Below are 144179 nucleotides of genomic sequence, written 5' to 3'. Positions count from 1 at the left end.
GGCTCTCTTGTATTTGGGGTACAGATGTTCAGAATTGTGATGTTCTCTTGGTGGATTTTTCCTTTGATGAGAATGTAGTGTTCCTCCTCATCTTTTTTGATTAATTTTGGTTGAAAGTCTATTTTATTACATATTAGGATAGCTACCCCAGCTTGTTTTCTTGGTCCGTTTTCTTGAAAGACATTTGTCCAGCCCTTTACTCTGAGGTAGTGTTTATCTTTGTTGCAGAGATGCATTTCTTGGATGCAGCAGAATGTTGGATCCGGTTTCTGCTCCCATTCTGTTAGTCCATGTCTTTTTATTGGTGAGTTGAGTCCATTAATGTTGATAGATAATAGTGACCAATGAATGTTAGTTCCTTTTATTGTGGAGTTGGTAGTCATACTGTGTTTCATTGCTTGTTTTCTCTTAATTTTGGGGGGAATATTATCTGTATGCTATGTTTTCTTGGGTGAAGTTGTTTTCATTGAAATGGAGTTTTCCTTCAGGTATCTTCTGTAGGGCTGATTTGCTTTGTAGATATTGCTTAAATTTAGTTTTATCAGGGAATATTTTGTTTTCTCCATCTACATTGTTTGAAAGTTTTGCAGGATACAGTAGTCTGTGTTGGTGTCTGTGGTCTCTTAAAGACTGCATGACATCTGCCCAGGCCCTTCTGGCTTTCATAGTTTCTGATGAGAAGTCCAGTGTGCTTCTCATAGGTCTATCTTTACATGTTACTTGGCATTTTTCCTTTGCTGCTTTTCAATTCTTTTCTTTGTTCTGTAGATTTAATATTTTGACTATGATGTGGCATGAAGAGTTTCTTTTCTGGTCTAGTCTATTTGGTGTTCTGTAGGCCTCTTGTATATTTATGAACATATCTTTCTTTAAGTTGGGAAATTTTCTTGGAAATATTTTCTGGACCTTGGAGCCTGGTGTCTTCTTTTTCATCAATTCCTATTATTCTTAGATTTCATCTTTTCATGGCATCCTTGATTTCTTGGATATTTTGTCTGGGACTTTTCTGATTTTATTTTTTCTTTGAGAGAAGTATCAATTTCTGTGAGTGTACCCTTCAGCACAAGAGATTCTCTCTTCCATCTGTTGGTGATGCTTACCTTTGTGGCTCCTGATCTATTCTCTAAGTTCTCCAGCTCCAGGGTTTTCTCAGTTTCTGTTTTCTTTATTGATTCTAATTCTGTTTTCATGCCTTGCACCATTTTCTTCATCTGTTTGAGTGTGGATTCCTGTCTCTCTATGATGGTCTCTATTTTTTTTTTTTGTTCATTTCCTCTATATGCCACTAATTGTATCTCTACTTTTGCCTCTATTTGTTTGGCTATATTTGTCAAATTTCTTTGAGAATTTTGGCCATTTCCTCTTTCTTTGCCTCCAATTGACTGACCAAAACTTTCATAGATTTGTTCATTTCTTCTTTAACTGTCTGAATTTGTATGCCTATTGCTCTGAGAGATTTGTTTGTTTCCTCTTTATGTGCCTCAAATAAATGGGTAAGCATAGCCTTAAAGTCATTTTCCTGTGCTTCTGATGAATTGGAGTATCCATCAATTTTGGGAGCTGCTAGTGAAGCCATGATGTCCTGATTTATGTTGGATGTGTTTTTTCACAGACCCCTCGACATTGGCTTATCTGAAACCTTCCTTGTTTCTGGATTCTGCAGTTTAGACTGGTAATGTCTCTATCCGGCATCTGGAGAATTCTTCAGATGCTGAAAGAGGTTCTCTGGCCTCAGTGTGTGGGTTGGTGCTTTAGCTCTACGTGTGGGAGGAAAACCTTGGACGCAAAAGGGCAAATGCTGGTGCATGCATGCGCACGTGTGTGTGTGTGTGTGTGTGTGTGTGTAAGTGTGAGTGGAGGTGCGCCTTGAGGGACACAGTGATAGAGAATGTTGAACTCTGGAGTGTGTGGGAGGGGCTCTGACTTGCAAGCTTCTAGGGGGTTACTTGTGCACGCGCTGTAGATGTAGCAGATGCTGGTGATAGTCAAGGCGCAATTTCCAGCATTATCTGCCTTAACATGCTCAGTTGGACCCACAGAACAGGGACTTCAATTTCCCAAGTGACTCTATTTTCCACAGTGGATATGTGGGTGGTAGGGGTCCGATGCCTGGTTTCTAGTTTTGAAGGACACTGGATCTGGGTCTCTGTAGACACTCAAGTGTGTACTCACTCTCTTGCAGGTCCCATCTGCAAAGACCAGGGTATCCAGGCTCTCTTCTCTCTGGTTTGGCCCTGCTTGGTCTTATGCAGGAGGACTGCCACAGCCTGCCAGCTCAGTGTTGCTGCAGCCACCAGAATAGGAAGTCCAGCTGCAGCTGGAGACTGGGATGGAAGTCCAGATGCCTTCTGGGAAGTCCTGGGAATCCTCCACTCTTCTCTCCAGGCCTGGGAGTCCAGGGCCCGGTGTGCCTGGCTTATAGGGAGGGTCTGCTGGGCTTTGGTGAGTATATAGTGAATTATCTGTCACCCAGGATTTGGGTGAGCCATACAGTCAGTGGTTGAGAGATCCTGCAGAGTCAGTATCATGGTTAGCAGACCTGGGACCCTGGGAGGATGGTGCTGTGGGTCTGGGACTCCAAGGAAGGTACACCTGGCAGTTACAGCTAAGGGGCTAGGAGCCCCGCTTCAGCAGCTGCAGTCTCCCTGCAGTGAGCTCTGAGCTGAGAATGTTGGTCAGCCAGCTGTGCCAAGGAGGTGGGAGTTCCTAAGAAGAAGAGTGCCAAGAGATCAATGGATCGTTTCTCTTCTTCACCAAACAAGTCCTCAGGTGAACCAAGCCCAAAGTTCTCACCTAGTGAGATGTTCCCTTTCATTTAGAAACCCTCACTGTCATTTCCCTGGCTTCAAAAGTCCTTCCACTCACCAACTCAGGCGTTTAGCTCCTCTGCAACTCAGAAGTTGTGCATGCTAGTTGCCACCTTGTCTCCGCCTCCCATAACTTCTTAATTCTAGTATATTTTATTAAGTAATTACCACATAAGCACACATAGACATAAGTAAAAACATACCTGATGATCATACATGCAAAAAAAATCCTCACAAAAACACTAGAACATTGAATATATGTCGATATCAAGAAGATCATTCAGGGTGATAAAAATGTATTTCAGAGCTACTTGCTTGGTTCAACATAAACAATTTTATTCATATAATAAATCATAAAACTATAAAAGTGCCATAAATTGTTTTTTTTTAACAAAATATATGATAAAAAGACAAAAAAAAAAAAACCTTCATCATTTCAAGTTAAAACTCCCAGAGAGAGTAAGGTTGGATGAAACATTCTATAAAATAATAAAAGCTACTTGTGACAAACCTATAGCCAACATCATTATATATGTAGAAAACTGTGAGGTACTCCAACAAAACCTTGAAGAAAAGAGGCTGTTTACAATTCTCAGGCCTTTTATTTCTGTATTCTTATTATTAGTTACTGCAATTTATTCAATTTGTATTCCAGCTGTAGCTCCCTCCTTCATCTCCTCCACATCCCATCTTGCCTCTGTCTTCTCCGCCTATGCCCCTTCCCTAATACACTGATAGGGGATGTCATAATGCCCTTTTATCTGACCCTAGCCTCTCGGGGCTCAACAGGACTGTCTGGGTGCTTTTTCTCTGTGGCCTGCTTAGGTCATCTCACCAGATGGGAGGTGATCAAAGAGCCAGCCAATGAGTCCACGTCGAAGACAGAACCTGCTCCCCTTACTAGGGAGACCACATGGAGACTGAGCTGCCTATGGGCTACATCTGAGCATAGAGACTAGGTCCTCTCCATGCATGGTCCTGGGTTGGAACATCATTCTCTGCAATCCCCATCTGAACCCAGAACTTTTAGTTATGTTGGTCTGCTTTTGGAGCTCCTGTCCCCTCCAGAACTTTCTATCTCTCCCTTCTTCCAAAAGATTCCCTGCACTATGCCCAAAGTTTGGCTCTGAGTCTCATAAATTTCCTTTGATTCCTTCATGGGTAGAGTCATTCAGAGGCCCTTTGTGAAAGGCTCCTTTCCTATTCCCTGTCTTCTCTTGCTTCTGACATCTATCCAGTTTGACCTTCTGAGTGAGTATTGAGCATCATTCTTAGGGTTCTCCTTGTTGTTTACCTTCTTTAGGAGTGTAGATTTTAGTATGTTTATCCTGTATTATACGGCTAATATTCTTTTTAGTGTTGTGCTGGAGGTACAACGCTGAACAATACAGTAATAGAAAGAAATTAATAGCTCACAATATGTCATGATAAATTCAATTTATCCCTACTAACAGATGACATGAGATCCTCAACTGTTACCAGAATATATGTTAAACATCAACAATTTCAGTAAAATGGCAAGGAAAAAATTCAATGTATATGTATCCACAGACTTTTTATATTCCCACAACACACATTCTGAGATATATATGATGGACAGTCTTTTATTTATAAAAGCATTAAAGAAAATAAAATATTTTAGAAATGACATAACCAAGAAGATGAAAATAAACTTCTAATCTCAGAAAAATTAGTTTGAGGTAACTAATACAGAAAAGGGGAAAACGTTTAATAATCTCAGAGTTAGAAAATATTATTTGGGAAATGAGCCACGCTTGGTGGCACACAACTCTAATTCTAGCAATTAGGAAGGCAGAAGCAGGCATATTTCTGTGAATTCAATGACTTCCTGGTTTACAAAGCAAGTCCAGGACACCCAGGGTTATTGCACACAGAAACCCCATCATGAAAACCTACCAACCAACTAACCAACAACAGAAAACACCACGATATTTGGAAAATGATCATCTACCAAATATAATTCACAGGTAACAGGTAATACCAGTTTTTTTTTTTTTTTAAATCCCATAACATTGTACAGGCAATAGAAAGAAACCTTCTACATTTCATATAGAGTCAGAAAAGCGAGCCCTGATGAGTCCTGATAGGCTAAAGTCGGAGAGGAAGGGAGGAGGAACTTCCCTATCAGTGGACAAGGGGAGAGTCATAGGGGGAGAAAAGGGAGGTTGGGTGGGACTGGGAGAAGAAGAGGGAGGGGGATAAAGCCAGGATACAAAGTGAATAAATTATAATAAATACTGAATTAATAAGATAAATAAAATTTTAAAAGAGAAAAAAGAATAAGATGAAATGAAATACCATATAATGGATTTTGAATGAAATAAGTACAGTGGACTTTTATTTTCAATAACTATATAGAGATATAATACAGATTTTATTTTTTTAACATTGTATCCAAAAATATTTTTTTACTTTATTTTTGATTAATTACATTTTATTCACTTTGTATCCCAGGTATAGTCCCTTCCCCCATCCTCTACCAATTAAACCCTCCCAATATCTTCTTTTCCTATGCCTGTCCCCCACTCTAATTAGGGGAGGTCCTCCTCCCATTCCATCTGACCTTAGTATGTCAGGTAACATCAAGACTGGCTGCATTGTCTTCATTTTTGGCCTGGTAAGGTTGCTCCTCCCTCAAGTGGAGGTGATCAAAGAACTTACATGAGTTCATGTGAGAGACAGTCCTGTAACTACTACTGGGGAATTCTCTTAGACACTGAGCTGCCATGGGCTACATCTGTGCAGGAGTTCCAGGTTCTCTCCATGCATTGTTTGGAGTATCAGTATCACAAAAGTGCCCAGATATTTTGGATCTGTTGCTCTCTTACTGAGTTCCTGTCCTCTCCAGGTCCTCTATCTCCTCCTTCTTTCATTAGATCATACTAAATTCTGTATACCTAAGAAAACTGTATATATCAAGAAGGAGGACCCTGGGTAAGATGCTCAATCTTCATTCAGAAAGGCAAACAGGATGGAAATTGGAAGAGGGAGAAAACAGGGAACAGTTGAGCGCATCTGAAAGACTCTAACTAGCAGTGTTTTCAAAGCAAAGACTCATGACCAAACCTTTGGCAGAGTACAGGGAATCATAAGAAAGAAGGGGAGTTAGTCTGATGGGGAAAGGATAGGAGCTCCACAAGGACCAAATATATCTGGGCACAGGGTCTTTTCTGAGACTGACATTCAACCAAGGACCATGTATGGATATAACCTAGAACATCCACTCAGATGTAGCCTGTGGTAGCTCAGTAACCAATTGGTTTCCCAAAGTGAGGGGAACAGGGACTATTTCTAACAGGAACTCAATGACTGGCTCTTTGGTCTCCCCATCCCCGAAGGGAGGAGCAGTCCTGTTAGGCCACAGAGGAGGGCTTTGCAGCCAGTCCTGAAGATACCTGATAAAACAGGATCAGATGAATGGGGAGGAGGTCCGCCTTATCAGTGGACTTGGAAAGGGGCACGGTGGAGATGAGGGAGTGAGGGAGGGACTGGGAGGGAATGAGGGATCAGGACACGGCTGGGATACAGAGTTAATAAAATGTAACTGATAAAACAATAAAATAAGAATGCAAGATGTCTGCCTCCAAGCCTGAAGAACCAGTTCAATCCCCAGACACACATGGTTGAAGAAGAGAACAGACTCACATCTGTGTATACACACACATAATAAAAAGTACCCAAGAAATAATATTAAATAAATAAACTGTGGTAAAGCAAGATAAGTCTAGATGCTTATATAAACAAGTACACAGAAAAGTCTCTCTCTAAAATACTCTAAAAATTAGCGATTTTACAGCTGAAACACTGAATAGTGTTAAACACTGAATAGTATTTAAACTGAATAGTGGTTACCTTCAATAAGGACACCCAATTTTGACTTGTCTTTGGGCTTCTTTAAGCTGTAGTTGTCAAGCAATAACCACACTGTATGACCCAGAAAAATACTTTCACTTTCCTGCTGCAGCAAACTGCAGTTGTCTCCAGAGAATCATAACAAAGAAAGCTGACTGCATAAAGGGTGCAGCCTGCTGGCTGGCCCATTGTGTTACTCAGCCATCTGTATTTCCCTCTGTTCATCCATCACTGTATCAAACCTGTTATACCCTGACTTTCCACCTGACCAATGTTTTTTTCCTTTTTTTTTTTTTAACATTCATTTATTTTTTATACAGCATTCAGATAATTGTGAATAATGATGTGGTTTCTGGGTATTGAGCTTAGGACCTTTGGAAGAACAACCAGTTTTCTTAATCTCTGAGCCATCTCTCCACCCTGCCCTGACCAACCTTACTGCCAATGTCTTGAACTGCTCTGCTGCTCTCTTAGCTCCAGAGTACTGCCCTCAGCTGGCCACTCGAGCCAAGGCTCTTTGGTCAGTAATCTCTCCATAGCAGTGGCAGTCAGCATCCTCGAAAGAACATTGAGCCATCTCTCCATCCTGGTCTTCCTACACTCAGATAGCTTTGTGTGTGTGTGTGTGTGTGTGTGTGTGTGTGGGGAGCACCTCTTCAGAGACATTCTGAGAGGTGTATAAGTTTGGTGATTATAAAGTCTATTAAGACTGCAGTCAGAGGTGTACATGTTCAGTGATTATAAAGTCTATCAGTATGACAGTCTAGCTTAACTGTCCCATCTAGACACTCAGAAAATAGACCTCTGGAGGGCTTCAGTTGCCTCACACACAATGACATACTGTGAATACACTAGTGTGGAGCCTGTGGCCAAGGGTAGATTTGATTAATAGCTCCATCAGCTCAGCATGGGGCAGAGGAGAGGTGGTCTCCAAAGAAGGCAGAATAGGCAGTCTACAACTGTTTGTTGCCCTGTGGGTATATCTCTTAGAGCACCCTGAGCTTGTAGTAGCTGGTTGAACTGTAGGCACCATATTGCATTGTTAATGGCTGCTATTATTAGAAATAATTTTATTTTTTAATTAATTGCTTATTCAGTGAGTTTCTTTGCTAGAAGAGATTCACGTTCTATTAATCAAAGTTGAGATTTTATGGCTCTCTAAATGATTGACCTTGAAGGTGTGAACCTACAACTTTAACAGCTGCAGTCTCTCCAGCCCACTGTCCTTTCTTAATTAAGCACCTAGTTAGTAACTCAGACACTTAGCTTTGGGTTGAGCAGTTCCTTTCCTCTCATCCCTCCAGTTCCATCTGAACATTACTCCAGGGTCATCTGGGTGGCTTTGGAGATGCAGTTATTTCCCGTCCAGGTCATGATATCCTTGAAAGCATTTGGTTTGGGTTGGTTAAACAGTACTATATATGTGGGGCTTGAATAAGAATGGTTCCCATAGGCCCTCATATCTGAATGCTTAATCATTAGGAAGTGGCACTATTTGAGAAGAATTAGGCTGTGTGACTTTCTTGGAGGAAGTGCATCACTAGGGGGTGAGTTTTGAGGTTTCATAAGCCTATATTAGGGCCAGTGTTGCTCTGTCTGCCTTCAGATCAACTACTTTTCCAATGCCGTGAATGATGTCATACTCCCCCCCAAGCTCCCACTATCCTACCATCATGCTCTCACTCACCTTCTACTATGCTCCCACCATCCACCCATCATGCCCCTGCCACAACAGTAATAGACTGACCCTCTGATACTGTAAGCAAGTTCACAACTAAATTCTTTCTTTTATCAGTTTGCCTTGGTCTCTTAACAGCAATACAACAGTGACTAAGACAGCATGTTTTTATGTATCCCATGATTCCTAGGGTAGACCTAACTGTTACAAAATGAACATAGGGGCCTGAAGTGGTGGTGTATGCTTTTAACCCCAGCACCCAAGGAGGCAGACGCAGTCAGGTTAATGTAAGTTCGAGGCTACCCTGTCCTACAAAATGAGTCCAGGACAGACAAGGCTATGTAGAGAAATCCTGCTTTGAAAAGAGAAAAACAAAACAAAACAAAAAAAAAGACAACTTATTTTCTGATCTCTCAGACATGAAGAAATTGATCCAATGACACTAAGCTCTGTATTTACTTGGCACATGTCTTTTCTTTCAAGAACCTTATTTAAAACTCAGTGCACCTCACGTGGCACTGTTGCTGAGAATTACAAGAATCCAATTTGTCCAGCTTTCACAGGAAAAGGGTAATTATATCTACTACAGAATAAATGTCATTTTTCCTTGAATTGAGCAAGAACTTGAGGAAATTAAATTACATATTCATTGAAGATTCTTATGGATACTTCTAAATCATAAGAGTGGACACTGTACAGATATCTGATGAAAGAAATATTTGACTCATAATTTATCATGCTAAGTAAAACTATAAGGTTCCAGAGTGTTTGCTATGTGATCCCAAAGTTTTATTTATACAACTTCACACTCCGTTTGTTTTCACTTATCTGTACATTAGCTAAAAGACCACAAGAGGACATGGGAAAGGATTAACTGTGACAGCAAGGAATGTGGGGATTATGGGTAATTTTTTACTCTCCTTCATTTCACTGGGAATTTTTCAACATTGTTATGAGGAATGTGTATTATTGTTAAAATTAGGAAAAATTTAAGTGTCAACTCATACTACTGAGAAAAATGTAACTTCTGGATCACTTCAGAGCAGTATAAACTCACAGAAGCAAAATACTAACATGATTTCACTGGAGACGCATCAGATTTACTCCATTCAGACTTTCCTACACAAATTCCCTCTTGAAGCAAAATTAATATTCAGTATTTAGCGTTAATCCTTCAAGTTAGCATGCGTGAAAAAGCTTTATACTGTATACCACAAGGCAAATACACAAACTATGTCATGCTCTTCCTCTGCTGTGTGACTTTACCCCTGGAATTCATTCCTTTAACACTGTTTTCTTCAGGGCCTCATAACCAGAAACTCAAGATGCTAGAATCCCAGTCGACAAACTTCCCAGGTAGGTAAAAATCTCATGTACAACTTATTTTCAAGACTGAAGGAAAGAAGGACTGTAGAAATGCTCCGTAGTTTACAGCCACTGGCTGCTCTTCTAAAAGTTCTATTTCCAGTAACCAAACCACAGGTACAACTTTCTGTAATTCCATTTTAGAGGATCTGATACCCTCATAAAGACATGCATGTGAGCAGAACATCTCCTTGCATAAAGTTATGTTCTATGTGTATAACTATATGTTATACATAGAGTTATACTCTATGTATACCTAAAGTATGCATATGTTATGTATACATAAAATGTATAACATAAATTTAAAAATGTATAAAATAGTAAAAAATGAATAACAAATAGAAATTAAAATCTAAGCTTTCTCTTTTTTTTCTTTTTCTTCTTCTTTTTTTTTTTTTTTTTTTTTTTTTTTAAGTGAGATGTCTTTTTAAGTCCTCAGATGCAGCCATCATCCCTTAGCGGAAAAAGGAGAAAAGATGAAACATCTTCCAGGTCCTTCTTAGAGGGCCAGTTTCATTATTTTGCCCAGGCTAGCCTCAAAATCCTGGGCTCAGGTCCCCAATAGCTAAAAATATGCTGCATAACTGATCCTCCTCCCTCTCTCGATCTGACAAATCCCTTGGGGTCTGGGAAGTTTCTGAAGCAGTTATATGACCATTGGCTATCTATGCACAGGAAGCACTCTATAATTATTATTATAGAACATTTATAGTCTAGTTAGTAGCCTTCTTATTTTATAGAAGAATCATTACTTTGGAACACGGCTGTTCTGGCAAGAGATCACATCCAAAGACTTCTAGGTCTGTTTGATCAGGCTGGAATACAAACACAGCTTTAATCCAGGAGATGGAGTCAAGCAGATCTGAGTTCAAGGCCAACCTGATATAGACCATGTATCAGGTAAAAAATAGCTTAGGTCCACTGGTGGTGAGACATACTTTTAATCCAAACAATGAAGGCAGAGTTAGTTTGTAGAAGGAAGAACCCATGTTTGAAAGTGATGTCTAGTTGAGTGGCAAAGAAGTGAAAAATCAGAGAAAGATTTGACAGAATAGGATATGCCCAACTCGAATGAGAAGAGAGAAAGGGAAGCTACTGAAGGGAGCAATAAAGAGAAGGAGGAGAGAGGTAATAGTTTTACTGGGACAGTAATAGAGAGATAGGTTACATAGAGAGAGAACAAGCTAGACTCAGATGAAGACCAAATGAGCCAGGAGAGTAGAACAAATTGCTGGAGTTACTTTGAGACCAAGCAGAGGCCGAGAGAAAACCCAGATTGAATATGTCAGCCGGGGTAGGAGTTTGAGCCAGAACAGCTGGATTGAACCAGCCTGACCAGAGTTCAGTAAAATCTAGAAAGGTTAAGATTATTAAGTAGTAAATCTCAGAAGCTGAAAACATTCTAGGCCTAGGTTAGATTGTATGGAGGCTAAAAGCTTCCAGGACCAGGCCTAGGTTAGCAGATGGAGGCAGTATGCCTCCAAGACAGCAATTAAAACAAGCAAATTAAAGTTTCTTTTACACTCCTCATCCTCACTATGACTACCAGTTCAAGACTGAGGAGATGTCAAAGTTCCTTCAAAGGTAACATTACAGAACTGAAAAAGTTGCATCTGGAGAGACATATCAGTGCTTGAGAGCAATAGTTGCCCTTTCAAAGGATGCAGGTTCAATTCCCAGCATCCACTTGACACCTCACCACCACCTTTAAGCCTAGTTCTAGGGGATCTGATTTTCTTTACTGGCCTTGAGGGTACTGCATGCTTAAATGTAGTAAAAACTCCCATACACATAAAATAAATAAATCTAAGCTAGTGAAAATATATGCTATAAATGACATTAGATTTTAAATTGTTAGTTTTAAAAACCAAATCTAGAAACAGTGCTTCCAAAGGATATTTAGTAGGGACCTGGAAGACTGTCTGTGGGTAAAGTGCTTCCTGGCAAGCAAGAGAACCAAAGTGTGGATTCTCAAGATCTCCAGAAGAAGTAGACATCACACCAAGTACTGTGCTGAAAGACCACATCCTTGGCTCTTATTGGACAGCCAGTCTAGCCAAAACAGCAACCTCCAGGTTCAATGAGAGACCTTATCTCAACAAATAATCTGGAGAGCAATAAATATAGGGCAGATATTCAAGTTGACCTCTGAGCTCCACATACATACGTGCACAGGCAAGCACATCAGAATACAGGTGCACAGGTACACATGGAGCACATGCATAAAACTAGACAGCCAGGCTGTCAACTAAAAACAAAATAGAACATAGAACAAACAAAAAGGGTTTCACTTTTAAAGCTATGTCTACGTGTATATGCCTGCATGGTGGGTAAGTACACCTGTAATGCAATGCCCTTGAAAGTCAGAGGCATTAAATCAAGATTGGATTTAATCTTGAGTCCCAGATGGTTGTGAGCCACCAGACTAGCTCAGGTCCTCTGCAAGAGCAGTATGTGCTCTTCACCACTGAGCCATCACTCCAACCCTGAACTGCTTTTGGGAAATTGCTTATACTCACTGATACTTAATTGGCTTATTTTAACCACAGAACTCACCTGAACCTTGTGGCACAGGCTTGTAATCCCAGCTATTCAGAAGGTTGAGGCAGAAGGATCACAAATTCATAGCTAGCCAGCCCACAATTATGTTCAAGGTCAGCTTGGCAAATTAGCAAAACTCTGTCTCAAAGTCAAAGTTGAAAAGGAATCCAGGGAAGCAGCCTGTTTGTAGAACTCCTGCTCTTCCTCATGCACAGCCCTGGGCAGGGGAAGAGCAAAGTGGAGGAGAGAGGATGCGGGCACTGAGAACTTGGCTGTGGGTCTGTCTCAAGAGAGAAGTGATCTGAAAAAGTAAAAGGAAATCAATGGTGGAAATCATGGATTCAGGCATTGGAGCCAGCTTGGAGCTGCTGTTGCTTCCCGGGCAATGGGAGGGTGTCTGTGCCAATGAGTGCATCAACCAGGGAGAGAAATAGGCTTTACAGGGAGTTCAAACTTAGCTCAAAGACTGTCTCAGTGGATGAAGACAGGATAAGAACTTAAGAGGGCAAAGTCACCTGAGTGCTCATGCCCCAGGCTAGGATCCTGGGCAGTCCTGACTCAATCATTTAGAGATACTTTAAGGATGACTCTCTTCCAGGTGCGAGGAGGCAGGATGCGGGGCCTTCCTGAAAACTCATGTGGTGTGGTTCAGAGAAAACCTGGATCCTGCCATCCTGGAGGAGGGGATAGAGAGCTCTGCCTCTGCAACCTGTGTCTAGTGGTAGGTCATGCTTGTCCCTCTTTTTCAGGCTCTGGAGAGTAGGGTGGAGTGACTGGTTGCCATCTTCTTCCCTGCTTCCATGTCTTTCCAGACCTTCTTTCTCCTCTCCCTCATTTCCTCCCTTCTTTCCCCGCTGAAAGGCATGTGTGGAAGTCTTATAGTGTTCTGCCACTAAACAGAGAAGCAATGAATAAAAACTCATCTTTTATAAAGAACTTGTTATTTTTAATGATGTTAGGTGTGTGTATCTGCATGTGAGTGTATGCACATGTGTTTAATATCTTCAGAAGACAGGGGATTTTGGTCCCCTGGAGTTACAAGCTGTTGTGAGCCACCTGGCATGGATGCTGGGGACTAAACCTGGTTCATCAGGAAGAGCAGCAGCAGTTCTTAACCACTGAGCTGTCTCTCCAGCCTCAAGATGATCTTAAAATATGAAACTTTGGGACCTGGAGAGATGGAGCTGCAGATAAGAGCACCTTCTTCTCCCCCAGATGTCCTGAGTTCAATTCCCAGCAACCACATGGTGGCTCATAGCTGGTATCTGATGCCCTCCTCTGGCATGGAGGTGGACATGCAGAGAGAACACCCACACGTAAAATAAATTAAAATCTTTATAAAATGATATGAAAGTTTGCATAGGCATGTTCAAAACATCTTTAAAAACTTCTCTTTTCTGATAAAATAACAAAAGGAGCATGCACTCTTTTTAGAGTAGTATAAATATATAGACATAACACCACTAGGGGGAGTGTCAGTTTTTATTTGTTTATATATCATTGGCATAGTATGCATGATGTTTATGTGTGAATGTGACACACACATGTGGAAGCCAGAGAACAGCTTTGTGGAGTCAGTTCTTTCCTTTTACATAGTTTCTAAGGACAGATCTTATGTTCCAGCCTTTTAAGGCAAGCTCCCAGCTTTGTGGAGTCAGTTCTTTCCTTTTACATAGTTTCTAAGGACAGATCTTATGTTCCAGCCTTTTAAGGCAAGCTCCTTTACCTGCTGAGCCATCTCACCAGCCCTGGCCTAGATTTTAAATATAATGCCTGCTCATTATTAAATGCTGTTAAGAAAATGTGAACAAAGTAAAGCATTAGAAGTAAATTAAAAATCACTACATTATACCATCTGGAAATAGTCACCAGTAACATTTTGATTTTTTTTTCTTTCAGAACCGGAGCAAATGAACTCTATCCTATGGATACATGTTCTCTGCACGCTGTTTTCTGACTAACTCTATTAGAACCACTGTTGTTCCTGTTTCACACACTGTCTGTGGCTGCCTTTATACCACAATATCAGAGTTAAGTCTTGGTGGCAGAGACTGGATGGCCTCCAGAACCTAAAATTTTAGTATCTTGCTCTTTTCTTAAGAAACTTTGCCCCTACTTACCTAAACAGTTCTTTATGTAGAGATATATATCAAATGCACATGATACACATTATTTCGAGGCTGCATTATTCATATAATAATTCAATATTTCTATCAACCTATCCTAAACTGCCATGTCTTTTACTTTACTGCATGATTTTTTTTTCTGGCATAAAGATGCTATAATGGGAATGTCCTATTGTAGAACGTTTGGATTGTTTAAGGTTCTTTTTTGTATAGCATCTAATATAGCCCAGGAGGATATCACATTATTGTATAGCCAAATCCAGACATGAATTCTTCATCCTCCTTTCTCTACCTCCCACATGCTAGGATTAGAGGCATGTACCCTATGACCAACTTAGGTTGTTTCATATCTCGGTATTGTAAGCAATGTTGTAGGAATACACATGCATGAAAATCTTAACATGATCCTCAAGCATTTTCCTTAGGCCACATTCCCTAAAATGGAATTAACTGGAGAGAGCTCACCAACTTCACAGTTTCTTTTAATAAGTTATTATAAGCAGAGGCACTGTGTGGTGGGTCTATTTCCATTCTGTTTTTACTGCACACATCCCAGGTGGAGGGCAGCCTCTGTGGTCATGATGGTCCTTGGTGAGGAAAGCTGCTTTACAAAATGTGTTCTGGCCTTTCTATTTCTGTGAAGGGTGTGTGAGAATACCAAAAAGTTAACAGTGATTATTTTCCATCTTTTAAAAAGAACATGGATCATTTGCACAACTTTAATGGCTAGAAGAAATGGGAAGCTTGAGTCATGTCCTTCGGGTCATATTGGGCTTCTCTGTTCACCTGTGTAAATGTCGTTTTGTGTCACGTGTTCTCCCCAATTCTGACGATTAGCCAAACACCAGGCAAATAACTTATTTCACTTGCCTCCATACTGCATTTTCCTTCATGACCTAGCTTTCCTCACATGTCCATCCACAGCCCTGACTGAGCAAGTGTCGCTATTGTTTCATCTCCACCTTCTTCAATCATTGTCCACTTGTTTTGCACGTGGGAACATCCTCTGTGGTCTACCCAGAAGCCATGTTTGCCTCTTAGGTGGCTTGCAGATGAGTCCTTGTGGGTGAGTTTTAACATAGTAACCACCACAGCCACCAACATATTCAGGTACAGGGAAGGTCAAGGGTGATTGGTGGTGGAGCATTGAATTTGAGATGCCATCCCAGGAGATTATACAGTTGTGAATTCCTCAGATGACAATAGAAAGGAAAATGAGGGCAAAGAAGGGATTTTGTGTGTGTGAGGGGTTGGGTTGTTTGATTGATTTGTAGTTGACATCTATGAAAGAGCAAAATACCATTAACTGCAGATAGGGAGTTTCCAAGGAACATTTGGTTTTCCACATTGACATGCTGTGTTTCTCTCTATACTTTATTCTTGCATTTGTAGTTTTATTTTTTTATTTTTTTAAATTAATTACACTTTATTCACTTTGTATCCCCCCAGTATCTCCCTCCCTGTTTCCCTCCCAATCCCTCCCTTCCTCCCCGTTCTCCATGCATGCCCCTCCTCAAGTCCACTGATAAGGTAGGTCTTCTTTTCCTTCCTTCTCATCCTAGTCTATTAAGTCTCATCAGGAGTGGCTGCATTGTCTTCCTCTGTGGCCTGGCAAGGCTGCTCCCCCCTCAGGAAGAGGTAATCAAAGAGCAGGCCAATCAGTTCATGTCAGAGACAATCCCTGTTCCCATTACTGTGGAACCCACTTGGAGACTTAAGTGCCATGGGCTACATCTGTGGAGGTGTTCTAGGTTATCTCCATGCATGCTACTTGGTTGGAGTATCAGTCTCAGGGAAGACCCCTGTGCTCAGATTTTTTGGTTCTGTTGCTCTCCTTGTGGAACTTCTGTTCTCTCCAGATCTTACTATTTCCCACTTCTTTCATAACATTCCCTGCATTCTGCCCAAAGGATGACAATAGGTCTCAGCATCTACTTTGATAGTCTGCAGGGCAAAGCTTTTCAGAGGCCCTCTGTAGCAGACTCCTAATTTGTTCCCTGTTTTCTCCTTCTAATGATGTCCATCCTCTTTGCCTTTCTGGATGGGGATTGAGCATTTTATCCAGAATCCTCCCTCTTGATTAGTTTCTTTAGGTGTACAGATTTTTTTGTAGGCTTATGCTATATTATATGTCTATATGTGTGAGTAAGTACCCTGTGTTTCTTTTTGCTTCTGAGATAGCTCACTCAGAATAATCTTTTCCAGTTCCACCATTTACCTGCAAATTTCATGATTTCCTTGTTTTTTATTGCTGAGTAGTATTCTATTGTGTAGATGTACCATACTTTCTGTATCCATTCCTCAGTTGAGGGGCATCTGGGTTGTTTCCAGGTTCTGGCTATTAAAAATAAAGCTGCTACAAACGTAGTTGAGCAAATATCCTTTTTGTGTACTTATGTCTCTTTTGGATATATGCCTAGAAGTGGTATAGCTGGATCTTCAGGAAGTGCTATTCCTAATTGTCTGAGAAAGCACCAGATTGCTTTCCAGGGTGGTTGTACAAGTTTACATACCCACCAGCATTGGAGGAGGGTTCCCCTTTCTCCACAACCTCTCCAACATGTGTTGTCACTTGAGTATTTAATCTTAGCCATTCTGATGGTTGTAAGGTGAAATCTCAGGGTTGTTTTGATTTGCATTTCCCTGATGACTAATGACGTTGAACATTTCTTTAAGTGTTTCTCTGCCATTTGTTATTCCTCTAATGAGAATTATTTTTTTAGCTCTGTACCCCATTTCTTTTTTTTTTTTTAATGCAGTTTATTCAGGAACATTGAACAATCCTCAGACCCCGGGGAAAGCCAGCCCACAGCTTAAATAGCCTCTGGGTAGCCAACCCAAGCGTGCCACGGGGGCAATGCAGATAGGTCCACATTCATGGAAGCAAGCCAGATCCTCGGCCTTAGCCAAATGTGGAGTTGTTCGTGACAGAGAGCACTCACCATCGGGAAGGTGGAAGGCGGAAACCAGCTCCATCTTTAAGGCATAGCATTCCGCAGCTCTCTACAGTTCCCCCTTTTTGTTTTAGACGCATCAGGCAAGAGTAGAGGTCTGATCTCTGATATTAGAAATAAATTGGGACTTTGTACAGATGTTCATTTAGGTGTCATCCACCCAAAGAACATCAGACCCGTCCGATACCTGGACTTTGTGTCACTAGCATACAACATGAGAATTTTTCCTGTGCTGCAAAACTGTCTAAACAATTGTCGAGCTATATTTTAGGTAATTGGACTGGAGAATTCGATACTATGATGGAGCAGCTGAGAGTGGCCATTGTCACAGTAAATTCTACCAGAGTGGACGCAGGACTAGCCACAGGATTATCAACATGGATTGCTGCAGCCATGAATCATCTGAAGGAATGGGCGGGCATGGGAGTGTTAGCAGGCCTTCTGGTGTTGGTCTCCTTGGTTTGCCTGTGGTATATATGCAAGATTAGAGTCTCACAACAGTGTGATGCAGCCATGATCATTCAGGCCTTTACAGCCATTGAAGCAGGACATTCTCCCCAAGCATGGTTGGATACCATAAAAAGCTAAAATATTACGCTCAGGATGCAAGGCTAAGCACTGCACTCAGGGTCAGCCGCTTTGGACCCAGAGAAGAGCATGTCTGATTGCATGCGGGTTGATGCCCCAGGTCCCGCCTCTGTACCCCATTTCTTAATTGGATTACTTCATTTGTTGCTTTTTAACTTCTTGAATTCTTTATATATACTGGATATTAGCCCTCTGTCAGACATAGGGTTGATGAAGATCCTTTCCCAATCTGTAGGTAATCTTTTTGTTCTGACAACAGTAACTTTTGCTTTACAGAAGCTTCTCAGTTTAATGAGGTCCCATTTATTGATTACTGTTCTTAGAGCGTGTGCAGTTGGTGTTCTGTTAAGGAAGTTGTCTCCTGTGCCAATGAGCTCAAGGCTCTTCCCCAATTTTCCTTCTAACAGGTTTATTGTGTCTGGTTTTATATTGAGGTCTTTGATCCATTTTGACTTTAGTTTTGTGCAGGATGATAATTATGGATCTATTTGCATTTTGGGGGTCACAGCTTGTACATGGTGGTGATAGTCACTGTTTCTTGGGTGCATGCTTTTACAGGCAATGCCAGTCACTTTCTGATTTCCTTAGTGTTTTGACTGACTGAACCTCACGGGTCCTTTGAATGTCAGGATTTGTACATGGTTCAAACAGAGATAGGGTGTGTGCTCATCACAGCTCTGCTTGTGTCCAGAGAGCTGTATTGGGCTTATTCTCCTGACCCAACTTTGTTTCATTCTGCTCTTGGGAGATGTTGGACAGAGATACTTTGTAGATACAATGTGACTGGACTTGATTATTCTGGTAATCAGGATGGTTCTCAACAAAATCAGGAAGAATGGGAAACAGAAGACTGACTATGAGACTTTGAATCTGGTTTGCAGCAGCCACATATTTGGAAGCTTGCTACAGGAACACTTAGGAGGCCCTGTAACTGCCTATGTATATTCTCCTTATGCTTTGTTGTTTAGAAATGTTAACATTTTTTACAAGATTCAAACTTTAATGTTTTTTTTGCCATTAGTGTAAACTATAGGTCCTGGTTGTTTGACAGCATTTTATTATGTTTTTAGTGAATATTTCTCAGGCTTGGTATTTTGAAAAGGGGCCATCATCTAAATCATTTCATAGAGTATTATAGGACTTGACTGATTAATGTTAAATCTGATCTGTATAAGATTAAATTCCAGTGTCTACCCAAGCAGAGGTTGGTAGTCAAAGACAAGTAAGATCTCTCTGAAGAATATTCAACCTAAGTCAGGGCATGCCCGTTAAGATCTTTCAAGAGAGACAAACTGAGAGAGGCACAATCTTCTGCTCCATAGAACTTATGTATTGGTCAATTTTTAAAATATAAAAAAGGGAGACCTGTGGAGAGTTGCTTGATTATCAGGATGCTTTATTTTTGAGCCCTCAGTGAAAAAATATGTTTTCACCCTGACTTTCACCTGGAGACAGAGATAGAATATTTTGCCAAGTTCCTTTCCTTTTGTTTTTGACAGTAGGCAGGATGTGTTGCCAAGTACACTTCCTTTCATTTCTTTGAGGATCACACAGACAGACAGTTGAAGTAAAAAAAATTTGACTTCTTGATGAACATCATTGTATTGAAGTTCTTTGCTCTGCCTATAAAAAAAGGACTGTGGAATAAACTGGTGCCTAGTTTCGACTAGAAGCACTCTCAAACAGATCCCATGTGTACTCTCTTTTTAAAAAAAATTTCTTTCAATACACACGCACCACTCAAGAAATGTTCTGCTCTGCCAGGGAGCTCCAGTACATGCTTATATACATATATTTGTATACAAACATACATACATGAATATTTCATTATCTCTCTCTCTCTGTTTATTTCAAGCACAAATGATTCCTCATTAGCTTTGTGTTTGATGGTTTGGACTATCACACATGCCTTCCATCTGATATGCACTCTGTTAAGAGGAGCTCAACTCTCCTCATTTCCCTAATTTTCCTGGGGTTCCCTTAATCTTCCCAAAAATAAACATCACCCAAGCTCTTACAAATAAAACACAACAGCCACCCATACTTCCTGAATCAGCATTTATAGCTGAAGGTAGCTCTTTATACTGTAACAAATGGACAATTTTAATTATATGTGTGTGTACATAAGTGAAAATGACTGTGAAGTCAGAGGTTTTGTGATCTCTTATTACAGACTGCTGTGAGATCCAGATGTGGGTCCTGGAAAATGAACTCTGATCTTCTGCAAGAGCAGTATGTGCTCTTAGCCATGGAGCCATCTCTGTATCCACTCTATTTTATTTTCCATTTTACTTTGTAATGCTTGGGATTGAAATCAGAGCCTGTGCACATTAGACAAATTTCCTAAATCTAAGATAAATCTTCACCCCCAAATATACATCTTATTATAGTTTAATATGTACCCCAGGCTGGCCTAAACTCATGATTCTCCACTCTTAAACTCCTAGTCCTGGAATTATAGGCATGTTCACCATGTCCATCTAAAATAAGGCCCATATCTTGCTTTGGGGGTTGCTTATTCTTCTTTCAATGACATGGATCTAGCCCAGGGTAGCACAGCACAGAGGACAACCATTGGATACTCAGGAAGATTATATTAATTTTATATAATCACATTTGTCTTTGTTTGCTTTTGTGACCTGTGTTTTGAGAACCAAATCTAGAAGTCATGGCCTTAACCACTTTTGTGGAGTTTCACACCCTCTATGTTTTTTTCAAGTATTTTTTAATTCCTTTTTGTACATTGAGTGTGATGAGGGTCCAGTTTCATTTCTCAGGATGTGGATATCTAATTTCCCAACAAAATTTATTGAAAAGACTAAACTTTTTCCATTGTGTCACTGTTAGATTTGTGAAGTCAGTTGACCATATACATATAGATTTATTTTCTGACTTCATTCTGTAATCCATTATGAGTCTACCATTATGCCGGTACCATACTATTTTAATTTCTATCACCTTATACTATATTGTGAAGATGTCATTTTCTATGGAGACTCTTGCTTTGTTCATTATACTCATGAGTTTTTCAGTAATTGAGTTTTGTGTGTATCTGTGAGTTTTAGGATTGTTTTATCTTTCTATGAAAAATGACATTGCAATTGTAATATGAATATTGTATAGTATGGATATTTTAACAATATTAATTCTACCAATTCATGAGCATGGGATATCTTTCAATCCATTTCTGTTTTCATATATAAATACACACACACACACACACACACACACACATATATATATATATAATTTCATTTATGAATTCAGAATTACTTTGGGAAAACACACTGCAATCATGCCTCCTGCACCTGTCAGTATAAAAGTCTTGTGGTACACAGGATTTAGACAGTCATCTGTGATGTGTTGTGTTACATTTTGTATTGCCAGAACTTGGATTAAAGAAGTCCACAAAAGCCAGGTTTGGTGGTACAGACCTTTAATTCTGGCATTTGAGAAGTAGAGACTGGTTTATCTTTGTGAGTTCAATTCAGTTTCTCTGGGTGACAACAACCATGAAGCAACACAATCTTCTCTGCACCTGCCTATGTGCATTTTGTGGCCTCTGCTTCACTCTAGCAGCTGTTTCTGGGTCAAGGGTCAGATATCCATCTTTCCCTTGGCTGTGGTGCAGCTCTGGCTACTCTTTTCACCTATCACTGTGCTGGCAGAGGTGAGAGTGGATGAGAACCAGCTGGCCTCAGAGGAGGAGGAGGAGGCAGAGCATGGCTTGCTGGTCATGCACCCCAGCACCTGCACTGCTGCAAAGCAGCTGGATAAGGAGGAGGACCGGGACAATGATGCCCCTGAGGAACTGACTTTTGCTCATTCCCAGGCAGAAGTGAGGGAGGAGGAGCTGCATGTGTCCATGAGAGTGTTCCTTGGCGTGGCGCCTGAGGCTGGGACAGGGGCACCTAGAGATTCCTGGACCTTGGCCAGCACTAACCTGCCCACTTTTCTCACTGAGACAAAATACTTCTTAAGGAGAAGAGGAAGCTGCTTCAAGAGGAGTAGGAGCTGTTCATTGAACAGAAGGTAAGAGATGGGAACTATCACTTTGAAAACGTGGCCAGGGCTAAATTCTTTCCTTGCTAAAGTCTTTAGGATAAGGTATTTGAGAGGAACAATGGACACTGAAGTTTCTTAGTGTCTACACTAATTCTACATGGATGTGGTAGTGCTGACACTCCCCTGGTCTCAGGTTCCAGGAGTAGGAGAATACTCCTGAATTTTCAAAATTCTAATCTTGGGCTAATGATTACATATTTACACCCCATTCATCTGACTTCAAGTGCCCATAACCATGTTTTTTTTTTGTTTTTTTTTATTATTATAACGGGACAATTGAATTTTGAGTTACTTTGGGTACAATTACAGAGAATGTTTTGCACTTTGTAAACTCAGACTGCCAGCTTGGAGGTAGGGGGGCAATGGCCCACATGCAGGGATGTTTGAAAGCAATTTAAAAGCAACTCTGAGCATACATGTACATCAGGTTTAATGATGTACATTTAAGGTTCAAATGTCCTTATTCCAAAAGAAAAGAAAGCTGCTGTTTTAGAGTAGCTAACTACAGCTTCAGAAGCTCAGTAAGTAATAGGTTTCTACTTACATAAAGCCATCTTTGATTTAATTCTGTACAAGTGAAGAAATTCTCCCTAACTTAAAAGATACACAGGTTTTAGAGTTCCTGTTTCCACTCTATCAACGAAACTCTACCCAACAAGCTTCTGCCCTGGTTCTGGATAGATGGTAAATAATTGTCTTAGACAGATTTGCAGCACAGGAAAAATTCTCATGTTATATGCTAGTGACTCAAAGTCCAGCATATTTTCATTGACAGCCAAGTTGAGCGATTTGCCATAGGGTATCAATTTGCTCCTGCACGAGGTCAATCCTCTGATTGAACACCATCAAGCTTCCTTTTAGTTGAGCATTAATTCCTTTATGTACAACTAAGGCATGAGCTACATTGGCTAAATGATTATTCAGGGTCTGAGCAGTCTGCCCAGTATGACTCATGGGAGAATTCGATGGAGCAGCTGAGAGTGGCCATTGTCACAGTAAATTCTACCAGAGTGGATGCAGGACTAGCCACAGGATTATCATCATGGATTGCTGCAGCCCTGAATCATCTGAAGGAATGGGCGGGCATGGGAGCGTTAGCAGGCCTTCTGGTGTTGGTCACCTTGGTTTGCCTGTGGTATATATGCAAGATTAGAGTCTCACAACAGTGTGATGCAGCCATGATCATTCAGGCCTTTACAGCCATTGAAGCAGGACATTCTCCCCAAGCATGGTTGGATACCATAAAAAGCTAAAATGTTACGCTCAGGATGCGAGGCTAAGCACTGCACTCAGGGTCAGCCGCTTTGGACCCAGAGAAGAGCATGTCTGGTTGCATGCGGGTTGATGCCCCAGGTCCCGCCTCTGAGAAAAAGGTATCAGACGGGTCTGATGCTCTTTGGTTGGATGACACCTAAATGAACATCAGTACAAAGTCCCAATTTATTTCTAATATCAGAGATCAGACCTCTACTCTTGCCTGATGCGTCTAAAACAAAAAGGGGGAACTGTAGAGAGCTGCGGAATGCTATGCCTTAAAGATGGAGCTGGTTTCTGCCTTCCATCTTCCCGATGGTGAGTGCTCTCTGTCCTGAACAATTCCAATTTGGCTAAGGCTGAGGATCTGGCTTGCTTCCATGTATGTGGACCTATCTGCATTGCCCCCGTGGCACGCCTGGGTTGGCTACCCAGAGGCTATTTAAGCTGTGGGCTGGCTTTCCCCAGGGTCCGAGGATTGTTCAAGGTTCCTGAATAAACTGCATTGAAAAAAAAATTGTCTTAAAACATACCATTCAGTGTTGCAGCAGGCATTTAGCCAAAGCTCCTAAATCCAAGCTTTTCATGTGCTTGTCTGACCTGCCATCATCTCTTCTCTGCTGCCCATTTTATTTAGGAGCTTTGCTCCATGCTCTGTGCTTAAAACTCAAGGTTTGAGTTATGTTTGTTTTTACTGCATGAAATAAGTCCTACTGAACTTACTCCTTTCCTCTTGGCACTCCTTGGCACATTCCTTTTGATTTTCAAAGACAGGGTTAATGACTCACTCTCTAGAGCAGGCTAGCCTCAAACTCATACTGGCCTGCTTCTGCCACTAGGTACTGAGATTAAGGTTGTGCTCACTACATCTGGGCTTAATGCATTCTAAATTCTGAAGTTTTAAAATATCAGGATAGTAGGTCCAATATGATGGTTATATTCCCATAATTATTCTGATATTTAATCCCTGAGGCATATGAGCAGATGTTTGTGCTATTGAATTCCTTGTCTTTCAAAGCAAGTTCAATATCCCCCATCACTTTTCATCTGTAGAGTTGCTGCCATGATTCCATTTTCCAGATAGTTTAGTCATTCTCTGGGGTTTGCCCTTTATCTCTAGTGCCCAAACTGTTGAATAAATTCGATTTATTACTATGAGACAAGCACCACCCTTTACTTGATATCTGAAGTCCTAAGTTACACAAACAGTTCCTGAGTTCTCCACATTGTTAAGCATACTCTCTCGATGCCTATCAACACTGTTCAGGTTTAAATTCTGAGGATACTCCATGCTTGTTCAGTGACTGGGATTTGGTGGCAATGTTGTGTGGCATGATTACAAATTGAAGGTAGTGGTCATGAAAGCCAGCAGGGGAATTTAGCCTACTTGTTTTGAGCACTTTTTACTTCCTGCTGTTCTAACTTTCCCCTTATAGCATAAAGGAATCATCAGGAAACAAAAAGGTATGATTTGTTCTCATTTAAGTAACTTCATGTAAGGGTGAGGTGCATTTGCAGGTATTCTTGGATATTTGTGGCCCCTAGGCCTTGTCAATTTGGCTAAAACTGTGCTCCATTATTTCTTCAAAATAAAACCTGCACTCACATGTAGTCAATGAAGTGTTAATTTACAGAAATCTTATTCCACAAACTGGATTTCATTTTTTACAGGTAATTTGAAAAAGGAAGGTGAATACCTTGCAAAATGAAGAAACTCCAAAAAGTTAAAATACAGAAAGTGCAGTCTGTCAGGTAATGAGTTTTGTTCTGTTTTCCTAATGGAATGGAAGTTTCCTTTTTAAACTTTTGGCTTATGAGGGGAAGGTAGCAGTATATCAGAACCAGTAATAGTAATTATTCTAAAAAACTATATAAGAACCTAATACATAAATTCAACTGACACTAATATCCTTAGACGTAAAGTTTAATGGCTGGTTAATTACGTCACTATATTTTTATTGCAATATAGTACTCATTTAAGTACTTAAAAATGGAAGGTGTACAAAGATTAAATAAAGACACGGTAAATTGACTAGATATTTGGTTTTTATATAAATAAAGGTAGCAACCACACTGTTGACATGTAATACTGTTATAACACAACAGCTAAAAGTGTGAGTCTACAACAGAAGTCATCTGCAGTTAAACAGGAAACAAAGTTAAAGAGGATCATGTTAAAAACAAAACTATTGGGACAACAGGCTGGTATTTTTAGTAGCAACAAACATACTCACTCGTCTCCTGAGTATTTCAAATTTTACAGTGCACATTAAAAATGGATTTCTTTCATCAACACTATTAAATTCGAACTGTCTGAAGTTTATGCATTTTGCAAGTTTCACTGATTGAATGCTTGCACAGGAGGAGGGTTCAGAGCAGCTCCCAACTTGTAGTTTACATCACCCACATGCTAACACAAACACTACTTGATTCATTTCTTTCCCTCCTTCTCCTGCCAACAAAGAAAGTGGTCTTTTTAGTTTCTTTTAGGTAATTGTTTTAAAGGATTTATGATAATCAATCTGAACATCTGAAATTCAGTAATATTTAACTCATAGACAACTAAGAGGTTAAAGGATGGAAAATATTTTCTCCAAAACTAAGTTAGAAAATCATTTGTGTTATGTTGTAAACAAGGAACCAATCTAAAGCTACAAAACCTGCCCCCAGTGGATAATTAAAAAAAAAAATCTAAATTTCAGTTTAGCAGAGCTGGTCTTCTTCCACGTTGACTACTTGCCACAGTGTAAGTGTGAGCTCCTGAAGTGCATAGCTAATGTAGGTAGTCTTCCACTGTGGCAACTGCACAGGATCCAATTCCTGATCGAGCCATCAATTCTAGACACTGTGTGGTCTGTCCCACTGCTAAAGCAAGGGGAGGTTGCCTTGGCAGATTGTGAGTTTCTAAGGAAAAAGGATTAGAACATGGAAATAGCAATTAACAACTATTTTTAAAACAATCTTTCAGTCATGAAAATACAACATTTCCTACATCAGTACCTGTGTGTATCTGAACTTTCACATGAATAGCAAGGCAGATAGGTATTTCTAAGAACAGTTCTTACAGAAATAAGGTTTCTTAAAACTTTATTTATTGACTCTTTCTCCTTTCTTTCTTTCTTTCTTTCTTTCTTTCTTTCTTTCTTTCTTTCTTTCTTTCATTGTTTTTTTTAAGAGAGGATTTCTCCATGTAGCCTTGGTTGTCCTGGACATGCATTGTAGACTAGGAAGGCCTGGAACTCAATCCACCTGTCTCTGACTCTTTAGGGTTATAGGCAGGCATGCACTACTACTCCTGTCTGTTAATTTTTTTGATACATAGATTCACTTATTATTCCTTACTGGCCTGAAACTCAGAGATCCTTTTTAAGTTTTGTATTCAACATTTTACTTCTCTCTCAACCTTGATACTTAACCAAGGTCAACTGACATTAACAAGAAAAGCTAGTACCAGATTTTCATTCAAAGTTTCCAGTGATGATACTCAACCTCCTGTAGATAAAGTCTGGTGAGGGTTGTTGAGCTGCCTCTAAGATGTGCTGGTAAATGTTATTCAGAAGCAAGGAAAGGCCTATCAGATAACAGAGCAAAGCCACTGTAGAATTGAAGAGGCTAACCTCTGATCATTAGTTCAGATATTATATAAATAGAATATTCTTGGGTGTTACACATCACAGTCTTAAGACAAGTAGGTTTGTTTTGTTTTTGATCAGGACTCTCTCTACAGACCAGGTGGTCTGCATCTGGGATCTGCTGGTCTCTGCCTCCTGAGGGCTGGTATAAAATGTGCAATGACTACAAAGAAGACATGAACTTAGGGTAACAAGACCCCACTCAGAAACTAGTATTTTCTCTCTGGAGATGGTTCCAAACTTTATAAAAACATTAGGTTAGTGAAACTATCCATACTTCTGCAGGTAATGTTGACAGGGGCAGAACGAGAAACAGTAACTCTCAAGCTCTCTGATTAGCTATAGCCTAAGCTCAGTTATGGATAGCCTAAGCATAAAGAGTTTGCAATACAGCAGGAAAAACAATTCTGAAGGAATGAGGCACAAATGTAATAAAAGCATGGAGCAGACCTGGCAGAAAATACAGTTTAATAAAATGTGGTCTGGAGCGGGAGCATGTTGGGTGGTTCATGCCTTTAATCTTAGCATTTTGGAAAATGCAGGTCAATCTCTGAATTCAAGGCCAGCCTTATCTGCCAAGCAAGTCCACGACATACAGAAACCCTATCCTGAAACTCCCACATACACCAAGAAAAAGGTCTATGTTATGTCTATTCAAGTACTGATTTACTGACAAATAAAAAGGAAAAAAAATATTTTGTTGTTGTTTGGATAAGCTTATGGTTCACAGGAAGTACTTTGCTCAAGTGAGCACTGGGTTCACTATTACACTCTTTGACCAAAGGAAGCATCTGGTTTTAAGTATCTTGAGTCTTTTAAGAAACAAGATCGTGCAGAATATCCAAGATTGCACCACCTGGAGGACGCTGTTTCTGACCAGCAGCACAGAAGGGATGGCACAGTGACAGAAAACTGGACCTTAAAACACCAGAGATTGTATTTACCAGGTGAGAGAAAACCGCACAGTCTGGGAATCAATCAGGTTCAGGTCATCCAGTTAAACCACAGAAGAGTTTCCAGGTCCTTGAGGGTGGTTGGTTGTCAGCACAGAGCCACAGGTCTGTGTGCTCTGATTACCATCCCAGATTGAACTGTGGGCCCCAGGGCACCAGATATTGGGTTTCTCTTTTGAGAGGTCAGGGCACTCAACCAACCCCACCACCACCACACAAAAAAGTTCTCAGGATAGGTTCCTGTTTTCCTGCAGGTGCCAAGGCACCCAATCTCCAGCATAGTTGAACCACTCCACCTGGGTGCTCAACTTATCATTCGATATGGAACTGTGGATCCCCAAACATCAGAGACTGAGTTTCCTTGCCATGAAGAAACCCCATGGCAAGGGAAACATCAGATCTTACCTAAGGACAACCAGCTCCAGAAAAGTTTCTGGGTTCCCTCAGGCTCTAAACTCCTGATGAATGCATGAGCACTATGCTCACCTGCCACTGATTACCACTAGAGTACTGGGGCACAAAGCTCCAACCTCAGACATACAGAAGCCTGAGAGCCACTGGATCAGTCCCCAGATAGTGCTCCAAGGTGAAACCAGTCATCCCTAGCTAAACTGACAAAACTGTAGGACTCCCTGGTTCTTCAAGAGGGCTGTGCCCAGCAAACACAGCATAAGAACAGCAATAGCAGATCACTAAATTAAGAGCAAATAACCCAGCAGCAGGGCATGTGTCTCCAGGAATTCTGGTGAGAGAAGAGCAGTTACCACACAGTTCCATACATCTGTGATTAACTTTGGCAATTTCTGAGAAGCACTGCCATTCTGTTGACCATACCCTAAGAGCTAAGGAGGCCTCCTTCAGAACTCGGTCATGGAGATTCTTCCCACCCCAGGATTGTAGCAGGCACCAGAAATTAACAGACAACACTTCAGTCTGCCATACTGGTAAAGGCTAGTTTAAAAGAACAACCATAATAAGGCAGGGCAGTATGCTATCCCGAGAACCCAATTATACAGGGGCAAGTAGCCCTAGACACCTTAACAGAAGTGAAATTCAAGAAGATGACCTATGCTTATGAAGAGGTTAATGGAGGAACCAAATGAAATGTGTAAAGAATTAGAGGAAGATAAAGTCAGATTATGGCCATTCACAAATAAGTACAAGAAGATGCATCCAAACAGTTTGTGGCTTTCAGAGAAGAAATGATTAAAACAATGAAAGAAATAAATGAAACAGAGAAATATTCAAACAAACACCTGAAGGAATTGAAGGAAAAACAGGATATTAAACAGTCAGAAAGTTGAAGGAAATAAAAAAAAAAAATAAAACTGCTCAAGATCTAAAGATAAAATTGGAAAAATTAAAGAATTCACAAATGGAGAAAATCATGGAGAGGAAGAACTTAGGAAAGAAAACAGGAAATACAGAGATAAGCATAAAAAACAGATTATAAGTGATGGAAAAAAATCTCAGGTGTGGACGTTTTAGTTAGGGTCCTCTCTCTTGCTTAGTTTCTTTAGATGCACAGGTTTTAGTGGGTTTGTCCTATGTTGTATGTCTATATGAGTGAGTATATACCATGTGTGTCTTTTTGCTTCTGAGACAACTCACTCAGGATGATCCTTTCAAGATCCCACCATTTACCTGCAAATTTCATGATTTCCTTATTTTTCATTGCTGAGTAATATTCCATTGTGTAGATGTACCACAATTTCTGCATCCATTCTTCAGTTGAGGGGCATCTGGGTTGTTTCCAGCTTCTGGCTATTACAAATAAAGCTGCTACAAACATGGTTGAGCAAATGTCCTTTTTGTGTACTTGAGCCTCTTTTGGATATATGCCCAGTAGTGGTATGGCTGGATCTTGAGGAAGCGCTATTCCTAGTTGTCTGAGAAAGCACCAGATTGATTTCCAGAGTGGTTGTACAAGTTTACATTCCCACCAGCAGTGGAGAAGGGTTCCCCTTTCTCCACAACCTCTCCAGCATGTGTTGTCACTTGAGTTAAAAACGTCCAAACCCCATCCAGAAAGGCAAAGAGGATGGACATCAGAAGAAGAAGAAAACAGGAAACAACCTAGGAACCTACCACAGAGGGCCTCTGAAAGCCTCTGCCCTTCAGACTATCAAAGCAGATGCTGAGCCTGATGGGCAACTGTTGGGCAGAGTGAACGGAATTTTAGGTAAGAACTGGGAAATAGTAAGAGCTGGAGAGGACAGGGTCTCCACAAGGAGAGCAACAGAACAAGAAAATTTGAACATAGGGAACTTCCCAGAGACTCATACTCCAACCAAGGACTATTCATGGAGATAACCTAGAACCCCTGCACAGATGTAGCCCAGGGCAGTTCAGAGTCCAATTGGGTTACATAGTAATGTGAAGAGGGGCTGCCTCTGACATAATCTGATTGGCCTGCTCTTTGATCACTTCCCTCTGGGGGGGGAGCAGCCTTACCAGGCCACAGTAGAGGACAATACAGCCACTTTTGATGTGAACTGACAGACTAAGATCAGAAAGGAGAGGAGAACCTCCCCTATTAGTGGACTTGGGGAGTGGCATGCAAGCAGAGGGAGGAGGGAGGGTGGGATTGGGATGGGAGGAGGGAGGGGCTTATGGGGGGATGCAGAATGAATAAAGTGTAATTGATGAAAAATTTAAAAAAAAAAAGAATTCTACATTAAGAACGTAAAAAGTGATTAATGTATTTATCATATTAATAAATCAAAATGAAATGCTGATGAAAAAAAAAATCTCAGGTGTGGAAGATACAATGGAAGAAATCAATGTATCTGTCAAAGAAAATAATAAATCTGAAAATGCCCTGACACAAACTATCCAAGAAACCCAAGACAACATGAAAAGACAAAATCTAAAAGTATCAGGAACAGAGGAAAAAGAAGATTCCCATCTCCAAGGCCCAGAAAATATTTTCAACAAAATCATAAAAGAAAATTTCCCCAACTTAAAGGAGAGGCCTAGAAGAATACAAGAGACCTACAGAACACCTAATGAATTAGACCAGAAAAGAAAATCCTCCTGCCACATAATAATCAAAACAGTAATTATACAGAACAACAACAACAACAACAACAAAAATACTAAAAGCTGCAAGAAAAAAAGGCCAAGTAACATATAATGGCAAACCCATTAGAATCACACCTGACTTTTCAACAGAGACTATGAAAGCCAGAAGGGCCTGGACAGATATCATGCAGACCCTAAGAGAACACAGATGTCAGCACATTCTACTATACCCGCAGAACTCTCAGTTCTCATAGGCAGAAAAAACAACAACAAAGTTCAACAATGCCTACCCACATACCCAGCATTACAGAAGATACGAGAAGGAAAAAATACAAACCAGGAAAACAGAATTCTTTCAGGAAAACACAGGCAATAAATAAGCTCACTAAAGCAAAACTAAAAGTAGTCAAGCACACAAACACACTACCTCAGCCAATATCAAAATCAAAAGATCTAACAGCCACTGGTCCTTAATATCTCTCAACATCAATGGACTCATTTCTCCAATAAAAAGACACACATCAACACAATAGATGTGTAAACAAGAACCAAAATTCGGTTGCATACCAGAAACACACCTAAGAACAAAGATAGATATTACCTGAGAAGAAAGGGCTGAAAGATGGTTTTCCAAGCAAGTGAATACAGGAAGCTAGCAGGAGTAACCATCCTAACATCTAATAAAATAGACTTTCAACCAAAATTAATCAAAAGAGATGGGGAAGGACACTTCATACTCATCAAAGGAAAATTCCACCAGGAAATCATCACAATCCTAAACATCTATGCTGCAAATACAAGGGCACCAACATTTGTAAAAGAAACATTAATGAAACTGAAACCACACATAGATCAACACACATTAATAGTGGGAGACCTCACTCACAACAAAGGACAACAAAACAAAAATTAAAAAAAGAAACTATGATTATAACCAAGGTCATGAATCAAATGAACCTAACAGTCATCTACAGAACCTTTCACCCAAACATAAAAGAATTAAACTTCTCAGCACATCATGGACCCTTCTCCAAAATAGACTATATAGTTAGTCACAAAGTGAGCCTCAACAGATACAAGAAGACTGAAATAATACCTTAAATCCTATCTAAACATCATGGACTAAAGGTGGACCTCAACCACAGAAATAGCAAAAAGCATATACACACATGGAAATTGAACAACTCGCTACTCAATGACAGCTGGATCACGGAAGAAATAAAGAAAGAAATTAAAGTCTTCCTAGAGTTCAATGAAAATGAAAGTACAATATACCCAAAATTATGGGATACAACGAATGCAATTTGAAGTAGCACTACATGTTTTCGAGAAGAAATTCTAAACATCTCATTCAAGCAACTTGATGGCTCACCTAAAAACCCTAGAAGAGAAAGAAGCAGTCAAACCAAAGAGGTGTAGAGGGTTGGAAATAATCAACCTTGGGGCTGAAATCAATAAATTAGAAACAAAAAAAAAATAATTCAAAGAATCAATGAAACCAAGAGTTGGTTCTTTGGGAAAATCCCAAAGATAAACAAACCCTTAGCCAAACTAACTAAAAGGCAGAAAGACACCATTCTAATCGATGAAATCATAAATGAGAAGGGGGACATAACAATACACACTGAGGAAATCCAAACAATCATTGGGTCTTAAGTAAAAAGCCTATATGCCACAAAATTTAACATCTAAATGAAATATATAATTTTCTTGTCGATTCCACTTACCAAAGCTGAATCAAGACCATGTAAATCAATTAAATAGTCTTATATTCTTGACAGAAATAGAAGCTGTCATCAAAAGTCTCCCATTCAAAAAATAAAAAAAAAAAATAAAGCCCAGTGCAGAAGTTTTCAGAGAAGAATTTTACCAGACCTTCGAAGAAGACCTAACACCAATACTCTTTAAACTATTCTATAAAATAGCAACAAAAGGAATACTGTGAAACTCATTCTATGAAGCCACAATTATTTTGGCACCTAAACCTCACAAAGATCCAACAAAGAGAATTTCAGGCCAATCTCCTTTATGAACATTGATGCAAAAATATTCAACAAAATACTTGCAAACTTAATACAATAACACATCAGAGATATCATCAACTATGACCAAGTAGGCTTCATCCCAGGTATGTAAGGGTGGTTCAGTATATGGAAATCCAACAATGTAATGCAACATATAAACAATCTGGAAAAAAAAAAACACATGTAAAACATCTCTTAGACGCTGAAACCATTTCATAAAATCCAGTACCCATTCATGGTTAAAGTCTTGGAGAGATCAGGGATACAAGGCACTGACATAAACATAATAAAGGCAATATACAGTAAGCCTATAACAACATCAAAACAAAGGAAGGGAAACTTAAATCAGTCTCACTGAAATCAGAGACAAGGCAATACTGCCCACTTTCTACATATCTCTTCATCATAGTTCTTGAAGTCCTAGCTATAGCTATAAGACAATTAAAGAGATCAGGGAGATACAAATCGGAAAGAAAGAAGTCAATAAATCACTATTTGCAGATGATAGCATACATACATCAGTGACTCCCAAAATTCTACCAAGGAACTGCTACAGCTGATAAAACACCTTCAGCAAAGTGGCTGGATAAAAAAATAACTCAAAAAAAATCAGTAGCTCTTCTGTATACAAAAGTCAAAATGTCTGAGAAAGATATTAGGGAAACAAAACCCTTCACAATAGCCACTAATAACATAAAATACCTTGGTGTGACTCTAACCAAGTAAGTCAAAAACTTGTATGCATCAAATTCCCAGTCTCGATAGAAAGAAATAGAAAAAAAGATATCAGATAATGGAAAGATCTCCCATGCTCATGGCTCGGCAGGATTAACATAGTAAAAATGGCCATCTTACCAAAAGTAATCAACAGATTCAATATAATTCCCATCAAATTACCAACACAAATCTTTACAGACCTTGATAGAAAAAGTTCTCAACTTCATAGGGAATAAAAAGAAACACAGAATTGCTAAAACAATTCTCTACAAAAAAGAACTCTTGGAGGCATTTCCATCTCTGATATCAAGCTGTACTATAGAGCAATAGTAGTAAACACTGAATTTTACTGGCATAGAAACCAACTGGTTGATCAATGGAATCAAATAAATAAACCCACACATTTATGGACATCTGATTTTTGACAAAGATGCCAAAACCATACCATGGAAAAAATAGCATCTTCAAAAAATGATGCTTGTCTAACTGGAAATCTACATGGAGAAAAACGCAAATAAATTCATACATATCGCCCAGCACAAAACTAAAGTCCAATTGGATCAAAGAACTCAATATAAAAACAGACACATTAAACCTGTTAGAAGAAAAAGTGGGGAAGAGCCTTGAACTCATTGTCACAGGAGACAACTTCCTGAACAGAACACCAACAGCACAGGCTCTAAGAGCAACAATCAATAAATGGGACCTCATGAAACTGAAAAGCTTCTGTAAAGCAAATGACATTGTTTTCAGAAAAAAAGGACTGACAACTGATTGGGAAAAGATATTCACCAACCCTGTATCTGACAGAGGGCTAATATCCAGAATATAAAATGAACTCAAGAAGTTAAGCTGCAACAAATCAGGTAATCCAACAAAAATGATATTCAGGGCTAAAAAGAGAATTTTCAACAAAGGACACATAGAAATGCTCAACATCCTTAGTCATCAGGGAAATCCAAATCAAAACGATCTTGAGATTTCACCTTCCACCTATCAAAATGGCTAAGATCTAAAAGTAAGTGACAATAAACGCTGGAGAAGATATGGAGAAAGGGGAACCCTTCTCCTTTGCTGGTGGGAATATAAACTTGTACAACCACTTAGGAAATAAATCTGGTGCTTTCTCAGACAATTAGGAAGAGTGCTACCTCAAGCTATAACACTGCTTGGAATATATCGAAAAGATGCTCAAGGATACAACAAGGACATTTGTGCAACCATGTTTTTAGCAGCTTTATTCATAATAGCTAGAGCCTGGAAACAACCTAGATGTCCTTCAGTTGAAGAATGGATCCAGAAATTGCGGTTTATTTACACAATGAAATACTACTCGGCAATTGAAATCAAGGTAATCATTAAATTTGCAGTAAAATAGTGGGACCTAGAACAGATCTTCCTGAGTGAGGTATCCCAGAAGTAGAAAGACACACAGGGTATTTACTCACTCATAAGTGGATATTAGACATATACTATAAGATAATCATACTAAAATCTGTAACCTAAAAATGCTAATCAAGGAGGAAGACTCTGGGTAAGATGCTCAATCTTCATTTGGAAAGGCTATGAGGATGGTCATTAGAAGAGGGATAAAAGATGGAACAAGACAGTAGCCTACCACAAAGGGCCTCTGAAAGACTCTACCCTGAAGAGTATCAAAGGAGACTCTGAGAATCATAGCCAAACTTTGGGTAGAGTACATGAAATCTTAGGTAAGAAGGGAGAGATAGAAAGACATGGAGGGGACAGGAGCTCCACAAGGAGAACAAAAGAACCAAAATAAACCTGGACAACAGGGGTCTTTTCTGAGACTGATACTCCAACCAAGGACCATTCATGGAGATAACCTACAACCCCTGCACAGATGTAGACCATGGCAATTCAGTGTTCAAGTGGGCTCCCTAGTAATGGCAACAGTTTATGATTCTGACATAAACTGGTTTGCTTGCTCTTTGAACACTTCCCCCTCAGGGGGGTGCAGCTTTACCAGGCCACAGAGGAAGACAATGCACCCACTCCTGATGAGACCTGATAGACTAGGATCAGATGGAAGTGTAGGAGGATTTCCCCTATCAGTGGTCTGGGGGACAGGCATGGGTTGAGAAGAGAGAGGGAAGAATTGGGAAGAGAAGAGGGAGGGAGCTACAGGTGGGATACAAGGAGAATAAACTGTAATTAATTAAAAAAAAGAAACAAGGTCACAAATTATTGTGATAATGGCTGATCTGAAAGAAAGAGTAAGGTAATAGAAACTCACAGCAGTAAAAACTGTTAGTCTAAGTTTCAAAGCCAAGGCCTGTGTCAACGCTATCTATTGTGTGCTCTGATCATATGAATATACACATCAGACCAAATGTGCTTACAATAATTATCTCAGATTACTCATAATACATTTATGCACTATCATGTATCCTGGAAAGAGCTATAAATTTACTTGTACTCTAATACTCTCTTGTCTTTAGAGCAATGAGTGTAATTAAGAAAAGGTATCATTTTGGACCAGACATCCTGACATTTGTGCACAATTCAAAGAAAATTTCTGGTTTTAAAATCTAAAACAAATGATACAAATAAAAACATGATGTTTTCAAAATATAAAAAAGAAATATATAACAGTCCATTATGTATTACATATAGGTCTGCCTATGAGTAGCAGAAAACATGCAGTCACCTATAGTAAGGTTTAGATTGATTTTGATGTAAGTATAAACATTATTCATGGCTTTTCCCCCCTCTATCTCGACCCCAAGGTCTCACTTTGTATTCTGGCTGGCCAGACAATTGTTTATGTGAAACAGACTGGTTTCACCTTCACAGAGACCTACCTGTCTTTGCCCCCTTAGTGTTAGGATTAAAGGCATGCTTTTTTCACCCAGCCTAACACATGTATTTTGGATAATGCTTCTAAGCATTTGACTTGAAGAACTGAAGAAATTAAAAACTTTCCCAAGGGCTAGAAAGATATCTCAGAAGTTAAGAGCACTGGTTGCTCTTCCAATGGTCTTGAGTTCAATCCCCATTAACCACATGTTGGCTGACAACCATCTATAATGAGATCTGGGGCACTCCTCTGGTGTGCAGGCATACATACTTATACATGATAAATAAATCTTAAAAAAAAACTGACACAAGAAAATTGGCATCTTCAGAAACTTCATGTTTGTTGCTTAAAATAGCAATCAGATGTTTTGATACACCACAATCTAGCCGTTTCAAAAAAAAAAAAAAAAAAAAAAAAACCTTTACAGTGGAGATGCCATCCCCCCTAGGTTAGCACTATTATTAAGTTTTCTTATTTTTACCAATGGGATGACATTCTGTAGCCACTGAAAATGCAGCTCAAGAGCCAAATTCATGTCATTCTATACACATAAATATTAGTGTAAGAAACTAACACAAAGGCTACTATTCATCCTCCCAAATGGCAGCATTGACCCCTATCATCAGATTAAGGATAAATATGAGCACTCATGGCTTTCTCTACATTGTTACAATGAATATTAGTCTTCAGTACAAGTACTAATATCTAAGTCACTCTACTCATGTGACAGTGCTGTCACATTTCCAAAACTATTTAAAACGCATGGCTAAGAAAGCTTCTAAGGTTCACTGGGCCAAATAACACCACAGACTTCTAAATTGGTCTAGAGCCTCATTTTATTGGGAAATTTAAGACTCCAAAAGTCAGATGTAAAATAACCCTTGATCTGAATTTCCTTGGAAGAAAATAGCTCAGAGATTAAGTTTTATGTGGACATGAACTATGTGACATTTCATATTACCTAGGAATTTGTATAAATGTATTTGCTCAGTATATAATTACAATTAATATCACTGAGGTGAAGTATGATAGAAAAAAAAACTAAGCAAACAGCAGATTCTCATTTCCACTTCCCATACACACTGATAAAGCCTCACTCCTTAGTGATCTATTTAATTTAAACAGAAATGTTTGAATCCAGGGGTTGGTACTGCTTATGTCTGAAACACAGACGCTACAAATATAGTGAGCTCAGATACTCTTACTTCCTTTAACACCCTGATTTAAAGTTTCCGAATGGTATCAGGGTGTTTCCAGCATAGCATACTGAGTAACAAGTATTCCTTTCTAGCCTCATTTTCCTGTGGAACAACTACCAAACTCTTCAGAAATATGCCTAATTTCCTTCCACAGCAGCCAAGCCAAGTTTTGTTCTGCCTATTAAATATTTCTGCTGACATACCTTCCTGTATTTTCAGTATGAAGTCACTTTTCTTATCTGGGCTAGTCAAGATCACATATTAACTCTATTTCTATAGCACAGTGTTTCTACAACACAGCACCAATGCAACACAAGGCTATCTTCCTGCAATATCCATATATTCTTCCATACAGGAGGAACACCTCAGACCAAGTAGATGAAAGACTTTAAAAGAAAAATGCATATTATTCCCAGTACCCAAATGAGGTGCCCATAGAGTGTTTTTTTTTTTTATTTAAACACAAAGACCACCCAAATACCGCATTCTAAAAAAGACTCATTAAGTACTTACATATGTGCACTTTCCAAGATATACTTCAGAATCTACCAAATTTATTCCATCAGAATTCAAGTAGTCTGTTTGGTATGGAGGAAATTTTCTGTAATTTAAATACAATGCTATATCCCTATTTTTCTGAAACCGATATTAATATAATATCCTCTCAAATGTTGAGAATGTAGCTGAAGTCTACCTGACTTGCTTTAGCTACTTACCTAATATTGCACTGTTAAGAGCTGAGCACACAGGTTCTCTCTGAATTGGGTCAAGTTGATTTCCAACTGGACTGTTCCAAGGATCCGAATATGCTAGTAAACTGAATGCGTCCTGTTGAAAACAATGTTAGTGCAGATAATTCAACTGCTGGGGTCACAGTGGCTCCAAGATAAAAGAAAGATTAAGATACAGTCTTAAAACAGGTGGTGACTATGACCTTTAAACCTATTTTTATGTTTCAGAATGCAGGAAAAATCTAACTGGCTTTCAGTTTTCCTGGTCATTTCTGCAATTATCCCACCACTTCTATAACACAAACAAAATGGGGAAATTAAAACCAATTCGAAATGAATGGCCTAATATTGATGAAAAAGAAAGAAAAGTCATAGGACCAAGGTTATATCATAGGACCCAGGTGACAACATATGGCCCAGGAGATTACATAAGTCCTAGGTGATGAAGTAGGACCCAAATCATATCACAGGAACAGGATGATGTCACAAGACCTAAGTGATGTCATTGGACACTGGGTCCACTCCCAGTGATCACCTCTTCCAACAAGGCCACACCTAACCCTTCCCAAGCAGTTCCACTAACTTGTTATCAAGTATTCAAACAGACGCTATGGGGACCCTTCTCATCTAACCACCACAGGACATTGATAATGTTCATTAGTTCTCACACAATTGTGTGTAGTGATCTATAAAAAAAAAACATTTTGGGTGATTCTGTAAGCATCAAAATCACAAATCAAATCTGGCATTTGGGACAGAATGATATTTCTTATGGGCCACAAAGTTGGCAAATCATACATCTTGGGATTGAAGCCAGTATCTGAAACTATTGTGAGCGAGCTTTCATGGTAAGACAGAATGTGTGAAAAGAAAGCTATGTCCTAGTTGTTTTTAAATTTCTAAGAGCAGTTGCTTCAAGGTAGTTGGAAACTAATATACTGAAGTCTACAAGATCCATCCTGGCTTTATGTTTTCTATTACTAAACTTGAGATGGTTTTCAACGATGCATGCACACTTCCCATATTTGCTTAAAATTAAGGCAGGGCTTACTGTCAATATTATGTCAATAGTCACATGTGATAAAGCATGCTGCAGCCTGTGATCAAGATATAAAGTTCTCAGCTACTACTCCAGCACCATGCCTGTCTGCTTCTTACTATGATAATCATGAACTATCCTCTAAAACTGAGGGCAAAGTCCTAATTAATTTCTTTTGTAAGAATTTCTTTGATCAAGATTTCTCTTCACAGCAATAGAACAGTAGCTAAGACAATTTCAATGCTTTTTTTTTTATTGACAAGTCAATAGCCTGACCCAGAGTAATATTCCACAGACCTATATACACAGGAACAAATGCAAAATGGACATGAGACTCTAGTGGAGACACAAACAAGCAAGGAGGCACAAAGCTTTTAACCTTTCGTTTGAGGACCACAGCATTCTTAAAGTGGTGAATGATACAATTCTTGAACTTCTACATTAAGTGGCTGAAGTAGACTCTATTCCTCTTATCCACCGTTACTGAGTATCTTTGTTAAAGCAGGTTTGGGGGTGGAAGAATACTTGCTGCTTGATTGTAGTCAGTATCATTTTGTCCACAAAATCAGTGACACAACCTGAAGTTAGTAGTCTGCCACTAACTACACACATGACTCATCCATTGGCCTATAATACTGAATATGTCATTCAGGTTACACTGCTCAATCACAATGAAAGTTCTAGAAACAAGGAAATTTAATATACAATTAAGAGTTACCAATAACTACTCAAAGGTGTTGAGTGTAAGAAAGCCTCTATGTAACTGTGTGACACCAATAATTGCTTCTAATGGTACTGAACATGCTTCTGTGTCCAGTGGAGGTTTTGTTCCCTAATCCTATGCTCCACCTCCAGCTCATTGACTGAAGAATAGTTCATATCTCACAGAGCTAACTTATAACCCTCTCATCAACTCTAATTTACCCTGAAAACCAAGGCCATCTAATGAAGTGTCATCCCCACCATTCAGGTACTAAAAGATGCTAAGAATATGTCCAATGAGTGACTAGCGCATAGAATCACATATAAACTATGCATAGAGCTATATCCTGACACCACCAAAAAGTCAGAAATTTCAACCCCCTTTACTACTTAAAACCAAAAATTTAGAAATAATACCTGTAAGAAATTATTGTTGGCCAATTACTTTATAAGACATCCCAGGCACTCATGGATTACCTCAACTGCTTTCACCTGAGGTTTGTGTCCCCATCCTACAGATTTTATCTGAGGAATCTTAGTTTGAGATGAGAAGAAAAGATCATATAGTACCATAAGACAGAGTTTCTCTCTGAATTACCAATGGACACATTAATAAATAGTAAATTTTTACTCTTATTTTGCTGAGCACAGCTGCTAGACAGGGCACACACAACAAGGACCAGAACCTAATCATTGTTTTTAGCATATTTCTACTGACCTAACTGAAACACACACATTGAGACTAAGAGAAAGTAAAAGGCACATGACCAAGGAGGAGCCAGATCCTAGAAAATACAGTGCCACTACAGGTTTTAAAACTTCGTTTTAAGGAAAAAGACTGCCTCAATAGGGACAACTTCTGTGGAAAATGTACAGTCTCCAACTACTCAATTTTTGCTTAAGATTAAGAACCAGTTTTAGAAAGTGTGAATCTTGGCTTTCTCTATTTCTCTGTCATCAGAGACTATGACTGCTCATCAGAGTGACACTGGTGACATTCAAGAAATGGTTGGCAAAACAACCAATCCAGGAAGTTTCCGTGGTTGCTACTGAAAAGAAGCCTCTACAGAACATAAAATAAGGATGACAAGAAACAGAAGATGGGAGACATGGAAAGACAAGGGTCCAGAAGCATTTTGAGCCAACCACAGCTGCAGGAACTCCCTAAGCATTTACTTCAGGGTGGTGCACATGAAGGGAAATATTACACTCTGTAAAATTGAGCAAAATTTTACCTTTGACTCCAAACTATTCTCTCTGTGTGTAAAATTGTTCTTCATAAAGATGTCTAGGTCACTGATGGTCTGCACATTCAAGACGATCCCTTAAGATTATAATGGAGCTGGACAGTTTCTATTATCTATTGACACCATTGCATTTGTCTTGTCAGTACTGCTATGGTTTTGGTGAGGAAGTATAAGCAAAATATAAAGCACTTCTAGCCATAATACATACACCCCATTATATAGCTCACTGTGCAGTAAACTGTACCATCTAAGTCTGTGTTAAGGGTATAATCATGTTTGCACAAGAAGAGAACTGTCTCACAGATTTCATTAAGTGATGAATAATTACATATGCGATCTAGAATGTTCTTAAAATCACCAAACACTAAAGAATAAGAAACGCATAATCAAATGTATCCTCAAATGGATTATTGTTTCATAAAATGCCAATAGATTTTAAAATCAGTATTTCCAGTTTGGGAAATTTAGTTTTAACTTTGAGTACCACAGATATCAATAGTTGTAACTCCTTTAAATAAAAACTCTTGAAAAACTTTTGTTTGTTGGGGAGGTGGGAAAGATGGAGTGCTCAGGTAAAACCCAGAATCTCTTGCAGTACAGGTAAGCACTTAACTAACTACTGATTTGAATTCTCAAGCTCTATTAAAAATTCAAAATGATTGGAACATCAGAAACATTAAGAACCATTCCCCTAAAACAGCCCTCAGCTTCTATCTATGCAGTATTATTTATATACCTTGAAAGAAAGCTAATAAATAGTCTACACGTTCATAACACCCCTGCAGAGACAGTTCTAAAGAGCTATGCAGCCCCAGATATAGGTGCTGTAGATTACAACATGCTCAGGAGAGACACATTTAACATGGAAGAGTAAGTAAAGACACAATTTGGCAATCAGAAAATCCTCTAAGGCAAATGTAGACATCCACTTGCCTGATACACAAATATCTTTATGTCTTGTAAGAAATAGTAATTTAACTTTCTTTCTCTTGATCTCTGAGGGTTAGCACCAGAAACACAACTGTTATGTTAGCAAATGATGTGGTATGGTGACTACCCTTTTCCTATCCCAGCTACTGAAATATAAAGCATAATGACTTTAACAAAGGCTGCTGGGCAAGTTGATATTTACTAATGCTGCTGGTTTTATTCCAAGGGTATGGGATTGAGTTAATACTGATAATGAAATTCTCAGTTCATGTCCAGAACACAACCAGCAGTCATTTGCCCTTTCCTGTAATATCAAATTTTTACTCAGAAGGGCTATGAATTATGTCTTCTTTTGTTTTCTAGGCTTCATTGTGTTGGAGTGTAAAATGTTTCACATAGGCTTGCAGTTTAATGCTTTGTTTCACAGGCAGAAACTTTTAAAATGAGTATATCCAGTTTGGGAAATTTAGTTTTAACTTGGAGTACCATAGGTATCAATAGTTGTAACCTATTTAAATGAAAACCTTTGTTTGTTGGAAACCCTGTAATCTTTTAAAATGAGTATATCCAGTTTGGGAAATTTAGTTTTAACTTGGAGTACCATAGGTATCAATAGTTGTAACCTATTTAAATGAAAACCTTTGTTTGTTGGAAACCCTGTAATCTTGGGGAGATGGGACCTCGCTATAGGTAGTAGGTCTCTGGGACCATGTCTTTGCTTTCCTCTTCCAAGAGTGAAAACCTCTTCTTCCACGTGCTGCTCCTCATGGCACTCTGCCCCATCAAGGGCCAGAATCAGCAGGACTGTGGGCAGAATGCAGATCATAGACAGGAATTGTGAATGAGGATATCAACCTATTTTCCTAACTTCTACATATTTCTATTATGGACATTTTGTTTGTTTATTGTGGTGGATAAATGCACTAAAATATGTTCGATAGTGAAAATGTAAGGTCCAACGTGAAGCCCCATAGCTTCAGAATCGGTGTCCTAAGTATATGAACATTCACTGATGTGTAGTACAGTTTATAGTTCTCTGTAATCTTGTTCACTCTTTCTGTAACAATTTAAATTTAAAGACTCAAAAATCAATACAATGAAATGCAATCTTGCTTAATAAAGCACTCCAACTTGAACTAACACATGGGACTATGATACACTTATTGGTTTGGTGAAATTTTATCCCTCTTACCATCCAGCATGGACATAGTCCAGAAGACACTTCAAAATGTATTCTAACAATTGTAGACATGAAAGAGGAGCTACTCCTTTAATAATCCCCATAAAATCCAATTACTTTGCTGCAACCCTAAAACAATGTTTACTAAAAAATACATCTCAGGGTTCTGGTTTCAGCAGCACACTACAATTGTGTGCTATGTCACAGGGAACACAGCAAGGATTTAGGCTGTACATGTGTGTGGCCCAATGTTCTTCTAGATCAGAGCTGCCTAATGCCATCAAGAGCTTTGACTCACAAATGGGCAATGTTCTGAGGGGAAATTTCAGGGACAGATTCCCAAGAATTTCCACCTTGTTGCTCAATGTTGAACAAATCTGTATCTTGGTGCCTCTGACATATTGGTAAGGCTCAAAGGAAAACAATATATGGATTGAATGTAAAATATTCCCCTAAAGTTTATGTGTGTAAGATGAAGTCCCCATGTAGATTTGATGTCACTGGAACATGACTAGAGAACATGTTTAGAGTCAATGAGGGCTCTAACCTCATCAATGTACTATTAGAATGGAAACAGGAGAAGGTGAAGCCTACCTGATAGAAACAGGTCATGAAGAGTGTCTGGTTGTCCCTAGCCCCACCTTTCCCTGTCAGCTATGCTCTACTGAGTTCTCTGCAATGAGGTTCTCTCTCACCACAGGTCGTGGAACAAGGGAGGCAAGTGGAAACAGACTGAATCCTCTAAAATGGTGAGCTAAAAGAAGACACACATAGCCCCCAACATCCCAGGTATTTTATCACAGAAAGCAAACAACATTCTTACCTTCAGCATTTTCTTGTTTGCTGTGTTCTTGCCAAATTCTCTCCTCAGCTGCTCACTCATGGCTTGTAGCTTTCGGCCAAAGTGAATTATTCTCTCTATGGCAGCCTGATTTCCTACAAACAGCTGACGTCTTAACTGACTGGAGTCAACTTCTGTAAGCAAAACAAACAAGCAAACAACCATTAAAACAAAACAAAACAAAACAAAAAATCCCAAAACAATCATGTTTGACTACTTATTGAAAGGAAAACAGTGGATAAAATGAGAATACAAGTGTTTTTTTTTTTTTTTTAATTTAAAATTTTGTATATTCTTTAGTACTACTTTTTAGTGGTTCATCTAAACATAGCTATATATGTACATTCTTTTTTTATTACTTTTACTGAATACATTATCTTCTTTTAAATTTTATTCTTTTTATTTTTTTAAGTTACATTTTATTAAATTTGTATCCCAGCTGTGTCCTGCTCCCTCATTCCCTCCCAAACCCACCCCACCTTCCTCATCTCCCCCTTGCCCCTTTCCAAGTCCACTGATTGGGAGGACCTCCTCCCCTTTCTTCTGACCCTGGTTTATCAGGTATCTTCTGGACTGGCTGCAAAGTCCTCCTCTGTGGTCTAGCAGGGCTGCTACTCCCTTGGGGGGTGGGTAGATAAAAGTGCCCACCATTGAGTTCATATAATTCCCCTTATTAGGTTCCCCACTTGGATACTGAGCTACCATGGGCTACAAGTGAACAGAGGTTATAGGTTATATCCATATCTGGACCTTGATTGGAGAAACAGTCTCATATAAGACCCCTGTGCCCAGAAATATTAGGTCCTTGTGGGGCTCCTGTCCTCCCCAAGGCATATTAATTCCCCCTTCTTTCATATTATTCCTGCACTGTGCCAAAGGTTTGGTTATGAGTCACAGTATCTGCTTTGATACACTGCTAGGTAGAGCCTTTCAGAGGCCCTCTGGTAGGCTCCTATCCTGTTACTTTTCTCCTACATCTAGTTCCCATCCCATTTGTCTTTCTAAGTGAGGATTGATCATCTTACCCTGGGTTCTCTTTCTTGTTTATCCTCTTTAGGTGTATAGATTGCATTATGTTTATCATATCTTATAGGTCTAAATAAATGAGTATATACCAGGTGTGTCTTTCTCCTTCTGGGAGACCTCACTCAGCATGATTTTTTCTAGATCCCACCATTTGCCTGCAAATTTCGTGAGTTCCTCGTGTTTAATTGCTGAGTAGTATTCTATTATGTAAACATACCACAATTTCTGTATCTATTCCTCCATTGATGGACATCTGGGTTGTTTCCAGGTTCTGGCTATTACAAATAAAGCTTATACAAACATGGATGAACAAATATCCTTGTTGTGTACTTGAACATCTTTTGGATATATGCCTAGGAGTGGTATAGCCGGGTCTTGAGGAAGTGCTCTTCCTAATTGCTTGATAAAGCGCCAGATTGATTTTGAAAGTTGTTGTACCAGGTACATTCTCACCAGCAATGGAGGATGGTTCCCTTTTCTCCACAGCCTCTCCAACATGTGTTGTCCCTTGGGTTTTTTATTTTAGCCATTTTGATGGGTGTAAGGTGAAATCTCATGGTATGGTTAATTTGTATCTCTCTGATGGCTAAGGACATTGAACATCTCTTTAAGTATTTCTTTGCCATTCTATATTCCTTTACAGAGAATCCTCTCCTTCGCTCCATACCCCATTTTTAAATGGATTGCTTGATTTATTGCCTTTTAACTTCTTTAGCTCTTTATATATTCTGTATATTAGCCCTCTGTGAGATATAGGGTTGGTGAAGATACTTTCCCAGTCTGTAAGCTGTCATTTTTTTCTGACAATAGTGTCTTTTGCTTTACAGAAGTTTTCACTTTCATGAGGTCTCATTTATTGATTGTTGCTCTTAGATCTTGTGCTGTTGGTGTTCTGTTCAGGATGTTGTCTCCTGTGCCAATGAGTTCTAGGCTCTTCCCCACTTTTTCTTCTAACCAATTTAGAGTACCTGGTTTTATGTTGAGGTCTTTGATCTACTTGGTCTTTAGTGTCCTGCAGGGTGATAAATATGAATCTATTTTCATTTTTCTGCATGTAGACATCCAGTTGGACCAGCACCATTTGTTAAGTATGCTGTCTTTTTTCCCATTAAATTGTTTTGTCTTCTTTTGTCAAAAATCAAGTATTCCTAGATGTGTGGGTTTATTTCTGGGTCTTCTATTCTGTTGCATTGATCCTCCTTTGACTTTCTATGCCAATACCATGTGGTTTTTATTATTAGTGCTGTGTAGTAGAGCTTGAGATGAGGGATGGAGATAGCTCCAGATGATCTGTTGTTTTAAAAAACAGTTTTGGAAATTCTGGGTTTTTTGATTTTCCATTTGAAGCTGAGAATCTTTCTTTCAAGGTCTGTAAAGAATTGTGTTGGTGTTTTGATAGGTACTGTACTGAATCTCTAGAATGCTTTTGGCAGGATGGCATTTTCACAATGACCATGGGAGATCTTTCCATCTTCTGATATCTTCTTTAATTTCTTTCTTCAGAGACTTGACTTTTTTTTTTTCAAACAGTTCTTTCACTTGCTTGGTTAGAGTCACCACAAGGTACTTTATGTTATTAGTGGCTATTGTGACAGGTGTTGTTTTCCTGATTTCTTCCTTGGCCCTTTTGTCTTTGGTATACAGCAGGGCTTCTGATTTTTTTTTTTTTTTTGAGATGATTTTGTATCCAGCCACTTTTTTGAAGGTGTATTTCCTCTGAAGGATTTCTCTGGTTGAATTTTTGGGGTCACTCATGTATACTCTCATATCATCTGAGAATAGTAACACTTTGACGTCTTCCTTTTCAGTATATATCCCTTGATCTCCTTAGCTGTCTTATTGCTTTAGCTAGGACTTCAAGTACTATGTTGAAGAGATATGGAATGAGAGGACAACATTGCCTTGTCCCTGATTTCAATGGGATTGATTTAAGTTTCTCTCCATTGAGTTTGATGTCAGCTATAGGCTTGCTGTATATTGCCTTTAGTATGTTTAGGTATGTGCCTTTTGTCTCAGATCTCTCCAAGACTTTAAACATGAATGGGTGTTGGATTTTGTCAAATGCTTTTTCGGCATCTAAGGAGAAGATCATGTGGTATTTCTCCTTCAGTTTGTTTATGTAGTGGATTACGTTGATGGATTTCCTTATTTTGAAACAACTTTGCATGCCTGGATAAAGCCTACTTGGTGATGGTGGATGATATCTTTGATCTGTTCTTGGATTCAGTTTGCAAGTATTTTATTGAGTATTTTTGCATCAATGTTCATAATAGAGATTAGTCTGATGTTCTGTTTTTTGGTTTGGTCTTGGTTTGGTGTAGGTATCAAGGTGACTGTGGCTTCATGGAATGAGTTTGGTAATGTTCCTTCTGTTTTTTGTTGTTTTTTTTTTTTTTGTGGAATTGTTTGAAGAGAATTGGAGTTAGCACTTTTTTTAAGGTCTGGTAGAATTCTGCAATGAATCCATCTGGCCCAGGGCTTTTTTGGAAGCGAGACTGTTGATGACTGCTTCTATTTCCTTGGGAGATATAGGGCTATTCACGCTATCTATCTGATCTTGACTTAACTTTCGTAGATGGAATCTATCAAGAAAATTGTCCATTTCTTTTAGATTTTCAAATTTTGTGGCATTGTAGGCTTTTGTACTATGATTGTTTGGATTTCCTCAGTGTTTGTAGTTATGTCCCCCTTTTCATTTCTGATTTTGCCGATTTTGATATTTTCTCTCTGCCTTTTAGTTAGTTTGGTTAAATTTTTGTCTATCTTGTTGATTTTCTCAAACAACAAGCTGTTGGTTTCTTTGATTTTTTGAATAGTTTTATTTATTCTCATTGATTGATTTCAGCCCTGAGTTTGATTATTTCCAGCCATCTGCTCCTCTTGGGTATATGTGATTCTTTTTTTTTTTTTTTTCTAGGGATATCTGTTGGGCCACTAAGTTGCCTGCATGAGATGTGACAAATTTCTTCTTGAAGGAACTTAGGGCTATGAACATTCCTCTGAGCACTGCATTTATTGTGTCTCATAAATTAGGGTATGCTGTACCTTCATTTTCATTAATTCTAGGAAGTCTTTAATTTCTGTCTTTATTTCTTCCTTAACCAAGCTATCTTTGAGCAGCAAGTTATTCAGTTTCCATGTACATGTAGGCTTTTTGCTAATTCCATTATTGTGGAAGTCCAACTTTAGTCCATGGTGGTTAGATAGAATACAGGGCATTATTTCAATCTTCTTGTATCTGTTGAGGCTTGCTTTGAGACCAACTATATGGTATATTTTGGAGAAAGTTCCATGAGGTGCTCAATAGAAGTTATAATCTTTTGAATTTGGGTGAAAAGTTCTGTAGACATATTTTAGGTCCATTTGATTTAACCTTGATAAGTGCCTTTATTTACCTATTTGGTTTCTGTCTAGATGATCGGTCACTTGGTGAAAGTGAGGTGTTGAAGATCCCACTATTAAAGTGTTGGGATCAATGTGTGATTTAAGTTTTAATAATGTTTCATTTATGAGTGTAAGTGCTTTTGTATTTGAGGCACCGATGTTCAGAATTGTGATGTCATTGGGGTGGATTTTTTTTTCCTTTGATGAGAGTGTAGTGCCCCTCCTCATCTTTTTTTTGATTAATTTTGGTTGGAAGTTTACTTCATTAGATATTAGGATACCTACCCCAGCTTGCTTTCTGGGTCCGTTTGCATGAAAGACATTTTTCTAGTCCTTGACTCTGAGATAGTGTTTATCTTTGTTGCAGAGGTGTGTTTCTTGGATGCAGCAGAATGTTGGATCCTGTTTCCACACCCATTCTGTTAGTCTGTGTCTTTTTATTGGAGAGTTGAGTCCATTGATGTTGATAGATAATAATGACCAATGAATATTAGTTCCTTTTATTGTGGAGTTGGTAGTCTCACTGTGATTCATGGCTTCTTTTCTTTTAATTTTTTGGGGATATTATCTGTATGCTATGTTTTCTTCAGTATAGATATTTTCGTTGGATTGGAGTTTTCCTTCAGATAGATCTACCTTTATATGTTACTTGGCCTTTTTCCCTTCCTGCTTTTTTTATATAATTTCCTTGTTCTGTAGATTTAATGTGTTGACTATTATGTGACATGAGGTGTTTCTCTTCTGGTCTAGTCTATTTGGTGTTCTGTAGTCCTCATGTATATTTCTGGACCTCTCTTTAAGTTGGGAAAATTTTCTTCTATGATTTTCTTGAAGATATTTTTTTGGACCTTGGATCCTGGAATCTTCTTTTTCATCAATTCCTGTTATTCTTAGATTTTGTCTTTTCATGGCGTCCTTGATTTCTTGGATATATCATGTTTCAGACATTTCTGATATTACTCTTTCTTTGAGACATATATCAATTTCTGTGAGTATATCTTCAGCACCAGAGACTCTCTCTTCCATCTCTTGTATTCTGTTGGTGATGCTTACCTTTGTGGTTCCTGATTTTTTCTCTATGTTCTCCAGCTCCAGGGTTTTCTCAGTTTGTATTTTCTTTATTGATTCTAATTCTGTTTTCATGCCTTGCAACATTTCCTTCATCTGTTTGAATGTGGATTCCTATCTTTGTATGATAGTATCTATTTTTTTGTTGTTGTTCATTTCCTCTCTATATGCTACTAATTGTATCTCTACTTGTGCCTCTATTTGTTTGGCTATATTTGCCTGTGTTTCTTTGAGAATTTTGTTCATTTCCTCTTTCTTTGCCACCACTTGTTTGGCCGAATCTTTGATAGATTTGTTCATTTCCTCTTTAACTGTCTGTATTTGTATTGCTATTGCTCTGAGATATTTTTTTTCCTCTTTATGGGCCTCAAGTAAATGGGTTAGCATAGCTTTAAAGTCATTTTCCTGTGCTTCTGATGATTTGGAGTATCCATCAATTTGGGGGTTGCTGGTGAAGCCATGATGTCCTGATTTATGCTGGATGTGTATTTTTGCTGACCCCTGGTTATTGGCTTATACATAATCTTCCCTCTTTGTTCCTGGATTCTGCAGTTCAGACTGGTACCCTCTCTTTCCAGAGTCTGGGGAATTCTTCGGAAAGCTGAGAGGGGTCCAGTGGCCTCAGCTTGTGATTTGGTGTTTCAGCTATACCTGTGGGAGGAAAGTCCTCAGGTGTAGAAGGGTAAATGCAGGCGTTGGGGTGGGGGATGTTCGTGGAAGTGTGCCATGAAGGACAGAGTGATGGAGAATGTTGAATCCTTGAATGTGTGGGAGGGTTTCTGCCTTGTAGGCTTCTAAGGGGTTACTTGTGCATGCACTGTAGTTGTAGCAGGACATCGTGGTAGTCACAGCACAATTTCCTTATGCAAATTCCCTGAATACCTCAGTGGTCTATCCCCCTGGTACTTACTTGGCTGTCTGAGCTCACAGAATTATCTGCCTTAACTACACTGCTGGACCCACAGTGCAGGGGCTTCGATGGCCCAAGAGTCCTTCTGTTTCCCACAGTGTGTGTGGGTGGGAGGGGTCTGATGACTAGCTGCTAGTTTAGATGGACTCTGGATCTGGGGCTCTTTAGACACTCAAGGGCACACTCACTCTTGGGCAGGTCACACTGTCAAGGAACATGGTATCTGGGCTCTCTCCTCTCTGGTTTGGCCCTGCTTAGTCATATGAAGGAAGACTGATGTACTCTGCCAGCTCAGTGCTCCTGAAGCCACCTGGTTAGGAAGTCCATCTGCATCTGGAGACTGGAATGCTGTTCCAGATGCTTTCTGGGAAGTCCTAGGTGCCCTCCATTGTGCTCTACAGACCTGTGAGTCCAGGTGCCTGGTGTGCCTAGCTTGTTTAGCGGGTCTGCTGGACTTTGGTGGCTATATAGTCTATTATCTGACACTGAGGATTTGGGCAGACCATACAGTCAGTTGCTGGGAGACCCTGCAGAGTCGGTATGGTCCCTTGCAGATGTGGGACACGGGGTGAATGGTGCTGAGTATCTGGGACTCCAAGGCAGGTGCAGCTGGCATTAGCGGCTGAGGGGCCAGGAGCAATGCCTCTGCCACCACAGTCCCCAGGCAGTGAGCTTTGAGTTGAGAATCTCAGTGATCCAGCTGTGCTGAGGAAGATGGATGCCTGAAAGAGGGGAGTGCAGGGAGATCAAATAATTATTTCTCTCTTTCCCCAAACTAGTCCGCAGGTGACCCAAGACCAACATTCTCACCTCATTCGATGTTCCCTCTTGTTTAGAAAGCCTCACTATCACTTCCCTGGCTTCAGTCTTCCTTCCACTCACCAACTCCAGTGCTTCAGCTCCTCTGCTCAGAAACTGTGTGCGCTTGTCACCATCATGGATCAGCCTCCTATATGTACATTCTTGAGACAAGGTCTTGTCAGGCTAGCCTTGGACTCCCAAGGGCTGGGGTTACAGACATGTAGCACCATGCCTGGTTCTAAACACAGACACAAATTTCTTATTTGGAACTTTGTAGCTCAAAGCTATACTCTATTTGTAGTCTCAGGAGTCTGGTATTCAACATTCAGTGTGCAGACAAGAGGCAAGAACCTTTCAGTGTTTGCATACAAAGTTAAGTGGATCTCCCTATAACTATATGAAACAACATGGGAGGCAGGGGAAGAAAACCTAGACAGAATAAAATGTTCTTGTATACTAAGACCCCAATAGAAACATAAATGATATTTTATCTTACTGATGAAGAAAAAAAAAAAAGAATTACACTTTTAAGGGCAATATTACCCTTAGAACAATTAATATTGTACATGTTGACTAAGCGTTAATAACTAACAACAGTGTACCAATAAAAACCAGTACTAGTAACAGCATTCATGATGATAAAAATGGCAAACATTAACAAAGTACTTGATATACCTTTTCAGAGATGAACTCATCTGCTCTTCACCATAAATAAGGAGATTTATTCTACCCATTTTACAGATGAAAAACTGAGGCACAGAGCCCTGAAGTATTCTGTCTGAGGTCAAGCAGCTAGTAAATGGCAGTTTCAGGTTTCAAATCCAGGTAAGTCTGGCTCTATGACTCTTCCCCCTTCCCAGCGTGTTTACGTGTCTCTAGATACAGAGGATCAGCAGGGAAGAACAGTCTGTCCCTTAAACAAATCCAGTGATTACCTTTCAGACTCAAAATACAAAGAAATTAATAATGCACTGGATTCCAACAAATAATTTCTAAGTTTCAAGTCTATTACTTTTTCAGTTTAATTACAGATCTCATTTAATCCTCACAATCACTGTGTGAGGGCACTGCAGTGTTTAACACAAAGACAAATTGTAAGAACTGGGCTAATCATTTCACTGTATTGCTAACATCATTGAGTATTCTTAGAAATGCCATGATGGTCCAGCCTCTCTAGGCAATGTGGGATAACCTATGCCTCCTAGGCTATAAATCTGAAAGGCATATTACTATATTACATGCTATAAGAAACCATATTATGGGGCTGGATAAATGGCTCAGCAGTTAAGTGCTCTAGCTGCTCTTACCGAAGACTTGGGCTCAATTCCCAGCACCCACATGGTGCCTCACAGATCCAGGGGCCCCAATACTCTCTCTGGCCTCTCCTGAAAATGCACACATGTGGTACACAAGTATACATACATATAGCCAAAACACCCATATATTAATATGAAAATATATCTTTTTGTAAAATAAGAAATCAAAATATGCAATGGTATGTACCTATTTATATTCTTTGACACAGAGATTACAAAAAATAATTCCATGTGATATTGTGAGGGTTTTCTGCTCTACAAGACAACATGTGGTCACTTTGTACAGTTTATCTCTGATAGAAATGTCATTATGTGGTATGTTATAATCAACCACTTTACCTATGAACACACTGACTCTAATATTCAAGAAAAATATCTTGCTACTAAGGATACATACATGCAAGTTTCGTGTCCACCATATGGGACAGTGCACCAAAAAGCCTGAGGTAAAGCAGTGCAACTGACTGTAGGAAAGAATAGAGGTGGCACCTGATGGGGAGTAAAATTATCTGATCTTTATAAAGTTAAACACAGGCTTGGCAGGCTGACATGCTGGCTGGCTGGCAGATGAAGAGAAAAAGAAAGAAACTGTTGGAGCAGAATGGAGACAGGTAAAAGACTGACTTTTCTTCCTCTCAAGAAGCAGAGTGTATGTGTATGGCTTTAGGAATGACCAGAATCTTTACACATTGAAACAGAATCAGAGGATATTATTGGAGAGCTTCAGAGTTCATCACTGAAAATGACCCACAAGACAGTGTCAATTGGAAGACAAGGTCAGGTGCAAGCTTTAAGGGACTGTCTTCTTAAAAGTGCAGAAGGAAGTTTGCTAGAGCTGTGGACTTAATAGGAATGAAGAATTCAATGGGCTAGAAAAGCTTTTGGCCAAGCCAAGTATGGATCATGGCAACATTAATAATTTCTAAAATTATGGTTATTTTCTGTGAAACCATATGTTATAACTATGTTTTTCTACAGTAATGTCCTGATAGGCATGGAATGGAAGAGGTCTTCGGTTTTAGATTCCTAACTGAGCTTTTAACAGCCTGCCTTATCTGGACATATCTGAATTGCTTCCTGGGGTATAATGAATAAAACCAGGTTAAAGTACTGCAAACCGTACAGTTTCATATGAAAATTGTAAAGTAGGGTTAATGCTTTAGTTAGATTTGTGCATTGGAAGCTATATAACGTAGGTTCATAATAGGTAAAATCTAAATGTCCTTTGACTTTATCACAGTTGAGACTTGTTCTCTATGTATCTGAAGGTTTTAGAAAAATAGTGGCATGAGAAGTCATTAAATATAGTAACTAGTTTGTTTAATGAACCAAATTTTAATAAGAATGTTTAGCTCTCTTAATAGACCCTTGTTTTAATAATCTTTTCAAAAGACAAGTGTTTTCTTTTATTTTTTCATAATGGAACTAAAAGTTTTTTGTTAGTACTTTCATGTTGAAAAGCTTTTTGATTAAAAACCTTTGGTGAACATTTAGTGGAACTCATCTTCTTTAATGTCATTAAGCGTTCTAGAAATAAATGTTTTCAGCAAGAATGATAATACAAGTATTTGGGGTAGTGTTTTATTGATATAATGTTAAGTACTTTCATTGTGGAAATGTATACTTAAATAAAATAATATGTGACTATACAAACCACTCCTGTAGTTCAGGATATGCAGGCTGTGTATATATTTAGCTTATTGCATTAAATTATTATGGAACTCATCTTTAATAAGGATTAAAATTGCACTTAGCGATGTCAATATTTGTTGGACTTGTTGATACATCTTAACATCTCCAAGACATTACCTGTAGAAATACTATTTGTTTAATCTACTGATACAAAAATAGAGTGATGAATTAAACAACAACAAAGATAAAATTAAGTACACAAAGTGAAGTGTACATGTGGGAAACAGAATAAAAATGATGAAAAGAAAGAAAACTGAGGAGGATTAGAAAAAGTTATAGAAGTTATGGCAAAAAATCCAGTAAAGATAATTTGAATTAAGAGAACACCAAGTTTCATAGTGTGAGAACTAAGTAAGCTGAAAAGGGGTCAGGAAAGAAAATAAACTTGAAAAAAAAAGAAAGAAAAAATGCTTAGAAATGAGCCAAGAGAGACAGGAAGACAGCTAGGCTTGACAGATTAGCCAGATCACACTAAAATTCAAACTTCATTAAATACATGATTATTTTCTCAATATTGTCAATGGTTTTAGTGAAAACTCATTTTGAATAATGACACTGATTACAAAGTTCTGTTTATAGTCTCAGTTTCTTAAGAGACTTCCTGGTACTGATAACAGATGAATCTGTATTTTCGTAGATTGTACCTACACAATTAAAAATGCAAACTATCTAGATTTAAAAAACCTCAAAATAATATAAGGAAGACTAAAAGTGTAAAAAAATTGTATCTCACCAGAAAAATGCGAAGTACTGCTTTTACCTGAAGCTAAACTGTGGACACTCATTCCGTGGCTGGAACTCATACTTGGACTACTAAAAGGCCTAGGACTGAGAGGATAACTGTCTTGAGATTTTGGACTTTGGCGTTCCAAACACCGTACTTCGCTATCTGTACCATTCACCATTTCTATAAACTGACGTACTCTGAAAGAAAAAAGTAAGGTTACTTAGGTACAGTCATCAAATCTGTACATAGCTATATTAAAGTTAAAATTAGCTTAATTTATAAATTAAAATTGGTATTTTACTTGCTATCTTACCAAGTAGGTGAGATTTTAGAAACACATGTACCTGGAGAGGAACACAGCACAATTGTTTTTATTTTTTAATTTTTATTTTTTATATTATTTACAGTTTATTCACTTATTATCCCAGCTGTAGCTCACTCTTTCATCTGCTTCCAATCCTACCCTCCCTCCCTCATATACTCCTATGCCCTTCACCAAGTCCATGAATAGGGGGGTCCTCCTCTCCTTCCATCTGACCTTAACTTATCAGGTCTCATCAGAACTGCCTGCATTGTCCTCCTCTGTGGCCTGGCAAGGCTGCTCCTCCATCAGCGGGAGGCAGTCAAAGAGCTATCTACTGAGTTCATGTCAGAGACAGTCACTGTCTCCCTTACTAGGGTACCTACTTTTATACTGAGCTGCCATGGGCTACATCTAGGCAGGAGTTCTAGGTTATATCCATGATCAGCTTTATTTCTAATAGCCAGGACTTGGAAACAATCCAGATGTCCCTCAACGGAGGAATGGATAGAGAAACTGTGGTGCATTTACACACTTTGGAATACTACTCAGCAATTAAAAACAAGGAAATCATGAAATCCTCAGGGAAATGGTGGGGACTAGTAAATATCACCCTGAGTGAGGTATCTCAGAAACAGAAAGACACACATGGTTTATACTCACTTTTAAATGGCTATTAGACCTGTCATATAGGCTAAACCTACAAAATTCTGTATACTTAAAGAAATTAAGCTAGAAGTAGGAACCTGGGTAAGATGATCAATCCTCACTCAGAAAGGCAAACAGGAAGGACAATGGAAGAAGGAGATAAAAGGAAACAGGATAGGAGCCTAACACAAAGGACCTCTGAAAGACTCTGCCCAGCAATGTATCAAAGGAGATACCGAGACTCAAACAAACTTTGGGCAGAGTGCAGGAAATCTTAGGAAGGAAGGGAGAGATAGCAAGACATGAAGAGGACAGGAGCTCCACAGGAAGAGCAACAAAACCAAAATGTCTGGGCACAGAGTTCTTTTCTGAGACTGATATTTCAAAGCAAAATCTTATACCAGTCTTTCCATCCCAGGTTGAATTACTAAGCTCTTAGCCAAAGTGGGCCTCAGTTGGTTTTTGCTGTTAGGCAAAGTGATTGATATTTGATGTGCAAAGACTTACTTAGGCTTAGAAGATTGAGATCCTAAGCTCAGCAACATCTGATTCTCTCTCTCTCTCTCTCTCTCTCTCTCTCTCTCTCTCTCTCTCTCTTTCTCTCTCTCGGGTCTTACTCTGCAACCGTGGCAGGCCTCAAACTTGTTATGTACAGACAAGATTGGCCTTCAAGTCTCAGGGATCCACTAAGTTTTATGACAGCTCGATTAAAGGTATTCATAAAAATAAGATTCAGTTTTTAAGTGCCTAATCAGGATGTCTATATCCTAGAACAGAAAATAAGTGTTGACAATAATGTGAAAAGACTGGAAACCTTGTACTCTGCTAGAAGTAAAGAAGGATGCACCAAGGAGGATGCAAGGAGTCCTCACAATGGTAAGCACAGCAATAAGCCAACAACTCCACTTTTAGGTAAATAATGGAAGAATTGAAAGGCAGGACTTAAGCACACACTCACACAGCTTTGTTCACAGCAGAATTATTCATAATAGCAGAGAGACAGGGCAACCCCAGCAACCACCATCAGACTGAAGAACAAATGACAGGCAGTGCAGCTACATGATGGGATCATCTTCAGCCTTCAAAATTAAGGGAAACTCCAGGAGGTGCTACAATATAGGTGACAGTTAGGGATATTACACTAAGTGACACATGCGGGCTCTGAGGAAGTGAGCAAAGGAGAAGCTAGTGTTTAGTGGGCAGGCTAAGAAGATGAATATGCTCCAGTGATACACAAAAACACTAAGTGTACTTGAGTGTGTAAGAACACAAGAATGGGTAAAACAGTACATTTTATGTATATCTTACTATAACTCTTCATACGTCCACCAAAGTTACTCAAAGTACCTTTTAGGATAAATTTGAGATCCCTGCCTTCTAAATATGGCATTCACACATTAAGAGAGATGATATGATAAAAGCCAACAAAAGTATCATGTGATTAGAGACCTTAACATGAAGTTCCTTATGCTTTTTTTTCACACATGCTAAGCATCTGCTCTGCCACTGAGGTACATATCCTCATCTCCATGTGTTTTTAAAAACTTATATGTGCTGTAATATAAAATTATGCATAAATATCTGAAACAAGGAAAAACAAAAATCAAAACTACAAACATTGAAGATAATTTTAATTACTTAAAATAACATTTTACTAAAACTCACTTTAATGTGAACAGGAGATTGGGATTTTTTTCAAATAAACTTGGGTATAACAGTTGTGTTCTTTCTATGGCTTCTCCCATTCGTCCTGCTAACACCAACTGCTGAATTCCTAGTAAGAAAAGAAAGCAAAAATATTATCTCTATAAGAGCAGAGGCAACCTTCAATCACCCCAGAAAATAATTGAAACCCTCTGAAATAATTAAACTCTCTTTTTCCAAAATTTTAAAGGTTAGATTAGAAAATATCAAATATGTTAAAAATTAGAAAACTTAACTATTTTTAAAGACTGCTTTAAAATTTCATGAATAAATATGTAAGAATTATAGGAAAAACATCTACTGAACAGTATATTTTCAAACAGTAAGACTTAAAAAGACCAGAAAGGAGAGGAGAACCTCCCCTATCAGTGAAATTGGGGAGTGGCATGCATGCAGAAAGAGGAGGGAGGGTGGGATCGGGAGGGGAGGAGGGAGGGGCCTATGGGGGAATACAAAATGAATAAAGTGTAATTAATAAAAAAAATTTTTAAAAAAAAGGATATAAAGGAATAACACTTAAAATGTCTATACGACCTTCTGTCTTGGGACTAGAACAACAGCCTTTGAAAATGTCAGAGCTTTCTTAAAGTAACATCCTTGGGTAACTGACTTCCTCTGTGTGATGGTGTATGAAGGAAGTGAGAAAGACCTGCATACCTATAGCATGGTGCAATTGGCATTACTTTAGCCATCTTAACTAGCAGAAGATTCTCTCAGCCATCATGGTCTTACTTGTAAACTGTTTTCATTTTTCTACTCAGGAAATGCCCATCATATATGGTCTACTCTGATGAGCTAACAGCAGTGGCTTTAGAATGTCTAACTTACAGATGTTGTCAGCCTGCCTTGCCGGGATGAAAACAGTAGCAGCACTGTCCAGCACAGTGCCTTAAGCAATAAATACTTATGACCAATACACTACCTTCAATTTAGGCAGTACTTAGAAGATATTAAATTTCTTTCGAAGAAAAATTATTTCATATGCTATCTCCACTATCTCATCTAGAGTGGCACCAAACAACAAAAGAAACTTTCTTTGAATTGAGCACTTCTTATTTCTTAAAACTCAAGGTTTTCCTGCCGCATCCTCCACCCACCAGGTGCTAACACCAAATCAGAGAGTTGGGCTCATCAAGGACTTTAATCCCAATCCACAAGACAGCAATTTTTCCAATGGAAATGTGATAGAGATATTTCTTTTTAAAGGTCTACAAATTTATTTCTACATTAAAAATCTGGTGTGAATTTTTAAAACCAATTTTCAAAACTGTTAAAAGTGTAGCATGAGTCTCAAGGTCAGCCTGACCTACAGGAGACCTTGACTCAGACACAAGATCTCCCACACCCACCACAAGCCAAAACACTCACAAAAACCAACTACTGAAAAAGTCAATGAAAATGAGTTTGGATGCATCCACTTTTAAACAATATGTTGGACAAACTTTTAATAAAAATATAAGTTTTGTAAAAGCTAATGCAAGCAAACATATTTAAAAACAAGTATTTGCCATGTACCACAGTGTTCTTACTTTGTCTATTCTTAATGGAAGCAAATTCTTCTAGAACAGTCTGGTCTGTAGATCTGGCAAAGGCCTGTGCTGTGGCACAGTACCCGTGGTGGACTAAATAAGATGAAACCAGTCTTAAGAGAAAGAGAAGAAACGCATCTTTTAGTCAGGAGAATACATGCTTCAGACTACAATCTCTGTTAACAAGTCTAATCTGATATTACAAAATAAATCTATTTCTTTGAAGCCAGGCTCTTTGACCTTCAACTTTAAAATAAGTTGAAAGTAACATTTTTTTCTAGTTATGGATAGTCCAAAAGACAATTTAAAATAAGAACAAAGGCATTAAAATCATCTTTTTTTTAATTTAATTCTTGGATCCTTATTAAACCCTTGTTCTTTATTCAAAGTCTTTATTTTTCAATCTCACTAACCATAATTTAGACCTCACCTTAATTATAGATGAACTAATAACATGTTAGCCCTATGTAAAACAGTTATTTTGAGATAAGTGATTAATACTGGAGTTCCAACTACTTTCTGAGCTCAGCAGTCAAATGAGATGAGATCTTAAAGTTTGAAGAGACACAATGAGGTTAGCCCAGAAAAAAATTCCAGGAACAAAATGCACAAGGGAACAATTAAACAATGCAATCAATTTTGTGGTTTTAAGCGGGAAATAAATTGTGTAACACTTACAGACAGTGATACATCTAGGACAACAAGCTTTCTTTTAAAAGCCAGTAAGCATCTAAGATATAGTTAGCAAAACTGGTAATCCAACAATATTAATCAAAACTCTTTTATCTCCAAACATTATCTTCTCTAAACAATACCCAAAAAGGTTTTCTTAAAAACTTAAGCTGAAGAAACTTTAAAGCAACTATAAATACACTTTCAAGACCATTGCACACTGATGATATATTTGAAGGTCTTGGATATTTTCTTGGCCTAGATTATAAAATCAGAATCATTTTTAACTTAATGGTATATATACATATATATATTACCTACATCAATCTTTTACCACTAATCATTTAATACTAGTGATATCCAGGCACTGTCTTTTAGACTTTTGACATAAATATTGTCTAAAGAGGTTGACTGTCATAGGATTTCAAATTTGTTACTGTTCCTTATGAATTCTATAAAATAAAACAAACATATAAAGCTACTGAAAAGCTTTTCCTAATAACAGATTTAGCACTTACTTTCTTCTCTACTGCTGGCCAACCTCAACTATTACTAATGAAGTCAAAGTATTTCTGCTGCACTTGGGCTAACTCAAGAGTCATTGTTCCTTGGTATTAATTCTCTTTATCTTATCCTAAGTGTCTAATGGTAACTCATATAAGAAATAGCAGTAAAAATAGTTAATAAAGATTTTTTTTTTTACTTTTAAAATTGCATTTATTTTTTTATTTAGTGTGAGTATGCATATACACAAACACACACACTGGAACAATGTTGAGGTCAGAGGACAACTTTGTAGGAGCTGGTTCATTCCTTCCAGTATGTGGTTCACAGGAATAGAACTCGGTTAAAACGCGAACTTTCTGCCATCTTGGTGGCTCTATCTTTCCTGCCCAAGTTTTTTGCATTTAATTTTTGAAGTCTTCTGTGTAGAAGCCTACGGGTAAATTCTTGGACAGGAATAATTACAGTTTTGAAGAACTAAAATGCTAAGTACAAAGTAGAAAGTGGCTCATTCCAGACATTAAAGACATATTGCTAACACTCTTCCAGACAAAGAAACCACACCACTGAGCTCTGGGTGATGGTGTATGCACATTCTTACTATACTCTCTTACTTCTCTACATGGAGAGTGAGCACCAAACCACCATCGTTTTTACGCCTGTATTTGAACACAGCTGAGGAAGATGTTCGAAGTCATGTCCCTATTCACAGAACCCAAAACATAAGCTCTAGCTCACCTGTCTAAACATATCATTTTTGTCAACATTATTAGAAGTTTGACTGCATAACTTACAGCCTTCACACTGAGTCATATTATTAAAGATAATAAATGAGTTAAACTACTTTTACAATCAAGTGTCACTTATTTCCTCCATTCAGATAAATCAGACAAATGCAATTCTGTATGTGTTTAAATCAACACTATTTTTTTTCAACTGGTGAATTAGTTTTTGAGATTAAAATATTATCAATAGCACACACAATTAGGATTTAAACTTGACTCCTGGATTTACATCTTTGAATGCAAAAAGGATGGTTTGTCTTTTAAACACTCAGTGTTTAAATCTGTATATTAAAAATTCCTTGCTCTTACTTTTGTATCATGGCCTGCCACTCTCCTTTTCTATCCTCAATAGGAAACTGGTCTATCTGGGCCTGTATTTTGGTTCTCCATTCTCGCATGTAGTCTTCTATACCAAAGACAAAAGGATGTTGCCCAAAGTTGCCATGAGCCACTTCTCCTGGTGTCACAAGCCACACAGTAGGATACAAATTTGGCTGTAAAACAACATATTTATTTAAAAATATATTGATTATACCATTAAAGCCTTCATTATCTTTGCAATGTAAAAATAGAACCATAAATTTACTTCACAAATATTTTAAAATCTCAATCAAAATATTAGGGGATAACAACTAAAAAGATACATTATGTGTTGGATGAAAAAATATTATTTTCTTTAGTCAAATAATTAAGAAAATGTAAACAACTAAGATACTCACATAAATGATTCCAGGACCCTGTGGAATAGTCCATGTGGCTCTTTATTTCTAACACATGAATATCTAACCTGTGCTATTAATGTCATGTAACAGTTACAAAGCTTTAAAATTAACATATGGCTCAGGTTTATCTCAGTGTTTATACAAGGTACACATTATAAAAATGCACATTACAGCTAGTTCACAGAGAGCACCATCTACAATTTATTAAAAACATTACCAGCACATTTGTAAGGCCTGCTTTTATAGAGACAGTCATAAAAACTTGCTTAAAGTAAGACACCGTATCAATGTAGGGACTTTTTTTCTTCGTTTGTAAAACTATGGAACACTTCATGAATTTGCAGGTCATCCTTGCACAGAAGCCATGCTAATCATCTCTGTTTCATTCCACTTTTAGTTCTCACCTTGGCAGCACACTGTGGGGATTCTTAATGCAAAAATTAAACCTCAAATATATCATCTCAAAAGAAGAAGAGACATATCTGAGTATACAAACTGAAATACATTCAAATACATTGTAATATATTAAAGTGGAAAAAAAGGTCAAATGTAAAAACGAATAGCATCAAATAAGTTTTTTTTTTGATTAGTAATCAACTGTTGCAGAGAGAGAGAGAGAGAGAGAGAGAGAGAGAGAGAGAGAGATCATATACTGAATGTTCACTAAATGCCAGCTCCACTCCTTAGAATCTCTTGTGAGGTTCTTGCTGCCATTACACAGATGTGCAAACTGAGAACCAGTAGTTAGACAGTGTTGCTCTACTAATAACAAGCAAAGATAGACACAGGCTACCAACAAAAGTGCAAGTTTCATCTTTATTCCCGTGACACCAAATCCTCCCACACTTTTAGTGTTTTGATTTGTGCCTTGTTTCTTTACCTTTATTTGTAGGTGCAACAGGTATTTTTACTGTAAAACATGGGAAAGTTTAAAAAGATAGTGTGTATGTAGATATTTAAAGCAAATTGGGGGTATATTTAAAAATAACTGTTCAACAAGCAGCACAAATCATAAACAAAATAGTTCATCAAAAGAAAGACATAGACCTATGAGATTTTTACGTTACGTGATAAGAAAAAGTAGTACTTCTTTTTGGTGGGAAGGTTATGCTTATGTATGTCATACTTTATGTGTCCTTAAACTCATTGGGATTCTTCTGTCTCAGGCTCCCAAGTTTTAAGATTACAGGTGTGATCCATCATGCCTACCTTAAACTCTTAATAAGGAGCACACCTAACATATTAACAAATTTAAATGCAAAGCAGGTCAGACATTCAATATAGTCTTCTCCTTTCACCAGTTAGAAAACTGGAGACCTGAGACTCAAACCACAAACACACAGATTGTTAATGGCGTCATGAAAAAAGGGAAAAAGCTGTCTCTTTACTTCTAGCATGGCAAACTTTTCATTATAACCATCACAACATTATTAGATACTTTTAAAACAAAAACATGTAAGAAACCAAAGACAATGAATGCATGGAACAGGGCAGCCTGTTCTACATCGTGAGCTTCAGGATAGCCAAGGCTACACAATGAAACCCTGTCTCAAAAACCAGAAAAACCAAACAAACAAAAACAAAACAAATAACAAAATATCAGGTCTAGGAGAAACACTTAAAGAGGCAGGAAAAATATCACCACAGGTTACAGAACAGCTGGAGCAACAGAGTAAGACATTGTCTCCAAGTACAAAAATATGTTAGGTTTTCAGAGCATACAGTCAAGGAAAATTAAGGTTTTTGAAAATATACTCCTCGAGGATTCAATGTTCCAATTAACTCAAACAAAACCATAGACAAGGAACATATATTTTCTAAGTAATCCCTTTATGGGAAAGACTAGTCTTCCCATTTCCTTGCAGTAGAAAAATGCAGCATACAGAAGTCACACAAGACTTTCGATCCCTACAAATCCTATCAAAGGAAACCTTTAAGAACTACTACCATTTCTACCTTGCTCAGTAACAACAAAGTTGCCATTGTTTTACAGTAATTGGGAGGGAGTCTACAACACAAAATCAAACTGGCACAGAAAACCACTAGAAGCTGACAAAAAACATGCAGTGCCTAAAATCAGGTATGCCTTTGACGAATAATCTCTATTGTACTGACCAATGAAGAGGCACTGAGAATCACTGCAGCACAGCCCACCCAATGATGAACTTTAACATGCTTAACCATCAACAAGCAAAACCCAAGCAAAAACAAAACAAAACAAAACAAACAAAAAAACAACAACCAAAAAAAAAAAAAAAATCTGTAACACTTACAAGTGAATCTTGGGAGTCTTTTTGTGAAAGATTCTGCAATGAAGGATGCCATCATTTTACCTAATAGAATTTACCTGCAGGGTGTAAATGATAGCTCAGTGGGTAAGAGAGCTTTCTATGAAGGCAGGAGAAACTGAGTTCAAGCTCCAGCACATATGTAAAAGCTGAGCATGGTTGTGTGCACATGCAACCTCAGTGTCAGGGGCAGAGGCCAGTGGACTGCAGAAGCTCACTGGCTGGAAACCAGCAAGCTTCAGGTTCAGGAAGAACCCTAGAGAAAGACTCCTGACATTTTTCTCCTATGGCCTCAGCATGTGTGTTAATGTCACTCTCAAAACATGTGCATACCCTCCCATACAAAAGAATGTATTTAAAACTGCATACTCTGCTACCCTGCTGGTCACCACCAAAAATGCTCTATTCAAATGCTAATTCCTTTCACTCACACACTTGCTTATTGAAACATATAATCACTATAGTACTTTTCCTCGCTAGAGTTTATCAACTTGTTTATTTGTTTCCTAGTGAATCATTCAACAGCAATAGATATTCTACTAAATATAACTTCCTGATCTTTTTCTACTCACCCCCTTTTCACCACCAGTTATTGCCCCATACCCCCACTTCCCATTATAAGGTTCTCCAAAGTCATCAATAGTTTCTTCCTATCTCTATTGAGTTCATTCTTAACAGCCTTTCTCCACTCTGCTAAAACTTCCTTGTCATTGTCACCAGGGACCTCTACTCTACTAAATGCAATGGTCAGTTGTGGACTCCCACATCACAGGATCCATCACAGCACTAATGCAGTTGATGATTCCTGTGGCTGTTTGTATGAACAACGTCCCCCATGAGCTTGAGCATTTCAACACTTATTCCCCAGTTGGTGATACTCTTTAGAGAAGATTAGGATTAAGTGTGTCAATGGGGACAAGCTTTGAGCATTCATAATCTCTTCCCTTCCATGTTCTCTCTGGTGCATTTTTGGGAAGATGTGATCTCTCAGCCTCTTGTTCCTGCCATTATGTCTGCTGACATGTTTCCCTGCATACTATTGTCCTGTAGAACCACAAGTCAAAACAAATTCTTCCATAAGGCATCTTTGGTAAATGGATAATGATGTTTTAATAGAAAATAAGTAATGGAACTCCTTCCATTGATTCCTATCTTCGCCTGGCTTTCAGTGTCAACTATTTTCCTTACCTCACTGAGTGCTTCTCAGTTTTACTTTGATAGTTCCCTATTTTCTCCTACACTTACCATGTCCTAGAAATCCATCTACTTCTCTTCTGTGTCAACACACAACACTTGCATTTTGGACACATGCAGTTGACATCTAAATGCAAATGGCCCCAAATTTAGTGCAGACAATTATCCTTAATTCACGTTTGCAAACCAACAGTGTGTGTGACCATATTTGACTCTTACACAAAAATAAATTATTCACCCTGTTCCTCTAATTTTTCCAACTTATCCTGGTGTGATGTCTATTAGGAAGGCTATGGCAAAAGAATTACTTCAGCATTCAAATATTCGAAAGGCAGATAGAGAAAAATGGAGAGATCCTGTCTTAAAAAAAAAGTGCTAGGATGTAACTCAGTACTAACACTTTTACCCACCATGCACAAGAATGTGGAGTTTGAACCTCAGACATAAAACCATAAGGAAACAAAAAAGCTGTTCTGCTTATCATTAAACAATCCCGTCTCTACTACCAATGCATTCCTCAGGCCTACTATCTTAAAGTCAAGCCCTCTTTCTTTAAAAAAAAAAAAAATATATATATATATATATATATATATTTAAGTGTATGTAGATGTACACAAGATTTCTGAGGCCAATAGAGGGTGTCAGATCACTGGAGCTAGAGTTACTGGTAGTTATGAGCTTTCTCACATGGGTTCTGAGAATGTGAACTCTAATTCTTTGGAAGAACAATTCTTAATTGAACAGTCATCACTTTAGCCCCCAAATCTAGACTTGGATTCTGCCTGACCACTTTTCTCCCTGCTGTCTGAAATACTCTACCTAGGCACTGACTGACTCTATCAAAAGTCTCAGCTCAAGTCCCACCCTGAGGAAAGTGGGCAGCTTTTACAACTATGCCTTGCTTTAGGTTGCCCTATTTCGATCCAAACTACATAAACTCCTTTGAAATACTACAATTCACTATTTTCATTTTCTTATTCTTTAATTTCCTTAATTTTGACACTGATCTCACAACCCAACTCCAGAAATCTTTACTGGTTGCCAAATGATGCAAAAAGCACAGGATCTCACACAGCAGGTCTCAAACACCACTTAGGAGAATGAAGAGTTACAACTGTACAACCCTTTGCTGAAACTCTCAAGCATAACCAGGAAACATACTCTAAATGAACACATAGTAACAGGAGTGTTTTAGGGTTGTGGGCAAAACTCAGTGTAGAAGAGTTATTATTACAAGGGAGGCTGTAAGTCCAATCCACAAACAAGAAGAAAGGTTACTTCAAGTAATCTCCTTTGTGCTGTCAACATGACACACTGTACATGCACTTAGGATGAGTGAAACTGCTCCCCATGTCTAGTTCTAGTTTCTGTACTTTTTTAAATTAAAATTGAAAGTCATGTTTCAAAAAATTATGTCTTACCGTTAAGTGTATGAAAGCAACACCTGAAAAGAAAAAAAAAAAAAAAAAAGCATTAGTGGCTTTTTTTTTCAAAGTCAAGTAATAGTAATAGCAAAAAGCTGAATATCTAACTAAAGCAAAGAGGACAGAAAAAGAAGAAAAGGGGAAGAAAAGCCTAATTTCGTCAAGGACACTAATGTCTGCCTGCATGAATGCCTTCCTAGTAGTGATTGTCAGTCCTGGTCACAGATTCATTTTACTTCTGGGATAAAAAAAATAGATAGAAAGATGTAAAGTTTATGTAAGGTTTCAGGATATGAAAGTTTAAGATATGAGGGTCTAAAAAATTGAGGGTCTAGGAAGATGTTTCAAAGTTCGTAAATGCAAGGAAGATTGAGGGTCTAAGTAGGTATTTTAAGGTTTATAAATACAAGTTGTAAAGTGCCAGTGGCTCCAAGAAGATGTTTTAAGGTATGTGAATATAAGTTGTAATAATGTAAATAGCAATTTAAGCATATTGAAAATGTAAAAGAATTCAGATTTCTATCCTCCCTTTATGCTATTGTTGTACATATGTTGTTATAAGATTGCAAAGGTTCAGAGTTTTGACATTTATCAATAGAGTTCTAATAAACTGATGGAGCACTGACTGCTTACTATTCCATGAGAAAAAAAAAAAAAAAGAAAAAAAAAGCCTTCAGAACTATTTAAGTGAGAACACATGTTGTGTGTGTAAGGCATATATGGAACCTGAATGAATTTCCTGTTTACACTTGGGTTCCATGCTGGAGGTATCTCATTCTGTGTATGTGTGTATATGTGTGTGTGTGTGTGTGTGTTTGTGTGTATGTGTGTGTGTTCTTATATACACACATATATACATACAAATTTCTTTGTGTATGTATATATACATATATATTTTTATGTGTGTGTCTGTACACACATATATCCTATAATCCAAATCTTAAATGTTTTTCAGTCCTAAGCATGTTCCGATAAGAAATATTTGACTTGTGATATATTTTCAATGTAAAAATAATGCTTTCTGGTTGGTAAATCTGTTCTTATGCTTTAACAATCAATAAAGTGTGTTCATCTGTGCAAAGTAAAGCAAAACCTAGTGTTTTCTTGTTGTAATTCCATACAAAATATTCTAACTATATTTAGTTTCATTTATTGGCAGCCAAATATTAAAATTTATTCAAAATTGTCAGGAAATTAAATAATACAAAAAGAAAAGCATGAGAAAAATAAGAGACCATTTTAACAAGACATGACTATGCCATTTCGAACATTTTTTTGTATTGTAGATTAATATTTTTCACTAAGATATGCATTTATAATAAGTCAGTCTAAATTTATATTGTTTTAACAAAAATTCTTGGCAGTAATTACTAAAGATTTTGGTCTTTGTCAAGAGCTCTAATAATAAATAATAATAATAATAATAATAATAATAATAATAATAATAAAAACAGATTAGCTCTAGAGATCAACAATTTTGACATGTCATGTAAGCAACACAACCTGTGGATCAGGCCACAAAAATCTACCTAGTAACAAAGCTGGTAAAACTATTCAGTCTTCACTTTTTCTATTTCCTGACTTGCCAAGTTTTCTGAAATGATCTTTTTCAGGTAACAAATGATGTCTGATAAAAATTATTAAAATTTCAAGTAAGTTTGTTCTATACTTCAATGCCCCTTTTATTTTTCCAAATGAAATCCTCTCCGTTTTTTATACTGAGTATCTGTACAATTTTGAAAACTCTGCTTGAGAGAAAAACAAAACTCTGCCATCCTTATTATAGAAATATTCCTATATGCATGCCCATGGAAAGAGGCAAGAATAGCAGCTGAGTAGAATTTTATCTTCTAGATTCTAGAGTCTAGACCAAAAGCATGAAGACGTGTCATGCAGTGGGACAACTAGCTAATGCTTCCTGCTTTTCTAGTAAGAGAATCTCTGTCACCACCATTTTAATCTGCCACCACACCAGGAAAACAGCCATAGAAAAACCGTAAATGAAGAGATAGGTGTGGCTATGTTCCAAAGGAGCTTTGGCTGTCACTCCTATAGAAACCCTGTTCACTGGGATAGCTTCTGCTAACCAGGGTGATATATGCAGCCCTGGCACCCAGCCTAGAGGAACTATCATCTGTAAATTTTCAGGTTACCATGTTGGCTTTCTCTAATGACTTACTGGGACAAGTGTTACAGTTACTCTTCAGTGAGTAACTGATCACATGGTCACATGACAAAGAAGCCAAAAATCAAACCCATTCAAGACTGAAGGGCTCTGACTGACTACTATTATACTACCTACATGCTCAATATTTACTAGATTATTAATTCCATTAAATATTTCAAATTTACAGAAAATTAGAATGTAATTCCATCATTAGGTGTCCTTTTCTTAAGCATCTTATCTTTTGAAACACCTTTCTTACTCAATGAAAAGGGTTGATTTAAATATTTGTTAAAATTTAATAGGAAAAAGAATCCCATCACCTGTTATCTTCCCATCTACCAAAATAAAATTTCTTCTCTGAAATGTTTGAAAAATTAGTGTTAAAAAGGCTAATCATGGTTTTTTAACAATGCATTATTTTGCACATTTTGAGCTCTCATACCTGGAAGCAGACTTCCCTTGAGTTTAAAGTTTAAGATCTTAAACATTTTAAGCAGCCAATACAAAGACTAGTATCAGCTAACTACTTTGAATATAATCTATATTGGATCATTAACAGGATACGTAGATGAGAATAAGACTTTTTTTTTGGAAGGCCTGAAACATTTTACTTCACATAAAAGGGAAGAGTTTTTGAATTAAAAAAAAAAAATTAAGTGAAAATATTAAGCCGGACAAAAATCCAAAGACGTTACATCTGGACTGTGCTTAAGCACTACAGACACCTGCTGCAATGTAAACTGAAACTTAGAATTTTCTTCTACGCAATGAAGCACAAACAATGCCATTTACAAAATTCCATTACATAGATCAGCAGACTGCTTGCAGTCTAACTTTCCAAACACGACTCAGAAGTAAACAGTTTCTGCCCTCTAAGGTTATTTGTTATTTAATTTTTGCTTCTATTCACTTGAGCCCATTAGAAATAATCTGCGATGAGCATATAATTTCCCCAAAAGTAAAAATGTGAGGTTTTAAAAACATTAGTCTTACTACCTTTTATACTGCTTACAATTTAAAAATAAAAGTGGGCTAGAGAGATGGATCAGCAGTGAAGAATGCCGCCTACTCTTCCAGAAGACTCAAATTCAGTTACCAGTACCTACACTGTGTAGCTCAGCTCAAACCACCAGTAACTCCAGCTTCAGGAGATCCAACACCTTTTTCTGGCCTCTTCTAACACCCACAAATACATGACATACATACACACAAACACGTCCGTTTGTACAGACAAATAAAATAAAAATGCATGTTTTTTTTAAAAGAAAAAACCTACAATAACAACTATGCACAAAGCTAACTAATGAGCATATGCAGGTTGAACTAAAGCCTTAACTTCTCATTTACTTACACTGTGTCTTTGTGTTGTAAATGTATTTTAGCCCACATGTCTTTCATTTCTGTTATTTATTCTATCCTTGGACACAGACTTTTCTCAGACATCATCCTTCAGCAATCACCATCAGCAGGTCTAACTGTAAAGTATGTCCATCCTGTTCTTTTACTACAAGTACTGGACCACCCATTTCTTTTAACTGTTCCCCACACTATTTGTAGATCAGATTTTTTAAGTTGTATTAGAGAATTGAATAACTAGTAAAGTTCTTTCCACCAAGCCAAACTTAGCATTTCTATCACTAGACTGAATGGCTCAGTACTGGTTAGAACTTTTAGTATTACTAGTATTCTGGTAATAGTTCTGTACCTAAGATAGCCTTCACAGGATACAAAATGCATCACTTCTTTAACATACGCACAGACAGATAAACAGAATCACATGATAAACACAAACATCATGCATTAGTAAATTACAGAATTTGGCATTTTGTTTCAATGCATCATCTCAGTACCTAAACTATCTCCATTCTTCGTGTAAAAGCAGGTATTGTTGATAATATTAACACAACAGCCAATGACATCACCAGTTGTAAAAGTTGGTCCATACGGTTGTCCAGGTCCAGAAGAACAATATACATGTCCATCATCCCCATGGTAACAATATGAATCTTTATCCCAACCTGGAGAGATAGGTTCAGTATATTTACAATGAAGAACAAAGCTCCTCAAAATCATTTACTCACTAACATTGTGAGACAAGCCAGAAGAGCACAACAGATAATATACAAATGAAAATCTCCAAATATATATCTATATTCTCAACAACTATACTATGGAGTGATTTAAGCATTAAAATGCTGTCTACAACATTAAGGAAAACAAACTCACCACCTAGAACACATATTTTAAAAAAAGTACTGAAGAGACAGAATTCCTACCAGGAATATGAACATAAACACTGCAGTCATGCACTACATGTTTATACATGCATTACTTCTTTAGCTAATATAGCAAAGAAATTTTGCTTTAATTTGAATAACACACACATACTTTAATGAAAATAGATTATAATTTCCAGTCAACACAAATTTCTCAAGACTGTGATCCATATGTAAAACTGTCTAATAATTTTTAATGTTTTTTACACTCAACTACATACATTCTTAAATATCATAATTAAACCCCTATTAAACCCTCATAACTATTAGCAAAAATGCCCAATGAAAGAACAGCAAGGTATACAAGAAGAAAATTAGATGGCAGTGGCACTGTCTTGATATGTTCCCGTCAAAATATATTTCCTGGAGTTCTGCATAGGTCAGTTTTCATTCTACATAAAAATTTTCTTCTAGTACTGATTTTTAACATCAGGAAATAGAATCAATTTCTTCGGCTGTCTGGTTCCTGCATAGTATTTCACATCATTCACACACTCCTGAGCACACTTGTGTCATTTGTCCATAGTCTCACAAGGTCACACAACTAAAATGGGTTAAAGGTTGGGATGTGACTGGTGGCAACAGAAAGAGCAATTTTAAAATGTTTCAAGTGGCTGGTAAAAGTATGTAAAATTAAAAAAAACAAACAAACAGGAAAACAAAGCATAGGTATTATGGTATGTAAGTTCTAAAGAGGAGCATGAAATTTCAACACATTAAAACCCACTCAAATTCCACCCAGAATTCATATTTAAGAGTGATCAAAATTTAAGAAGTTATCTTTCAGCTATTTCAATTACTTGAAACGTTTAAGCAGAAATGACAGTCCTAAATGTCAGGCTCTAACAATACTGTAATTCACTTGAATGTGTACCTGGTAGTATATTCATGTTCACACTTTGAGCAGAAAGACCAACTGCCATGTAGCTGTTGGAGAACAAAAGAAAGGAAATGCAGGTTATTATACACAGATATGGACAAATCACTAAAACATAATCAGAACCAAGTCCAAACTGAGGCTCCTAAGTGAGCAAGAGAAAAGTTATTACAGTGTATTCTGTAGCAACAAAGAGTGCAGTAAACTATAGTAATCACTCATAAATATATTAAAACATTGGTAGAAGCTAGAGAGATGTCTCAGTGGATAAGATGGCACTCACAGGCAAGCCTAATAATCTGTGTACAGTGTTCTGGATCCAAGTAGTAGAAGGAGAAATTTGCCTTTCACAAGACTTCCTCTGACTTCCATACACACAAAATACCAATACTACATTCTACATGACAATAAAAGGAAATCTGAGAGATATCAAATAACCTCACGATATACCTCAAGGCTCTGAAAAAAAAAACAAAAAACCTACCATCAGTAGTTGGAAAGAAACAATTCCAGGGCAAAAATTAATAGAACAGAAACAAATAATGATAATACATATTATTAATAACACCAAGTTAGTTCTTTGAAAAGATTAAGAACAACAAACCCTTGGTCAAACTAAGCAAAAGAAAATGGGACCAATTTAAATAATCAGAGATGAAAAGGAAGCCTGTAAAACATACATCAATGTAGTTACTTAGGAAAATTTTAAAGGTATACCTTTAAAATATTATATACAGTGTACTGAATTAAAACATCTTAAAAATGAAATAATTTCTACATATGTATGGCCTATCAAAATTAAACCAAAAGGAGATGAATACTTCAAATAGATCTATAACAAGCAGCGAGATAAAAAAAAAAAAAAACAGCAATTAAAAAGAGAAAATCTCCCACAGCCACTGAGATGGCTCAACAGGTAATGGTCTGGAACTTACATAGTGGAACAAAGACCTAACTATCCACAAACTATACTCTGATCATCACACACCACACCTCTAACTAAATGTCACAACTTTAGTCCAAAAACAAAACAAAACAACAAGAAAAAAAATGAGGAATACCCAACTAATCAAAGTCCAAGTCCAAATAGATTGACTATCTTTTGTAAAATAGGAAGAGACAGACACTACCAAATTATTTTTATAAAGCCAATATTAATTTTGATACTAAGACCAGATAAAGAATTTATAATCAAAATTAATGACAAATCTCTCTGATGGACATTTGTGATATTTTGAAGAAGAATGGCCACCATAGGCACATATATTTGAATGCTTGGTCAACATGGAGTGAAACAATTTTGAAAGTATTAGAAGGATTTGGAAGCATGGATTTGATGGAGGAAGTGTGTCATTGGCAGAGGGCTTTGAGATTTCAAAGCCCCATGCCAGGCCTAGACATTCATTCTATATATCCTGCCTGCTTGCAGATCAGGATATATAGCTGTCAGCTACTTCTCCAGCACAATAGGTGCCACCATACTCTTTGCTGTGATGACAATGGACCAACTTCTCAAACTGTATGCAAATGCTTTCTTGTATAAGGATTGCCTTTGTCATGATGTCTCTTCACAGCAAGAGAACAGTAAGCAATGCAACAAAGTTTAAGCAAACAAACAACAAGTAAAACATCTGCAAACTAAATTTGAAAAATCACCAAAGATTCAACATGATCAAGTTGACTTAATTCCAGAGACAAAGGGATAATTAGTTATAATAAACACTAAAAATTATATAAATTGACAAGGATATAAATCACATGGGAATCCACAAAAAACACAAAAATGTTTTTGAAAGTGTTTCATGACAAAAGTCTTGAAGACTCTTGGAATATAACACAGTAAACAATATATATGATAAACCTATAGCCAACATTATATTAAATAGAGAATATGGATATAACCTAGAACCTCCACTCAGATGTAGCCTGTGGTAGCTCAGTAACCAATTGGTTTCCCAAAGTGAGGGGAACAAGGACTATTTCTAACAGGAACTCAATGACTGGCTCTTTTGTCTCCCCACCCCCGAAGGGAGGAGCAGTCCTGTTAGGCCACAGAGGAGGGCTTTGCAGCCAGTCCTGAAGATACCTGATAAAACAGGATCAGATGAATGGGGAGGCGGTCCCCCTTATCAGTGGACTTGGAAAGGGGCACGGTGGAGATGGGGGAGGGAGGGAGGGACTGGGAGGGAATGAGGGATCGGGACACGGATGGGATACAGAGTTAATAAAATGTAACTGATAAAAAAATAATAATAAAATCAAAAAGAAAAAAAAAAGTATTTCCACCAAAAACAGGAGCAGTACAAGGCTGTTGTTTTCTCAACTCAGTCTTTTTTTTTTTTATTAATTACACTTTATTCACTTTGTATCCCCTCTGTGGTTCACTCCTTCCTCCTGTCCCAATCCCTCCCTTCCTCCACCCTTCTGCATGCATGCAGCTCCCCAAGTCCACTGATAGGGGAGGTCTTCTTTTTCTTCCTTCTGATCCTATTGAATTAGGTCTCATCAAGAGTGGCTGCATTGTCTTCTGTGGCCTGGTAATTTTGCTTCCCCTTCAGGGGGAGGAGCTTAAAGAGCAGGCCAATCAGTTCATGTCAGAGGCAGTCCCTGTTCCTATTACAATGGAACCCATTTGGATATTGAACTGCCATGGGTTACATCTGTGCAGGGGTCTTAGGTTATCTCCATGCACTCCTAGGCATATACCCAAAAGGGGCTCAAGTACACAATAAGGACATTTGCTCAACCATGTTTGTAGCAGCCTTATTTGTAATAGCCAGAAGCTGGAATCTTTGATAGGATATGCACCAAATTCCTCATAGGCCTTTCTAAAAATGCCTACACCATTACCAAAGTTGATTACTGAAAATTCTGAATGAGAATATTTTGGTTAAGTTCCAAAACTTACTTTAATAGGCCCATAAGTGATTCTGATATGCATACATATCACAGCACATCAATTATTAGACTGAGCAATAAACCAAAGGTGGTTCCACAATCAACCAGAGTTTTATTCTGAAGCTTTCATACCACATACTAACCTCCTAGGAAGCTCTGAATCAAGAACTTAGAAGCAATCCACCTTCCAAGTCATACCTCAAATCCTGAACCCCAAGCCCTCAAAGATACCTACAAGCCACATACCGGCTTTGACTAAGCAAGTTTTAGAAGAACCAGCTTCTCAGCAGAATTGAGAAAAAAAAAAAAAAAAACAAAAACAAAACTGAGACACTCTTGATTAAACCTCAACTCTCAGTTTTAATAATGACCCTGCTAGAAAGACTGTTACAACCATGAGCTCAAGCTTTATTTCAGCTAGTACTTAAAAGAACCAATCTGTTGTACCATAACATTTAGAGCCAAATTTTCCAAAACCAACATCTTCAAGATTACAACTTTCCAATTATATCATATACATTTATGAATCATTTCAAATATAATTATCCAGGAATAAAAAATGGTTATGGCAACCAAAATTTACACTTACCTGTCTCTTCCCTTACTGACAATATTTACTTCAAAATAATAAATCCCACAGGCTGTTGGTATGGGATGAGCAGCTTGAACAGATGCCGCAATGTTGGGAGTTTTCCAGTCATCTACATGTTAAATGAGAAAAACAAAGGACGGATGAGATTTTCAAGTGAAAATAATAAATAATTCAGTTCTCATCATTTCCAGTAACTGAAGAAGTGACAAAAAGTTAATATTACAATGAATTCAATATTCAAAATAGCTGCAGCTAGACAAAAAAACTCTTCACACTATCACTTGGTTGTATTAAGAGTTCAGAATCCAGCCAGGCTGTGGTGGCACAAGCCTTTAATCCCTACACTGGGAGACAGAGGCAGGCAGATCTCTGTGAGTTAGAAGACAACCTGATCTACAGAGGAAGTTCCAGGAAAGCCAGGGCTACACAGAAAACTCTTGTCTAAAGAAAATGTTTTCAAGAAAAATAGTTCAGTAGCTAAGCAAGAAGGAGGACCCTAGGATAGATGTTCAATCCTCACTCAGAAATACCAACAGGATAGAAATTGGGAAGGGAGAAAATAGGGAACAGGGCAAGAGCTTAACAAAGAGGACCTCTGACTCGACCCAGCAGGATATCAAAGCAGAACCCGTGACTCATAGTCTAAATTTGGGCAGAGTGCAGGGAATCTTATGAAAGTTAGGGGAGAGAGAAAGATCTGAAGAGGACAGGAACTCCACAAGGAAAGCAACAGAACCAAAAAATCTGGTCAAGGGGTCTTTTTTGAGACTGACACTCCACCCGAGGACGAGCCATGGGGATAATCTAGAACACCCGCACAGATGTAACCAATGGCATCTCAGTTTCCAAGTGGGTGCCCTACTTGGAACAGTGGAAACAGGGACTGTCTTTGACATGAACTCAGAGGCTAGATCCGGAGCAGCCTTACCAGGACACAGAGGAAGACATCGCAGATGGTCTTGAGTCCTGATAGGCTAGATTCAGATAGAAGGGGAGGAGGACCTTCTCTATCAGTGTACTTTGTGGCTGGGGGGTTGGGGGGATATGGGAAGATATGATAGAGGGAGTGTGGGATTGGTAAGGGATGAGGGAGAAGACTACAACTTGAATATAAAGTGAATAAAGTGTAATTAATAATAAAAATTTCAGAATCTGAACACAATGAGTATGGGCAATGACCCTTATTGTTCCTTTTAAAAATTTTCAAAAGAGATTTTCTTCACGCATGCTGCTCCCCAAGTCCATTCATAGGAGAGGTCTTCTTTTACTTTCTTCTGATCCTAATCTATTAGGTCTCACCAGGAGTGGCTATAGGGAGGGATGGGAGGGGAGGAGGGAGGAAGGTACAAGGGGGATACAAAGTGAATAAAGTGTAATTACTAAAAAAAAAAAAATTAAAGAAGAAATGCACACAGGCAGAAATTTTACAGAATTTATGGATAATTACATTTTTTTTTTCCGATTTAAGAAGCATAGTTTCCTCTCTCATTGGCTTCTTGACTCTTCAGTAACCAAAAACAAGGCAATTTCAACCATTACATATTATGAGAAAAATATCTCAAGCCTTAAAAGACTTTTTCACATATTCAAGCACATTTGTAAACTGTAAAGAAATATGACAGGCCCCAAATATATAACATGTAAAAAGTTTTTAAGCATATATAAAAATTTCAGCAGCAAATTATTTTAACGTACCTCAAATTTTAATTTTGAAAAACTTGTACATAATTAGAAAATTAACTTTGAATTGAAGGAATTTGCATATATGTAATATTATTTTTAAGATTTGTATGTCTGCATGTATGTATACCACCTGTGTACCTGCTGCCCAAAGTCCAGAAAACCATGTTGGATACCTTGGAACTGCAGTTATTATAGGGTATTCTGAGCTTGCCATGTGGAATATGGGAATCAAACCCAAATCCTCTGCAAGAACTACTGAATTATCTCTCTAGTTCCCAAACTAGAGAAATTTAAGGCTATAATTTTCAGTTATTCTGTATTGGAAGTACATGAGAAAATTATCTTAATTTTATCAGATATAAATCTGTGTTTAATTTGTAACATTGCTATACATTCTTTTGCAAAATGGACCACTTTTTAAAACTGGAGACATTTGTATGATACCATAATTTCAAATAAACTACATTACTAGGTGAATCTCATCAATAATTCAGAATTCTGTTATTTGATATATTCTTATCATTTATGAATAAAGACTAATCCACAATTATTTTTGTTTGGTTGGTTCCATTTTTTTGAGACAGGGTTTCTCTTTGCTTGGCTGTCCTGGATTCACTTTGTAGACCAAGCTGGCCTCGAGCTCAGAGATTCACTTGCCACTGCCACCTCCAGTGCTGGGATTACAGGCACGTGGCACCATGCCCAGCTTGATTCACAATTCTTGAGTCAATAACAGTCTGTTGAAAAGTACAGCTCCATATTTTTCTCTTAAGAAATGAGATAACACAATGCTACTGTTAATAATATAGAGCATCTAATGAGTAAGGCTTTTAAACTTTCTAAGCTTACCATTCCTCAACTCTAAATCCAAAGTTTTCCTTCAAATCATCTTACTTTATCAATTCCTAACTCTTTCCTCAAGATTTAAATTATCCTGAAAGGTACTGGAGCAAAAGTGAGCACTTGAGGCCTGGCACAGTGGTGCATGCCTGTAATCAAAGCACTCAGGTATGCAGAGGCTGGTGGATCCCTGTGAGTTTGAGGCCAGCCTGACCTACAGAGTGAGTTCCAGCATAGCCAGGTCTACAAGGAAAAAGACATATCCAAAAAACAAAACAATAAATTAAAATAAAATAAAATGAACACATGAAAAATGTGTATACGATTACAAATGTAGCAGCTAGAGAAGTGGCTCAGTAGTGAGGAGCACATGCCCTTGAGAAGACACAAGGACTCACACTCAGAGACCTACACAGAAGGCACACTCATATACTGCTAAATAAAAACCAAAATTTAAATTAAAACAAAACAATAAAAACTACAAAAGGATAGACAGACAGAATTTGGCAAAAGCCCATGACAAATACTCAGAATGTGAGTGAAATCTCCACTCCCTCAGAAAGACTTTTAGAGAAATACTCTCCACCACTATCCAAGTTCTTTGGTAGATATGTGTCATTAAATACAAAACTGTCATTTACCATCTTTCGATTGATAGTGGAGTTCTCCATCTCAAATTCACCATGGTTACTCTAAAACTAAAGGCTGTTTACAAGTAAAAGATTAGATTTTATGACACAAAATACACAGAAATTATGTATGTCTCAGCATTCATGTTACCAAATTATTAACATCCACCTTATTATTTAAAAAGTTATATTTATATTTGCAATGCCAATTAGCACATGTTCCCTGGCCCCAAAGGAACTGAATGAACTTAGTGTGATTCAGCTCAGCTACTCCTTTTTTACCCTGGTGGTGTTGGCAACAGAGATCAAAGCAAAGCTAAATACACCTCTTTTCCTTTGTATTAACCTGAGAATAAATTTTCTTATTTCTGTATGTTTTGATAATTGTATGTATAAGAAGCCAAGTATGAGTGTTGGAGAGATAGCTCAGCAGTTTAGAGCAATAACAATTCTACCAAAACTAGTGTTCAATTCCAATCAACCACATGGCAGTTCACAACTATCTGCAAATCCAAGATCTGACAACATCACACAGACATACATGCAGGGAAAATACCAATGCACATAAAAGAAAAACAACAACAAAAAACTGAATATATATGTTCCACAACACACATGTGGAGGTTAGACGACAACACCCAGGACTCAGTTCACTCCTTCCACTGTGGGTTCTAAGGACTGAACTCAGTTTATCAGACTTGCAATGAGCCATTTCACTAGTCCACCATGTAAACTTTTTGATAAAGGCAAAAGTAAGACTCAACCCTAAGACTACAGAGACCTAATGAAGTCAGCTAGTAAGACAAAACAGGAAGCAGCAAAATGCAGACGGCCCCTCCACAGCCCAATAATTAAAACATCTGTAGGTAACAGATATATGACAAGCTGAGCAGCAAGAAAAAAATAACTGTACAAATATTCCAAACACGTGTATGTTTGTGTGTTTGTGGGATGCATATGAGAGGATGTGTGCATGCCTATGGAGACCAGAGATCACCACAGACATTATTCATAAGATACCATCAACTTTGTTGAGAAGGAAGGGGGAGGACTATCACCAGCTTGGAATTCAACAGAGTAGGCTAAAATGGTTGCCAGGGATGTGTCAATCTTTGTTTTCCTAAGACAGGAATTACACGTGTATGCCACCATCTATGCAGTAAGTTTTTTAAATATGTGCCCCGAGGTTCAAACTTAACCCCTCATGCTTGTGTAGTATACACTTTACCTGTTGAGCTATCTGTCGCCCCAAAGTCTATATCCACAATAACCACTTAATAAGCAGACATTTGTTGAATTATAGTAACAGTGAAATAGATTTTCAGTAAACTATTCAAATAGTTAGGTTAACCGAGCATACAAAATTCATGTATTAAAAATTAGACAGTCATAGTTTTGCCTATTCCTATGATCTGTTGGTTCCCAAAACAATACATGCTATTTGCCATTGCTTTTGGTTGTTCACCAGAATGAGAATGTTTAGACCCTATTGACAAAGACACACTTTAATCATAGTACATAGAGACCCCAAGCTGGAGCTGAGCTGGAAACTTCCTCCCTGATAGCTATTGTTCATAGTAACAAAAGATGTGCAGGCTACTGGGGAAGAGCAGTGATCAAGAGCTAAACAGAGAACTCTCTGTAGAGGAATATTGAATGGCAGAGAAGCATTTAAAGCAATGCTCAACCTCATTAGCCATTAGGGAAATGCAAATCAAAACAATCCTGAGTTTTCACCTTACACCCATCAGAATGGCCAAGATCAAGGACTCAAGTGACAACACATGCTGAAGAGGTTGTGGAGAAAAGGGAACCCTTCTCCACTGCTGGTGGGAATGTAAAGTTGTACAACCACTCTGGAAATCAATCTGGAGCTTTCTTAGACAACTAGGAATAGCGCTTCCTCAAGATCCAGCCATACCACTCCTAGGCATATATCCAAAAGAGCTCAAGTACACAAAATGTACATTTACTCAATCATGTTTGTAGCAGCTTTATTTGTAATAGCCAGAAGCTGGAAACAGCCAGATGCCCCTCAACTGAAGAATGGATGCAGAAATTGTGGTACATCTATACAATGGAGTATTACTCAGCAATGAAAAATAAGGAAATCATGAAATTTGCAGGTAAATGTTGGGACCTGAAAAGGATCATTCAGAGTGAGTTGTCCCAGAAGTAAAAAGACACACACGGTATATACTCGCTCATATATACATAGTGAGTTCAAGGACAGCCTGGAGGGCCTATCACAGTGGTTCTCAAACTTCCTAATGCTGAGACCCTTTAACAAAGATCCTCACGTTGTTGTGAACTCCAACCATAAAATTATTTCATTGCTACTTCATAACCATATTTCTGCTACAGTTAAAAATCATAATGTAAATATGTGATATACAGGATATTTAATAGGTGAGCCTGGGGAAAGGGTCATTTCACCCCTAAAGTGATTGCAACTTAGTTTGAGAGCTGCAGACCTATCAGGATAAACAAAGGATAGAGGTGAGCGGAAAGGAAGAAAGAAAATGAGAAAGAGTGCAAAGTGCCTAGATAAATTTTTTGAAGCTGGGCCTGGTGGTGTTGACCTGTAACCTAGCTACTCAGGGAACTGAAGGAGGCAGCTTGCAAAATTAAGGACTACATGGGCAACTTATATAGACTCTGTCTCAAAAACTTAAAACATGCTAGGACTATAGCACAGCAGTAAGTCATTTAGCCAGAATGCATTGAAATTCTACTTAAAAACAAATGAAATCACATTCAGCATTCTACCCTGCAGTTTTTGCCTGACTCCTAAATGATTTTTTAGTTTGTGTTCATTATGATTCTTGGTATTATAAAGTTCTATGGTTTGCCTAAGACAAAATACCATGTATCCACAACTACAGTACCACAACCACACAGATGTTTTCATTGTCTGAAAAATAGCCTCCATGATCAGTCTCTTTCATCCCTTTCCTTGGACAACAACTCTTTTTCACTGCCTCTACTCTTTTACTCTTTCTACTTAGTCCTTTTAGACAGGTTGCCTTCACTTAGGAATATGTAGTTCAAATTCATACATGTCCCCTTACATCAAACTTCTTAGGTCTCTTGTTCCCATCCATCACCAATTACTGAAAGATATATAGGTTGCCACAACTCTAAAGATCATCAGTAAATTTGCTACAAACATTGATAAGCAGAGAAGATTTAAGTACTAACATAAACTAGGTAAATATTTGGGTATAATTTTGCTGGGAAGTAGGGTAAACATATAGTCTTCTTTGTTAGTATTGCAAAATGATTTCCAAAGTGGCTATATCATTTTGCATCCCCACTAACAATAATTTGTTTTTTTATTGTTAGGTAGCCACACCAACAACTGGCACACTCATAGGCTATGTTTATGATTTAGCCATTCTAACATTCTATTTCCTGTTTGGGAGTTTGGAGTTTGTTTTTAAAGAGGCTTTTCATTTCAATGAAGTAGGTGTCAAGAGCACACCTTCAAGAAGAATCTAAGTCTGCAGAGTCAGACACATGTAACCCTATCACAAGCACCAGTGGGGACAGACCTAAGCTTGTAGGTCATTAGAACTATGATTTCTGTGTTGTTACAAAGTTCCAAATTCCTAAGTAATTACCCTAGCCTCGACCTCCCAGAGTCCTGTTATTTCTAAAGCACAGTTGTATGGAAAAAAAGGGTTTTCTCCACAATGCATTTGTGACATTGCAACAGAAATGCCTGTTGTCTTCTATTACAACACACTATCTGAAGATTTACTTTTAAAGTTTATTTAACTCTATGAATCTTTCCTTGGAATTTTTCTCATCTTCCAGCACAAGCTTACCTGAGAATCTCTTAAAAGGCCTCAAAAGCCCTTGATTTCCTTCATAAGCCTATCCTTCCACCACCCCTACCAGCAAAGGCAGGGCCATAGACTTTCATCAGTATCACAGTCTTCTTTCCCTGCTACTACCCACTCAGTCAGCCTCTGTTGAAAAGTCTAATAATGTGGCAAAAGATCACTGCCATGAACTCAACACCTGGCTTTCTCGGTGCCACCTATGTTATGTTCAAAACTCTTCAGTGAACCTGTTTCAATTGTTCTAAAAGGCTCATACACATCTTCCTTAACATTAAGCATTTTAAATTTGGTGAGCCTATTTTGTGAAGAAAATGGGAGGCTATTAGATGTAGTCAGAGTCACTTCTCCACTCTGCTACTCCAAAGTGATCCATGTGCACACCAGCCTGCCTTCCATGGTCTATTTCTCCTCTCCTCTCCTCTGCAAACACTCCTACTGGTCTTTACCTGATCAGCATTCATTCAAACTAAGAATCTTAAGCCATTTCTTCTTTAATTTCACCTCTGTCCCCCAATGTGCACACTTTCCTCACAACTTCTGTGCCTCTGTGTGATAAACCATTGTCACTTTCAGTACTCTACTAAGGTTGGTATTGAGTAACAAATTACCATACCTTGAACTAAAATCATAGTCTCAAACCAATTTAAATATCATTCAGTTATACCCACAAACTAAATGAAGTAATGTAGAACTGATATAATTGTAGTCATAATACTTTCAAGAGTCTTGATTATGTGGGATTTTCATCTACCCTGATGACATCAGAATCAAGCTCTCCCTCAGCTAAAATATAACCAGATATTGGTTGTTACAAACAAAGATGTTTTTCCCTTAACCTTCTAAAGAAATCTTTCTATGTTCTTCAATCATCCCCTCTCTGCCACATCTTCTTTACTTGTACACTCCACTTATTCTTTCAACTCCTGTCAGCTGGGTTTGGTTTCCATCATGAAATGCAAACTGCTATCCCTAAGGCTACAATGGTCTTATTGCAAAACCAGTGATAAAATTTCCAGGCCTAGTCCACTAGAAACTACACTACCCATTGTATAAGTGGCCTCTTCCTCCTTTCTAATTTCCACTGCTTAGGTCCCATAACACTACTCTCCTTTCCACTCAGGTACCTCAAAACAGTTTCTTCTTGGGCCTCCATCTGCCTGTTAATGATGAAGAAAGTGTTCTGCTTCAGCCACAGCTCTCTCCCTCCATACACTAAAACACTGTTGGTTCAACTATCTCCTCAAGGTAAGTCCTAAAACAGTGCTAACAGAAACCCCTCTTCCCAGATGACTTACAAATCCTTTTGAGGAGGAAGTGCCTCACATTGTCCCTAATGAAGAAAGCAGAGCTCAGACTGTGTGGTGCCACAATACTCTGCATTTTTTTACTCCCCATGGTCCAATCTAAGCCAACACAGGTGTTATGGTTTTGAGTGTGAACTGTCCCACACAGGCAGATCTTTGGAATTGGTCCCTCGATGTAAGATCTATCAGGGAAGACTGTTGGAACCTTTAACAGTTAACATCCATTGGGCTGGAATAAGTGAGTGTCTGAGGGTGGAGCAGAGGTACTCTCTATTTCTTGATCCATAGCAACAAAGGAAACAGCCGCAGAATCCTTTTGCCACCATAAAGCCCATCATGCCTTCCGCACTAAGGAGGACTGTGTACCCTCTCAAAAGAATGAACAGAAATAAATCAATTCTCCCCTATGTTGCTTCTGAAAGTTATTTTGTTACAGTTTGAAGAAAAGTAACTATTCCAACATGTTAGCACCCAGTACAAAGAATACTAACTCACATAGTAACCATCCATGTAAAGCTCTAGCCAATAAACTGTGTAGTAGCTCAGCAGACATCGTATGTCCCCAGTGCTTCAAATAGGAAAGAAAGATATAACAGTCATGGAACAAAGATCCAAAATCTCAGCTAAAGAATTTGTGAATTTCCATGGCTGAGATCACTTAAAAACCCTTGATTTCAGAAAGCTTACTCAGCAACTTCTGTAAGGCTCTTTTCCTTCAGCATCTCCTGATTTCCATGAAAATCTCTTAGTAAGATTCCCATAAGATTCTCATTTCTAGGGTCTGGCATGGTGGCCACATCCTTATCACACCATTCAGAATGCTGAGAGGCAGGTGGAACTCTAAGTTCAAGGCCAGCCTCATCCATATAGCAACTTCCAGGCCAGCCAAGGCTACATTGTGAGATCCTGTTTCAGAAACAAACAAAAGATTCCCATTTTCAATTATCCTCAAGGATATTTTAATTCAGTGATAACATCTTCAAAATCATTTGATTAAAGGTTTACTTTAAGAAATCAAGAGGGCTAGGAAGCCAATACTTCTTGATTTCACTCATTATTCATCATATCTAAGTGTTGCCTTTAAAAAATTATATATGTGTGTGTGTGTTTGTGTGTGTGTGTATACACATACACATACATTTGTCTATTACTTCCAACTCTCCAATTTACAGTCTTTAAAGCATTGGCCTTTCTTCCTTATACACTTGAATCTATCTTTCCATCAGTGTGTGGTCTTAAATTAAAATATAATCCAGGCACTTCCTTTTTGAAACCTCTTGATGATTCTCCTACAGAATAAAGTCTAAGCTTAATAAATGCTTACAGATGTAAACACTTAGAATATCTGTCTATTCCATGCTTTTGACTTTCCTACTCCCTGCCTTAGACTTTGTTCTCATCTTTTAAGCTTGACTACTGAAAGTAACTTTTCTAAGAAACAGCAGCCATTCTAAAATATGGGTTGCGGATCTTTGGCAGGTCATGTCAAATGACTCCTTCACAGGGGTCCCCTAAATCCATCAGAAACTACATGTTTACACTGTGATTCATAACAGTAGCAAAATTATAGTTATGAAGTAGCAACAAAAATAATTTTATAGTTGGCATCACCACAACATTAGGAAGTATGAGGAACACTGCATTCCTTTCAGGGCCAGCCTGAGTTAGAGGCTCCTATCTTCCACAATATCCTTCTAACATTTCACTCCCTACTGCATTTTATTTTCTTTGAACTCTGTGCAGTCAAAGACAGTATTTTAAACAACTTAAAGCCCAGAAACTGGTACTAAGTAAACATACAGAGAAACCTTATATGCAAGAATGAATGAGTTGAGTAAACAAGGCTTACATAGTTAACAGAATTTTCTGGCCCAAAGCAAACTGCTCAATTTTTATTGCTAGGTAAATTTTTTTTTCTGCGAATAATTATTAAGTTCCATCCAAGCAAATTTATCACAATTTTAGCAAAGAGATCCAAGAGAAAACTCAGTTTGCTTTTAATTCATTTGATTTTTTGTTGTTGTTGTTGTTGTTTTGATACAAGATTTTAGAATGAAAGCCAGGCTGGCATAATAAAACTATCTTCAGCCTCCCACTCATCCTGAGATTACAACTACCTACCACCACACCCAGTATGAATTCCTTGTTTTTAAAGATTTCTTAAATTACCCTTATATACTACTATATAATTATATACTATATAATTGTGTGTGTGTGTGCACAGTAAATGAGTTTTGTTCCTCAATCACTTTTTCCTCTTATTTTATGATCTCTCACTGAACTGGAACTGGCTCTTCTCTAGCTGACAACTCCCTAAGACATACCTGTGCTCCATTTGGCAAGCCCATCCCCCCAATATACACACATTGCCAGTAGTTTCACATGCACACTGAAACACACAACCTGCTTTCTTGGGAGTTGTCGTGATCTAAAATCTGGTCCTCATGCTTGTAGAGAAAACACTTTACCCACTAAGCCACCTTCTTAGCACCCTTATAATCCTCTGTCCTTGTAAGCAAACATTTGTTTAGATATTTGATCAGACTTAACAAATATACTTTTAAGTCACTGAAATGGCTCAGTGAATAGGAGTGCCACTAATGACCTAAAGTCAATGTCACAGGAACCACAAAATGGAAAGAGAACCAACATTTGAAGTTGTCCTCTGACCTCCACATGAACATGACCATAACACATAATAACACACAAGCCTGCATGTACATTCCTTATTATATTAAAATATATAATAAGGAAAATAGTACAAAAATTTCCAGCAATTATATTTAGTAAGGCTTACAGACAGACTAGTAACTGCTGGGACTTGGGGAGACGGCTCTGCAATTCAAGAAAGCTTGAAGCTCTCCCAGGACCTGAGTTTAGTTCTTGACACAGACACCAGCTGAGTCACAACTGCTAGTAACTCCAGCTCCAGGGGATCCAATGCCCTTCTGGACACCAGGGCACATGCACTCAGGCATGCCTACCCGACACCCAAACATAAAAGGAATAAAGATGCTTCAGTTAAAAGGTGCACTTCACCATTTTATCACTTCCTCAGGCTGCCAAGGACCAATTCTCTGTCATCTGTCCTAAACACTTCAAGGCAGGACTACCAAAGTGTCCCAAATTTTCTGAAGCATTACTGAATTTCGGTTACCTTTTCCCCTAATGAGAAATACCTTTGATGGCAACTGTCTTTCAGTAATGAGAAAATAAATCAACACAAATGAAATGAGGTATTATGAATAAAGCAGAGATCATAAAATTTGGAAACAGCAAAATTATTCTTTTAATTTTTTTTTAATTAATTTATGTGTAGAAGTATTTTGCCTACATGCATGTATGTGTTCCTGGTGCCCAAAAAGATCAGAAGAGGGCATTAGATTCCTGGGAACTGTAGCTATGGATGGTTTAAGCCACCATGGGAGTGCTAGGAATTAAAACCAAGTCCTCTGCAAGCTCAAGAAGTGCTCTTAACAGCTGAGCCATCTCTTTAACCCCACAAAATTGTTAGTCATTGCTGACATACACAAAACTGTAAAAATATAACCTTCAGGTGCTCCCACTTCTCATATCTAATTATGTCAGATCTGTTTCTGTCTATTTAAAGAGTCCTATTAGTGTGTGTGCATGCGCATTCTGGAGAGAAAGACACTATCTGTAATTGAAGCATTTATGCTAAATGAACCCAATGTCATATTCATTAAATGTTTCTTTAATGTTCATTTAATAAACACATTTAATGTTTATGTAATATAATAACTTTAATAAAATAAAGTTTTTATAATCAAGTCTAAACCTGTCACTTTAGAAATTAATCAACTGACAATTTTTTAAATAAGAGGGCCAGTCTTTAGTGTTTCAATAATAGCTTGTTAAATAAAAAAATAAAACTCAAAATTTTAACATAAAACCAGCAAAATTGCTCAGTGGGTAAGGACACCTGCCAACAAGCCTGATGACCTGAATTAAATCCCTAGGATTCACATGGAATAAAGAGAGAACCCACTCTCAAATTTATCCTCTGAGCTCCACATCTGTACCATGTCAAACTGATAGGAGTAAACACCCACACAAATGCAAACAGCTACAAGAAAAAAAAATTACATACACTGATCCATATGCACTATAACTGTCCTGCAATTCAATCCATTTTTTATCTAGGTATCTGTCATTGTTAATATGATACCTTTAGATCTCTTAAGATACTGGATCAGCAATTCCAATGTAGAATAAAATGTTAAACATGGGATGTGTGCAGACTAAAAGAAGTCAAGATCATCATTCTTGGAAATCGACTTTGATGAATCTTTTACAATTTTTGTAATACAGAAAAATGCAAAGGAAAATTTTCACGTTAAAAAAGCAATGCAGCACAAGGATACATTACATAAAACATTTACTCTCAGGTATGACTTTTATGTTTTATTAATCACTACCTACAACAATTCATTTTTGCTATTGAGTTAAAATTACCCATTGTGTTTGGTGTCCTCTCAGAAGACAAAAAAATAAAAAATAAAATAAAAAAATCAGTAACACCAGAAAAGACACAGACTTTAAAATAGTAAGACTCCATGAAGGTTTGGAAGAGAGACACTGTCTTTGTAACGTGCAGAAACGGAGAGACAAAGAAGATAAAAACCGGTGAAAAGGATGACAACAACAAATCTGTTCTTCCAGAACTAATGGTTCATGATTATGAAACAACGATGTTTCCAAAAAGTGAACATCAATGTTACACAACAGAAAGTTATAGAAAGGACAACAGGAAAAATAACTGTGACAACAATATTATAACATTCAAACCCCAACCACAAAAGCATGCATTTGTCTCTGGTCTAGATGATTAATTTTACATAAAGGAAGTAAATACAACCAATGAAGGAATGTTATAATGTCAAATAAGCCACAATCCTGAGTCTTAAGCTACCATGGAAATTTCCTTTCTGACCATCCAGCTCAACTCCCACAGCACTCAGAAGGCACTGAGGCCCTCTCTCCTAACATACCTAGTACCACTAGGGAATACTGGGACTCAGGAAAGCTGGGATTCTTTGTTCAATAATCTCCCCTACAGAGTCTCTACCTTTAAATGCTTTTTATTTATACCATAAACGACGTAATATGAAGTTTTGTCTAATCTAACAGAAGCATTCTGACAAACAAAACAGAACTAAACACTTCATAGCATAAAACTTACTGTTCACACACATTTAAAAACAGAATTAAGTAATAATACACAAGAAAATCAACAAAATGTCCTAACTAAAAAGAAAAAAAATACTTTGGAATTTGGAAATTTTCAGCCACTTAGATTAAGGAATCTAATGTTCGAAATAGTAAATAGTTTTTTGGATCTATGCAATAAGAAAGAATGTTCAATAAGGCCCATGTTTGTGTAGATTCTTTACAACCAAATCATTCAGTAGATTTCTGTTGCCATATTCATTAAACAGTAGCTGATTTTTTCAAGATTCTTCTCAAACACCAGTTGTTAATACTTTCAGAATCTTGTCACAAGGTTTACAAACTCTACATACATGTCACTAGGATCCGAAGTCCCTTCCTTTAGAGGCAAACAAAAGGAGCCTGCTTAGAATGTAAACACTCCTCTGCTTTAGAGTCAGAACAGGCAGGATGTGTATCCAAACTGATAGCACTGCATTGGTTTTTACCCATTCCACACAAGTAAACTTGATGAAAGCAATTATCTGAGGTATAATTCAACCCTGACTCTGACATTTATAATTTCTATACAATACAACTGCTTAAAGCTTTGTGTTAACCTAGGAAGATTGGGGATGTATCTCGGAATCCTATCTCGCAACGCCACTGCATAAGAGGAGATAACCTGACCTTCTCTACCTGGAGAACAATATAATCCAAATCTGGCCAATAGATTTATGTCAGCAAAAGAGGAAGGGGCGATGTGTCCTGTCATCCTGGATTCCCTCAAAGCATCCTGCTCTAGGCCTAGGAAGCCCAGCTCCTTCCCTAGCCCAGAGCCTCACCCAGCACTGTCTGATCTCTAAGTGAGACCTGGAATCCCATACCTTTGTAGTACACCCGCAGGTTGTTCTGTGAGATGCCAATGTAGCTGAACTTGTCCTTCAGGCTCCAGGACCTGGGCAGTGGAGTCTTGTGCTCATCCACGGCTGGGTAGAGGCTCTTCAAACGCTGCTGTAGCTCCTGCTCAGAAAGAGGCGGCGTCACTACTCGAAGTCTCCAGGGCCGGGACCTGAATGCCTGTGGCCGAGCCTGGAAAGATTGCGGCCTAGCCCGGAATGCCTGCGGCCCAGCCAGGGACACGTCTAGGCCAGGTGGAGCACTGTTGGCGTTGGCCGCTGAGGCGGTGGCCAGGGGCAGCATGGGTAGCGGAGGGTGGGGCAGCATGGAGGCCACCTCAGTCCCTAAGCCTCCACCGGGTGAACCAGCCTGGGAGGAGTCAATGCTGGCGGCCATGGGCGCGGGCAGGGCATCTCCGGAGCCAGAGGCCCCATTGTCAGCTGGAGGCAGAGACTGCTCAGACATCCCTGCAGAGACTCAGAGAGTGGCTCCTCCACTAGTCACCGCTTCCTCCTGTGCTTCCCTGGTCGCTGTCACCGTGACGCCCGGAGGCGCTGTCAGGGTGACGCCCAGAGGCGCTGTCAGGGAGACGCCTGGAGGCGCTGTCACGGAGATGCCCGGAGGTGCTGTCACTGTGCTTCCCTGGGCGCTGTCACTGTGACGCCCGGAGGCGCTGTCACTGTGACGCCCGCAGGCGCTGTCACTGAGACTCCCGGAGGCGCTGTCACTGTGCTTCCCTGGGCGCTGTCACTGTGATGCCCGGAGGCGCTGTCACTGTGACGCCCGGAGGCGCTGTCACTATGACGCCTAGTCTGCGCGCCCCGGAAGTAGGAGCGCAGAGGTTGAGGAGACCCGCTCTGGGTGGGCCGGGGGCGAGAGGAAGCCTCCGCCAGGCGGTGGCAGCAGGATGACCCAGAGTGGTGGGACGCCAAACGGAGCTGGCGGGCGGGCCTGGGTGAGGTGGGGAAAAGAAGCTGAGAGCCTGCGAGGGGCGCTGCTCTCCCGTCTATTTCCGGTGGGCAGGCAAGCTGTGGAGACGCTGCACTGGCAGAACCAGGCGAGGGGGTGGCACCTGGCGGGAGCATCCTGAGCCCTCCTTCTGGCTGCTTGGCGGCCTAGGGCTCCCTGGTGCAGGCAAAGCTCTGCTTCTCTCCTTGAGCCATTCCCTCAGACTCAGGGAGCCTGCTTTGCACCCAGGGAGAGTAATTGAGCCCTGCTGGGCCACAGGGAGCGTAGCCAGGGATACCCTATGGGGTCCATAAAGGGCCGCAGGAAACCATTTCTGAAGGAGAAGTGTCTCTCTTAAAACAGTTACTCTCTCATTAATTAATTAATTAATTAATGAGGGAGTCCCTGTGAACTTCATGAGGAAAAAAAGCCACGTTAAGAATGACAATGTAGACTGGCAGATCGTTAAAGAGCAGGAAACTGGATTGGTTGTGCATTTAGGAAGGGCTTCTGGAGATATATAAACATTTTATAAGCTTATTATTTCTCAAGGTAGGCTGCTTTGTTAGGTAGCAAAAATTATGCCCTTTTTTAACATGGGAATATTTACTGAGGTCAACAGAGGTTTTTTTTTGTTTGTTTATTTTTAAGATGGGAGAGGGACTTCTTACTTTGCAGTTCTCAGTAGAGTCGTCTCATTTGGCACAATTTGCTATGTGTTGCTCTCTGACCACACAAATCATTGCTATTCTGTTTCCACCACTTCCTTTTCGTTAGCTTACCCTTTCCAAGGCCAGCAAAAATAGGGATTCACTCATGTAACCTACATGATACAGATTCTGATATTGTGTTGGCTTTCTGGGATGCTATGGTGGCAATTATTGGGCCAAATAAGCATGGAGTGTTTGACTAAATAGAGAACTAGTGATTTTGTTTTAGAAGAGTATGAAGGGTCACTGGTGATTTAATGGAAAACTCCCTTAGCCAAAGCACCTGGTCCATTAATTTCGATTAATTTCCATCTTAAAAAACCCACACTAAACCTAATTACAGTGTTCTTTAATAATAATAATAAAAAAAATCTCCATAACTCTATTCTATGGTCTGAATTCTTCATCTCAAAGCACACTTACATGATGGAACTGAATTTAAAGAACACTAAAACTTTCATTTATCCTAAAATAACAAAGAGTTCCATGGACATCATGATCTACAAGTTGATAGCCAAGATGGAACACATGGGCTCCAAGCCTCTTCAAATCCGTTGAAGGAAACATCAAGATTTTACTATTTTTTTTTGGAAGAAATAGATATCTCTCACAAATGCCACCATCATGGCAGTCCCTCTGCTCTCTAACTTCTGAGCTCCACACCATTCATCCACATTCAAAAATTGGCAAGCATATATCCATGGCCATGGCAGCAATGGCTGATAGACAGAGACTGACTGCTTAAACAGTGTTATAGGGATGTCAGCTGACTGATGCCTTCTACTCAGGATAGCCCTGCAGTGGATGGACACCTCAGAGTCCATCATCCAGAAAGTATCTATTAAGTGTCTGACACCTTCTTTTCTCACTATGGCCAGACATGGTGTAGTAGAGAAGACACTTTCCTGCTGGGAGAGGGATCCTTGACATAGATGGTCTTCAATACCAGGAAAGAAGTTCAGACATTGGCCAGCTTCATGTATGTCCATGATATATCCTTCTGTATTATATTTGTGAAAACTGTCACAAAATGTGTGCCAAGATCTATAATATGGGTTTAGGGTATGTATTACTTAATCAGTTGCTGCATAGCAAACATCCCCAAAACTCAGTGAATTAAGATTTATCATTAAACATATCTGTGGAGCAAGTTTCTTCTGAATTAGTAACTGTTCTGTTGCTAGAAAGAAACACATGTCTAAGGTGACTTGTGTAAAAGAATGCATTTAATTAGAGGCTTACTCATAGTTTTAAAGAGTTAGTCCATGATTAACATGACAGGAAGCATGACAGCAGACAGACTTTGTGATGGAGAAGTAACAGAGAGCTCACAACTTGATCTGAAAGGTGCAGGCAGAGAGCCAGAGAGCTAGAGAGTGGGAGAGACAGAGAGAACAAAAGAGAGAGATTGAGTCTGCTGTGAGTTTTTGATGCCTAAAATCCCAACACTAGAGATATATTCCTCTAATAAGGAACCACCTAATACTTTTCAAACATTTCCACTAACTGGAGACCAGTTATGTATTCAAAGATACGAACCTATGGGAGCCATTCTCATTCAAACCACCACACCTTCCCTGTGTCCTGTGCTTGAATGACCTTATCTCGGGCATTCAAAGTGTGTCCACTGTGGCTGTTTGTCATCTTAAGACTTGACTTAGGAAAGGATCTGCTGCTAAGATTACAGATGTGGTCACTCACAGGATTCCTTTCCACAGGAATGATAAGGACCCCACATCATTATTAGCTATTGGCCAGAGGTGGCTGTCAGAGTGGGCCTCTTCAAAATGGCAGCAGATTTTATCAAAGTGTGCAAATCCAGAAGACAAGAGCACTAGGACAAAACCTAGGGTGAGATGACACATTGTCATTTTGCCATAATGTCTATTAAAAGCAAACTTCTAAGCCAGCTCACATTCATACAGAGAGAATGTGACATGGCCATTTACAACAGAATTTGACATTTGTGACAAGTTCAGGTTCCTTTGACTCCAGGAGACTGCACTAAACCAGAGGCTGACAAAGCTCTTTTGCAATAAACTATGTACTTGGCATGTTCAGTCATATGGGCCATATGCATCCATTGAAATGTCTCAACTTCAGCATTGTCAATGAAGTTAGTCATTGACAACATATAAACAAATGGATGCGATTGTTTGACAATAATACTTTTTTTTTCCAAAAATATACAACAAGGTGGACAATACAGGATATGGATAGTGATACCTGCTCTATATAAGACCAGGCCACTGAGAGTACATTTCAAGATGCCAAGAAGTTCAGTTTGTTACCCACAACATATATGGCATACCTATACTGGATGACCTCTTGCCACACCTAAACAGGTTTTGGATACTTCTGCAGCTAGCCTGTGACAAATAAAAATAAATGCCTATAGTTATACCAGGGTAGTGAACTCCAGAAAGAAGAGGTCCAAGCTGGGGTTAGTTTTTAGTTTGTGTTTATTAATCAAACTTTATACATATAGAATGCTTTGTTGGCTATGGGAGTAAGGAAGAGCAGAAAGAGGAATTACAGGCAATATTGATGTTGGTCAGGGCACAAGGTTCTTAGAAATAAGGACTGAGAGCCAACTGTTGCTCCTTAGTAAGTCCTAATGATTGTTTGGATTTCCTCAGTGTCTGTAGTTATATCCCCCTTTTCATTTCTGATTTTGTTGATTTGGGTGGTGTCTCTCTGCCTTTTAGTTAACCTGGCTAAGGGTTTGTCGATCTTGTTGATTTTCTCAAAGAAGCAGCTCTTGGTTTCATTGATTCTTTGTATTGTTTTATTTGTTTCCAATTGATTGATTTCAGCCCTGAGTTTGATTATTTCCAGCCGTCTACTCCTTCTTGGTGTGTCTGCTTCTTCTTTTTCTAGGGTTTTTAAGTGAGCCATTAGGGTGCTTGAATGAGCTGTCTCGAATTTCTTCTTGAAGGCGCTTAGTGCTATGAACTTTCCTCTTAGCACTTCTTTCATTGTGTCCCACAAGTTCGGGTATGTTGTGTCTTCATTTTCATTGATTTCTAGAAAGACTTTAATTTCTTTCTTTATTTCTTCCCTGACCCAGCTGTCATTTAGTAACAAGTTGTTCAGTTTCCATGTGTGTGTAGGCTTTTTGTTATTTCTGTTATTGTTGAGGTCCAGCTTTATTCCATGGTGTTCAGACAAGATACATGGGATTATTTCCATCTTCTTGTATCTGTTGAGGCTTGCTTTGTGACCCACTATATGGTCTATTATGGAGAAGGTTCCATGAGGTGCTGAGAAGAAGGTAAATTCTTTTGTGTTTGGGTGTAAAGTTCTTTAAATGTCTGTTAGGTCCATTTGATTCATGACCTCTGTCAGAGACATTGTTTCTTTGTTTAATTTCTGTTTTGTTGACCTGTCCTTTGTTGAGAGTGGGGTGTTGAAGTCTCCCACTATTAATGTGTGGGGATCTATATATGGTTTAAATTTTATCAATGTTTCTTTCACAAATGTGCGTGCCCTTGTATTTGGGGCATAGATGTTCAGGATTGTGATGTCTTCCTGGTGGAATTTTCCTTTGATGAGTATGAAGTGTCCTTCCCCATCTCTTTTTATTAATTTTGGTTGAAAGTCTATTTTATCAGATATTAGAATGGCTACTCCTGCTTGCTTCTTGGGTCTGTTTGCTTGGAAAGTCGTCTTCCAACCCTTTACCCTCAGGTAATGTCTATCTTTGTGTCTTAGGTGTGTTTCTTGTATGCAGCAGATTGCTGGGCTTTGTTTACGTATCCATTCTGTTAATCTGTGTCTTTTTATTGGAGAGTTGAGTCCATTGATGTTGAGAGAGATTAATGACCAGTGGCTGTTAGATCTCTTGATTTTGATGTTGGCTGTGGTCAACAGGTTGTGTGCTTGGTTGCTTTTTGTTTTACTGAAGTGAGGTTATTTATTTCCTGTGTTTTCTTGAATGTAGTTAGCTTGCTTGGGTTGTATTTTCCCTTCCAGTGTCTTCTGTAATGCTGGATTTGTTTGTAGGTATTGTTGAAATTTGTTTTTGTCATTGAATATCTTGTTTTCTCCATCTATGAGGACTGAGAGTTTTGCAGGGTATAGTAGCCTGGGCTGACATCTGTTTTCTCTTAGGGTCTGCATGATATCCATCCAGGCCCTTCTGGCTTTCATAGTCTCTGTTGAAAAGTCAGTTGTGATTCTAATGGGTTTGCCATTATATGTTACTTGGCCTTTTTCCCTTTTAGCTTTTAGTATTTTTTTCTTTGTTCTGTATACTTACTGTTTTGATTATTATGTGGCGGGAGGATTTTCTTTTCTGGTCAAATTTGTTGGGTGTTCTCTAGGCCTCATGTATTCTATTTGGCCTCTCCTTTAGCTTGGGGAAATTTTCTTCAGAGATTTTGTTGAAAATATTTTCTGAGCCTTGGAGAAGGGAGTCTTCTTTTTCCTCTATGCCTATTATTCTTAGGTTTTGTCTTTTCATATTGTCTTGCATTTCTTGGATGGTCTGTGTCAGGAATTTTTTGGATTTAACATTTTCTTTGACAGATACATCGATTTCTTCCATTGTATCTTCTACACCTGAGATTCTTTCTTCCATCTCTTTTAGTCTGTTGGTTATGCTTACCTCTGTGGTTCCTGTTTTTTTCCCTAGATTCTTCCTTTCCATTATTTCTTCCATTTGTGTTTTCTTTAATTTTTCCAATTCTATCTTCAGGTCTTGAGTTGTTTTGTTTACTTCCTTCACCTGTGTGATTGTATTTTCCTGTTTTTCTTTTAGTTCCTTCCACTTGGTTTCTTTCATTTCATTCAGTGTTTTAAGCATTTCCTTTCTAAAGGCCATGAACTGTTTGGCTGCAGCTTCCTCTATATCTTTACTGATGGCAATATTCTGTTTGAGTTTATCTTCCTCTATGTCTTTACGAATCTTATTTGTTTCCTCTGTTATCATCTTCATGAGCATACTTGTTAGGTCATCTTCTTGGATTTCAGGTATACTGGGGTGTCCAGGGCTACTTGCTCCTGGGTAACCGGGTTCTGGAGATGCCATATTGCTCTGTCTTTTGTTGCTCATATCATGATTTTTTAAAGAAATGATTACAATGCAGCATTCATGAAACAAAACCCACATGGAAATCCAGTTATTTGAAAGGAAACTGCATGTTTCATTCATCTGTTCTTGATGATTTGGGACAAATAAATTGCAATTTTGGATGGGATAATCTTCATTAATAATTATTTGACAAGTTAATACAGTCTCAACCTTCTTTTGATTTCCCTCTTAACTTTTTTTCTTTCCAAATTCCTGTGGTTTTCTCTTAATTGGGAAAAGGAATATCCTATTTTCCACACTGATGTCTATGTCCTTCTTGTTGATAGCTGCTGACATGCCGAATGCATTCTATGGGAACAGCAACAGAAAAGGTTCAGAAAAATTTCATCTTGTCCAGTAGTGCTTCTGAATCAATGGTTGAGTTCATGGTGAAATTCTAGATGAGGAGGGTTGAACCAGAAAAATCTCTGAGCCCCGGGGAAAGGCATCTACCATACCTGAAGGTGCTATAGTTAAGTGGATGCTCCCTTGTGCAAGCAGCCAAAGGCATAGAATAGGAATAATGGCACAGGAAAGGGACCTTAGGAGCCAAAAGTAGGCAGCGTATTGGAAACAGAGTAGAAAATGATAGTCCTTTAGGTTAATGATAAATAGCTCTCCAAAGGGTCAAATATCATGGGGCTGTAACTTGCCTACACACTGTGAGTTGGCCATAAAAGTGGCCTGCATGTTTTTCATCAACTCTTCAGAACCAATTGGATGAAACACACAATGCTAGGTTGCACACAGATTGGAGTCCACTAAAAATTGAACTGGTACATGTTCTACCACTGGGCTACAATCATAGACCCTAGGGGGATAATCTGTGCTTGAAATAGAACTATTTGAAATGATTTAGTGAAACCGCTTTAGAAATCATTTTTTTAATTATGCCTAATTATGCTTGGTAAGCTTTTAACATTTTTTGTTTGATTCCTTTAAGCACCTTCAAAGATCCACAAGGAGAAGTATGTACACCAATCTGTGCGACTTTCTGAACCTTTCTGTTTCAAAGATGCTAAAATATCTGTATCTTTAAAATGATAAAACATTTTAGAGAACTTCAGTCATTTTCCTGCTTCAGCTACAAGTATCTAACTTAGAAACAGACATCAACTATTTAAAGGTTCGCAGCACTTTCTGGTACTGGCTGCCAATAGTCCCTCACATACACCCTTTAGTATAGTACAAATGGAAGCTCACTATAGGTAATACATTTTACCTATAGGTAAAATTATAGGTGATAGTAACTATAGGTAAATTTTCTCCACACAGGGCTTTGAGGTTCATGAGAAACCCAGGTCTCACTTAGTCCTATGCCACCATACAACAGTCACTCAATGTGAAGGGTGCAGTCTGGTACAAAGTCACACTGGCATTTGGTGACACCCTTTGAAGTGTCCCCCCCCAAAATATCCATAGCCAAGGCTGAGAACCTATGTCAAGGAGCCTGGTGGATGTGCTTGTCTTGTTGGATGTCCTCTTGAAAGAGGACAATCATTGGGGGAGTCAGAGGCAGGTGGAGTTTGAGGCCAGCCTGGTCTACAAATAGAGTCCAGGACAACCACGGCTACACAGAGAAACCTTGTCTCCAGGAAAAATAGAAGGAAAAGGAAGGAAGGAAGGGAGGAAGGAAGGAAGGAAGGAAGGAAGGAAGGAAGGAGGGAGGGAGGGAGGGAGGAGGAAGGGATGGAGGGAGGGAGAGAAGGAAGGAAGGAAGGAAGGAAGGAAGGAAGGAAGGAGGGAAGGAAGGAAGGAGGAAGAGAAGGAAGGAAGGAAGGAGGAAAGGAGGGAGGGAGGGAAGGAAGGAAGGAAGGAGGAAAGGAGGGAGGGAGGGAAGGAAGGAAGGAAGGAAGGAAGGAGGGAAGGAAGGAAGGAGGAAGAGAAGGAAGGAAGGAAGGAGGAAAGGAGGGAGGGAAGGAAGGAAGGAAGGAGGGAAGGAGGGAGGGAGGGAAGGGTGGGAGGGAGGGAGGGAAGAAGAAAGGAGGAAGGAATGAATAAAGGAAGGAAGGAAGGAAGGAAGGAAGGAGGGAAGGAAGAAAGGAGGAAGAGAAGGAAGGAAGGAAGGAAGGGAGGAAGGAAGGAAGGAAGGAGGAAAGGAGGGAGGGAGGGAAGGAAGGAAGGAAGGAGGGAAGGAGGGAGGGAAGGGAGGGAGGGAGGGAGGGAGGAAGGAAGGAGGAAGGAAGGAAGGAAGGAAGGAAGGAAGGAAGGAAGGAAGGACAAGGATAACACTGGAATGTCCTGTGAACTCTAAATCCCATGGCAGATGTTGTTGTAACTGAGTCAGAAGGAAATCTGAGACAGAAAATAGAAGATATACGTTGTCCTAGTCACTTTTTTATTACTGCAGTAAAACTCCATGAACAGGCAACCTGTAAAAGAAAGCATTTAATGTGAGCTCACAGATCCAGAGAATTAGACCATTATGGTATGGAGCATGGAAGAAAGCAGGCACATATGATCCTGGAGCAGTAGCTGAGGGTTTACATCTAATCCATGATCAGGAGGCACAGAGAGATAACTGGGAATGCCATTAGCATTTAAAGTCCCAAATCACCCCTCCAACTCCCTGCCCCCTGCTAGTGAAACACCTACTCCAGCAAGGCTACTCCTAATCCTACCTAAAACAGTTCCACTAATTTCAGAACAAGCATTCAAACACATAGGCCTGTGGCGGCCAGTCCCATTCACGCCACCACTTACACAGAGAAAGAAAGGTCATAGCAAGGTGATGCAGACAGAGACTAGACAATAGATAATAAATGCTCTAGCCACCCAACACAGAGGAGGCAAAGAATAGATTAACTTTATGGAGCTGGAGTGAGTACAACTCTGTGACATCTTGATTTGGAAAGTCCAGCCTTTTGAACTATAGTAGTGAAGGCTTCTATTACAGTAATCTATAAATTTGGGAATAGAAAACCGCTATGAAAACTTGTTGTGTACTCAACAGGTACACCACATGTTGTGTAGGTTCAGGAAGGGGTGCACAAAGTTGTGAGAACGTTAAGTATTCTATGTGTTGTGGAAGGCAAAGTGAAATAATAGGCATATTTCCCCCATCAGAATTGTAATGCTTTTAGCCAGGAAATGGTGGCACTCATCTCTAATCCCAGCATTCAGGAGACAGAGGACAGTGGATCGAGTCTACAGAGTGAGTTTTGGGACAGCCAAGGCTACACAGAGAAACCTTAACTTAAAAAAAAAAAGAAAAGAAAAGATGTGTAATGTAATGGTTTTAATTTAAATGTACTTTTCTTTAAGACACAGAGCACAGTGAGCCACATAAATTATATAGCTTGATAAAGCAAATCTCAAGTTTTCTTACTTGTTTTCATAATATTCTCTCTCTCTCTCTCTTCCTCTCTCTCTCCCTCCCTCTTTCCCTCCCTCCTTTCCTCCGTCCTTTGCTTCCTCTCAACTCCTCCACATTTCACTAAAGAGACAGGTATTATGATTATCTGAGCTAGTGACAAAATTAATTTTCGGGTTGAGATGTGAGCTGGGATGCACTACCAACAGAAGCTCAAAAGCTGTAAAGGATCTTTCAGGATACCATTAGAAGGTCACGGTGGCTGCTGAAGATCTTTGTTACATCTGAACCATTAGATGCCTCACACTACACCTACCCACTTACAAACCCAACATCATCAGGATCTCGTCTTCTGCTGCCAGGTGTTCCAGGCCAGCTTTCTAGAACACCAGAGTCTGCCACAGGGTGTCTGGTAGAAGAGGTTGAGGGAGATCTCCCAAATTCATCTGAAGGGAAAGGAAGCAGGAGAGTAAGGTGTGGGGAGGAGCGTGTCTAGGCCTTGATGAACACTCAGGAAGTCTGCCTCCAGCCTCCCATATGGAGATCATGAGCACATACACATCACATAATTGTCTCCTCCCCTGAGTAAGAGCCCAAACCCTTATAACCTGTACTACTTACTTATTAGCTGCAAGCCGTATCACTCCCATGGTGGAACAACATTCTGCGTGGGTGGCTAAGGAGCCACTGGCAACCAGGTTTCCCAGAAGCCCTCAGGTGGGCACTGCTCAGAGCAACAGGAACTTCAAAGGGGTATCTGCCTCCTACTGAAAACACTTTTTTAAAATCTGTGGCTAATAACTAAGTTCATCTCAAAGAGTACAATTGCTAGAGAAATATCTGAGAGAGAAATGAAAAGAGACACAAAGTTTACTGAACATACTTGGAATTTCATGATTCTTCCAACTCATATGAGGGAGATACACCCAGCAAATATGTTCACATTTTCATCTGGAACGAGCTTTTAAAATCCAGATTTAAAAAGGACCCCAAGTCCATAACTGTGTGTGATGGCTCATCTTGGCTCTTAATTCACACACCTAAAAGAGGAATTCTCAACCGAGGAATTGCCATCAAGTTGGCCTGTGGGCATGTCTGTGGGGCATTTTTCTTGATTTCTAGTTGATGTAGGATGGCATAGTCCACTGTGGGCTTTTGGCATGTTCCTCAGGCTAGAGAACTTGGAACTGTATAAGAAAGGTGATTGAACCTTAGGTGACGTGTGGACCAGTAAGCAGTGTTCTTCTGTGGTCTCTGCTTCAGTTACTGCCTTCTGCATCCTCCTTTTATTTCCCTCAGGGCTGGACTAAGACACTGAAGTGTAAACCAGAAAACCCTTTCCTCCACTAACCAGATTTTGGTCATTTTGTTTATTCACAGCAACAGAAAGCAAACTCAGACAGCCAGCCTATGCCTGTACTCTTCAAATTAACCCTACCATGTTTGGTTCTGAGGTTTGTATGCCTTGTTCAACTCAACTCTGTCGGCCAAGTATCAGTCTGTCTGTGGCTCCATGGTGTGCCTCACTCTGTACTGACTCAATATGTACAAATCAAATGGACTTAATGTTTCCTGAATATGCTGAACAAGTATTCAGCTTCTTTTTATTGGGGTGCAAACAAGTGACTCTTTGCTTTGGGGGAGGAAGTGCTCTCCTTTTAATAACTGCTGAAGCTCTAACAATGTGGCTAAGGCATCTTCTTGAACAGATATTGCAAAAGCAAATACCCCAGACAAGCATTGTAAGAGAGTGAACAATGCCAGGTAGAGAATAATAACAAACTGATGGGCATGAAATCGCAAATCACAGTGCTTATAAATACCTCACAGGATAACTAAAACACCTGTGTGAGGCAGGGCTTGCCATTGGGTCACCAGTAGGTGGTCTTAAGGTTCTGAATTCCCAGAGCTGAAAATGCCAACCAATTATAGATGTCCTGGATCTGTGTCCTGTTTGCCTGAGTCATCAAGGAGCCCAGTGCAGTTGTTGCTTGTCTCTAACTACACTGGGTAAAACAAAGTGCCAGATATGCCAGACTTGTCACATAGATTAATGTGTGAATTGTATGTCAATCATTCAGTAAATCTTGTGAAATGGAGAATGTAGCTCCATTGTTAGTGTTTGTAGAGCATTCATGAAGCCCTGAGTTTGATTCCCAGTACTTCACAAATCAGGCATAGTGGTAAATGCCTGATAGCCAACAACTGGTAGGTTGATTACAGGAGTATCAGAACTCTACATCATTTTCAGCTAAATAGCAAGTTTGAAGTCAGCCTGAAATACATGAAACCCTGACAAAAAATAAAGTTGGGTGGTGGTTGTGCACAACATTAATCCCAGCACTCAGAAGGCAGAAACAGTTAGTTTTGTGAGTTCAAGGCTAGCCTGGTCTACATACTGAGTTGCATTACAGCCAAGGATACACAGTTCAATTCCTAGCAATACATGATGACTCACAATTGTCTATAACCTGTTTGAAGGATTTTAGTGCTCTTTTCTGGCCTTAATGCAGGCAAAACACACATATTCATAAAACAACAACAACAAAAATAGCAACACATTTTTATGGTGTAAATGTCTTTAAAAATATTACAAGGCTGGAGGCATAACACTTGCCTTGCACATGTGAGATCTTAAGGTTTCTGTATGGTGATTTGAATGAGAAATGCCCCCAAAGTCTTGGTCTCCTGTTGATGACTCTGGTTGTGGAGGTTTGGGAGGAAGTATATTTCTAGGAGTGGGTGTTGAGTGCTTAAGGCCTCACTCTACTTCCCAGGTCATTGCTTTTGCTTCATGTTTGTGGTTCAGGAAGTGTGTTCTCAACTTCCTGTTCCTGCTGCCATGCTTTCTGCTTGTGCCCATGCCTCTGCTCTGCCATCGCAGACTCATAAACCTTAAGTTAGTTAAGGTTAAACTGGAGCGCTAAACCCAAATAAACTCTTTCTTCCATAAGTTAGTATGACACCAATTTTAGCACAGTAGAAAAGTAACTAATATTGGCTCTCAAAAAATGACATGTGTTAGGTAGGCTTTTATCATGGCTAACAATCACTGCTGTGCTTTCCCCATTTGGAACGCAAACAAATAATTCCTAGATACTTGTACAATGGATTTGTGTAAATCTAGAATATTCCATATATTGTTAATGATATATATATATATATATATATATATATATATATATATATACAGAGAGAGAGAGAGATTTTATCAACTTTTGAAAGTTTGAAACAGAGGACAGAGGTAGGAATTTAAAAAATTGTTGTTGTTCAGTAGTGGGAGTCACAGACCTAAGAAACTCTTACCTTGATCAGGCTTTTCCTTATTTAGTGCCATAAGCCCAATTTTCTCTTTATTTGCACTAAATTTCTTCAGAGATGCACTTCATCCATGAATCATCTTCTGAGACTCAATCTATGGAAGTCTCTTCAGTGCCCAGGCAGCTCCATGTTCCTCTTTAACAATCCAAACAACTTTTCATCTAACTTGTAGCTCTTGATTCCATATGACTTTGTATTTGTGGTGGTTTGAATAGGTATGGCTCACATAGAATCCTGTATTTGAATGCTTGGCCTAAGGGGAGTGGCACTATTAGGAGGTGTGGCCCTGTTAGAGTAAGTGTGGTTTTGTTGGAGGAAGTATGTCACTGTGAGGGTGGGCTTTGAGGTCTCCTGAGCTCAAGCTCAAACCCAGTGTGGAGTCCACTCCCCTCTTTGCTGCTTGTGGATCAAAATGAAGAATGTTCAGCAACTTCTCCAGCACCATGTCTGCCTGCACACTGCCATGCTTCCCATCATGAAGATAATGGGCTAAAACTCTGAAATTGTAAGCCAGCCCCAATTAAATGTTTTCCTTTATAAGAGTTGCCATGCACATAGTGTCTCTTCACAGCAATAAAACCCAAACTGAGACAGCATTGATCACTAACTTTCTCATGTGTACAAATTTTACCTTCTGAAATAGATAGAAGTTCCTTGAAAATAGGCTTCCCTGTGACTTCCAACATCTGTTGAGCAACAGACACCAGCCATTCTCTTGAACAGGAAGTGAGCATAATTCCAGAAGTGTGGCCATTGGCCAGTTCATGTCTTTTTTTCTTTTGTTTAACACAATATATTGAGCGTAAACATAAGAGAAAAAAAACTTTCAGTAACTGTGCAATTGAAGTCAAACTGTTGTGAATATCATCCATGAACTCCCCAAAACAACAGACTACAGAAACATGTGTGCTACATGACACCCATTGCAATGTAATGTGTGCAAGCTCAGTTGGATAGCTTCATTTAGACTCCTGTGTTTCTGTCTTTTGTACATCATACTAACCTTAAATTAGAGAGTTTCACTGAATATGGATATGTAATTACATTTATAAACTAGAGAAAGATACTATTATGATGATGCACATCGCAATCCCAGGACTTCAGATGTGGAGTCAAGAAGATCAGGAGTTCAAGGCCAGCCTGTGCTTCATAGCAAGTTCAAGTTCTCCCTGAGTTACATTAGACCATATCTCAAAGAACAAAAACAACTAAACAGAGGTGAGAAAGATAGCTCAGTGGTTAAAAACATGTATCATTCTTTTGGGGCACCCAAGTTTTTCCTACATATACCAGCATGCTCACACTGTCAGTAATCCCAGCTCCAGGGGATCTCATATTCCCTGCTGAACTCCACAGGCACATGCACTAACAGGTACACATATGCTTATGCATACATGCACACAATTAACAATAAGATATATCTTTTTATATCTTTTTTTTACTTAGACAGTCTACTGCTACAGGACTGGAGTTTGACAAGGTCATGCCACTTGCTGCAAAAGTAGATCAAGACAAACTTCCTCATATAAACTTTGTTGTACCACAGTGATGCTGTTTAAGAAGGTTGCACCTCAGAGCAACTTTGAGTTATTCAGTGTGTGCAGCAGCATGTGCTTTGAGTGTTAGAGCTATTGATAATGACAATTCAGAAGTGTGTCTAATAGCAAAATCTCCAAGTAACTACGTAAAGGTTGGATATTTACACAGGTTGTTTTCAGTTGTTTTTGATCTTGCTGTTATTTAATTTTAGGAAGTATCTCATGTAGCCAAGATATATAGTTGACTCTGGCCTTGAAATCCTGATCCTCTTACCTCTTCAATGCTGGGATTACAGATGTTAGTCACCATGCCACCTGAGAGACCATATGGTAACTAGGATAGGTGAAGTATTAACTAGTTTGGCCCAAGTCACAAAAAGCATCAAATGTGGGAAATCTTGACTATCAGACCAGTGTGTTTCATAGAGTCCTATAGATATTACCTATTTTCCACTCTCCTTGGTGTTCACAATGACAAATAAGATAGTAGCTTTGAGTTGCACACTATATTCAGGTGTTTTCTAATCGCCCTGATGGGACATCCTCCAAATAGTTCCACAGCCTAACAACATCACACAGTCAATCCCCACCCTCATTGCATCCATCACCTGCTGCCAGCGTAACAGTTCTGGCTCCACTCTGCTGAGCTCTGTTCCTTTAAGCATGGAAGCAGGGAGGAATGCATGCAGGACGCCAGCACAACATGTGAGCTGTGAACATGATCCTGAGCTCTAGCATGCACAGTGGGGTGATGAGAAAATGTACACAATGCTCTTTCCTTCTGGCAAAAACAAAAAGAGACAAAATATACCTCATATAAAGAAGAAGGGAAGGGAATTTTTAAATCCTATCTTTGAAGCCATTTTTAGGAAATTTTACCCTATCAAATATAAAGGTGGTTGTCATTGTTTGTTAAATAGATCATCTGAGCCTTGTTCTATAAAAAATTGGACACAGGTGTGTACACATCCAAGCATTTGTCTAGTTAGGTTCCCAGGAAATAGCAAACCTCTATACTTACTTTTATTCTCTGGGTTGAGGCTTTGATGTGCTTGGTCCTGAGTTCTTTTGTTCCCTTGAAATACTTACAGCAATGTATTCTGGTGCCAGGCACAGGGATGACCTCTAGAAAGAACAGTTTCTGCGGGTTTTCCTGGTCTATTGTTTGCTTGCCAACACCCCATGAAAGCTATAAAACCCAGGGATGAAGGTGGTCCACCATTGTATATAAGACTGGAAGGTTGGGGCAATAGCTCAGGCTGGTGGTTCACTTTCACAGATGCATATTTGTGTAAGACCTAGGGTTCAATCCCCAGCACTGCAGAAAAAGAGACTGGACAACAGCAGGCAGGAGCTGTCGAATACACATGCTGTTAAAAGTTTCCTTTTCTGAAAAATAAGTAAGAAATAAATGTCTCTGTGTATGTGGACATGCACTTGCTACATTTGCATGCATGGAGGCCAGACTATAATTAGATGAAAAATAAACAGTAAATTATAGAAATAAGACCCAAGAACATCTGTATTAAATTAGATGTAGACTAGATTTGCCTATTAACCTTATCATTTATTTTTGTGATACTTAAGAATAGGCCCTAGAGGCCAGGCATATTAGGCTAAAATTAAGTTTATAGTCTGTGTTATCCTGAACTTGAATTCTATCAAAAATTTTAATTTTGTAGCTTCTGCCAAAAACTTTCATGATATTACCTTTTATAGGACAATCAAACCTTGGTGAGTTGAATTCAACTCTAAATTGTCTTATACTCATTTGGTATGTGGTGGCATCTATGAAGAAACTGTTTAGCAAACAAATTTCCAAGCTACCCCATAGTCCACAGCTTCATTGGTGGTCCCCAGAGATTCATATATTTGAATGCCTAGGGAGTGGCATTATTAGAAGGTGTGGCCTTGTTGGAGGGAGCATGTCACTGGGGGTGAGTTTTGAGGTCTCAGAAGCTCAAGCTATGCCCAGTGCCTTTTTTTTTTTTTCTTCATGCTGTGTTTGGATGTAGGACTCTCAGCTCCTTCTCCAACACCATGTTTGCATGGATGCTCTCCTGCTTCCCACCATGATGACAATGGACTAAACCTCTGAACTGTAAACCAGCCCCAATTAAATATTCTCCTTTATGAGAGTTGCAGTGGTCACGGTGTCCCTCCACAGCAATAGAAACCCTGACTAAGACAACTTGTTAAATAAATAGTCAGACACTTGACAACCTAAACAAAACCAGCTCTTTTTAATTTTAAGGATTTTAATACATGATTGTTCTCTATTCTAAGTGAGACCTCAACATTTATTAAGAACATGACAGTGCCTTTTCAGAGTCAATCTGGAAGTATTTAACTAATTGGAATCTAGTTTAGTGTGCTGGAATGAATTTCCCAGAAACAATTCTATAATTCATACACTTTTCAAGGTGTTATACATTCTATCCCACTCCTGAAACACCCACCCTTGCAGATGAGCTCAACTAATTAGGTTTCATTTTTTAAAATCAAACTTTATTACCTACTATATAGTTATTAAAATGTTATTAATTAAAACCCTTAATTAAGAGAGTTTCTCTGACGCCTTTTCTGCCTCAGTCTCTCCATCTGTATAATGGGTATGTTAAGAAGGTACAGGCAGCATTAACACTTATGTCTGAAAATCTTACACATCTAGAACTGGGGAGATGGCTCATACTTGCTGTGTCAAGTATGAGGGCCTGAGTTTAGTTCCGACTCACTTACCTATAACCTTTGGGCTCCTACCTGGAAGGTCCCAGCCTGGGTAAGCTTCAATGATGGTGAGGATCAACTCCGACCTCCAAACTTTGTGTATTGTGGCATATGTGCTACCACATACACATACATCTCACAACCACACCCAAACAAAAGAACTCTGTGCATTTGAGGACACCATCCCCAACTGAGTTTCTGTAGGCTCCATTTCTGAACAGAGAAGAGGATTAATTAATTAAATGAGCTGTCCTACACAGGTCAGGCAAGCCCACGCCTGGCACAGAAGAAGCACTGTTGATGTGTTTAATAACTTTAATGGATAAGGTCTTGACCTGAGGGAGTACTGCCCTCACATAAATATTTCAATAAATGACAAGATGAATGAAATTGAGCCTAGCATGGTGGTGTCTACTTGTAGTCTCAGCATGTAGAAGACTAAGACAGGAGGATTGCAAATTCAAAAAGATCCCCCACTCCATAGCAGGACTCCAAGAAAACAAGGAAATTAATTTGAAGAGTATGATAGAAGTGCCCCATTTCCCATGAGAATAAAAGGAATTGGTAAATAATGATTATAATCACATTCTTCCTTTTGAAAAGCTACAAAGGGAACCAGTACAAAGACAGTGGTAATCTAGCTTAATGCTACACACAGGAATTTGACTCCCTAGACAGGCAGGGCAGTGAGTCAAGAGTAGGCTCTGGCTGCAGAAGTTTACCTGTATGATGACAACACCCAGCTGTAGTGAGGGCAGACAGAAGAAAGGCTCACAAAGCTCAAGCCTCACTGCTGACACTGTTTAGTTCTGCTCACAAGATGGCTGCTGCCTCTTTATCCTATTACCACTGTTTCACCACACAGAAAACAACACACTGCTCTCCCTCTCCCTCTCCCTCTCCCCTTCCCTGTACACCTGCTTCTTCTGGAGGACCCTCACCCAATTGCAATGGTGTCTGTCAGTGTTATCACTGCCATGGACTTAAGTCACACTATTTATTCTAAATCCTTAACTTGGCCTATTCTGAGACTTGCCTCCCTGAGACAAGGGCTAGATGAAAGGTCAAGGGAGATGAGAACCCAGGAAAACTGGTCATTTTGTAATCATTACAATTCTTAGTTATTAGCATTTGTTCCTGTCTCTTGGGAGGAGCAAAACTAGCAAATCTGTTTCTTATTATATGCTTCTACTATACAGTGCCATAACATAAATGTTCTCAGGTACATTAAAAACATGCATCCTGGAGTTTTCTTTACTTCATGTTTAGCTTAGCATTGAACCTTTAAAGTCTGTCTAGACATAAATTGTTACCATACTTGGTATTTTTTTTTCAGGTCACATCTGCACATAGTTGTCTTCTATTGTTTGTTTCATGAAGGGAGTCTACTGACACACTTCAGATTGGGTGGGAAAACAGGAGTAAGGTCATAATGGATCTTCAAGATCCATGATTGTCAGAGAAATACAGAAAATATGGAGTTAAATTTCAGTGGCAACTGTTCCCCTTTAGCTTGGGTCTTGATTGTGAGGTTCCCAGATGGAAATGCTATTTTGGGGGACTGTTTAAAATTTGCAATGCGTGGTCCTGTGAGATAACACATCTGGTGGATGTACTTGTTACCCAGCCTGAGAACCTGAGTTCAATCCTCAGATTTCACATGGTGGAAGGAGAGAACTGATACCTGTCAGTGGTCCTCTGACTTCCAAAACAAAATCATACCTACTCACACCCCCACCACACATCCCACCCTCACACACCACCCACCCACCCACACACACACCCACACACACACACACACACACACACACACTATACGTCATCTTAAGCTTTGAAAAATATAAAGGTTAAAATAAGATCTGGATAGAGGGGCCAAGATTTAGGTGGTGGGCTGTTGTGGGGAGTCAGTCACTAAGGTGAGTTTTGGAATTGGCCTAGGATTTTCCCTCTGTCTCTCTGCTTTATGACTCCAGTAGGTGAACAGACTCTTGCACATGTTTTTGTGGCCATAGCCTAGTATCAAGAGCCCAGGCCAGGGACAAAACTCTCTGAAGCCATGAGCCAAGTAGATATGTATTCTTGTATGTTGTTCTCTCACATATTATGATCATATGTACTGCAAAGTCTAACATGTTTACATGGAAGGTGATAAGTCTGATAACATAGATAAAGGTTTTGGTTGTACGCCAAGAGGACCATGCTTTTCTAGCATGCTTACATTTGGGGGTCTGTGATGGTTCACTTGTTATCAACTTGGCACAAGCTGGGTCAAAAGAGAACCTTAGTTGAAAAATGTCTCCATAAGATTGGCCTGTGAACATGTCTGTTGGGGTCATTCTCTTGATTAATGATTGATGTGGAAAGGTCCAGCCCACTGTTGGAGATGCCAACCCTGGTCAGGTAGACATGGGGTATATAAGAAAGCAGGTTGAGTAAGCAAGGATGCAGCAGTTCCTCCATGGCCTCACTTCAGTTTCTGTTGCCAAGTTCCTCCTTGGATTCCTGCCCTGACTTCCTTTCATGGCAGACTGTAAGCTTTAAGATGAAAGAAAACCTTTCCTCCCCATATTGCATTTGGTTATGGTATTTTATTACAGCAATGGAAAACAAACTAGACCAAGGTCACTCCCAGACACAAAATAGAACAAAACCAAATCCAGAAAAACTCAAGGTGCTTCTGTGTATTTTTGACTGTGTGTTCATGTATGAGTGTATGTAAATGTATATATATATATACATACATATATATGCATGTATGTATGTGTGAATGTGCATATATGTATGTAAATATGTATATGTATGTGTGTATATGTGTAATTTTTATATGCATATTTGTATGTGAATGTAGGTGTGTGTGTGTGTATGTGTGTGAATAAATTTTTAGTCAACATAGGAAAGAACTGAAGACCCACAACCTTTTCTACTCCAGAGAGAATTATGCCCAAAATATTAAAAATAATGACAAAATCAAGTAAATGTTTAAGTATAAGCAGAAAAGAATGCACTGTTAACCATATACTAATTGAAGTGACATTGTAACAGTTGTCATATTTGAAAACAATTTTTAAGGAACTTTCCCTCATAGCCCTGAGGTATATACAAGGCCTGAGGACTTAGTAATTGTAGATGGAGATAGGCATCATCTTTCATTTCCAAACAACATCTGGAAGCCCATTCAGAACTATTTCCACCACTAAATGATGTTTATATTGGAACATGCATGTATCTTGGTACATTTAATGGGATGTGAGGTTGGTACTAGGTAGCTGGGGGAGGTCCAAATATATTCTTAGCAAACATTTACTTATCACTATGTGAGCTCTTGAAACAATAAGGGATCCAGACACAGGGCCACATCTGCCTGAGAGGATTTATGGTAGGAGAGTGAATATTTAGAGGTAAAGTGTCCCTCACAGGCTCATGTTTGAACACTTAGTCCACAGTCAGTGTCACTATAATGGGAGGCTGTGAAACATTTGGTGAGTAGGCCCTTGCTGGAGGAGATGAATCTTTAGCATGGGGTGCAGATGAGGTGTATAGTCTGTGTTTCTTTGTCTACTGAGAGGTAAACATGTAACTAACCCATGATCCCACTGCCATGGAGTTGCCATTCTTTCTCTGCCATGGCATATGATGATGCAGGCTGGGTAGCAATGAACCTGCCTTTCAGTCCAAATCCCTGGGTGCCTCAGACCTGGAGTGCTGAGATGTGGTCACTGCTTTCCTGTTCTCCTGGCCATAAAATTCTTCTAAATCATAGATATGGGTCACTCTTAGATACCACACTCTTGTGATTAATTTTTCCAGGCTGCTTGAGACTAAAATTAGATGAAACAGTCCCCAAATATCTTATGAGCCAAGCAGGGTGGTATCAGTGTCCCATATTATTGGTAAGGCTATGCTCCTCCACCTGCCCTTTTCTAAGAAGACCCCTAGGAGCCTTCCATGCTCTTTAGGACACACTGTTCACTGCTTCTTGGAAAACCTAGTTAAATATCCAAAATGACAGGGGTTTTTATTGTCATTTCTTTTATTTTGTTTTTCCAGGTTTTTGTTATGTTTTGTTTTGTTTTTGATGTGTAAGTTCTGTGGTGTTCGACCACCATTTCTGGAGCATGTACTTTAGGAGGATAGGGGTGGTGATGATATATCTGATCCCCTAAGGCGACTGTCTGTTAAGAGATAGATGTAAGAGTATGTAAAAATTATTAAAAATAGTTTTATTGTGAATAGTCTTGAACCATCCCATTAACTTTTAACAGAACTGCAACTGGGCATGGGAGCTCATGCACTTTACTGAGGCAGGAGAATAGCCATGGGTTCCCAGACTGTCCAGAGCTACAAAGCAAGACTATGTCTTGAAATAAAACCAGTGTTAAAGCTATTGATGCTTGGTGAAAACAGCTTCTCTGCCCAGTTTCTTACTTTGGAAGTGGGGCTGGCGATCTCACAGAGCAGTTCTAGAAAGGGTCCTGGCTGCTTTAAACCATATTTTCCCCCACAGACCCTTAGCTTCTCCACACAGGTGTCTTTTGTTCTGTCACCATCTGACCATCTGAAACCTGCAAGAGAGATTAAGGAGGTCGAGCAAGGCAGTACTCTTCATTTCCATTAGGATCCTGTCGCCTGTGAATGTTTAATTTTGAGGGAAACCCGCACCCTGCTCTGGAGATAGATACCTTTGAGAGGCTGGGGCTGAATGCAGTCCGAGGGGTCAGCAGGTTGTTGCTCTTTGCCAGTGCTACACTGGTGAGGAGAGGGAAACTGAGTAGTAGTGTTCCTTTTTTCATTGCCCTTCCACGGGGCCATTTTTTTTGGGGGGGGAAAGGATAAATTTAATTTTCACCTTGATGAAATAAAGTTTTCGGGGAGATAATAATATATTACTGTCTCAAAATTGTACCAGGTCAAGCTCCCATTGCTTTTCTTTTTTTATTGTTTGGAAATTAAAACATCCACAGGGATCATCAGATTTTGCTGTCTCTGCTGATGTAATTTAGACTCTCGCCTCATTTGGGGTGTTAAATCTTTTAGTGATATAGATAAATCGAGTTGTCAGCATTGAGTAATGCATACAATCTTAGGAAGTCTCTCCTTGATTTAACCTTATGTTAGGATAGGAGTCCCATGAAAATCTGAAAGCAGGAGAACTTCATTATCTATTTTTAATGCTTTTACTAGCTTGTGAATATATATTCAACAGTTACCCAAATACCATAACATCATTTTTGTGCTGGGTATTTTAATTGCTACAACATAAAGAGCATTATTATAGTAGTAGGCCTTCTGTCTTTATCTTTGCATAGTTCATTTTTAAACTTCAGCACTTATTCAGCACTCTAGGTTTTTTTGAGATGTCATTCCTTGTGTATCCCAGGCTCAAAAGTTGCCCCTCTCCTCAGAGTCCTCGGAATTCATGTGCTCATCTAGTCCAGCTTGCCCTTTCTTTCTAAGCTGCTCCCTCTCTTTGTCTCTCAGAGACTCTCCACAGCTCCCTGGTTGTCCTCGATTTCCCTCTATACACCATGCTGGCTTCAAAATCAGAGATATATTGGTCTTTGCCTCCTAATTGCTAGGATTAAATTTGTGATCGCCCTTAGTACTTTTAAACTTTTAATAAAAACTGGACAGCACAGATAGTGGGTAATTACACTGGTCAGAAATTTAAACAGACAGAGTAAGGCAGATCTCTGTGAGTTTGATGCCACCCTGGTCTACAAAGAAAATTAAGGACAGTGAGAGCTACGCTACATTCAAAGAGAAACCCTGCCTCAAGGAAAACAAATAATACCCATTAAGGTTATAGAATGAGACATGCTCTTCTCTGGGTCGAAAGCTGCTGACCCTGAGTGCAGTGCTTAGCCTCGCATCCTGAGCGTATCATTTTAGCTTTTTATGGTATCCAACCATGCTTGGGGAGAATGTCCTGCTTCAATGGCTGTAAAGGCCTGAATGATCGTGGCTGCATCACACTGTTGTGAGACTCTAAGCTGGTTTCCACCTTCCACCTTCCCGATGGTGAGTGCTCTCTGTCACGAACAATTCCACATTTGGCTAAGGCTGAGGATCTGGCTTGCTTCCATGTATGTGGACCTATCTGCATTGCCCCCGTGGCACGCCTGGGTTGGCTACCCAGAGGCTATTTAAGCTGTGGGCTGGCTTTCCCCAGGGTCCGAGGATTGTTCAAGGTTCCTGAATAAACTGCATTGAAAAAAAAATAATAAATAGGTAAATAAATAACTGAATTGATTCAAAAAAAAAAAAAAGATTATAGAATGAGATATGATGTCCTACTATGCCATCCAGAAGGTATTTTCTAGCCTCAGCTCACCTCTTCAGGTTTTATCCTTGGAACTCAGTAACAGAATAGCTTGCTCAGCATTTCATATGCATTTTGTTCCCTAGTTAGTCTTGTTAGCTGAATGCAATTATCTTTGTCCCAGTTAAAGATCCTGTTCCTTTACCTTTGTTGATTATCTCCTGAGTCTAAGCTAAGTTCTCCACAGCTCTTTAAGAGATCTTTTCAAACATTTAGTTTCTTGGAGAATATTACAGTCTTTTTGATCTGCAAATGTATTATAGCCCTTAAGCAACAGAATAGGATTAGCTCTATGTTTTTTTTTTCAGGTGTGTGTTTACAAATACTTGCATACATGAACATATAAACACATGTTAGAGAGTATGCCAGAGTCAGGGCACAACTTCCTCTCCTGCCATGTTTTTTTTATTTAATTTTAAATATTTATTTAAGATGTACATATTGTTCTGACTTCATGTAAAACTATGCACCAGTAGAAGGCACCTGCACACCAGAAGATCTCATTTTAGATTGTCACGAGTCCCCTGGGGTTGCTGGCAATTGAACTCAGGAACTGAACCTCTGCACCATCTCTGCAGCCCCTGCACCATCGGTTTTAGGGGTGCACCATTGTAGTCATAGTAGTGAGACAAGCACTCTTATCCCATGAGCCATTTTTTCCTACCCTGTTTTGTTTGACACTATTACTATGTAGCCTAGGAAAGTCAGCAACTTGTTTTGTAATTCAGGTTGATATCAAATTCTTGATTTTTTTTTTCTTAATTTACTTCAGTGTTCGGGTTCTAAATGATGACAACCACAATCAGTTTGCCATTTGCCTTATTTATATATTTATTTCTTCACTGTAACCCATATGGCTGTTTTAGCTGAATGTATGTCTGTCTACCACATACAAGTTTGGCAACCACATAGGTAGGAAGAGGGTGTTAACTTCAATGGAAATTTAGATACAGTTGAAAACCATTGTGTGCGGGAAATCAAACCAGGTTCCTCTGGAAGAGCAGTAAGCATGGAGCACTCTCCAGAACAATATTGGCTTCCATATTTCTTTTTTTTGTGTTTAGATAGAGTGTTTCTATATGTAGCCCTGGAAGTTCTGGCCTTGAATTTTAGAACAGGCTGGTCTTGAACTCACAGAGATCGAACTGTCACTGCCTCCCAGAGTGTTGGGATTAGAAGCATGTACCATCATGCTTGGCATCTTCAAGTTATTTTAATCTTCCCCTTTCTGTCAAATTGGTGAGTCAGAACCCTATGAGAGAATTGGACAATCTACATTATGAAGCCAGTAATAGGACCCAGGACTAGGAAGAATATGAATGTCCTCTATGAAAAAAAAAAAAAAAAAGACTCCTCTGGTCTTTATTATTTTAGAGATGAGGGATGATTATGCAGTCTTCGCTGGCTTGGAATTCACTGTTTAGACCTCAGACTTAGAGACTGGCTTTCCTCTTCCCCTCAAGAGATTGGAGGTGTGTACTACTATGCTCTGCCCAGGAAGAACACGTTAAAAAAAAGTATGTTTACATGTACGTGTGTGTCTGTGTACATAAATGCCAAGTGTTTGCTGGTGTATATGGTGGCCAGAAAAGGGTGTTGAATCCCCTGAAACTGAGTTTCAGGTTGCTGTGAGCTGCTCAGCTGGGGGTGCTGAGAACAGACCTCAAGTTGTCTGCAAGGACAGCAAGTGCTCTTAATCACCCCATCACCTCCTAAGGGGATTTCCATTAAAGACAAGAGTATTAGAAGCTTCAGGCTCAGCAGCCTGAGAGTAGCTTATGGATGATTTTTCTTGAGTAACTTGGCTTACTCCACGAGCTTCTTAAATCTGCCTCTTGTTCATCCTCATCTTATAGAGAGAGCGACCAAGTCTCTGAGAATCTAAAGCTCAAAGTTCTCAGAGCTAGTCGGATTATTTTGGGGTTGGACCAGGTGCTGTGATACCCTTGGTATCCTAATCGTGAGGCCAAGCCCAGGGTGAGGGGCTTACTAGGAAGAAGAAGAGATAGTCATATTCAGGGAACTCTAGTTTGCCTTGGAGTCAAGTCATGATAGTATAGGGCAAAAGATAATACTGTCTTAGGAATTTAAGGGATACTCCGGGGGTCTAGGGCAAAAAGGGACCACTACATAAGAATTGGGCTGCATACAGATTGAAGTCTATGCAAAATAAACATTGGGAAATGGGAGGCAAAATTTAAGAGGTAGGCCAGAATGCTGTGCCTCTGGACTGCTGAGAGGCACTGTTGGGAGGCGGTTAGAAATCCCTCTTTAATCCTGGAGCGAGAAGAGGTGATGACCTTATCAGTGCCGAATCATAAGTCTGTGTGAAGTTGGTTAGGTCTCTCTTCTGAGCCTCAGTTTCAACCCCAAGCGCAGAGGTAGACAAAAAACAAATACTGTACTGTTGACATTCCCGAAGTGTGTGCAAGAGGACGAGTGCTGCCAGCTCAAAATAGAAAGTGTTGCTCAGGTGAGAAAACTGAGGGAGGGCGCTCTACCCTGCCAGTTGTTAGGAGCAAAAGCTCCACAACAGTCAAATCTCAGAATGGTGTACATGTGTCAATTCTTTCATCACAGTCACTTGCCCCAGGCATTCTGCACAGGTTAGGACGACATGCTGTCACTGACAGGACGGCTGATGAATCAGCGGGAAGAATTCCTTCAGGATTTGGGAGGACAGGCTGTTGACTGGACATGACCTCAGTCAGTGACAGGTTCTTTGCTCTCCTTGTTTACAATCATGCCTGGCCCCTGACCCCTCTGCAGGCTCCTTTCTTGTTGTTAATCTGTGCCCTCGGGGCAGTGCAAGGTGATGAACAAATCAGCCAGTGCAAGGTTGCTATTGCTGTGGGGCCCAGCCAATTCTGCTGCCTGTTGGGGAGGCATGTTGAAATCTGGAGGGGTGAGGGCCCTAGTTCCCATGGGGAGCCTTGGGCACCTGCTGCTCAGGACAAGCCAGTGAGTGACAGGATTCAGGCAAAAAGACCCATGAAGGAGTCTGGTAAATAGTGTTTTGCCTCCTGGCCTTGGCCGACATTGGTCTAATCTAAAGTTCAGTTTCTCAGAGACTGACATTGGCGACTTCTGAGAAGCTGACCTTGGTAGTAGAACGGGTTACTATGCTCCTGAGAACTAGACAATAAACTATGTACAACCCTGGGAACCAGATAGCAAACTTTATGTAACTTTGAGTGAATCTGTGGATGCTTTGCCAGGTGAAGCAGATGAGCTGTTCCTTTAGAAAATTGTTTGTGGTCTTTTGCTTTAAAAGAGCTGCTTGAATGCTTAGTAAATGAAGTCTTGATCAGAATCTTGTCTTGGCTCCATTCTTCACGTCTCTGCCCCTATCATTCCCACTCTCTCTTTCAGGGAGACCCTGCTCACGGAATGGGACAGGTCCCTGAGAGGGACCTTGATAATGAGGGACAATATGAGCAACGCTGGTTTTTGGAGCTCCGGATGCCATAGTAAAAGTGTTTCATGACAACCATTCGTCTCATAGGGCAGAGAAATAGCAGGGAGTTGTTTATGAGGACTTTAAAGTCAATGCTAAAACGTTGAGGAATTGGGATAACGTCTGAATCTGTTGAAAATTTTCTACACTTCGTAAATGAAGTTTGCCCTGGTTTCCAGATGAATGTACCATCAATCTGGAAACTTGGGAGAATGTAGGGAGAAGATTGCAGGATTATTATACTAATAATTGTCCTGAGCAGGTATCTGTTATAACCTTCTTTTTGTGGACTTTACTTAGAGATGCTCAGGGTCCCTGGCATGAGAGTGAAAAAAATGAAGAATTTAATCTCACAAGCTGAAGAGTTACTCAGGGAAATTAGAGCTGCCAAACAGGCAGAAAAAAAGTACTTATAAGGTTATTTAAAATGTTCATGCAGAAACACAAACAAGTTTATGTAATTTGAGAGAGGAAAAAATGATTTAGGAAATGAATTAGATCCTGAGGATGAGATAGAGTCAGAGGAAGAAGCTGCCAAGTCTCATAATTTAGACTGGCCTCCTGCTACATGTGCAGGTGGTACGGGATCACTGCAGCAAGATATTACTGTTCTCCTAGAGAAGGTCCAATTAGAAAGGGAACAAGTTCAGCCATTGAAGAAATTGGAGAAGTTAAAATTACAAAAAAGAAATAATGCTGATTTTAATGTAGCCCAAGAAGGGTTTTCACTCTTGGAGAAGGCCATTTCTAAAGCTAGAGATTCTGGAGAAGATTTTGAGTTGGCTTTTCCTGTGGTAGAGGTGATAGATGCTCAGGGAAACAGGGTTTGTCAATATTCTCCAATTGAATTTAAACAAATAAAGGAGTTAAATTTGCATGTGCTCAATATGGTCCTAATGCTCCATTTACTACAGCCATGGTAGACTCCATTATGGAGACAGATCTTACTGCAGCAGACTGGAAAATGCTCTGTAGGGCGTGCCTCAGTGGAGGTTATTGTTTATTATGGAAGTCAGATTTTACTGATGTGATAAAACACACAGCCTTGCTAAATGTGCAAGCAGGAAACCATGAATGGGATTGTAATATGATAGCTGGGGAAGGACCCTATGAAGGAAATGGTAGTCAGCTTGACTATCCTCCATCTGTATATGCAAAGGTTGTACAGCAAAAAAATGGCCTGGAATAAATTACCTGCTAAGGGAGATCTCAGTACTAGTCTTTCCAACATTAGACAGGGACCAGATGAGCCTTTTCAAGAATTTGTGGACAGATGATTGAGAGCTGCAGGAAGAATTTTTGGAGATCCTTGGAGTGGACTTCCTTTTGTGCAGCAATTAGGTTTTGAGAATGCTAATCCAGCCTACAATGCAGCTATCAGACTCTATCAAGCTAAGGCAGATGTAACTGGTTATATTAAACTTTGTGCTGATATTGGGCCATCTTATACCCAAGGCCTTGCAATGGCAGCAGCCATGCCAGCAAACTACTGTGACTTCTATGCTTGCTCAGCAAAAGAGAGAAAAAAGATGTTTTTTTCTTGTGGAAAGGTGGGACATTTTAAAAGAGATTGCCATAATAAGGGTCAAGGGACCAAATTTTTAAAAAATACACCAACTCCTGGCCTATGTCCTAGATGTAAGAGAGGGAAGCACTGGGCAAATGATGTTAATCTCGGACAGATCTTAAGGGACAGCCCTTGCCTAAAAAGCAGGGAAATGGGATAAGGGACCAATCCCAAGCGCCCAGACCCAGCAAAAAAAAAAATATTTATGAGGCCATGAAGTTTGTTCCTCAACCCCCCACAAACCCATTTTACAATTTGTCAGAGCAACCCCAGGTAGAGCAGCATTGGACCTCAGTTCTCCACCTACACAGTGCTAAGCCCTGATATGGGAGTTCAGGACCTACCTACCGGATTGTTTGGTCCCTTGACTAAATGAATGATGGGATTAATTATAGGGAGGAGTAGTAGCACCATGAAAGATTTGCAAGTTTTTCCTGGAATTATAGATAATAATTATCCTAGAGAATTTAAAGTTATGGTAAGTTCACCTACAGGAATCACTGTGATCCAGAATGATCAAAGAATAGCACAAATAGTTCTAATTCATATGCCTAATTTGCAAAATAAAGCTGTTGCTCCTGCCAGATGCATCGAAAGTTTTGGCTCTTCAGGTGCTTTTCGGGTGCAACCTATTACTAGAGATAGACCTCAGTTAAATCTCAGAGCAGAGTCCAACCTGGCACAAGGGAAAAATGGAACTAAAGGGCTAAGGTATTTTTAATGTGGGTCACTGAACAACCTGCACCCCATGCGGATGGAATTAACTGGAAATCTGATGATCCTCTATGGGTGGATCAGTGACCTTTAACCTCTGAAAAAATACAAGCTGTTCACTTGCTTGTGCAGGAGCAACTGGTTGATGGACATATAGTTGAGTCAACTTCCTCCTGGAATACTCTTATTTTTTTATCAAAAAGAAATTGGGAAAATGGAGATTGTTCCAAGATTTAAGAAAAGTTAATGAAACTATGGAGCTTATCGGAGCTTTGCAACCAGGGTTGCCTTCACCTGTAGTTATTCCGAAAGGGATATTTAAAATAATAATAGATCTTAAAGACTGTTTCTTTACTATTCCTCTTCATCCTAAGGATTGTCATAGATTTGCTTTTAGTGTGCCTTCAGTAAACTTTAAAAAACCCATGCAAAGATATCACTGGCCTGTCTTGCCTCGGGGGATGACCAGTAGCCCCACCTTGTGTCAAAACTTTGTGGCCCAAGATTTAAAAAACGGTTAGAGAAAAATGGCCACAAATGTATATTATCCATTATATGGATGATAATTTGATTGCTGATACAGATGGATCTCAAGTATTATTTGGTTATGCCCATATGCAAGAAAGTTTACAAAATCATGGTTTGCAAATAGCTTCTGAGAAAGTGCAAAAAATTGACTCATATTCTTATTTGGGATTTAAATTATGTCCAACTCAAATTCCACATCAAAAATTTCAGATTAGGATAGACAATTTAAGTACATTAAATGATTTTCAAAAACTGTTAGGTGATATCAATTGGCTTAGGCTCTATTTAAGACTTACTACTGGAGTGATTAAAACTATATTTGATGTTTTAAAAGGAGATACCTCTCCAACAACTCCCAGAGCTATAACACCTGATGTGTGCTTTAGATATTGTTCAACAGGCCATAGATGATCAATTTGTTACTTATTTAGTCTATGAAAACCCTTGAATATTTAATTTGTTGTACCTAATTCACTCCTACATCATTGTTTTGGCAAGAGGCACCTTACGGGGGTATATTTGCCTTCTTCTTTTAAGATTATTTATCCTTATTATTCTGCTGTGGCTAAATTGATATATTTAAGAAGATTGAAAGGTAAAAACTATTTTTAAAAAGAGCCTGATATTATTTATCAGCCTCATTATAAGATAAAATAGGAATGTCTGTAGGCTCATAAAGATGACTGGCCCCTTGCTTGTGGCAATTATTTGGGAAAATTAAAAAAAAAATCATTACCCAGGAAACAAGTTAATTCAATTTTTAAAGGTGTAACCGATAGTTTTCCATTCAAAACAAAAGTTAATCGAATTGTTGATGACTTAACAGTGTTTACCCATGGTTAATCATCTGGTATTGCTGCCTATACTTATGAAGGGAAAACAATATCTTTTACAGTATTTAGCACATTTGTGCAAATAACAAAGCTGTTTGCAGTACTGGCTGATTTTAATAAGCAGTCTTTAAAATGTTTTTACAGACAGTGCATATATTGCTTGGTCTTTCCATAGGTTAGAGACTGCAGGTCAAATTCAGACATCTTTTCCTACTGAAGCTTTATTTTTACAAATTTGAAACTTGGTACAAGAAAGAACATTTCCCTTTCTTATAAGAGGGCTCATTCTGATTTTTCAGGACCCCTGTCTCAAGGAAATGCATTGGCAGATAAAGCCACCAAAGTTTATTATTCACAATTGGAAAGAGCCCAGGATGCCCATAATATGCATCATCTCAATAGTCAAACCTTGAGACTTAAATATGGGTTGACTAAGGAACAGGATCATAGTATAGTCAAGGCTTGCAGTACTTGTCCTCAGTTTCAGCCTCTTCCTCATTTAGAAGTCAATCCTAAAGGATTGGTTCCAAATCAAATTTGGCAAATGCATATTACTCATGTTCCTGAATTTGGAAAATTTAAATATCTACATGTTTGCATAGATACCTATTCTAGATTTATTTTTGCCACTCCTCAACCAGGAGATGTGGCAAAAAAAGTTATTGCTCATTGTCTGCAAGCTTTTAATGTTCTGTGAGCTCCTAAGCAATTTAAAACTGATAATAGAACAAGATATACTAGCAAATGTTTTAAAAGATTTTGTCACGAATTTTAACTTTCTCATATATCTAGAATACCTTACAATCCTCAGGGACAAGGCATGGTAGAGCGTGTCCACCAAACAGATTTATTTGCAAAAAATGGGGGGGGAGGCAGGTACTCCCCTACACACCTAAGAACCATCTCAATTATGTTCTTTTCATTCTGAAATTTTTTTTTAATTTGGAAAAGCATGGTAAATCCGCAGCAGATAGATTTTAGCATAGAGAAACAAAGAAAACTTTTGCTAAAGTAGACTGGAGGTTTCCTTTACCAAATCAATGACATGGACCGAACCCTGTGCTCATATGTGGACAAGGATCTGTCTGTGTTTTGTCACAGGAAAATAATGTGGCTTGAAGTCTACCGGAACACCTGGTGCAACAAGTGGATGAGGAACTTTCTCCTGAAAATGATAATGATGTTAAGGAAGACCCCTCTGGTAAGGTGAGTGTTTATTGGACATACGTTCCTGATCCACCTTTCTTACATCCAGTTTCCTGGGATGATCCAGAAGTCGTTGTTTATGTCAACAACACTTGGCTGCTGGGTTTTCCTGCTTTTGAAGGAATGCAAGTAAAACAGACTCTTAACTTTTCAGAAATAGGAAGAGGTCATCCTCTTTGCTTTACCTGTGAGAGGACTTCTTACCATACTTCCCTGTCCAGGTCACAGGTCAGCACGCCAACTACTCTAAAGTTGAGGTGGAAGCTCAAGCCTCCCTTTGCAACCAGGCAAAGTGGAACATTCAAGGGATAATATTGTCCCTCCCTACTGGAGTTAAGAATGACAGTCTTACATCTCCAATGAATTACCCACTCTGTGAGAAAGGGGATCAATGCACTTGTCCTCTACCTATGGTTCTCTGGACAAGATGCATCAGAGAAACACCCACTGTCTACTCTTGGAACAATGATCCTGCATTTACATTTATGAACTGGTCTATCATGAACTTGATGTGACAAACTTGGCTTCTGAAAAGGGCAGTCAAAATTCCCTTGTTTTAGAAAACGCTGTTATTGCTGGACTTTGGAGGATTATCAAATAAAAATTGGCAAACCTATGTGTGAAAATTGGGGGCTGCCTTGGAAAATATATGCATTCTTCTTGGGAATGCAAGTAGCTTTGCTAAATTAATCAAGTATACTTATGTTTCGGCATGTGTTAATCCTCCTTATTTACTGCTAATTGGAGATATTGTAGTAAAACATTTTAAGAACAATAATACCTAGTCAATCAAATGTGTAAATTGCAGTCTTACTAATTGTGTTAGTACTGATAATGAAGCTCTTTCAGTATTAGTTGTTAAGGAACCTGCTTTTCTTATGATTCCTGTTAGGTTCTCTGATTCTTGTTATGATGAGAGGAGTGATGTTACTTTTGAGAAGTTAGAAAAACTGATGATAGTTAAAAGGTTTGAAACAAGATTGATTGTGGCAAAAGTAATTGAATTCATTATACTCTTTGCCTCTGCTACAGCATCTGTGGCTGCCTTGTCACAATCAATACAAACTACTTCTTGTGTGGAAAATTTGGCACATAATGTTTCAGAAGTTTTGCATGCTCAAGTTGATATTGATGATAAGATAAATCAGAAGCTAGATGCTTTAGCCTCTGCAGTTAATTCACTAGGAGAAGAGGTATATAGCTTAAAAGAATTAAATAAGTTAAGATGCCATGTAGTGTTTAAATGGGTTTGTGTTAAGCCTTTTGAATATGATGAGACAGAATTTAATGGGATTCGGGGTTCAGAATCAACTTGCTGGTCTTTGGTCTAACAAAAATGTCTGATTGGACAGGATAACTATAAGAAATAAGATCCATGATATAGAATCTGCCAAGGGACCTAGATTGGAATTGGCCAATATAGCCTTGGATATATTTACTAGCCTCAGGAGGCGCTTTCCATCCATTGATTCTGTGCTTAAGTGGGGACTGACACTTGCGGGCATGGTGGGTATGGGTTCGTTGACCTGTGACTGCCTTCCTTGGGTGTTATAGCTCTTCTTCGTCAACTTCAATGTATGCAAGTGTAGTTGCATACATTTAAATTGAAGATCTCTAACAATCCCAACCTCCTTTGATATAGCGGTAATTTAAGAATGGATAAGAGTGAAACTGTGTTTTTTCCAACCTAAGACAGAGACTTGTGAATATTGCATCCAACACCTTGATGATAGGTAAGAAAAACGCATATTTCACTGACCTAAGACAGGCTCCCCATAATACAAAGAAGAGGAAACTGAAGAAGTCTGGTAAATGGAGTTTTGCCTCCTGGCCTTGGCAGACATGGGTCTAATCTAACATTCAGTTTCAGAGACTGATCTTGGCAGCTTCCAAGGAGCTGACCTTGATTGCTCTGCTCCTGAGAACTAGATAACAAACTCCATATAACCCTGGGAACCAGAGAGCAAACTTTATGTAACCTTGAGTGAATCCTAGGATGCTTAACCAAGTGAAGCAGATATGTTACCTTGAGAAAATTGCCTGTGGTCTTTTGCTTTAAAATCTGCTTGAATGTTTAGTAAACAGCCTTGATCATATACCTGTATCTACTCCATTCTTCACATCTCTGCCCCTATCATTCCCACTCTCTCTTTCAGGTAGACCCTCTTTGAGTAGCCCAAGGGTCAGGTCAGACCCACCTAACACCCATGGCAAGGAGGGCTGTAGGAGCAGGGTTGTAGCAAGCTTGCATAGGGCAGGTAAAGACTTCCTCAGAACATCACTGGAACACCATTCTGGCTTCCCATTTGGCCTAGAACAGAGTCTTCCAGATGCTGTCAAGTGGGTTGGGAGGGCAGCCCAGGTGGAGGTCAAAGAGCCCTGTTCCCTACAACTGGCCAGTGGGGGAGTGGTGAACCTTCCTTTTAGTCTGAATCCCTAGGTCCCTCACAGTCAGAGGGCTAAGATGTGGTTTCTGCCTGCTTGTTCTCCCAGCCAAAACCTTACTCCAAATCAGAGGCATAAGTTGATCTTACATTCCACACCCTTGTGATTAATTTTTTCAGGACTCTTGAGAATAAGATTTGACCAAACAAGCCGAAAATACCTTCTGAGCAAAGCAGGTAGGGATCCCATGCGCTGTATTTTTTGTTTTGTTTTGTTTTGTTTTGTTTTGTTGGGGGGGGTAATCCATCTGTCTGTTTCCATGGAGAACCCTCTGAGACTTCCATGCTTTTCTGGACACAGTTTACTGCTTCTTGAAAAACCTAGTTAAATGTCCACAATGGCTGCCGGTTTTATTTAAATTTTAATTTTTTTTAGGTGTAAGATCTATGGTGTTCAACCACCACTTCTTCTGGAACATGTGATTTAGGAGGATAAGAGTGGAGATGAATAATTTTGTCCCCTAAAGTGACAGTCGGTTAAGAGAGAGATATAGGAGTATGTTAGGATGTTTGAAAAAAAATATTCTGAAAAGACTTGAACTATTCCAATACGTTTTAACGGAACTGAAACCGGTAATGGGAGCTCGCGCACTCTATTGAGGCAGGGAGATTGCCATTGGTTGCCAGTCTAGCCAGAGCTCCATAACAGGACCCTGTCTTGAAACAAAAACAGTTGTAAATGCTGTTGATGCTTGGTGAAAACACCCTGTCCACCCTGTTTCTTACATTGGAGGTGGGGCTGGCAATCTCTCAAAGAGGATGCAGCTCCAGAAAGGGTCCTGGCTGCTCTAAACTATATTTTTTTCCCAATAGGCACTTAGCTTCTTGGTACAGTTGTCTTGTATTTTGCCTTAATATGAAACCTACAAGAGAGATGAAGGAGGTCAAGCAAGGCAGTACACTTCATTTCCATTACAATCATGTTGCCTGTGAATGTTTAATTTTGAGGGAAACCCGCACCCTGCTCTGGAGATAGATACCTTTGAGAGGCTGGGGCTGAATGCAGTCCGAGGGGGCAGCAGGATGTTGCTCTTTGCCAGTGCTACACTTGTGAGGAGAGGGAAACTGAATAGTAGTGTTCCTTTTTACATTGCCTTTCCACGGAGCCATTTTTGAAATGATGAATACAGTTTTGGCTTTGATGAAATAAAGTTTTTTGGTAGTTATTAAAGGTGGAGATAATAAAATATTAGTGTCTCAAAACTGTTCCAGGTCAAGCTCCCATTGCTTTTCTTTTTGTTTGTGTGGAAATTAAGACATCCACTGGCTTAAATTTTTGCTCTATCTGCTAAAGCAAGTTAGACTCTTACCCTCTTTGGGGTATTGAATCTCTTAGTGATGTAGTTATCAGCATTGACTAATACATACAATCTTAGGGAGTCTCTCCTTGATCTAACCCATGTTCGGACAGGAGTAGAAGGAAAATCCGAAAGCAAGAGAATTTCATTATCCATGTTTCCTGCTTTTGCTAGCTCATGAATATTTATGAATAGAGTATGATGCTTGATTCAATACTTACCCGAATACCAGAACATCATTTTTGTGATGGATATTTTAACTGCTACAACTTAAAGAGCATTATTATAGTAGTAGGCCTTTTGTCTTTGTCTTTGCATAATTCATTTGTAAGCTTCAGCACCTATTCAGCACTCTAGGTATTATTGAGATGGCATTCCTTCTGCATCCCAGGCTCAAGAGTTTTCTGTCTCCTCAAAATGCTTGGATTTTGTGTTCACCTGTCTCAGCTTTCCCTTTCTTTCTAAGTCCTCTCTCTCTCTCTCTCTCTCTCTCTCTCTCTCTCTCTCTCTCTCTCTCTCTCTCCAGGCCCCTGGCTATCCTGGAACTCCCTCTTAGACGATGCTGGTTTCAAAATCAGAGATCTACCTGTGTTGGGATTCAAGTCATGTGTTACCTTAGCACTTTTAAACTGGTAATAACATCATGAGATCACAGATGGTAGGCAATTTACACTGGTCATAATTTTTTTGTCTTTTATTTGTTTGTTAGTTTTTTTCTCTTTCTGTGTGTACATACACTTGTGTATATGCACATGTAAACCCATGTCAGAGAATGTGCAGAAGTCACTGGACATAATCTCCCTCCATGTAATTTTTTTTCCTTTTTAAAGATTTATTTGATCATCTCCCCCTAAGGGGGAGAAGGCTTACCAGGCCACAGAAGATGACAATGCAGCCAATCCTGATGTGATCTGATAGACTAGGATCAGAAGGAAGGAGAGGGGGATCTCCCCTATCAGTGGACTTGGGGATGGGCATGTGGGAAGAAAGGGAAGAAAAGGTGAGATGAGGAGGGGAGGAAGGAGGGATTAATGATGGAGTACAAAGTGAATAAAGTGTAATTAATAAAAAGAATAAAATGTCAAATAAATTTAAAAAAGAAAAGATTTATTTATTCATTATGTATACATTATTCTGTCTGTATATACATGTGTATACCGGTAGAGGGCACCTGCACACCAGAAGATCTCATTCTAGATGGTCATGAGCCTCCATGTGGGTGCTTGGATTTGAAATCAGGAACTTAACCTCTAAGTCCTGTCTGCATCGGTTTGAGGGATACACCTTTGTAGTCATGTTGGTGCGGCAAGCACTTTTATCATTTTCCCTGCCTTGTTTTGTTTTTGACACTATTACTGTGTAGCCTAGGAAAGTCACCAACTTGTTTTGTAATCCAGGTAGACATCAAACCCTTGGTCTTCTTTCCTTCAGTCACTTTAGTGCTAGGATTTTAAATGCTGACAACTGCAATCAGTTTTGTGTTTGCCTAATTAATCTATCTATTTATTTCTTTATTCACTCTAATATACATGGTTTTTTTTGCCTGAATGTAAGTCTGTCCACCACATGGAAGGGAAAGTGTAGTGACGTATCATAGGACATATGGGGGTATAGACAAAGAGCATTGTCCTCTGATCTCTGGTCCAACACTATTTGTTACTAAAAAAAAAAAAAAAAAAAAAAAAAAAAAAAAAAAAAAAAAAAAAAAAAACTAAATAAATCTAACTGTTAGGAGTTTTCAAGTTTACAGCACCAGTGTACAAAGCAGTCCTAAAAAGTGCTTTCCAACAATCTTACTATCAATAAATATATGGAGTAATCATTAATTTACTTACTTGTGTTGGTGCTGGGGAACCCAAAGTCTCACACATGCTAAGCAGGGACTCTGCAACTGAGCTACAACATGTCCTGACTTTGGTATTTGGAGTCAGAATTTTACTACATATCACAACCCAGCAATACCAAAAGTTAACATCTAGTATTTTCCTCAGTGGCTGGTGGCATTTTTTTAAGATAGTATTGAGTGCAGAACCTGCAGCTTGCTGATTTGGGTAAGTAATCTGACCAATCGGGAAGCCCCTGGCATCCCCGGTCCTCCTGTCTCTGCTCCCCTAATTCAAGGACTATGGGTATGTATCATAGTATCTGGCTTTTGATATGGCTCCTCATGCTTACACAGCAAGCACTTTCACCAAGCTCTGTCACCCCAGCTGTGCACTGTAGACATTTATTAAAAACCTGGTTTAATTATAATTTTGAGGGTCGTGCGCCCACACACACACAAGCTTTAATCCATACCTGTCATAAATTTGGATATTTTCTGGGATGGCCTTATGAAACCTACTAATTTTTATTTGAAGACAACCGGACTCCACAGTGCCAGTGCTGAAGCCAGCCTCGGGGACACAGAGCCCTGAGGTAGAAGGGAAAAACACATCAGTTAGTATCCGAGAACACAGGAACAAAACAATACCTTCTGATTCAACAATTCACCAAAAACCCATGACAGACAGACAGACATACCACAAGAGAAACTCAGGCGAATAGTCAAGGCAGAACATATTGTCATCGTCTTCCACGTAATTCTCATTCAGCAATGTGTACAACTCCTTCAGCTAAAGCCAAAATAAGTGTCATGTGTAAGGTGCTAGTACAATGTGTGTGAATGCAGATATTGCATTAAAGTCTTACCACTTCAGCAGGACTGAAGTCTATCTAAAGTGTCCCACATAAAACCTTGTGGTGTAGAATACGGTTCCTGGTGGAAAATGTCTTTGTCTGGTTCAATTGCACCATGAAGTGTTATGATTTCATCTAAAGAAAAAGAGAAAGAAAAAGAGAGGATCTTACAGTTTCCAGTAGTCTGACAATCCAAAAAGCTCAGCAACAGACATGAAAGGATACATTCAATATTAATAATAGTAAATGTAATAGCAACTATAATAATACATGCTTTACTATACAACAATAGCATTACCTAAATAGGATGATTAAGAATTATATATACTAATAATTAACACGTTATTATTGTGGATTCCTTTGGACTGTTATCATACCAGTTAAAGCACAGGCAGAACTGTATGTCACTAATGACATAAAATGACAAATATTTCTCAGCCTCTGCCCTGGGTTACAGTACACTACCACCACCACTGTAAGTGATGCAGCCTTGATAGAACAGCTTTAGAAATGGGGGTCTCTCCCTTTTTTATTTCACTTCCACAAACTGAGGGTATGGAGGCCATAGCGACCATTGACTCCGCCTACCACCAAAACCTAAAACAAATTTCTAAACTGATTATTTCTCCCCATCTTAACTTTGCCATGCAGTCTGTACTATAGTCCAACTCTAGTAACTTCTGAGTTTCACCACTCTTTTTGGGGGACTAGTATCTTGTGTATGGCAGGATGTCCTTGAACTTGTTATGTAGCCCATTATGACATTCAACTTCTGATCCTATCTGTATTTCTTGAGTGCTAGGATTATGGACATGTACCATGTCTGACAGATGAGGTGCTGAAAATAAAACCTAAGGCTTTGTTTGTAAAGGCAAGAACTCTATAAACTGAGGAATTGGTCCAGCCCTCAAGTCCTCTTTTCCAATTTATTCTCCACATTAGGTGGAATAAAATGCAGAGGTTTCCCTGTGGCTCTAGCCTGCCCTCCAACTCCTCACACCTGTCACATTCCTTATTCCCAGTGTTCTAGCATTTCAATTTAGGGTTTTTCTAGTTCAGGACATTCTATTTTGCTGATGGTTGTCCTCTGGTCATCAACATATCAGACCCTTGGAATTTCTCAGGAGTCATGAGCCACTTTTTTTTACAGAATCTTTCAACAACTAATGCTTTTTCCTGTGAAAAAGATATGAGCTTTCTACTCTGTGTGGCTACCTCATATATCCCTTCTACCTCTATATCACATTCTATCATTTGTTGACCTGTGCCCTGTGCTTTGTCTGCCCTTTATTATCTGCTGAGTAAGGATCCTTAGCGTCCAGTAAGTCTGGTCACAGACTCCTTCTATACAAAGTGGACAACTTGCATCAACTCCTCACATTTCCTCCAGGAATCCCACATGGCATTCCATTACAGTGTCCCCATGAAGCCTGTTTAACACTTGGCACTTATGAGCTCATGAGGCAATGTGAAACAGCTGAGTATGTTTGGCTGGGAATGTGCAACCTCCCTAATAGATGGAACTAGGGAAGCTTTCTATATGTATTCTGCCAGGCTAACCTTTCCCCAACAACATGCTCTCATCACCAGATACGGTCTCTGAATGAACTGACGTTCACTAAGTTCTAGCATTCTGAGAACCTTGTGAAGATTTAGGGCAAAGGGAAAAGCAGGATGAGCCCCAAGAATCTTTTCCAAAAGGAGCCCTGAGGTTTGGTTTCTTCTCTGGAGGGCAAGAAAGTATCTTGTTGAAGCACATTCAGCTAAACCTAGTTCTTCAAAATCAGCAAATCTATATTCTTTGAGTTAAATGAGTACTTTTAACCCAGTGTCATTAAAGCCTTTGTAAACTCATTCTAAGAAATATTCCTCCATTACCAGACACATTCATAGAATTTGAAAGACAAAGAGCACATTCCCCACCCCCCACACAAGGGATGAATCCAGGGTTTCACAAGTTCTAAGAAAGCTTTACCACTGACATATTCTCCAGACCTCTATTCTTCCTTTCTAACTAACTCCCGCTATTCTTCCTTTCTCCCATATTTAGATTCTTACTCTTATCAAGTTGTTTGGGTGAACATGTGTAGGAAGAGAAAAAAAAAGGAAAATATATGACTGATACTTCAACACTAAGAAAACATTAATCTTGGAGTTATAATGACAAAATGCATAATCTGTATGTACCTGGGTTGCTTAGATTCTTATGTGGCAAATGACCCCTTCTATGCTGTTGGAAACAAATTATCAAAATGTAAGTAGACACAAGTTCGAAGTGAAAGTGAGGCATTTATATTGTCATGTAATTTGAACACTTTCATGAAAAGTAAATCATCTATTGGAAAAAAAGAAATACCCATGTTTATAGCAAGTTAACTTGGGAAAGTCTTAAATGAGATTTGATGGAGCAAGCCTGGTTCTAGGAACAAGGCCCTGTTATATTTCTTTTTTATTTTATTTTATTTTTTTCTTATCAGTTACATTTTATTAACTCTGTATCCCAGCTGTGTACCGATCCCTCATTCCCTCCCAGTCCCTCCCTCTCTCCCTCATCTCCACCGTGCCCCTTTCAAAGTCCACTGATGGGGGGGGACCTCCTCCCCATTCATCTGATCCTGTTTTATCAGGTATCTTCAGGAATGGCTGCAAAGCCCTCCTCTGTGGACTAACAGGACTGCTCTTCCCTTGGGGAGTGAGGAGGTCAAAGAGCCAGGCATTGAGTTCCTGTTAGAAATAGTCTTTGTTCCCTCACTATGGGAAACCAATTGGTTACTGAGCTACCACATGCTACATCTGAGCAGAGGTTCGAGGTTATATCCATACATGGTCCTTGGTTGAATGTCAGTCTCAGAAAAGACCCTGCGCCAAGATATATTTGGTCCTTGTGGAGCTCCTATCGTTTCCTCATCATACTAACTCCCCTTTTACATATGAGTCCCTGTACTCTGCCAAAGGTTTGGTCATGAGTGTTTGTATCTACTTTGAAAACACTGCTAGTTAGAGTCTTTCAGATGCGCTCAGTAGACTCCTGTCATACGTTCAATGCACATCCCATCTATCTTTCTAAAAAAGGATTGATCATCTCCATGTCCACTCTCTTGATTATCTTTTTTAGGTGTATAGATTCCATTATGCTTATCATATGTTATAGGTCTATATAAGTGAGTATATACCGTGTTTGTCTTTCTCCTTCTGGGATATTTCACTCAGAATGATCTTTTCTAAATCCCACCATTTGCCTGCAAATTTCATGATTTCTCCTTTTTGCTTGCTGAGTAGTATTCCATTGTGTAAAAATACCACAATTTCTGTACCCATTCCTCCGTTGATGGACATCTGGGTTGTTTCCAGGTTCTGGCTATTACAAATAAAGCTGCTATAAACATGGTTGAGCAAGTATCCCTTTTGTGTACTTGAGCAAAGTTTGGGTATATACCTAGCAGTGGTATAGCTGGGTCTTGAGGAAGCACTATTCCTAATTGTCGTAGAAAGTGCCAGATAGATTTCCAGAGTGGTTGTACCAGTTTACATTCCCACCAGCAGTGGAGGAGGGTTCCCCTTTCTCCACAACCTCTCCAGCATGTATTGTCACTTGAGTTTTTCATCTTGGCCATTCTGATGGGTGTAAGGTGAAATCTCAGGGTGGTTTTTATTTGCATTTCCCTGATGGCTAATGAGGTTGAGCATTTCTTTAAGTGTTTCTCTGCCATTCAATATTCCTCTGTCGAGAATTCTCTGTTTAGCTCTGTTTCCCAATTTTTAATTGGATTGCTTGGTTTGCTGCTTTTCAGCTTCTTTAGTTCTTTGTATATACTGGATATTAGTCCTCTGTCAGATAAAGGGTTAGTGAAGATTCTTTCCCAATCTGTAGGCAGTTGTTTTGTTTTGATGATGGTGACCTTTGCTTTACAGAAGGTTTTCAGTTTGTTGATGTCCCATTGATTGATTGTTGCTCTTAAAGCCTTTGCTGTTGGTGTTCTGTTCAGGAAGTTGTCTCCTGTGACAATGAGTTCTAGGCTGTTCCCCAATTTTTCTTCTAACAGATTTAGAGTATCTGGTTTTATGTTGAGGTCATTGATCCACTTGGACTTTAGTTATGTGCAGGGTGATAAATATGGATCTATTTTCATTTTTCTGCATGTAGACATCTAGTTGGACCAGCACCGTTTGTTGAAGGTGCTGTCTTTTTTTCCATTGAATGGTTTTGGCTTCTTTGTCAAAAATCGAGTATTCATAGGTGTGTGAGTTTATTTCTGGGTCTTCTATTTGGTTCCATTGATCCTCCTTTCTGTTTTTATGCCAATACCATGTAGATTTATTGCTATTGCTCTGTAGTACAACTTGAGATCAGGGATGGAGATACCTCCAGATTATCTGTTGTTCTACAAGATTGTTTTGGAGATTCTGGGTTTTTTTTTTTTTTTGTTTGTTTGTTTCTCCATATGAAGCTGAGAATCTTTTTTTCAAGGTCTGTAAAGAATTGAGTTGGTATTTTGATAGGAATGTCATTGAATCTGTAGATTGCTTTTGGAAGGATGGCCATTTTCACAATATTAATCCTACCAATCCATGAGCATGGGAGATCTTTCCATCTTCTGATATCTTCTTCAATTTCTTTGGAGACTTGAGGTTTTTCTCAAACAGGTCTTTCACTTGCTTGGTTAGTGTCACCCCAAAGTACTTTATGTTATTTGTGGCTATTGTGAAGGGTGTTGTTTCCCTAATTTCTATCTCAGCCCTTTTATCTTTGGCATACAGCAGGGCTTCTGATTTTTTTGAGTTGATTTTGTATCCTGCCACTTTGATGAAGGTGTTTATCAGCTGTAGGAGTTCTATGTTTGAATTTTTGGGGTCGCTCTAGTATACTATCATATCATCAGCAAATAGTGACACTTTGGCCTCTTCCTTTCTGATTTGTATCCCCTTGATCTCCTTTAGTTGTCTTATTGCTCTGGCTAGGACTTCAAGTACTATGTTGAAGAGGTATGGAGAGAGTGGGCAGCCTTGTCTTGTCCCTGATTTCAGTGGAATTGATTTAAATTTCTCTCCATTGAGTTTGATGTTGGCTATAGGCTTGCTGTATATTGCCTTTACTATGTTTAGATATGTGCCTTGTATCCCTGATCTCACCAAGACTTTAAACATGAATGGGTGTTGGACTTTGTCAAATGCTTTTTCAGCATCTAAGGAGATAATCATGTGGTTTTTCTCCTTCAGTTTGTTTATGTGGTGGATTACATTGATGGATTTCCATATGTTGAACCACCCTTGCATGCCTGGGATGAAGCCTAATTGGTCATGGCGGATGATATTTTTGATGTGTTCTTTGATTCAGTTTGCAAGCTTTTTATTGAGTATTTTTATGTTACTGTTCTTAAGAGAGATAGGTCTGAAGTTCTCTTTTTTTTTTGTTGGGTCTTTGTGTGGTTTAGGTATCAGGGTGACTGTCACTTCATAGAATGAGTTTGGTAATGTCCCTTCTGTTTCTATTTTGTGGAATATTTGAGGAGAATTGGTGTTAGCACTTCTTTGAAGGTCTGATAGAATTATGTGGTGAAACCATCTGGCCCAGGGCTTTTTTTTGGAGCGGAGACTTTTAATGACTGCTTCAATTTCCTTAGGGAATATAGGGCTATTCAGTCTTTCTACCTGATCTTGACTTAATGTTGGAAGATATAATCTGTCAAGAAAATTGTCCATTTCAGTTAGGTTTTCAAATTTTGTGGCATATAGGCTTTTGTAGTATGACCTGATGATTGTTTGAATTTCCTCAGTGTCTGTAGTTATGTCACCCTTTTCATTTCTGATTTTGCTGATTTGGATAGATTCTCTCTGCTTTTTAGTTAGTTTAGCTAAGGGTTTGTCTATCTTGTTGATTTTCTCCAAGAACCAGGTTTTTGTTTCATTGATTCTTTGAATAGTTTTATTTGTTTCTAATTGATTGATTTCAGCCCTGAGTTTGATTATTTTCAGCTGTCTGCTCCTCCTATCTGCTTCTTTTTTTTTTTTTTTTTTCCTAGGGTTTTCAGTTGGGCCATTAAGTTGTTTGTATGTGATGTTACGAATTTCTTCTTGCAGGCACTTAGTGCTATAAATATTCCTCTGAGCATTGCTTTCAATGTGTCCCATAAATTTGGGTATGTTGTTCCTTCCTTTTCATTGAATTCTAGGACGTCTTTAATTTCTTTCTTTATTTCTTCCTTAACCCAGCTGTCATTGAGTAACAAGTTGTTCAGTTTCCATGTGTCTGTCGGCTTTTTGTGATTACTGTTGTTGTTGAGGTCCAGCTTTAGTCCATGGTGGTCAGATAGTATACAAGGGATTATTTCAATCTTTTTGTATCTGTTGAGGCTTGCTTTATGACCAACTATATGGTCTATTTTGGAGAAGGTTCCATGCGGTGCTAAAAATAAGGTATACTCTTGATTTTGGATGAAAAGATCTGTAGATGTCTAGTCTATTAGGTCCATTTTATTTAGGGACTCTGTAATGTTTTTATTTCCCTATTTGTTTTCTGTCTAGTTGATCTGGCCCTTGGTGAGAGTGGAGTGTTGAAGTCTCCCACTTTGAAGGTATTAGGATCAATGTGTGATTTAAGCTTTAATATTGTTTCATTTACGATTGTAGGTGCTCGTGTATTTGGGGCATAGATATTCAAAATTGTGATGTCCCCTTGGTGGATTTTTCCTTTGATGAGAATATAGTGGCCCTCCTTATCTTTTTTTATTAACTTGGGTTGAAAGTCTATTTTATTAGATATTAGGATGGCTAATCCAGCTTGTTTTCTGGAACCATTTACTTGAAAAACATTTTTCCAGCCCTTTACTCTGAGGTAATGTTTATCTTTGTTGCATAGGTGTGTCTCTTGGATGAAACAGAATGTTGGATCCTGTTTCCGCAACCATTCTGTTAGTCTGTGTCTTTTTATTGAGGAGCTGAGTTCGTTGATGTTGATAGATACTAGTGACCAACAATTGTTATGTACTTTTGATGTGGGGTTGGTGGTATCACTGAGTTTCATTGCTTGTATTCTTTTGATTTTTTTTTTTTGTTGTTGTTGTGTAGTTATCTATTTCCTCTATTTCTTTAGATGTAGTTGTTTTCTTTGTTTTGGAGTTTCCCTTCTAGTAACTTCTGTAGAGCTGGGTTACTATGTAGATATTGTTTAAATTTGGTTTTGTCATTGTATATTTTAATTCTCTGTCTATGTTGATTGAAAGTTTTCCTGGGTATAGTAGTCTGGGTTGGAATCTGTGGTCCCTTAAGGACTGTATGATTTCTGTCCAGGCCCTTCTGGCTTTCATAGTTTCTGTTGAGAAATTTGGTGTGATTCTGATAGGTCTACCTTCACATGTTACTTGGCCTTTTTCCCTTGTTGCTTTTAGAATTTTTTCTTTGATCTGTAGGTTCAGTGTTTTAACTATGATGTGACATGAAGAATTTTTTTTCTGGTCTAGTCTACTTGGTGTTCTGTAAGCCTCTTCTATGCTTATGGCCATCTCCTTCTTTAAGTTGGGAAAGATTTCTTCTATAATTTTCTTGAAAATATTTTCCAGACCTTTGAGACTGTTGTCTTCTTTTTCTCCTACTCCTATTATTCTTAGATTTTGTCTTTTCATGGTGTCGTTGATTTCTTGGATGTTTTGTGTTTGGAACTTTTCTGATTTTGTTTTTTTCTTTGAGAGAGGTGTCAATTTCCGCAAGTGTATCTTTGGCTCCTGAGATTCTTTCTTCCATCTCTTGTATTCTGTTGGTGATGCTTACCTTTGTAGTTCCCGATTTTTTCTCTATGTTCTCCAGCTCCTGTTTTTTCTCTATTTGTGTTTTCTTTATTGATTCTAATTCTATTTTCATGTTTTGTACCATTTCTTTCATCTGTTTGAATGTGGAGTCCTGCTTTTCAATGACAGCTTTTATTTTTTTGTCCATTTCCTCTCTATGTATCACTAATTGTGCCTCTACTTATTTGGATATAATTGCCTGTATTTCTATGAGAGCTTTGTTTATTTCTTTTTTATTTGCCTTCATTTGTGTGGACATTTCTTTGAGAGCTTTGTGCATTTCTTCTTTGTTTGCCTCAGTTTTTGTGGTCATTTCTCTGAGAGCTCGATTTGTTTCCTCTTGGCTCATCTCGAATTCTTTGGCTATTTCTCTGAGGGCTTTGTTCATTTCATCTTTATGGGCCTCTAATAGCTGGAGAAACATAGTTTTCAGGATGTTTTCTTGTATATCGAGTGAATTGAAATGTCCATTGTTTTGTGGTATTGCTGGTGAGGTCATTATGTCCTGATTTTTGTTGGGAGTGTTCTTATGTCTGCCTTTAGCCATCTGATTATTTATAACCCTCACTGTTTGTTCCTCGAGTTTGTAGTTCGGGCTATGATCATCTCTTTCTGTTTTCTGGACTGTTTTTTAAGAAAGATGAGAGAGGTTCAGTGATTTGGGGGTATGCGTTGTGGTTTCAGTTTTGCCTAAGTAAGGAATGTGATGCTGGCGCTATTTGCTATTCACAGGAGCTTTTAGCAGGTGTATTGTGCATGCGTGGATTCTTTTACTATTGCAGGGCCTGCAGGCCTGCAGGCAGTTCTGTCTGAGATCCAGGAATTGTTTGCCTGGATTGCACTGGTGGACCCACAAGGTAGAGGCTTCAACGTTGGGGTCGCTATCCCAAGAAACCTATGATGCCCACACTAGGGGTGTGGGTGGCAGGGATCTCATCTGGTTGCTTCTGTGGAGAGGCTCTGGGTCTGGGGCGAACTCTCCCTAGAAGGCTCACTCACCCTCTCGCAGGACCACTTGGAATGCACAGGGGTTCCCTTTGCTCTCTACTCTCTGATTTGGTCCTGCTGCGAAAAAATGCTTGGGTAGGCTAACAGTCAGCTCTGTGACACTGTGGCCGCAGGACTCGGTGTCCACCTTTCCTGTGTGCTGCCTCTCTGTTCTTTCCCTCTGCCAGGAGGGGTTATATTGACTGGTCCCGGGGTAGCGCCGGACAGAGTTAGGTTGAGTGTTCTCAATCCCAGATCCTGGGCCCAGATCTCTCTGCCAGAAGCAGCCTAGCAGAAGAACCTATGTTTGCTGATCCCAAGAGAGTACCAGGTAGGGTTGATTGTCCTCAGATCCAGAGCTTGGGTTTCTCTGCTAGGGGCCGCTGGGTGAGCTGGAGAGGGGTGCTGTGTCCTGTGGCAGGCTGCCTCTCTGTCCTTCCCCTCTGACCTTCCCCTCCACTAGGGCAAGCTTATGGCGGTGCTCTCAGGGGAGTGCCAGACTCCTCAGTCTGATCCTGCACCGGGGTTTCTCTGCCAGGGGTCGGGGGGGGGGGCGCCAGTGATAGGACTTGGTGCTAGACCTTATTGCGCTGGACCCAGGAGAATCTCAGGACCTGTTGAATGACCACAGTCCCAGATCCCAAGATGAAGTTTGTTTGCTAGGAGCAGCCAGCAGCACTGGGGTCCCTGCACTGTGAAGCCACTGTGAGCCTCTTTATCCTTCTTCTCCGCCATGGCAGGGTTATGGTGGTGTTTGGGGCAGTGCCCGAAAGGATTGGGTTTTCTCAGCCCCAATCTCGGGTTGGGGTACAGACAATGTGGTCTGTGGCAGATTCTGCTGGACACCTCTTGACTCCTCTGAAGAGGGAGTAGGGATCTTGAGCTGGGCGCGCAGTTGCTCTCCAAGTGCAGCTGAAGCTCAATTGTGATGGCAGTGGGTACCCATGGTCAGCGAGACCTTCTAGGGAAAGACTGGGTGACCAGTAATCAGTCTCGCAATTTTCCTTCCCTGTGGGGTTTTCTTGCTACTGGGACTCCCAGTCTCTGGCATCCTTGTGCCCACCAATCAGCCTGGCAAAGTGATAGGGACATGCAGGCGTGTAGCTCCTGCCTGGAGACCCAATGCCCATGTTACCTGGGATCTCTTCTGGGTTCTGGATGTGTGGCCAGAGAGTGGACCCGGCCTATTCCCACGCTGTGGGAGCCTCCTCTCTCCTGGGAAACACAATAGCTGTAGTTTTAGGGCCCAGAGTTCAGTCTCCTGGTTGCTGCAAGGAGAGTGTTGTTCTCCCGGCGCCGCCATCTTGGGCCCCCCCACCCTGTTATATTTCTTTACATGAACAGAGCCCACAAAGGCCTTTAATTCTAAAGGGCTCCCTAACTCCTGAATGATATGAAATTGGTACAACAGTATAGTGTGTTCAGAATCCTGATAAGAAGTATACAATTATCCACTTAGTGAGATAGTATAGAAGAGTTTTTCTAGTTCCTTTAGAATGCCTGAGGCATGAGAGATGCTAAAAAATAATGTAGTGGAAGTGGAGGGGGTTGCTAGGGTAATGGCTCAGTGGTTAAGAACACTTGCTATTCTTGCAGAGGACACAAGTTTGGTTCTTAGAACCCACATGGTACCTCAAAATTATTTTTTTTAATGTATGAGTGCTCTATCTGCATGTACACCTGCATGCCAGAAGAGGGCATCAGAGTGCATTATTGATGGTTGTGAGCCACCATGTGGTTGTTGCGAACTGAACTCAGGATCTTTGGAAGAGCAGCCGGTGCTCTAAACTGCTGAGCCATCTCTCCAGGCCCCTCAATCCTTATTTTAATTACATTTTCAGGAAATCCATTAACTTCATCTGGCCTCTGCGGACAGCAAACATGCATATGGTTCACATATATTCATGTAAGCAAAACAATCATTTGCATCCATTAAGAATAAAAAGGTTTTAAAAATACAATATACAGGGAAAACGACTTCATGAAGCTCAGAAGTGAAGAGTAAAGAGAAGAAAAACTCATTTCTCTTTGGTAAAATATATGTCTGATATATATGACATATATTCTATCTATATTAATCAGACAGTAAAATATAGTGCATAGTTACATATCATGTATATCATACTTTCTACTATACAATTTGTTATATTACACACATACACATATGAAAAGTTTGACCGGAAAGTATAATATATAATACACATTTCAAATAAAGGAAAATTGGATACTGTAGTAACAAATAACAATTAGGTTACAATCAGTGTTAAAGAAAAGCAATGTCCCTGATTAGTATATATACTTTAAAAGGCAGATAATAGATTTTGTGCTAATTTTGAGTGTATTAGCTTACTCAGTTTGGGTACTGGCTGTGTGTCCCAGAACTGGTATCTGCACTTTGCCATCGTCAACGTTCCTGGGTGGGCCTTGGCATGCAGACAGCAGTTCCATTGTTCGCTGGCTGTTTTGGAGCTTCTGACTAGGGATCGTAGGATTCTAGAAGAGCAGAGAAAAAGAAACTCAAAATATGAGAAGCTGCCACCACTTTTGAACACAGGAAACTTTTGTTGGCCTCAGAGCCTGTAACTCACAAACACTGCCCCACTCCTGGACTCCCGCTGAAGGCTGTCTGTGAATATACTAAGAAGAAACAACTGCACTGCTGCAGATTACCACTTACTGCACTTCCCATGGGGGGGGGCGGCTCTGGTGGGTTTGGAATGCTCAGTACACAGAAGTACCCTTTGCTTCAGGATCCTGCCCATCTGTGCTGGTTCCACTGTTCCTCTGGGAAAAGAAGGCAAACAGTGACATGCAGGGCAAGCATTACTGTCACAATGCAGCCATGCACTGTGGAGCCCGTGTTTGCATTAATGCTCTGCAGCAGCAATGGAGGGGCAGAGGACACAGCTTCTATAACAGGAACTAGACAGACAAGCAATGGTTAGAAGGGAAGGATGGGAAGAGAAAAAAAGAGAACCTCAGGGCTATGCTGGGAAAGAAATGATGGAGAAGAAAACATTAATTCTGCTGCTCCTCCCTCCTGGGCCACAGCCAAGCATTCTCACACTAGAAGAACCTGCAACAGAAGAAGAGAAGCTTCTCTGCAAATTCTAATCCTTGGCACTTGCTGCTTGTTCTCCCAACAGAATAGAGGAAACCTAGCTTTGATTGTAGGTAAAACATTCTTATCGGTAAAGTGGGCAATATTTTTAAATTCCAAAATTCCCTTCTCAAAACCAATATTTCTGGTTTTCTCTAGCAGATTTCCCCATCTATTTAATTTCTTCAAATGTAATAATCCATGGAAACTGAGACTGCATTTAAAATGAGACACTGGACATGGGGTTGGATATGGAAATCATTGGAACCACAATACTTGGCTCTGTATTGTTTTCAGGTATGTTGTTCATTTTACGAAACACAAATACTCAAATGTAATGTAATTGTCTTATAACAACAAAATAGTGTATATCCAGCTATTCTTAACTCATATATATATATATTTATACGTAAGTATATGTATGTATGTGTGTACACACACATATATATATAAACTGTTTAATTTCAGTCGTTCAGTTGTTGATTTCCTTAACCTCTTGTGAAGTGTTTACTTTTAATTCAATTTTTTTCAGTTCTCTAAGAAAGGATTGAACACTTTTAAGTACCTGATACGCTAATAACCTCTTGAAATCTAGCAGCCTAATAAGAGACCTATAATAGGAACCAAATTTATGACATACTACACCAGCGCTTGAAAATACATTTATCTCTGGCTTGAAAGTGCAAAGTAGAATCCAGGCTTAAAAGATACACCTGTGTACAGAGCGTACACTGACTTCATTATAGTAACCTTTTTTCTGATAATTAAGTCTTCCAAGACACATTTAAAGCAAATTCCTTTGCAAGAATCATGAAGTAGTATCTTGGTTCTAGTGGAGCAAATGATAGCTCAGCTCCAGGAAAACGCTAGAGTAGTTTATATGTGTTACCAGCTCAGTGTGGCTAGGCTATGCTACAAAGAAAGGCCATTTGTGAAACATTTCTATCCCAATGCTCACTGTTTAAATGCTTTCTGAAAATAGATGCAAGTAAGTAAAATTTTCAATCCTATGATGTAAAAGTAAGGAAATTCACTGCTCATGTTTTTTGTTTATTAAACTTTGTGATTATTATTCTCAGGTGCTGGGAAATAAATGCACATCATGCTTGACAAATGCTAAAACACTGGATCTTAACTTTAGGAGTATTATTTTTTTTTTTTGAGACAAGGTCTCCCTTCATAGCCCAGGCTGACCTAGAACTCACAGTCCTCCTGCCTAATTTTCCTGGGTGCTGGGATTATTGGCAGGTGCCACCATGCTCACCTCATGACACATTCTTAAATATATCCATTCAACTTCCCTAGTATCACCACTTAGGGGAAAAAGATGAGAATGTGCATTAACCCCCAATTAACTGCCCACTATTATATTCTTACCTAAGAGGCAGGAATTCTCCTTTCTCTCCATATGTTTCCTAAATCAGCTACACCCTTTGTCTATTATTTTCTAAATTGAATACCTAAGGGAATATTTGTCCAATTCTTCTGCAATTAAAAAAAAAAAAACTGTAAGAAATGGTTGGGGTTATAGCTCAGATGGTAAAGTGCTTGCCTGGCATGCACATAGTCCTGGGTTCAATCCCAGAACTACATATACAAATCAACAGAGACCTAACCAGGAGGTAGCCCATGATATCAGCTAGTTTAACCTGTAGAGAGGTTTGCAGCAGGAGACTGGGAAAATCAACATCAAGATTAACATAGAGAGGGGACCAGTAAGCAAGGAAAGCCTGTACCCCCTTCTTCCTCTTAGCTCACAGAGCACAAAACAGGAAAGTATATTATATTCAAAGGTTTAAGAGGCCAACAGTTGCTATGTAAATGTCCTTTGATTGGTCATATGCCTTGTGGCCTAGTGCTTTGGGGGAATTTTCCCTCAGCCCACTAACCCACTTTACTCTCAGGAGTGCCATTTCTTTCTTAATAATAATAATAATAATAATAAACTATTTCTAACTGTGTGTCCTTGTGCAGTTTCTTATCCATGGGACCCAAGAGGCAGGTGCTCTCTGAACTCAGATCAAGCTAGCATTTTTTCAAACACTAAGACAAAGGAAATACAACATATACTTATTTATTTTAACTTTCAAGAAACTCTCAAAAAAGAGTTAGAAAGCAGATAATCCTTAAGAAACAAAGAAAGGCCCTCAGAAGCCAGTAAATATCAGAAAATAATGACAAGTGGGGACACATGTTCTTCAGAACAGAAAGAAGCAATGCCAGACGTTTGCACAATGCTTGATTAAAGCCTTATATTATTCAAATGTTTCTCAGTACAATATTTATCTTTTATAGAATAGAAAAGCTGTTGGACATTCTGAGGGTGTCCTAAACTTATGTACAGAAACTGTGTCTCCAAAGAGCTTTACTTCTTTCTCTGTCTTCATCCAGGAGACTGGGGAATCAGAGCCAAGTAACAGCTTCTAGAAGACGAAATCTAATGTTTAGTTCTGGGGAAAACACTTCTGTAGAGTGTTTGCCAGTGGTTAAAAGTGGCCCTTGGGACTTTTGCATTCTAACACTTCCAGAACATGTGGAGGCTGTACAAGTTCAAAGACAATCTCAGTATGTGAAACTTTATTTTAAAACAAAAAATAAATACAAATAAGAACTGAAGACAACAATTACAAAGTCTCCACTCCCTAAGAAATATCTATAATTCATCATTTCATCTAAAGGAACAATGGCACCCTAGAAATTCTCACATCATAGCTAGTTCTTGCAAGGGTGGTATCTTTGGGTACTTTTTTAGTATATCTTCATCGTACAAAATGGTGGGTTTCACTGTGACATTTTCATATGTATGTATCATGGATTTTGTTCATATTCAACATGAATTAGACTCGCATGCTCTTTATCCCATTCCCCCACTTGTCTCCGTTCTGCAGAAAGGACTGCCATGACTTGAAGGCTAGTCTGGGCTACATAGTGAGTTTTAAGTTAACTGGGTTACAGGGTGAGAACCTGTCTCAAAAAACAAACAAAATATTCTGTTTATGTAAAAAAATACTAAAAGTGACATAACAATTTATTTTTTTCTCATTTAGCGTTAAATACATATTTAAACATTTTACTGAACTCATATTAAGTTTTGAACAATTTTGAAATTATGTTTTTGTGTGTGTACACACATGTGTGAGCACACATGCTATAGCACTGTTGTGGACATTAGAGGACAACTTGTGAGGGACCACCTGGGAATGAGGGGCCACCTGGCAATGAGAAAAACAACTGTGATTATTTGAATTGAAGCCAGGTGCAGAGAGTTCTTGAAGGGGTGAACTGTTCTGAGAAACAACCAGCTGTAAACTATAGAGCAAAAGTGATCTGATTTTCAGGTATAAAAGCCCTGTGCTTTGCATGTTAGAGGTTGTCTCCTATCTTTGGAGGGGCAACCCTATCGCAATAGGAATAAAACCTCTTGCTTTTGTATCGAGTTGTGGTCTGTGAGAGTTCCTGGGAAGGG

The 144179-nt window shown here is 39.1% G+C and overlaps 1 protein-coding gene and 1 non-coding gene across 2 annotated transcripts; both read right to left on the bottom strand.

Moving 5' to 3' along the window:
- Positions 1 to 26024: 26024 nt before the first annotated feature.
- Positions 26025 to 90634, bottom strand: LOC132649969 (ran-binding protein 9-like). Its single transcript, XM_060374742.1, is given in 14 exon segments — positions 26025 to 26155; positions 38338 to 38449; positions 44274 to 44425; positions 55222 to 55412; positions 57830 to 57938; positions 59398 to 59510; positions 61668 to 61852; positions 66984 to 67006; positions 71004 to 71171; positions 72304 to 72356; positions 75794 to 75905; positions 90157 to 90299; positions 90301 to 90377; positions 90413 to 90634. Coding segments are annotated over 14 exon segments (1791 nt in total).
- On the bottom strand, positions 62395 to 62500 carry LOC132650180 (U6 spliceosomal RNA). The gene has a single exon (XR_009588572.1). It is a non-coding gene; the product is annotated as a U6 spliceosomal RNA (small nuclear RNA).
- Positions 90635 to 144179: the final 53545 nt, after the last annotated feature.

This window comes from Meriones unguiculatus, chromosome X (genome assembly GCF_030254825.1).
Source record: "Meriones unguiculatus strain TT.TT164.6M chromosome X, Bangor_MerUng_6.1, whole genome shotgun sequence".
NCBI lineage: Eukaryota > Metazoa > Chordata > Mammalia > Rodentia > Muridae > Meriones > Meriones unguiculatus.
Note: the sequence above shows the minus strand (reverse complement) of the source record. Positions and strands in the feature narration are given on the sequence as shown.